At 39.3% G+C, this 123,331-nt stretch overlaps 13 protein-coding genes across 22 annotated transcripts in view; 4 read left to right on the top strand and 9 right to left on the bottom strand.

The window, feature by feature from the left end:
• Positions 1–5,909: 5,909 nt before the first annotated feature.
• Positions 5,910–16,953, top strand: LOC121649094 (transmembrane protein 150A-like). The gene is made up of 8 exons (XM_041999649.1): positions 5,910–5,980; positions 9,568–9,851; positions 10,074–10,121; positions 10,268–10,354; positions 11,006–11,073; positions 13,512–13,639; positions 13,766–13,943; positions 14,099–16,953. Exons 2-8 carry the CDS (start codon positions 9,787–9,789, stop codon positions 14,395–14,397), a joined length of 873 nt encoding a protein of 290 aa, XP_041855583.1. The 5' UTR covers positions 5,910–5,980; positions 9,568–9,786; the 3' UTR covers positions 14,398–16,953.
• Positions 16,954–17,673: 720 nt separating this feature from the next.
• rnf181 (ring finger protein 181) lies at positions 17,674–19,923 on the bottom strand. Its single transcript, XM_041998355.1, has 6 exons — positions 19,722–19,923; positions 19,241–19,368; positions 19,020–19,156; positions 18,771–18,886; positions 18,574–18,648; positions 17,674–18,481 (listed from the first exon to the last, which is right to left on the bottom strand). Exons 2-6 carry the CDS (start codon positions 19,324–19,326, stop codon positions 18,422–18,424), a joined length of 474 nt encoding a protein of 157 aa, XP_041854289.1. The 5' UTR covers positions 19,327–19,368; positions 19,722–19,923; the 3' UTR covers positions 17,674–18,421.
• Positions 19,924–20,362: 439 nt separating this feature from the next.
• On the bottom strand, positions 20,363–40,072 carry LOC121649151 (paxillin-like). Of its 3 annotated transcripts, XM_041999759.1 has the most exons (15): positions 39,939–40,072; positions 29,549–29,754; positions 28,665–28,750; positions 28,428–28,567; positions 27,676–27,859; positions 26,482–26,596; positions 25,863–26,352; positions 25,072–25,715; positions 24,010–24,276; positions 23,487–23,897; positions 23,204–23,365; positions 22,929–23,102; positions 22,769–22,850; positions 22,507–22,655; positions 20,363–22,418 (listed from the first exon to the last, which is right to left on the bottom strand). In XM_041999759.1, the coding sequence occupies exons 1-15, from the start codon at positions 39,949–39,951 to the stop codon at positions 22,152–22,154; spliced, it is 3,390 nt and encodes a 1,129-aa protein (XP_041855693.1). In that variant the 5' UTR covers positions 39,952–40,072; the 3' UTR covers positions 20,363–22,151. The 3 variants fall into 3 exon arrangements, with proteins under 3 accessions (XP_041855693.1, XP_041855692.1, XP_041855694.1); XM_041999758.1 differs by having other exon boundaries at positions 25,072–26,352; XM_041999760.1 differs by lacking the exons at positions 23,487–23,897; positions 24,010–24,276; positions 25,072–25,715; positions 25,863–26,352.
• Positions 40,073–40,213: 141 nt separating this feature from the next.
• Positions 40,214–42,644, bottom strand: ctu1 (cytosolic thiouridylase subunit 1 homolog (S. pombe)). Its single transcript, XM_041998380.1, has 3 exons — positions 42,497–42,644; positions 41,242–41,754; positions 40,214–41,155 (listed from the first exon to the last, which is right to left on the bottom strand). The coding sequence occupies exons 2-3, from the start codon at positions 41,735–41,737 to the stop codon at positions 40,620–40,622; spliced, it is 1,032 nt and encodes a 343-aa protein (XP_041854314.1). The 5' UTR covers positions 41,738–41,754; positions 42,497–42,644; the 3' UTR covers positions 40,214–40,619.
• Positions 42,645–43,036: 392 nt separating this feature from the next.
• crybb2 (crystallin, beta B2) lies at positions 43,037–44,308 on the bottom strand. The gene is made up of 5 exons (XM_041999057.1): positions 44,246–44,308; positions 43,923–44,041; positions 43,568–43,700; positions 43,323–43,465; positions 43,037–43,205 (listed from the first exon to the last, which is right to left on the bottom strand). The coding sequence occupies exons 1-5, from the start codon at positions 44,306–44,308 to the stop codon at positions 43,037–43,039; spliced, it is 627 nt and encodes a 208-aa protein (XP_041854991.1).
• A 3,051-nt stretch (positions 44,309–47,359) lies between these two features.
• On the bottom strand, positions 47,360–50,020 carry LOC121648744 (beta-crystallin B3-like). Of its 2 annotated transcripts, XM_041999056.1 has the most exons (6): positions 49,555–50,020; positions 49,163–49,260; positions 48,767–48,885; positions 48,547–48,679; positions 48,225–48,367; positions 47,360–48,090 (listed from the first exon to the last, which is right to left on the bottom strand). In XM_041999056.1, the coding sequence occupies exons 2-6, from the start codon at positions 49,235–49,237 to the stop codon at positions 47,835–47,837; spliced, it is 726 nt and encodes a 241-aa protein (XP_041854990.1). In that variant the 5' UTR covers positions 49,238–49,260; positions 49,555–50,020; the 3' UTR covers positions 47,360–47,834. The 2 variants fall into 2 exon arrangements, with proteins under 2 accessions (XP_041854990.1, XP_041854989.1); XM_041999055.1 differs by lacking the exon at positions 49,555–50,020 and having other exon boundaries at positions 49,163–49,486.
• Positions 50,021–50,123: 103 nt separating this feature from the next.
• On the bottom strand, positions 50,124–76,377 carry si:ch73-138n13.1 (protein piccolo). Of its 2 annotated transcripts, none has more exons than XM_041999053.1 (13): positions 76,177–76,377; positions 74,395–74,488; positions 71,717–73,020; positions 71,524–71,608; positions 67,965–70,778; positions 67,539–67,664; positions 56,490–56,599; positions 54,325–54,490; positions 54,020–54,173; positions 53,633–53,763; positions 52,128–52,276; positions 51,938–52,022; positions 50,124–51,829 (listed from the first exon to the last, which is right to left on the bottom strand). In XM_041999053.1, exons 3-12 carry the CDS (start codon positions 73,018–73,020, stop codon positions 51,947–51,949), a joined length of 5,115 nt encoding a protein of 1,704 aa, XP_041854987.1. In that variant the 5' UTR covers positions 74,395–74,488; positions 76,177–76,377; the 3' UTR covers positions 50,124–51,829; positions 51,938–51,946. The 2 variants fall into 2 exon arrangements, with proteins under 2 accessions (XP_041854987.1, XP_041854988.1); XM_041999054.1 differs by having other exon boundaries at positions 56,490–56,593.
• A 744-nt stretch (positions 76,378–77,121) lies between these two features.
• Positions 77,122–84,289, bottom strand: rnf10 (ring finger protein 10). 3 transcript variants are annotated; one of them, XM_042000507.1, is made up of 18 exons: positions 84,133–84,289; positions 83,735–84,010; positions 82,751–82,935; positions 82,432–82,637; positions 82,261–82,351; positions 82,001–82,185; positions 81,691–81,827; positions 81,331–81,485; positions 80,959–81,084; positions 80,570–80,810; positions 80,262–80,395; positions 80,017–80,134; positions 79,800–79,901; positions 79,582–79,719; positions 79,358–79,443; positions 79,201–79,258; positions 78,218–78,382; positions 77,122–78,142 (listed from the first exon to the last, which is right to left on the bottom strand). In XM_042000507.1, exons 2-18 carry the CDS (start codon positions 83,895–83,897, stop codon positions 78,069–78,071), a joined length of 2,364 nt encoding a protein of 787 aa, XP_041856441.1. In that variant the 5' UTR covers positions 83,898–84,010; positions 84,133–84,289; the 3' UTR covers positions 77,122–78,068. The 3 variants fall into 3 exon arrangements, with proteins under 3 accessions (XP_041856441.1, XP_041856440.1, XP_041856442.1); XM_042000506.1 differs by having other exon boundaries at positions 83,735–84,289; XM_042000508.1 differs by having other exon boundaries at positions 79,358–79,445; positions 79,587–79,719; positions 83,735–84,289.
• Positions 84,290–84,589: 300 nt separating this feature from the next.
• On the bottom strand, positions 84,590–87,030 carry pop5 (POP5 homolog, ribonuclease P/MRP subunit). Its single transcript, XM_042000513.1, has 5 exons — positions 86,920–87,030; positions 86,708–86,850; positions 85,914–86,063; positions 85,725–85,808; positions 84,590–85,493 (listed from the first exon to the last, which is right to left on the bottom strand). The coding sequence occupies exons 1-5, from the start codon at positions 86,937–86,939 to the stop codon at positions 85,390–85,392; spliced, it is 501 nt and encodes a 166-aa protein (XP_041856447.1). The 5' UTR covers positions 86,940–87,030; the 3' UTR covers positions 84,590–85,389.
• A 240-nt stretch (positions 87,031–87,270) lies between these two features.
• unc119.1 (unc-119 homolog 1) lies at positions 87,271–92,304 on the top strand. Its single transcript, XM_042000512.1, has 6 exons — positions 87,271–87,691; positions 89,391–89,504; positions 89,988–90,096; positions 90,194–90,366; positions 90,460–90,581; positions 90,916–92,304. The coding sequence occupies exons 1-5, from the start codon at positions 87,457–87,459 to the stop codon at positions 90,570–90,572; spliced, it is 744 nt and encodes a 247-aa protein (XP_041856446.1). The 5' UTR covers positions 87,271–87,456; the 3' UTR covers positions 90,573–90,581; positions 90,916–92,304.
• Positions 92,305–93,172: 868 nt separating this feature from the next.
• On the top strand, positions 93,173–95,044 carry c11h12orf43 (chromosome 11 C12orf43 homolog). Its single transcript, XM_042000511.1, has 6 exons — positions 93,173–93,387; positions 93,665–93,695; positions 93,967–94,065; positions 94,167–94,249; positions 94,344–94,431; positions 94,518–95,044. The coding sequence occupies exons 1-6, from the start codon at positions 93,270–93,272 to the stop codon at positions 94,867–94,869; spliced, it is 771 nt and encodes a 256-aa protein (XP_041856445.1). The 5' UTR covers positions 93,173–93,269; the 3' UTR covers positions 94,870–95,044.
• On the bottom strand, positions 94,978–100,405 carry hnf1a (HNF1 homeobox a). The gene is made up of 10 exons (XM_042000510.1): positions 100,107–100,405; positions 98,637–98,836; positions 98,316–98,496; positions 97,869–98,062; positions 97,526–97,668; positions 97,292–97,433; positions 97,011–97,199; positions 96,816–96,931; positions 96,646–96,730; positions 94,978–95,480 (listed from the first exon to the last, which is right to left on the bottom strand). The coding sequence occupies exons 1-10, from the start codon at positions 100,403–100,405 to the stop codon at positions 95,350–95,352; spliced, it is 1,680 nt and encodes a 559-aa protein (XP_041856444.1). The 3' UTR covers positions 94,978–95,349.
• A 5,062-nt stretch (positions 100,406–105,467) lies between these two features.
• Positions 105,468–123,331, top strand: part of msi1b (musashi RNA binding protein 1b) — a 21,307-nt gene continuing 3,443 nt past the window's right edge. The window contains exons 1-13 of one of the 4 annotated variants that reach the window (XM_041999818.1): positions 105,468–105,733; positions 106,041–106,081; positions 106,573–106,654; positions 106,800–106,884; positions 112,711–112,752; positions 114,640–114,732; positions 117,861–117,909; positions 118,382–118,464; positions 118,548–118,665; positions 119,793–119,873; positions 120,894–120,950; positions 121,248–121,310; positions 121,859–122,013. In XM_041999818.1, coding sequence (XP_041855752.1) covers positions 105,675–105,733; positions 106,041–106,081; positions 106,573–106,654; positions 106,800–106,884; positions 112,711–112,752; positions 114,640–114,732; positions 117,861–117,909; positions 118,382–118,464; positions 118,548–118,665; positions 119,793–119,873; positions 120,894–120,950; positions 121,248–121,310; positions 121,859–122,013 — 1,008 coding nt within the window. In that variant the 5' untranslated portion in view covers positions 105,468–105,674. Of the gene's footprint in view, positions 105,734–106,040; positions 106,082–106,572; positions 106,655–106,799; positions 106,885–109,845; positions 110,632–112,710; positions 112,753–114,639; positions 114,733–117,860; positions 117,910–118,381; positions 118,465–118,547; positions 118,666–119,792; positions 119,874–120,893; positions 120,951–121,247; positions 121,311–121,858; positions 122,014–123,331 lie in introns of those variants that run through there. The other 3 variants (XM_041999815.1, XM_041999816.1, XM_041999817.1) reach the window with 3 other exon arrangements.

The raw sequence follows: 123,331 nt of genomic DNA, 5'->3' as shown, positions 1-123,331 counted from the left end.
GCATCTAAATACCATTATCCTCTGCTGAGCTGTCTGGCTGACATGATGTTAACTGTGGAGCATATCCCAACAAAAGGCCTTTAAGAATGCACTTTTCTTCAATGACTTTAAGATCTGAACATTGAGAGTTTACACTAATTTTGGTGATTTTAAAACATTATAAACATTAGTCAGATTTGTTTTTTTTCCCATTATGAATCAATGTACCCTGTGTCAGGCCCTAATCTTTTTGAAATCCCTACGGATTACTTGACAAGTCATATTGGAAGGTTGTGCCTGTGAAACATTATTGCATCTTTTATTATTTTTATCATGTCTAAAGAAAACTACGGCACTGTGTGCTCTTTTGTTTTTTTTAAATGTTACATTAAAATACATTTAAGATGTTTTCCTTTTTTAATCAGTCATATTTTTTTACAGGGTTTGTTTACTTTTTTGTGTTTATTTCTTCTGTAGTGGTTTAAAATGCTGATAGTGAAGGGGAGCAAAGGAGGGCTGATGAATATATAAAAGAGGATAAAGACTTTAAGCATTAGCCTTTTTCCAGACTGGAAGGGGGTGCACAGTTCTTCAGATTTGAGATGAGTCAGAGCCCCACTGTGTAAAAACAGTTTTTTGAGGCACCTCAACTAAGAAATCACAGTGATTTAATCAGGTGGAATTTAATTTAAAAGAAGCCCAGTTTATAACAAAACGTCTTGCCACTCAATCCTATTATTGGCTATCAGATTATTGTCCTGCACACTGATTAACCACCCAGGCTAACCAGGGATGGCATTGTGCAAGGCCACTGGTTGATGCCAAACATAAAGTACTTTTAAACTTACCTTTTATTTACTACTGCCGAGCCGGCCTCCCATTGATAGTTAATATAATTAACTATTTAAGTCACTAAAACTGTTGTGCTGAAGCACAGCTGTCAGACGTAAGATCGTCTTGTTAGTGCAGTGTGACCTGAAAGCATGAATTAAAAGTTGTCATGGAAACCACAGGGCCACAGTGGAGGACAAAAGCCAAAATAAAAAATTTTTCACACACACTATATATATATATATATGATTACCTGACTGGTATGCAGTATTTGAAAGTATTCTTCAACAGTCCAGTGCTCTCAGTCATTTGCTCCTTTAGCTTTTGTTGTTATAGTGTAACTAGTATGTTGTTGTAGCTTGTGCTGGCTAACACTGGCTCTCTTTGCGTTATCATTTTGTTAATGCCACATGTGGCCTGTTCAGCAATCTTCCAATAAGACATATGTTCATATATTTGTTAGATAAGATGTTTCTCAAAATCTGTTCAAAAAGGCATCAAATCAAGTAAAATGTTACAAGATTTAACTTTGAATTTATTCTTTATATCAGTCAAAAACATATACACTCTTGGATCACTGTATTAGGTGCACTTGGCTAGGACCGGGTTGGCCCACCTTTATCTTTTGGACTGCCTTAATTCCTGGTAGCAAGGCATTAGGTGAAATATTTCTTTAAAAAAATTTGGTCCATATTTATAGGATAACATCACACAGTTTCTGCAGATTTGTTGGTCGAACATGAGCTGAATCTTCTGTTCCCATTCTGAAGATGCTCTTTTGGACTGAGATCTGGTGAATGAGTCATGACACTGACTCATTGTCATGCTTAGGAAACCAGTTAGAGATGATTTGAGCTTTGTGACATGGTGCATTATCCTGCTGGAAGTAGCTGTCAGAAGATGCTACACTGGTCATAAACGGATGGAGATTGTCAGCAACATTACCTGGGTAGGCTATGGTGTTTAAACCATGCTCAGCTGGTACTGAGGGACCCAAAGTGTGCCAAGAAAATATCTCCCACACCATTACACCACCTTCACCAGCCTGAACCATTGATACAAGGCAGAATGGAGCAATAGTTTCATGTTATCTATGCCAAATTCTGACCCTACCATTAGAACGTTGCACCTGAAATGGAAACTCATCACACTAAGCTAAACTTTTTCCAATCTTTGGTTGTCCAATTTTAGTGAGCCTGTGTAAACTGTAGCCTTATTATCCTGTTCTTATTTAGCAGCAGTGACAATCAGTGCAGTTTTCTGCTGCTGAAGGAAAGGAAAGAAAAGGAAAGGAAAGGAAAGGAAAGGAAAGGAAAGGAAAGGAAAGGTAAGGAAAGGAAAGGAAAGGAAAGGAAAGGAAAGGAAAGGAAAGGAAAGGAAGCCTCTAGGCACAGGCCATGAACCTGTAGTGTAAAACAAAGCATCAGTCCATATCTTTTGCATTATGCTGAGATTTATATTATCGGGTCTCAAGCTCTGTCTTCCTGTCAGTCAATATGCAAGATTTATGGATCAAATATTGTTAAAGTCGTCTCAAAGCTGCTTGGTAAAACAACAGTGAAGGTTCAAATCCCTACTGTCACTTCATAAAGCCTCCTGTAATATATGTCTGCTGTTATTTGCAGCTGGAAAATCCAAACACAGATGTTTCAACGACAATAAACGCTGGTGTTTGGTCTCTTTGCTGCTTATGTGATTACACACATACAGGGTCACACAATGGGAGCTGTTATGGGTGTGTACGCATCACCATTTCACTACAAATTTGACAGAAATTAAGACTTTTGTGATAAGTTACATACTTAGGTTCAACATTAAAAAGTTCCAATTCTTTCAGCTATTCATAACTGATTATTTATAAGTCATAGGCCATATGTATTATAGTTGCTTTTATTAAACCATAATACTTTAGAATGTGATGTAAGGCTAAAACTGCACTCTCTCACCAGAAGTACTAAGCTAAAAAATATAGTGTACGGTGAGAAGTGATGAAGGATCTTGTGTCTTCACAAAGGTTAAACTCGGATGGACATTTCTAGATTAAAGAAATGTCAGTATATAACCATTATAAAGATAAACATTTGTCCCTGAATGACAAGATTATTTATGACGCACTAAGGTAATTCATTTTCCACACCATCTTCATCCATGTCAAGAGATGCTGGAACCAATCTCAGGTCATCAGTACCCTAACACAGCTGTGTGCAATCATCATGCATCAGTTCAAATCAGATTTATCTTTCATTGTGCTGAAATATGTTTCAATGTGATTCTGAATTCATTATAATTTCCCTTCAGGGATTAATAAACTTTTATTTTTTTCCATTTCATTTCATGCAGAAGACACAGCAATACTGAATATATGTCTGAAACACAGTAATGATGGGGAGAGGTCAGTGTTAGAGGAATGAATGCGAGGGAGGGAGTTAGATCTGATCTCTACAGCAGATTGAGATATCAAAATTATTTCAAGCAAGTCAACTCCCATAAACATGTGTTTGTCTTTAGATGAAGACTTAATAAATGTCCATGATACTGCCCAGGCCTGAAAGAAATCACAAAACATCTTATACATAATGGAAAATTTCCCATAACAATACAAAACAGGTAGGTCTAAATAAATTAATGATGGATGGAATCCTCAGCCACTTTGGTTTCAAGATTATGGTGTTGCTCATGGTGCTGAGTGTAATCCTTTCATGGTGACATTTGAACAGACAAGACCCACAAATCAGTGGGATTTGTGACTGCTAGGGAAATACACTACTATGTGTTTAGAAAATACTTGGGAAAAAAAGACTAATTCTGCCATAATTAAATTAAATTGTTAACATTAAATTAATCTTAAAGCCTTTTTTTTGCCAAACAAAATCTAATCCCCAGCAACAGCTTTGATTGGTCTGCTCTTGTAGTTGTCTATTGGTGGGGGTCCTGTGTGTCAGAGCTAATTAATGTAATTGATCACACCTGTGCTTTTACTGCTATGACATGAAAATATCTGGAAGAAAGGGTATGACTAACAACTTTGACATTTAGAGCTGCATTTGATCCCTGCTCTCATATTTGCAATTTCCAACTAACTGCTTCATGAGCTGTTGGTGTATTTATGGGAACATCTGTAGCATCTAAACTTGAAATGAAACCCACGTAGGGGGGCGATGACGTCTTGCAATAGAAAAACTTACGGGTGTAAATAACCAATGATGTCTAAATTCCATTTGTCCACTTCACTCTCTGCACATTTTACTGAAAGACCTGAATAGAGTCATGATTAATGTAATTAATAACACCTGTGTGAACTCTATTGGAAGTCCAAATATCTAAGAAATTCTATAGTCTTTAAACTGATTGTATTCTAACAAACCAGACAGTTTTACTAAATGTTTTGTGAAAAACTTAAAAGGAATTGATATATACAAACAATTGATATATCTTGATGAATTATTTCTTTGTTGTGACTATGCTTCTTGGCAATAAATCTTGCATTGCTGGAAAGCATGTTTATTGCTATTTAAACTGTGTCACATTTGTAAAGAAAATGCATTTGTGGGATGAGCAGTGGGGTTGAGAATGTGGGTTGTTCCCATGAAAAATGTCCCAAATCTTCTCTGTGATTCCCAGACAGCTTATTCTGCTATAGACTCTTGTTTTGAGGTTCTTGTACCCCAGGTGCTGACTATCTGGTGCCTGATTGGTGCTATGCTGATTGCTGCATCAATAGGGTTTTGGTGAAGGCAGTGTGATGGTGTGGAGCAGCATATCCCCCACTAAAAAACAAAGCATATCATCAATGGAAGCAATAAAGCAGTGGCAATCCTCCAAAGGAAAATATGTGCCCCAACAGAGTGGGGTTTATCAGAGGCTACCTCCAGAATATGGGAGATGAGGATGGAATGGTCTGTCTGCAGTCTTGACCATAACCCCACGGAACACTTGTGGGATCAGCTTGGATGTGTTGTTCGTGCCAACACAGCCACACTAGTTGACCTTCAACAACTCCTGGTTGAGGAATAGGATGCCATCCCACAGCAGTGTGCGACCAAGCTGGTGACCAGCATGAGGAAGCTGGTCACCAGGCTGTTGTAACTCTGTGTAGTTCTTCCACATGCTACTAAGGTCTCTGCAGGATAAATACCTAAATTGTGAAATTTGCCAATATGTCATGTTTCTTCATACTTTAATCATTCAATCTAATAAATGACACCAAACAAGAGTACACTGCAGAATAAGCTGTTTGGCACATGTTTCCTGGGTGCCACCCCCAAACTCAACTCTACTGCTCATCCCACAAATGTATTTTCCTTACAAATGTGGCACCATTTAAAGAGCTGTGTTGCTCATTCCACATAAGCACAATCCTCACAACTTATACCTTGTTGTAAAGGTGACTAGTCAGGCTTTCCAACGATGTATAACACAACACCACTTGGTGTTAATGAAGGGGGGGAAATAATCGACCAAACACAAAGTTCTTTACTTTTTGTGCTAAGTTTACTTCAACAAATATGGATGATATGGTGAATTATTAAAAAAAGAAGAAGAAAAAAAAAAGATCATTTAAATACTTGTCCGCACTGTAATAATGAGACACGGGTTAGATTTTTTTTTTTTATCTTTTATTTTCTCCAAGAATCAAAAGTGTCACACAACAACAGGGCCTACCATCACTGAAAGTTCCTGTCAAGTTAGTTAGAATACAATCATGTGATTGAGGGAAAGTAAGAGTTCAATGTGATCTAATCAAATGAAAAAATGTTGTGTTAGATTACCAACACAGTAAAACTGTTCATAAAATAAAGGCAGATATGTGTGTGTTTTTTATGGGTTTTACCGACACCCCAAACCACAAATAACTCCAGTGAGCAGCATTTTTAATCTCATTCTCGCCCGTGCTGAAGCATTTTGGTACATTGTGTTATCACTGCACAGCATCTTGTATATGTGTATGGTTGTAATAAATCATAACAAAAAAAAAAAAAAAAAACACTACCAAAAGAACTAACATTGGTTAAAAATTTCAATAATTACGGATTTTTTTTCATATTGAAATTTGATTTGGAAAAGCTCTACCGGAAGTCAGTTCTAACGCTAGCCTCATCTGCTAAGAAAACGCTGTTTTTTAAGGGAAACCAAGGTTGTTGAGGTCTGTTGTGGGCATAGCAGGTGGAAGGTAAGTGTCAACTAGTTTTTGTCCTGTAACGGTCTGAGTAGTACTTATGTTGTTATCCCCGGAATGTATATTGTTTAGCACCCTAACGTGTAGTTTAGCGGAAAATTAAGATGCGAGCAAGTGTCAAGTCAAGACAACTGGTAAAGTGCGAGCTAACTAGCTCGCAAGGTTTAAGCTAACAAGCTAACGTTGCCGTTACCGAGTTCACGAGAGGGAGCTGTAAAGATGGTTTTTGTTTGTCAAATCATTTGGCTTAATAAGTAACTCACTAAAATAAGTGTGAAAATGTTATTTAGGGTTTCTTTTAAAATGTATACTGTCATAGTTGAATTGACAGTGGCGTATAATTGCTGAGTATGGAAGTGGGGAATGAGGATGTTATGCCCCCCTTGTACAAACCGGTGTGATATATTTTATTTAATTTATTTTCACTTAATGTCCTACGTTTTCACTGATCTCTAGAGCCTCTAAGGGATTATACACCTTGTTATCATTTACATAATGTACAGTTAAAATCGTATTTTAATTTTATGTGTTTGCTAACCTGCCACCCTGAAGTATAAATTTAGTTCATTTCTATCAGAATAGAAATGCTGAATGACAATAAATAGATAAATAAAATAATGGGAAGTTTAAGCTTTTGATAGATAACTAGAACAAACATAGTGATTACTTTTGAAACCAGCAAGTGGTTTTAATTTATATTTAATAGGAAATTCAGAAAAAATGTAACGTGTAATGGACAGCCAGCTTTGTAAATTATACAACTGTTATTCACGAATGGTGATATTTTTCCTGAAACTGAGGGGAAAAGGTTAGATTGATTTTCACAGCCATAAAATCCATCTGTAGGTCACTGCCCTGTCAGGGTGTTGTTACCATTTGTATGGAAATGCATGCATATGTTTCATCGCCCAAACTCCCTTTCCTGTTTTTGGATAAGTAAGAACATAGTTGGAGTCTTTATATGTTTCTTACAGGCAGCTTGTTTTTATTGTCAACTTAACATTTGATCCCAGCTGCAATTTGCAAGCATCATTATCAGGTGTGATCATTATAAATCATATCCAAATTGCACTTCTGTGTTTTGGCCTTCAAACAGAGCCTTACATTTTAAGCTTTTTTTTTTCTTTAAATAGAATTACACACTCTGCTGCTGCTTGCAAATACTCACATGAATCAACAGCTGCCATTTATATCAAACCACATGAAAATACAGCTGAACTAAAATAGCTACAAGAGCTCATAAAAAATTTTAATCAAAAGAAAATCTACTGGACATAAAAGAAAGGGGTAATACATCTGTCCAGAAATTTTAAGTCATCTTAATGGTTAAGATGGCTAAAATTAGTGAATACTTACTGTCCCTTTTAAGTAAAAATCAATGTATATTTGATATTGTTTAAAAGAAAACCGCAGTTCCAAGAAAAACTAATAGCGCTGTGCCAAATCTTTATTTTAGAGGGGGAAAAATTATTTGAGAAGACCCCCCCCACACACACACACACCCAACAAAAAAAAAATCTGGTGTTAGGCTGGCAACATCCTCCAAACAAAACTAATTAAACATCTGTGTAACATACTACTCAAGGTCTGATTATGTCTTTGCACATAGAAACAGTTATGCGACAGATGGAGGGTGGTTATTGTTGCAAACTGGTCATTGTCTTCCGGTGTAGTGGATATCAATAATGGCTGACCTTAAACCACCCGCTAGCTTAAAAACCCAACGGTACACTGGTGACTTCTGACAGAACGCTTTCAGAACGTATAGTGCAGTTGATGCAGTTAATGGAAACTGATTTAATTGGTTTCCACCGCTTCGTTTGGTTCTAAGAGTACTAAACTGGGATACGGTCAGATGTATGCTACCTGTTCGTGGGAGGTTCTGTCATAAACATCTTTATTCCAGTTTAACACAGATCAGTAAAAGGCATGTACCTTTCACATGTGTTAAGTCTTGTTTAAAAAACCTGTATGAAAGCATTGGTGTCTTTGTCATTCTTTAAGCTTTGATTAAACCCCTTTCAAAATTTCTGTTCATTTTTCGTATTTAAATCTTTTTTTTTTATTTATTTTTTGTTCCCATGAAATTAATTAAATTAATTAATCCCTTTTGGTATTCTGGGATTTGATTTTAAATTCCAAAGTGATATGCTTGCGTTTTTATATTTCTACTACCAACAACTTAATTGCCAACTTTTATTCTGTCTGAAACCAAAATTAACTCCTGTATATGGCTGATATGTCATTCAAGGGAAAAAAAATGAGGAAATTGGTAAAATCTTTTTTTCTTCTTCTTCTTCTTCTTCTTCTTCTTCTTTTTTTCATGTCTGGTTTTTAGCAAAGCTTTCCATGTTGTCATGTTTTATTTTTGTAGCATTTGCACTATTGGGAAATGTGGACATTAAAAAAACAAACAAACAACAAAAAAAACTAATGTTAATGTCATTCAGTGAGGTGGCTGTAACACTGTTAACAAATGACTACTGTTAATTTAAAACAAAAGTTTATGCAAGGACATGCATCTTGCATCACAGTAAGTAATGAAATCATATTAGCATACAACTTTTTTTTTTTTTTTTTTTTTAGCTATAAAATTAATCTAAGAAAGATCATTTAAAAGGTAACTTGTTTTTCCACAATGACTTGTTTTGCTTGTCCTTTTGTGTAGTTTTCTTTAGAACTAGTTCATCTTAATTCACTGTAAATTCCCTCTGAGCCAAGGACAAACGTATAACTGAACACTGTGTAAAATGATACAGCGCTTGTGGTGCCATGCTTCCCTTCACCAACACAACTGACCTTGGCTAAGCCCTCACTCTCCATAGGGCACACTGTAATCTGACAGCCCCTTGTACAGCTCATGTGTTTTTTTTGCCTAGATGTGTTTTCTTTTTTTTTTTTCTTCTTTTTTTTCCCCGTGTGTGATCAGTGTTTGTGTCATTGTGTAGAGTCCACAGTAAAATCCTCTTTTTTGAACTATGAGCCAGGTATGCAGTGAAGATTTTCAGCAAAAAATGCAGAATATGTTTGACTTTACAGTAAATGAGGTCTGCTCTCTGTAAACACACTGATCCACTCAGAGCTTAGACACACCCACCATCACGAGTTTTTGCTTTGTACTTCCCATTGTTGCAGTAAAATATAAGATGTTTAGTAAAAGATTGTAGAGACTGAAGTAGAGTTGTGAAAATGTTTGACTTGCTTTCTTCATATCGTTGTCTTAAGAGTGCACAAACTACTAAATCCTTTTTATCGTGTAGGGAAAGAATAATCTGTGTATGTCTGTTGTCCATCACTCCTCCTTAAAATGCATCTTTTAGCCTAAAACGAGGCTGCTCGGCTTTTTTTATTTGTCAAAGCGACAATTATCCCTGTGTTACAGCTGCAGTACATGCACTTTGAGTGAGATACAGGTGACATTGAAAGAAATGCTCACTGACAAAACAAAGTAAAAGAAAGTAAAAAAAGTTCACAAATATTAATGATTTTATCACAAAGAAACCTGAAGTGCATTCTATTAATAGAGCCATGTTTACTGCAATCTGACATGTAGGTAATCTTATTATTGTCCTAAATTTTAGGTTGCTGTTGGTTGCTGGGTCCTGTGGAGCAGAGGAGTTGTCATTTCCCCCCTTTGTCCTCTCATGTTCTCCCTCCCTTGTGTGTGTTTCCCCTGTGTATTAGTGCCCCCCCCCACCCCTATCCACCCTCTACCTGATCCCTCTTGCTGTGTTGCCACTCAAGCCTGAAGCCCCCCTCTCACTCCATGCTTGGATTAAAGCCAGCTCACTGCCAGCCCAATGACTGCCTGGATCGTCCTGCCTGTCAGCCTGTCTGCCTTCTCCATCACAGGAATATGGATTGTGTGAGTCACGAGTCTCTGGTGTCATAAATGTTGTCACATTTAAAACAGACTGTGTCCAGGTTTACATGATGAAGGGACATTGGCAGATTTGGTAGGTTAAATAAAATTAGAATCCCATATGACAATATTGTAGCTAGTTTGTGATGGGATTAGATCAGTCTGTCCCAGTGGGCTTGACATTTGACATTTCCTACTTTAAATGGCATACTCCTTGTCCTGTAGGTATGCCATGGCTGTGATAAATCACCATGTGTGTCCTGTAGAGAACTGGTAAGTGATTTTGATTTGATTTGTCTGTCTGATTTAAATTTACTTAAATATTTAATAAAGAGATTTTTTTTATATATATTTATACTTGAAAGAATTCCACTGCTCCCAGCAGGGAATGAAATATGCTCATTATGTCACTGTTTTAGGTCTTACAATGTAACATGCACAGAGGAGCTGGCTCGACCAGGCTTTCCCAAGACATGCTGCACCATCCAGGACATCCCCCTTATCAGGTCTCTAATTGTATTTCTTCTCCTAGTTGAATTTTATGCATTTGTCTCTGAATAAGCTATTCCCTTTAGACATGAATTAACTTCTTGTTATGGTGATATAATTATATCAGTCATTAACCAACACCTTATGTAACTTGTATTTTCATAATCTGCAAGTAAGCCTCTAACAACAGGTAAGCACTGAAGCACTAGATTTCTGAAAAAGATCAAACAGATCAGTAAACAATGGTGGTTTCCAGCTGTGTGTGTGTGTGTGTGTGTGTATGTATGTATGTATGTATGTATATATATACACACACATGCATACATACATACAGAGATGCAGCTTATCTGTTTACTTTCTGAACTAAATTTTTTTTTTTTTTTTTTTTTAAATGCGTCCACATTTTTAACCAGTCTGAATTATTCATACATCAGGCCTCATCTTCATTGTACTTCCCAATAAAAAATGTGAAGGTTGTGTCTGCTCAGTAGTCAGCAGATGTAGGTGGTAAAATTATCATTGCCACTATTTAAGATTAATTTTACTGATATTTGATCATTTCCTACCAGCTGAGAGTTGATAAGAGAGGGAAATATAACATTGAGAAATTATTGAAAATATGTGTGTGTATTTAATGTTGACATCTTTATTGTTGTTATGTCCAACAGTAAATGTGGCTCTTACCCTCCTGAAAGCTGCCTGTTTAGCCTGATTGGCAACGTTGGAGCCTTTATGGGTAAGTCCTCATCTAAACTTCACTGTATTGATACTAGTGACTGATTAATATTGTTTTATTTTTAATGATCAAGTTGATGGCATTTATTAGAAAGCTAACAGATTATGCTGGTATCGTGATTTTTTTGTTTGTTTTTGACAAAATGTGGATCTGTCGTGCCCTCTTTGTTGTGCTTTTGTTTTAAAAATGTATAAACTGAAAATGTCAAAAACATGGTTACACTGGCGACGCCACATGCAGTGCACTTTGTCCACATTAATGCAGCCTTGCAAAATAAGTTGCAGCCAGTGCTCAGAAATAATTAATCCATTGTATGTTAATTTAAAGGAAAAACAAACCAAAAGAAAAAGTCCTTTAAAGGAGTGTTTGCTGATTAAGTTGGAAAAATCACCTCCTGTCTCTTAATCAATGTCCTAATCAAATGGACTCAATCTAGTTAATTGATTATAAGAAAGTGAGAGAAGTTGTTTTGGTAGTTTGCCGCTCTGGATCTTGCAGGCATCTATCATTCCATAGTAGAAAGATAAATCACTAGTGGAGAAGTTGCAATGCAACTACCAAAGATACCACCAAGCTGATCTATTGACCCCGAGGTCAGACCCCAAGGTCGGACTCCAATGCTTTGAGAAATTGCAAGTAAAAAAAAAAAAAAAAAAAAATCCTATGGTTTTGCAAGAGTTGTGTGCCTGATCATTTCTTAGCTGAGCTCTGCTGCTTCCCAGAGATTTGTCTTTAATGTTTCCAGGTGAGCAGAGAAGTAGTGATGGTGGGATGAAGCCCTGTGAATGTGTTGAAACTTTCTGGCCAGTTGCTTCACCAAACATTTCATTACTCTAAGCCCTGTTTAACTGCTCATTTGGGAGTACTGATATCTACTTGTTATTTGACTTACAGCAGGTCTCGTTTGTTTTTGGTCACGTAATATTCAGAAAAACAATACGGACCTCAGTCCGGACTTTGTTTTTACACGCCCCCTTGGCTTGAAGCAGGCTTTGGGGCTTCAAACGTAACATCATTACAGAGAAGAATTAAGCAACAAGCGGAAAAACGAAGAAGAGACACCATAGCAACAACCGGGGAAATGAAAAAGAAGGAACCACGGCAACAACTGGAAAACACAACACCCAGCATGGCAGAAGACACGCTTAATGAAGTACCGATGGTGGTCTTGTTAACAGAAAAACCCTGAATTGAAAAAAAATGACTAACTGGAGACAGTGTGAACATGGACTTTCCAGTCATCTCACTCTCTGGCTACATTCCACATCACAATCCACAGAGTCACGAAGAGTCATCGGCTTTCCTCACACACGTAAAGAGTTTTGGTCGCAAATATTGAACATGTTTAATACTTGCGATTGTCAGCCATGACCTGTTTCAGAGTCGATTGTTGGGACATATTCGCTCAGAACACACTTTAGTTTGGAACATAACTGCGCTGAAGTGTTAAATATACAGTATGTCTTGTCTTTCCACTCTGTCTATAATAAAGCTGCATGACGCCCACAGACATCAGCCAATAGCCTCTGGGAGAAACAGACATGGTTGCTGTCTAATCAATAATGAATGCAGCTTTCCTTCCACACACCCTCCTCTGTCCTCTCCCCTGCATGTACGCTCTGTGGCCTTCGTCCATTACTCCACTCTCCCTGTCTTGTTTAATTTGCCATTCACTTCTGCCCTAGTTTCCCCCTCTTGATTGCCTCACCCCTGCTGTATTTATTGCCATTTCATTATTCACAGATGTTTTTTTCCCCCCTCCATCCATCATTATCTTTTGTCTTCAAATCTATAACTCTGTAGATTTCCTGTCTATAATGTGTAGAACCTGTGAATGATTTACTTCAGATCATAAGATCTTTGCCAGTTTTACCTTGAAATGTTTTAATATTTTGGTTGTATGTAGTGCAGGGATCCTCAAGCATCCTTCAGGTTTTTTTAAGTTTCCCTGCTGCAACACACCTGACTCAAATTAATGGTTAATTAGCAGATCTGTGCTTGATTTCAGTCAGGTGTGTTACAGCTGAGAAACGTCTATAGCTTAAAGGACACTGGCCCTAAAGGACCAGGATTGAGGTTCCCTGGTGTACTGTAACAGACAGCAACCCGTAGGATTATAGTTTTCAAACACAGATACTGTCTGCCAAAAAAAAACCTTTATACAGGCAGATATGTCAATAGCACATCCTGTCTGAGACATTGATGAAACAAATCAAATAATCTTACACCAGCACAATGGCTGAAGCCACTGCTGGGCCATCAGTCTTCTTTCTTTTAGTAGAAATAGGACCGTACACAAAAAGAAGCGTCCGTTTTAACTCATTTTACAGAGAATAAGGAAGCAAATGTCTTACTGGTTCTTACTGAAAAGCTTTTGGATTTTTATTTTACAGCTTATGTTTTTAATGTAACTTAAATGCTCACATTTTCTCCTGCAGTGGTGATGGTCTGCTTTCTGCGCTACGCCCAGGTGATTGAACACAGCCACCGATGTTGGGTCAACACCAGCGCCTTGGTGTCGGGCTGCACCAACGCCATCGGTCTGGTTATGGTTGGCAACTTCCAGGTAAACAGCAATAAGAACACCAATTTAATACATTCATTCCAGATATTTTAACTCATTACGTCACTGTACATGGGTGTTGAAGACAGAAGCAAGATGCCGTCCTCACTGTATGTTTCTGCTCAACAGGTGGATCACGCCAAATCTCTTCATTACGTGGGTGCCGGTGTTGCATTTCCAGCAGGGCTGCTGTTTGTGTGCTTGCAGTGTGTGCTCACCTACCGAGTGGCCATGACCACCCTTGACTACTGGATGGCCCATTTCCGAGTGGCTCTGGCACTGGGAGCCATGATCTCCCTCGTCCTCAGTATCCTTTACAGATTAAAGTGGCGTCTGCCATGGTGCCTGTTCAGCTGTTATGTACTATTTTATAAGTCTGCAGTGTTTGATTACGTGAGTTTTAGACTCTAATTTATTATTGTCCAGAAATAGTTTATACTCCTTGACGACTCCTCCTTCCAGGTGGCATCTTTTTTATCCATGAGAGCTTTATCCTTCAGCATGCAGCAGCCATTTGCGAGTGGGTCTTCACTGTGGACATCCTGGTCTTTTACGGCACCTTCACTTACGAATTTGGCACTGTCTCCAGGGAGACCATGATGGCAGGCCTGCAGCAGAGCCACCACGGTTCAGGGGTCATCATCGGCCCCGGGTCTCGAGGCTCAACGTTGGGCAGAGCAACAAAGGGGCTCAAGTCCCCTGGAGGAAGCAGCACTTCCACACATCTCAACTGTACCCCAGAGAGCATAGCTATGTTGTAGCTCTACGTCGCAGCGTAAAGTCCTGAAAATTCGCTGCGGAGGTGCTTCATGGGCTCCCAAAGCAAAGCAAGTTGACAGATTCAGCATATGGAGGGAGAAATCAACTTCCTATGTCTTTAACCTTTAAACCAACAGCAGGCATTTTCTTTGGTAATGTTATATGATCTTTTCCTTTGACCCCTGCTGTCAGTGCAGGCTGCTACAGTCATTTACTTTTTCTTGGAAGGGGGGTTGAATGTATGGAGCCAGCCTGAGAACTGGAACCATGAATGTTTTCTGAGATTGGTGTTTATAAGGGTGTTTCTGCATGAGAATAGGGTGTTGCCTGAAAGGTAATCATTTTTCAAAACTGTGTCACAGGTTCCTTGATAAAAAGAAAAAGTTCCTAAAGCCCACAAAGTTTTGTCCCCCTGCCCAACAACCTGACTCTTCTCTCGAATGCTTTGCGTGGCCCACCTGTTTTAGCTTTTTGCTTACCTCTGCACGGCACACCTCCCAAATGGAGTAACAAAAATTTATGTTGTAATTTTACATAGTAAATAGAAAATATTGAATGTTTGAGAAGTGTATAAGTAAAGTATGTTTGAGCTGTTCAGTAGACAGCCTCCTTTTAAATCAATCAGACACAAATTATCTAAAAGGTATTTAAAACATAAAACTCACCTGACAGTTTTGGTAGGTTGCACTGATAGTTTGAATGCTAACGTCATTTTTAAATGAGTTTACATGTCGGTCTCGATCATTTTTCATGCGACTAAAAGCAAACTATCCAGGTCTTTTCTGTTGTAATGAACCATTTTTGCGAGGATCAGGTAATCTCCTTTATCATTTCAATATCCAACATAATGAAAGATCTGATGGATTATTTACTAACTGACATTTCATGTTACCTTTTTTATGTCATAGATCTCATGTCTGATGCAATAACTGCCATCAATCATTCAATAATTTATGCTCCACTGGAGTGAATAATGCCTTTTTCAGTGTGTTGAGTTGAGCGCAGAGCTCTTGTTCAGTAGATGGAGTGAAGGACGTTTGAAGTAGCCTACAGCACATCTAATAAATGTAACCAGTGGGTGTGTGAAGGTTAAAAGTATAAGCCGTTGAACGTATTTACAAAATAAGTTGTCAACACACTGATGTAGTTCCAGGCTGGACCTTCGGAAGCCTTATTTGAGTTTAAAGTCTTTTCTAGTAAGTATGAAGTTCTCAGAAGTTTTATGGAGAGTGTTTGTTCAGGAGGAATGGTTGATATGTTTGCAAACCTCACAGTAGTGTCAAAAATTACAACACGACACTACCATACAGGATGCAGACATCAAATTGAACTATTTCTTCTTTTCTTTCTAAGATAATTTCTGTTGCCAATTTTTCTGTTTGTTTCTTTTGTGAACTAGCTGAATGCCAGACTGCCACAAACCAACACTGCTCAAACTAAAGCTAACCAATGCCACAAAATGTAGTTTATACCTAAGCTTCTGTTAAAGAAGCTTAGCAGTTTCTTCCTGATATATTTCATCAAACATATATCCAACAGTATTTTTCCTTTTGCATAGTCTTGATATATTTCAAACTGTTTGACACACTGGATGCCAGCAATACATGTCTTTAAAAGGTCACGTCTCCTACCTCTTATCTTTTGCGGGTTTGATGTTTAAAAGTGAAAGCTGCAGATTCAACATGTGCTCTATGTCAGACTGACTTGAAGATGAAAGTGTCTCATATGATGGTGGTTCAGCAATCCAAAGCTCGCTCCACAAGTGTCAGAACATGACAAGAGCTGGATGTGCTGTCACATGTACTGTCACACATGCTGCATAATCACATGGCAGTTTTCTTTCTCTCTGTTTAAATGATCTACTTTCTATTCTTTGTGAGACTGCAGTTGTCCTGTCTTGTTCTGCAGACATTGCCAAAAAAGAATGAGATCTACTGGAGTCTTTTTTTTTCTTCTCCGAGGTGTATGAATTGCTCTAAGTTCACGGTTTCAGCCTTATCCCTTTTACTTGGCCATAACTCTTTTGTGTGTGTTTAACTTATTTTCTGCTGTAGCCTTTTTCACCTGTAACCAAGTCACCATGTGTGACTCCAAATGGCAGCTTGTGTGAGCCCTCACATCAGGGTTGGAACAGCTTCTCACCATCCTCCACATGCCAAATAATACATTGAAAGGTGTTTTTTTTTGTTTTTGTTTTTTGGTTTCTCTCTCTGCTTTTTTGTTTGGGAAAAATATGCACTTAAATAAGGTATAAAATGGTATGGTTTGTGGTAGAACACCGAACTCTGTTTTGAAAAAGCGTCTGACCTACACGTCTTGAACTCTGAACAGCAACACAGATACAAATGTCTACAAAATGTACTGCTCCTGTTTCCTTTAAATTTGAAAACTATGTTACAGAATGATAAAGGAGGTGTCAGAAATCCCTGAAACAAGTAAACACAAAATATTTTGTTTCCTTTTTATAAATTCTGTAAATATGTATGATTTGTCTATCATTTAGGTATTTTCATTTGAAAGAGATTTATATTCAAATATGAAATAAAAATAAATTATTAGCTGGTTGTCATGGAGTCTTCTTGAAAAACTGAATTTCCTTTGTTTCTTTTAACTGTATTGAATTCAGTCACTGAATGAAATGACTTAAGAACAGCTTATACTATTCTGAACTCACTTTTAATCAAAGAGTATTCAGAAGCACAAATGAAGAAAAATCTTCGAAGACACTTAAAAAGCAGCTAATTTGTATACATACGACTTGTTGGTTGAACATTATTTAAATCTTCCAACATCCATATGCATTGGTAAATAAGCAACACCAACTCAGAGGGTTATCCCCAAATCTGGAAACACTAAGTCAATTATGGATAAAAAGAAATGAGTTTCATTTCAGCAGAACTAATGCAAGTTCTAATGGTTGGGTCGCTCATGGCTGGTCTGTGTAGACCAGACAGTTAAAAACACGAGACAAACTAGAGGGGAACTCCACTCACTTCCTCCATAAAGGTCAATTTTCTCTGCATGTGAAGCAACACCCAGGCAGCGAGAACAGAAATGTCTTTGGTTCTTTCTGAGTTTTAAAAAGTCTGAAAAAAAATCATTCCTTATTTGGGTGTACACAGATTGCATTCCACTGGAAGATGTTTGAAAGATCTGGACAGATAAGCTGATCTAAAAATGCAGAAAAGTCTGGATGTCTCAGCCTCTACTTTGACTTTCCTCTTTTTGTGGATATGATGCATATTTTTAAAAGAAAACCAAAATTCTTCATAGTTTAATTCAGCTTTATTTGTATAGCACCAATTCACAACAATGTCACATCAGGGCACTTTACAGACAATTTGAGCCAATTCATTGTCATCCAATCAGTATTCATAAATAATAGCCTAGCTAAGGAAAACTAGCAGATTGCATTGACTCTTTACTTCAATTCAATCCCCCACCCTGAGCATGTACGGGGCGGCGGGCGACGGTGGAAAGAACTCAATTTTATCAGGAAGGAAAAACTTCAGGCCTTTTAATTTGACACACATCACATACTCCGTTTTTGCAATGTTGCCAATGTCATTTACTTTTTTTTGGCTAAACACATCAATACAAATAGGCTGAAAAGAATAATAAAGAATCCAGTGGGACTGCTGCACTCACACATGATTATACAGAGGGTGAAAACAAAGAAGCCCTGTTGATGGGGAAGTCAAATGTCATTCCCAGACTGTCGTTCTATCATACCAAACATTACCAAATTAAACTTAAATGAGATATTATCACTCTGTGATATTTTATAAGTTTACAATTTACCTGAATGGAGCTGCCAGTGGTGCTGGCATCAGTTGGGACTATTTTGCCAAAAAATCCAGACATTTTAGTCAACTAAGAGTATATATAGTCAATGTCAGACATTCTCAAGACTTCTTACATGTTCCCATTCTCAAACTTGAAATAATGATTTGTACAAAATAGTGTGAATGCAGTTTGTTATTTTTAGAAGATTCCAGTGAGCAAAATTACTTGAGTGCTGTTGCATCATGTGTACATGGCTCCATGTAGGTCCTCCAATCTGTGTTCCCTCTGTTTTCTTTTTTCCTATAGGAAAAAAGAAAAACAATACTCAACTCGATCCACACTGAAAGCACAGAAGATAAAAATGAAATGCACCTCCTGATGTACACAGTCACCTTGTCCTTTTTAAACTCTTCATACTCTGGATTATCAGTTGGGAGTTCAAGTCGGCAGAGTGGACAGGAGTTAGTCTAGGAATAGCACAGAAAAAAATTATGTGGATTTAAAAACAGTTATTCAAACTTGAAGAAAAAAAAGGAAGAAGAAAAAAACATCAGATTGAGATAGTGTAATACATTTTTATGAGCTTTACCTTGCCCAACCATGGTAGTATACATCCTGAGTGAAAAAGGTGTTTGCAAGGCATTTCTCGAACCGTCTCTTGTTCCTCGAACTCCAGCAAGCACACGGGACATTTCAGACCCTTGTCTGTGAGAGCAAAGCACCAAATTAAGTCTCTTCTAATGTCACTAATCCAGGAAATATTGGGAGCACAAGCATGGTTCTGGCATGCTATCAGTTACTTCTTCTGCTTTCAACTTTGGTGGAGCAGATGTGTCACCTGCTTGTTCTGGGGAAATGATGACCACAGTGAGGGTCTGAACGGCAGTTTTGGCAGCTGGAGGAGGAAGCCGCTGGTCCCAGTCTGACAAGTCGAAAGCCCCGGAGTCCATCAAATCCAAGCCCTGCATTAAAGACCTATACACAAAAACCAATCACAAAGCTAAAATCTACCAGCCAAAGCCAGGCTTTACACAGTGTTTAAATTGTCTTTGGTCTCACCTTGCCAATTCAAGAAGTGCATTCTGGCGGTACTGTTCCTCAGGATTAGTGGGTTCACAGTCGTGTTCATCGAAGTAGGATGCCATTTGGGTCCAGCCAGTGATTTTGTCCTTTTTGCATCAAGGAACCTGCAGATGATAATGATGACTTCACATTTTTGTAAAAACATACATACACACACACACATTTTATATAAATATATATGTGTGTGTGTGTGTGTGTGTGTGTGTGTGTGTGTGTGTGTGTGTGTGTGTGAGTGTGTGTACATTAAAAACTATATATAAAGCACATTCACTCATTAAAACAGCTATAGTGTTTTTCCTCGAAACTGTAGTGAACAGCAAGCATAACAGACAAATGTAAACACAAGAGTTACTCACATCAATAAATATTTATTAAACACGACCATCAGATTAATAAAATTCTTATATTATAAACTATTTGAAGACAAGGATTAATAAATGTACTATAACAAACTTACTTAGTTTGGTCCTCAACAACAGAAGTTCGCCTATGAACACTTGTTTTTTTTGTTTGTTTGTTTGTTTTGGCGTTGTTAGCTTGTTCAAATACACAAACTACGATTTTAAAAAATAATTGTCATGAATTGTTGACCATATTAAACGAAAATATTTCGACTAACCCACACCGCTAGTAATCAACATTTGTCATTCTTCCGGGTATTGCAGTTTTAATCACGTGGTACTTCGTCCAATCACAGTGAGAAAAGTCTTCTTCGCCTGATTAATACATTATGACGACTGATAAAACTGTAGTGTTGCATTACCGCCACCGAATGCCGAGAGAAATACTATTCTCCAGATTTTATGAACAGTATAAAATGAAGCTTGATTTTTCGTTTTCAGTGTTTAAGGCATTTACTCCCCAGTGTTTTACTGTTACATTAGGTTTGGGGATTCAGTTTCAAACCTATAGGGGAATACAAGCTACAAATCCAATAAAATTGCCTACTATTAAGTCTAAATGTTGGTGTGAAGGAAACTTTTTACAGATTAGTTTTAGAAAACCCTTTAATTCAACTCTGAGAATTCTCTCAAGTTTAGGTGGTGTACAACAGTTGTACCAAGTAAAAACAGAAAAAAAAGCTACTCAGCCCTTGGATAACGTAGATAGCAAAACAGACTTTATTTGCATGGTCAGACTAGAACTGGGAAATCTCATTATTCATATTCATATAGACTGACATTCAAAGTGAAAAGAAAAGTAAAAAGACACAAAAACAATTTAAAGAAGGTATGGCTTTGGTTAAATAACACTCTACTATGCTGATTAGAAGAGAAACCTGTAACGCAATATTTTAGAGTGAGAGCAGAATTAAGGCTCCAGAATTCCCTGAACAAGAAGAAGGGCCAAATAATTATCATGAACATAGAGACCCAACCTGTTGCTCATACAGTAGATGCTACTCAGATGCTGAGGGAAATAGTCATCTTAGTTTTGCCATCAATCTGACAACACTATGATTTTTTTCCCCTCAAACAGCCAACACATTTCAGTGGACTCACAGACCAACAACATGACAACATAACTGTGTACTATTGACCTGCTGGATTTGGTAGTTCTGAGACATGGCACTGATACAATGGCACAGGTAGCCTGTTAATACATGTTGGAATACAAACTTTTTAATCCACAGTTGCATAGATATTTAACATCACAAACAAATGAAGTGTACTGCTCAACATTCATAAGTTTCTCAATACAGTAAAAACAGCAAAAATATCTATTCATCATTATGCCTTCGCTGCAGAAATCTCCCATCATTGGAAAAGTGGTTACTAAACATGTAAATGCTATGCACATTCAACATAATCTAGCTGCTTTGGATATTTACGAAACCCTTCTCAGGTTAGACTCAAAACAGTAATGACGGTGCGTACACCAGAGATGAAAACACCATGTACTCCCAGTATCTTTGTGCGGCTCCACTTCACTCTGTGAAACCATTTTTGCTTTTAACAGAAAAAAAGAGATGAGGAATGATCTGGCAGCCCGGTTTCTGAACAGCAATTTGTAAATGGCTGCAAATTGACTTGTTTGATTGAAAAATCAACTAAACATGTATATTCACTAATCCTTAGCTTAAAAACAGCATTGAGATGATTACAGAAACTAGAACATTGATTCAATGATTGATTAACCTGTAAAAGAAAGGCTGCTTTGTAACATGATATCCACTTGTCTTAATATTCATACACAAATGTGTTTGAGTCACATGACGGTTCACACATTAAAACTGTGATGCTGACTCATCCATTTTTCAGTCAGTTTATTCATCACAGCACCACTGGTGTAACACTGTCCAACTATTTACCACAGAAGTATCTAAAAGCCTTTTTGTCCTCATGATTTAAAAAAAAAAATGCAAAAGCTAAAAACAATAGGTCACCTGTTCCCTGCTTTATGGTTTCTAAAATGACACACTCAGCCAGTGAGCAGCATTGTCAAACACACACACAGTATATCATGGATTTCAGTGTCAGTGTGAATTCATCTTCTAAAAGACACAAACTTCAAAGATTTGAATACACAATGATTTGAGGGTTACAAAAAGAATGACTATGCTGCCCTTGGAAAATGTCCTTTAAATTCTAAATATGTCTGCATCGCGTTTCCTGACCAACTCAAAACAACACAGAAATAAGTTGCTGTCAGCACATAGAAGAAATGTTTTTCCCCAATTTCAAAAGGACACAAGACTCATTTGATCTGGCAAAACGCTGCTTCAACCACATGCACAAACCCAACTCATACAAACTTCCAAAGCCATGGTCACCAGAGGACAGCTTTCTTTGATACAAACAAAATCCATTCTCACACCCAACTGTGCTAAAATGATTTAGACACTTATCTAAAGCCTGACCTAAAGTGAAGTTTACTCCCCAACTCTCTAACTGAACAGTTTGATGAAGCAGCCGTGGCAGTAGGGTTTGTCGTTTTGCTCTTTGAAAGTGCCTTTGTTGAGTTGTTTCAAGCAGAAGGCACAGACAAAATGCTCCGGGTGGAACTTCTTGGACATGGCTGTGATACAGCGTCCTGTGATGGGCTTCTGACAGCCGGAGCAGAGGGAGCCACGCCGCTCGTGGTAGTGCACTTCACAGTAAGGTTGGCCATCGTGCTCGAAGAAACTTCCATTCACAAACGGAGTGAAGCACTCCTGCAGATACACAGGAAGAGGCTGTTTTGTAATTGCACTGTTCCACTGAAACACACAAACTTAAGTGACAGAAATGACTAATACCAACCCTGCAAACGAAACACTCTGGATGCCAAAGGCAGTTGAGGGCTGAGATGTAATTCTCCAGAATGGCTCTGGCACAGCCGCCACATTTCGGTGCAAACATGTCAAAGTAATCCTTCCTGCAATATGCTTTTCCATCCTTTTCATGAAAACCTTCATAAGCAACACAAACACAAAATATTTATCATTTCATTCAGTCGTATTTATAAAAGTAAAAATCAAACTTATTTGGTCTCGGAAACAAAAAAAAGAATAAAAACCAAAACCTTCTGGGCCAAAGAAGGATCCACACTGAGCGCAGAAGAAATGTTCAGGATGCCATGTTCTGTCCAGCGCCGTCACAACTTTCTAAATGGAGAAAACAACACTTGTTACAGGCTGACCATTGCACATTATAGCCTGTAAATGTACAGAGTGATGACTCACATCCAGTATGGGCCCGTTGCAGTAGTAGCATCGTGGAGAGAACAGATTATGGTAATCTTTCTCACAGTAGGGCTGGCCTTCTCGCTCAAAAAAGTTTCTGGAGCCAATCTCCTCTTGACAGTGTGTACACACAAAATGTTCAGGGTGCCATGTGCGGCCCATGGCAGTCACCACCTAAACAAATAGGAGAGTACACTCTGCACTTTAGCATGCAATTTCACAGGGTTGGAAAAATTACATATTTATTTTACAGATACTTAAACTAATCGTCTCACCTGTCCCACAATTGGCTTACAGCAGGCACCGCAAACTCCTTTGGCTACTGTCTGCACCCCAAGTTTGTTGAGGTCAGACTGCAGACTACCAAGCATGTTGTCCAGCTTGTTTACCTGTGTCAGGGGCCCACCAGGAACACCTCCTTTCCCTTGGGCCATAATCTAAAATGGTTTAAAGTAAGAATGTAGTTTTATGTGCCTGATAAACATTCAAATGTAAAAAAAAAAAACTTTGTGTGAAAAGTGTGGAAAAACAGAAGCAAGAAAAGATGGGGAGTCATGCCTGCATTGGAGGGAAGATTGGGTCATATTCTGTTTGACAGCCTACAGACACCAGGACTTTGGGTGCAGCTGGTTGTTCCGGCTCCACTGGTGGTGGCCAAGCTGGGGTGTTGAGGACAGGAGGAGGGGGCTCTGGTTTGGGGGTGGGAGAGTCCCTAATTTGGACAGGTGGAGGGGAAGCTTTTATAATCTGCTGAGGTGCAAGGGGAACTGGTTCCTGAATGTGGGTAGTCTGGGGAGTGGCAGAGGTGGAGGTAGGTGGAGGAGGGGGTGGTGGCATTGGAACAGGGCGCTGCTGTACTGGGAGTGGTCTGTTTGGTTCTTCTACAACAGGAGGGCGATCAGGGGTAGGGGGAGAGAGAGGTGGGAGCACCTTCCTGATAGAGACAGGTGACTCAGGGGGAATTATGATCTAAAGACAGACGGAAGAAGAGACAGAGAGAAAAAAAGTGCAAAAAGCAAGAAAAGGTGAATTAACTGGAAAAAGAAATTGTAGTAAATATGTTAACCACAATGAAGCCAACCTTGTCAACCTCACTGCTGAACCCCTCGGGACGGAAACGCTGAGGTTTAGATGTGATGACGACACAGTCAGTCAGCCAGTCATCAGACTGTTTGCGCCGCCGCTCCGAGCGGGCGATCCCAAGCTTACCCTGAAGCTCCTCTATAAGACGGTCCTGAGAAGAGGTCTTGTTTACAATCATGGGTCCCATCTTCCTGCGCAGGTGACCATCCCGGTACATGGGGTGGATATTGGGAGTCTCCTTAGTGCGCCTAATCACTGATTTTATCTAAGGGGGAATGTTGAGTACCTTATCGTATGTCCACAATAATTAAACTAGCTCAAGCAACATGCCAAGATGCCATGGTGGTCAGTGGGTTTTGAGTCACACTTCAAGTAATTCTTGCATGCTTAGGTGAGATGCAACCATTATCCAGTAAACTTAGACCTAGACTGCAGTCTCTCAATCAGTCACTCCAACATGATCACGCAGGTTCTATTAGGTTCTTTTACCCAAAACTAATACAACGTATAATAAAGTTTATAGTTACTGCCAAGCTTTGCATTAATTATGAGTGCAGTATCAAAGCAAAAAATCTTCATTAGATGGCTTCTATTCGTGTAGCTTCTGCCTGGAAATACAACTGAAATGGTTTTGTTATCTTTATCTTCTTTTAATCTGTAATATATTTTTTCCCAGTTAAACAGGGCAGTAACATTTCAGCACAGCTCCCTAGTGAAGCTCAAAAGTAGAGGACAGCCTTTAATCAATTACTTTTCAACTTTGGTTTGACATATTAACCATATGATATGGTTAACATAAAAAATTTGTGCAGGAAAAGCTGTGTCAGCTCTACTTTTCTGTATTTAGTAAGACTTGAGAGATGATAAATGCTACAAATATGATCATTGCTGCATCTCAAAGGGAGAGCACTTACTAGTAACTAGTTTAAGCCTTTTAAAAAGTTGGCAAAAGACAAAACTGGAGCAGAGGCTAGCATGTATAAAAGCATCAGTGTTGTTAGCCAGGAGCAGGAGCAAAACAAGTCCAACTTGTGTCACATGCAGGAGTGCAGATGCATACATGTCCTGTTGCAGAGACTCTGTCCAAAGTGGGAGTTTGAAGCAGAGGTAGGTCCAGGGCAACATCAGGGGTCCCAGGGCATGAGAAGGGGGTCATGGACTCATCCATCCAGCTGGCTTCTGTCAGCGGGGTCATGCTGCCATCTGTGTACAGCCTCTCTGTGTAAGGTGTCATGGTGCCATCCAGTCCATCGTGTAAGGACATGGACAGTTCCTCATCGGCCCAGTCCAGATCTCCATTCCCATCAGTGCCTCCATCCACTGAGTCATCTGTAATGGTGTTGGTGGCAATGGTGAAAGTGTCAGGCTGCACGCTGCTTCTGTCCATGGGCAGGATAAGCTCCTCATGCACCTCCGGCATTCCATTGCCAAGGGGATGCATCTCAATCTTCAGCTGTGGTTGCTCCTCATGTGTTGTATGATTTTGTGCAAAACTCATTGCCAACAGCTTGTCTAGTGCCTCATCCAGGGAGGGCTCTACTACAGAAGGTTGTGGCAAAACAGGGGGGATGTCACTCTGAGCTGCAGGTGTTACTTCCAACAGTTCTCTTGTGGTGCTGGTGAAGGTCAGCGCAGAGGGAACCTTCAATGGAGAGGCTGGACATGGCGAGGACGTTTTTGATGAGGCAGGCACAGAAGGTGAAGCTATAGAAACAGCAACAAGGAGTGGGGAAGGAGTTGAGAGAGGGGGAGTGAGGCTTTTTGAAGGAGGTGAACTAGAAAAATTTAAATCATGGTCATGGAAACAAGCAGGCCCCTTGCTCATAGACTCAGGAGCATAAGATGCTTTACCAGTAGTAGCTGGAGGGGAGATCCGCTCAAAAGATGGACTAGGAGACTTGGAGGACTTGTGGTCCAGGACAGTGATAACTGAGGTTAGTGAGGGGGAGGTGGTATTGGAAGGACTTGGGCTACTTCTCAATAAACTGGAATTGGACGGAACCAACTGAGAGAGCACTAGCAGCGATTTTGTTTGGGATGCCAGCATGGTAGCAGAGACATCTATAACAGAGTCCAGGTCCATGTCACTGGCGGCAGAAAGTGAGGATGCAGGACTGTGAGGAGGGAGACAGCCTAGATGGGGCATCAGCAGGCCACCATCTCCTCTATCCTCATCTATGTGCAGCTCTAGACCAGAATTTAAAGAGAGGAGAGGAGAGGCAGGCTGGTGGAACAGACTAAGAGAAGAAGAAGCCACTGGAGTAACAGAGGAAGAGACTGAAGGATGGTGACAGTAGGAAGATGTCCCTGTAGGATCTAGTGCAGACCCAGAAGAACTGGGCTAGAGAACAGAGAAGCATAAGCAAGATAAAGAAGAAGGGGACAGGAACAATCACAAACATATCAAGAGAGGCTTGAGTTTTAATAATGAAGTGAAACCTTTCTGGTGTTCACTTTTGCTGCCTTTTACCTTAAAGTCAGACAAAGATGCCATCAGTTCATCTAGCTCTCTTGTGGCACAGGAAGCTGAAATTCTTGCTTGCTGCTGAGATGACGTATCCAAATCACTGTGTCGAGTGGAAGAGCTGGAAAATACAGGTTACCAGTCAAAAAGGGATTTGTTATTACATTCAAGCAATCACACCAACTAAGGCTATGTCCACATGGCTCCGAAGCCGTTTCAGGTGTGAAAATGGAGTGAAAATGGTGGCGAAAACTAGGAGAACGGCTTCAACATCCCCACGAAGCCGCTGTAGTACGTACTACAAGGCTGTGGGGGTGCTACGATGAGTAACACTCCAGAGCTAGAACAAGATGTAGCGCATGCGCAGATAATGACATATCAGCTTACTCCCACATTTGATGGTACAGTAGTGTAATACTGTGTTGTAAAAGCAGTGCATTTTAGTGCTAAAGCTGTACACAAGCCAGGATTGTCTGGAGCAGCACCACAACACAGTTGGCTATTATTGTTGTTGTGTTTGGTGCATTCATCACACTGACGTCATATCCTCTAGTGGTGCGGTTAAGCTGTACTCACAATACCACAGACTGTAGAGGTCTCAAACCTATCCACCTTTATACCTGGTTTCAGACATGATCAGTTTCATGGAGGCTAATCCCTGGTTTCGTGGGGATGAAAAGGTGGATTACTAAAATACTGTTGGCCCCTTAAGATCCACTGGGTGATTTCTCAATAACAAGCAAAGCCTTTCATGGCTTTATAATCACCAACACTCAACGCTGACTGTAGAAAAAAAGTCCCAATAGGGAAGTTTGTCTTATTACCTTATATTCTATTAAAATCTACAAATTTTGCAACTTTTTTGCCTAACATAAACGAGACAGCTACCAGCTCAGCAGCACCACATGGCCCAATGTAACACATGTATTTCAGAGCTAAAAAAAAAAAAAAAAACTGTGGTTTTTCTAATCCTCTTCTGCAGCACCAATTCAGTAACCACAAGCCCAACTGATACAAACCACTTATCCACCACTACTCAGTCTTTTTTTTAAATGAACTCAGACCTGTATACATCCCTGTGAGGAACTTAATGGAGACTTTTCTTAAGAGAAACTGAGTTTGAGGTCAATAATAAGTGTAGCAGAGAGCAGACACTAAACTTTTTACTGATGTAACATTGTTCAAATTGAAATGCCATACCTCGGTGAAGGTACTGAGCCCTCCAGTTCGTCCAGAAGACTTTCCACCGTGGGCCGGGCCTCCTCCAGTCTTGTCCCGTTTCTCTTTGGTTTCTCCTGTTGCGGGGGGCTTACGAGGATGTCAGGAGCACTGCCATTCTCATAGTGAGTGATGCTGCAGGATGGTAAGGGTGGAGCTGCCTCCTCTGTGGGCACGTAACATTATGACACAAACAGAAGACAGTAAGCTGAAGAATTTCCCAATTTCCAATTTAAACATCCTTAATTCCTTATTATGTATCTTCGGTCCTCCCACTAGAAAGGGAGTAGATGGAGGAGGCATGGACAGACATGACGGAAAAAGGACTCTAGATGACAGGCAACAGACCAAATGAAACATCTAAAATGATGAAACTTTTAAACCAATGTTGGTCTCACAGTTGCATCATCCAATAATTATCTTACTGCAGTCTGTCACTGTATTTCATCCTTTCCATCAAATGAGCATTAAAATGTTTGTGACAACATGCATATTTATTGCAAAATCTACTAAATACTCTAGATTCAACTTACATTGTGGAATTAAAATGTCACTCATGTCTAAAGACCTTTGAGAAAGATGCACCAATGCATTCTGGCTGTACCTCTTCCAGTAAGCATCCTCTTAAAAAATGTTTCACTGAGACTGATATTCAGGTTACAAGTAGTAGAATGGAGAAGGGAGTAGCTAAGCAAGCATAAATCAGCCAAATGAACTGATCCTTCTGTCTCTACCTGTAGTGGGGAAGGAAGGGGAGCTCTGCTGCACCGCATTAAGTTCCAACAAAAGCCTGTCGAGCTCGGAGAGGTTACTGCCCAGGGCAGAGCTCATGGCTGCTGATGACGAGTCTGATGTCTTCTGCTTGTTTGGAAAACTGAAAAGAACACAGGAAATTACTAAAAATAACAGAAAATACCAGATGTTGTGGTTATCTTTCTATATACACAATATCTCAAGTGTGCAAAGGGTACCTGTAAACGTGGTCCTCTTCAGTGTGAGACAATGGAGAACTGCTACTGTCCCTGGACCATGAGCTCTTCTGGGCTGAACCCAAAGACTGCAGAGGATTCATTATTTATTAACTTTCTATTTAAAATCAGTCCGGAAGACTTATTTTTCTGACAATTTTGATATCTGGGATTGTGAACAAACAGAAGTACTACATACAGATACACACATTAAGCCAGCTTTTTACCAGTTGTGTTAAGTTGTTGAATTGCTGTACTATGTCTGTGTGTACATATTCTCACAGCCAACCTTTCTTTTGCAGCTCTGCTACTGTCTGTAGTATTTTGCTTTCGTAAAGGCCAAAAAAAAGTGATTTATGATTGATACGAGGCAAAAGTCAAGACCAGAGGGTTGGCCAGTTGTAACCAGATCAAAGTTATACGCCTTTTGAACCGTTTTTAAGAGGGAGACAGAAGCACAAAAAGAAAAAGAAATTTAATTCTGTCACCACACCAACATAACTGTATCACATACTGGGTTTCGAACTACAGAACCCATAAATATTTCCTTTAATAATAAGCTATTCTAAAATTAAATGGAAAATAACCCTGATAAACAAAAGTAAATATAATTCAAATGCCTGTAATGTATTACATATATATAATAACTGTAAAAGTTCCTGACATGAGGCCAATATGATGCCCTAAAAACAGCCCCACCAAGGCTTCTCTCAAGCATGAAAAATAGGCAACACACAGAAAGGCACCATCGGCAAAGTGATTAAAGCTGTACTTGAGTTGTGCATGCCCTAATTTGTCAATGAGAGCCAAAATGAAGATCAGAATTTTCTGCACATGCAACACACACACCATGCAGCTATTTTGAAGCAGGCCTTAGGGAGACCAACCTGCTGAGAAGAGTGATGAGAGTCTGGTTGATCTGTCAGGGACCCATTCAGAGCCTCGGCTGAGGGTGGAGGAGGGACTGGTGGTGGCACTGATACATCTTGGTAAGAGTGTCCTGTAGGGATGGAGTAAGGGGTTTCGTCGGGCAAAAAGACAGGTCGCTTTGAGATGTGGGATGTCGTAGACTCTAGGTCTGCCAGCAATGCATCTGTAACACACACACACACACACACACACATATACTGTTTGAATATATAGTACCTGTAAATCTTGTAGCAACCACAACATGATACTTATTTCCCTTTGTCATTTGAAGAAGCAGCAGTTTTATTTCCCCAGGTTATTTCACATGTCTGAGTTGGACACCAATGAATTCTTTGATGGGATATTTGAGTGCTTGAAAAGTAACAACTGACGATAGGCTGTAAACAGACAATGACACGAAGTTTCCCATTTCAGTCTGTCAACAAAACCAAAAAAAGTTTTTGCCTCATTGCAAATCCAAAAGTAACATTAGGCCAAGTGACAGCCAAAGCATGGTACAATACATTACTCAACCCATCCAAACCCATGAGGCCCTCAGAAAATATCCCTCTGAATACCATTTAGTCCACACCAAATACACATCAGTCAATGGTAGCTATCTGTCAACGTTCTTGATGTCTTCTTTCTGCATCCTTGTCATTCACTTAATGTCTAAGATTTGCTTTACTTTTATGAGACTGGGTATGAACTTAACAAGATAAACTGATAACAAACAAGTAGACAGACAGCATTTTTGAATCCTGTCCAGGGTTGAGGGGGTACAGAGTTCTCCTGTTGAGAGTTTGCTGCAACACAGCAACAAAATAGACTCTTACATCACACAATCCATCCATCGTCAGCCTGTCCAGAATAGACTGCAATCACTAGCTGCATACTGTTACACTACAGAGGCTTGGACCTGTTTCAGTCCTTTTTAAACAATCACTGCACATTTAAGCTCATACTGTCAAAGAAGAGGGGTACAAAATCATCTAAAAAGGTATCCAAGCTGGGCCCTGCAACTTCTAAAATGTGATCTCAATGAAACAGAATGCATCTAGATTTTGTTCATGGAGGACAACTTGAATTTTAAGTGCTTCCTGTGAGATTTTGGGATGATTAGTATAGTTAATATAATACAAGATGGTTTAAAATTGTTCACCATTTTATGTCATCTAAATAATTGCTACTTTCCAAATTCTCCACCAGCAACTCAACCAATCCTGAATGAAGTCTCTGCTAAGTCATCAACAAAGTTAATAACTAGTACAAAACTTTCTTTCCAAACAGAAAAACATATGCAAAAAATATAATAGAAATCAAGTAGAGCCATACATTCTTTTCCATTGCCTGTGTTAAAACCTGTAATAAAGCCTACCATAATCTTAAGCAGGATCATAGGAATCTAGCAACGAGAGCATTAGTTTTTCAATCCATAGAAAGTAAAATATATACTTACATAATATCCGTTTGTTATATCTGTAATATCCTCTGTCAAAGGATTTGAGTGTGTTTGTGTGAAGCAGACAGCAGTACAGAGAAAGATAATGTGAACAACCAGCAGCGATAACATACTGCTAGTACTAAGAAAGAGGGGGGAGTGGTTAAAAAGCCAACACTGGGGACAATGTCCTTTTAGTGCCCCTCTATCTCAAAAATAAACACAAAAAAATTTATTTTATTAATCAATTCTCATCCTCAAACATAATTCATTTGCATAATATGTCCGAGTCAACTGTTTGTTATATCATGTATGATATCTAAAGAAAAAACAAATAAAAAGTTGTTCCGATTACATGCCTAAATAATCTGCAAAGCAAAAACCTCTTATCGATTACTATGCCTTGACCTCCACTACAATCAGTCTTGACTCTTCCTCATCATCTTCAGTCCAAATGGGGATCCTGCCCAGAAGCAAAATGTTGAAGTCCTGAAGTTTGGCATAAACCACATGAGAGCACAAACCTATTTAAAGCAGTAAGCTCAGTGAGTACCCATGTCTGTGCAAATGTGCTGAAATATCACGACCAGCTCAAAATAATCTGCACCTGGTGCTGACATGCTAAACAAGGCCTTACTGAGGTTGACTTTGTCGCTCATAAAACAAAGCATCCAGATAGAAAAATACCAGAACTGGTGTTAGGACAAAGGTGAGCCATAAACTGCAGTGATCTGGATTTAGGCACAAATTCACATTTCTCTGTCAGTAACTTTCATATTACAAAATAATACATGCTTTATTACTCGCTACTTATGGAAAAGTATTCCTAGAAAGTTCTTGGCCCTGACAGAGCACAGCAGCGCTCCTCTAAAATACTTGCAGGCGAAGCCAAAGTTTTGAGAATAATTTGAACCCACTTCCACCCACTGATATGGCACATATGTGACTGTGGCAAAGGAGCAACAGTTTCCAAACAGAAACCTTGCAGATAGATAAATTGTTTAAAAAAAATGTGGTGACTTAAACGTTATGGCTTCATTCATTCCACGATGGGAAATAAAATAATCTAGTGTGGATCTTTGTGTTTGGTTTCATTAAAAGATCAAATTAATTTTCGAGAAAATTAGTCAAACCAATGTGTTGCCATCAGCCATCTATTTATACAGCTCCTAATTTAATCTGAGTTAATCGTTACCCTTCACATAGAAATTTTAAAGTTAAAATAGTGAGACAAATTAGTCAGATAATCAACCTCTATTTTTGATTTGATTTACTTGGTAATGCACGGCAGCAGCATGGAGTCCAATGCAAATTTACTTCTGGGATAATTAAGGCTTTACTGACATATTTTAGTAGTTAATAAACCGCCTTAAGTAATTATCTTTGGCAAAAATAGATATTCTCCAGTTGTCTTCAGATGTGAAGTTTAAAAAGAAAAAAATACTTAAGTCCAGCTCTGTAAAGATAATTAAAGTAGTGCAAGATGCTCCAGCATAAATCCTATACAACAAACAATAAATATGAATACTTTATCCAAACATTTAGCTCCTGTCCTGTGGTAGCTTTAACTGACCAGCTTGCTGCATACACATGTGTAAACACACACATAATCTCCTCTCACCACTGAGTGCGTCTCTTTACTGCAGGTCATAAAAGAATAAAGAATGAAGATGCTACTGAAATGCTCCTGCTTCCATCACTTTACTGGGGAGGGCAGTATTGAGACTGTCATGAGGAGAGACAACAAGTCAGAAAAGTTTGGTTCACAAAGAGTCAGAAGCATTTAGAATGCAAACATGCACTGCACGCCAACTAACAGGCTAAGCTTTTCCATTCCAGACAGGGGGTAGGAGCCACAACGGACAAAGTCCAATTCTGCTCCCACAGCATCCTGACATAATGATCCATTGTACAGGGTCTGGAGGAATAAAGTCGTCATCTAGAATGATATGACTGGATTTAATAATTTCAGATGAATTTATTAGTTCTCAGACGAACAAGTACTGCTTTACACTAGCTCTATCAGGAGATCTAACTAAGGTCACACTGTGATGACTTATCTCCATTACGTTCAACAAACAAGTGTGCGGCCATGCGGATAGTACCGTGCACATTCTTGTGGCAGTGGGTACATGTATAGTCTTGACTCTGTGCACCCTTATCCACCCACCCAAGGCCCTGCCATGGTCCTGCAGTGTTTATCAGATGGGAATGAAGGTACATGGGGAATTCCACACATTCCTCTGTCCGCTTTGCAGAAAGCAAGCAATCAGGTGGGAACATGGGGAAAGTTGCTCAGGAATGGGAGTATGCAGCTCTAATTCAGTGAAAAACCCCTTTACAATCCAACCTGTCTCTGGAATCAAAAAGATTACTCATTATAAAATCTACTCCAGCCAGGCGTTCCTCCAACACCACAGGATTCTAGGTACTGAGTCTGTGAAGAATGTGCTTGAATACAAAACACCATCTGTTAAACCAGAAAATGAAAATATAAAGTGTTGACAATTACAGGACCCATTCTGCTAACTACAGCATGCTCTGAATTCCACAATAAGGGAGATGTCAGTGTTTTCCTTGTCCTTTCCCACATAGTGTGGAGTACGGTGCAGGCATGGATAAAACAGGGACGTCTAATCTTTTCTATTAGCATATGGGCAATGACGATGGGGCATCGGGGTCCACGGTTCACCTGTTAATAGCAAGGCAGCAAAAGAGCAGATCTGGCTGCAGTCCCAAATCGAAACCCTACCCCAGACCAACCCAACATGATATTTATATCAAACAAGGCAGGGGCCAGGGAGAGGAGGTGGAGGGTGAGATGCCAGTGAGACAGAAAGAGATGGCCGTGGCTCTGTAGGAACCAGATAGAGAAACTAAGAAAGGGAGTTAAAAGAAAATTGACTTGACATCAAAACATATTAGAGAATGAATGAAGAAGTAAACAGTTTTTAAGCCACTCAGACTGATGGCCACCTGTTTCTATTGTAGAACACACAATGGCATATAAAGGATGAATGAGTAATGACACACAATCAGAGAGGCAGAAGCATCTTAGGGTGATACCTACCTAAAAATACCCTGCCAAGCAGCCACACATTTGAAAGATGACACTCCCCTTGAGAGAGTGCTGTACCGAAATAAAAGTACTTCCCCACAGACCAGTAAATCAGATGACAAGGGAAAGTCTAAAGACTGATGTAACAGCCAGTCACTGAGGACATATCCAGGCCCAAGCACGAATAAAAACCGTATGACAATGAGGAGCCTTTTGTGCAACAAGAGTGTAGTCCGAAGAAAAGCGTTGTTGGATAAAGGCCTCAGCTTCCTCTTATGTCTTCATATTTATTAAAACACACTAAACCATTATACAGATAGTCATCCTATAGAAATACAAACATTTAACACTCATGAGTAATTACCAATGCTGTTATGATTAAGTTTGGTGAACTTTTCTTCATAAACCAACATGGTTAATTGCCAATAATAGTTCATTATTTATAGTATCATGTTTAGTCTACTTGTGTAGGAGTTTAAAAGGATTTTAAAATTATTTATTTTTAAAATCTTGCCAGTTTTTTTTTTTTCATTTTAAACAGTCAACCTTTTCTTTTATCAAATGTTAAGTGTCAGAAAAAAACAGCTTTATTGAACACTGCATTATCTTAGGCAAAGGCTATGTATGTATGAAGGTTTTAATGCACAATTCCAACTTTTTTGTTGAGATCAGAATTTTTTGCATGGTTGTTCACATCATAACTTAAATGCAACAACCATCAGACTCCAGTGTGAACAATCTAAGGCCCTAAAGTCACCTGCATGTACAGAAGATGTGGCGTCACACACAGTGTGCTGTGTTTACAGAAGCAACATTTGCTCTTGTTGCATCCACCTCCTTTAGCACGTGATGTCTGCCTCACTTCTATGATACAAAAGTCAGATGAAATGCAAACATCAGATATATATCTGATTTATGAAAGTGACCTGAGTCTGATTTGAAGAAAGATAATTACATACGTAGAGAGGGATAAACTCACTTTGCTAATGCTAGGTTTAAAAAAATTATTAATCAATTTGAATTGATTTGAATTTAATGAATCCACAAAACTCAGAGATAGATTTTTTATTATACGTTTCCTTTTCCGGTGACAACAGTAACCCTTTGATCATTTAAATATTGTATTTCAGATTTGCATGGAGACGTGCCATATCACATAATTACAGTAATGTCTTTACTTCCAGATATCTTATTTTGATGGTCATGTAAATGGGCTTAGTATTTGATAAAAACAGCTATCTGAGAAAGTCTTCAATATTCCATATAGTGTGAAACCTAATAGTATCAAATCGGATTTAATCTAAATCTAATCGAATCAGGAAATTAGTGGGGATACCCAGCCCTACACTTAGCCTTACCTGTTGACGACATATTAAACAAAAAAAAATCTTAATAAGATCAATGGGACTTTAAATGGCAAATTACTTCAAGTTACTGATTTTTTTGGGTTTTCTGTTTTTATTGGCCCTCTGAGATAAATGTATTGTTTTTTTTATCCTTACTCTTCTTAAACCTAAGGATAATTTGAAACTAAATAGAAGTTGATAAATTTAACTAACTTACTATTTGAATATAATATTTGAAATTTCACAAAGTTTGCAATATCACTGTTTTACTTTTCTTTTTTGCTCTGTTTTTTATTTCTTTTTTAAATCAAGTTTGATTAGATAAATATAGGTTCCTATATCAATAGGTTTTAGGTTGTGCAAAGTCAGTCATATCTTGTTGAACACAGCTTTTTGTTTAGGGCAGAAAAACAACTTCACTAAAGATTTGAAGTAGATAGAACAGTTGTGTCAATCAATTGCAATTATCATGTCATAAAATCTACAGTTGATTAAAATACAGTTTAAAAATCATCAAATGTTTGACAGCAATATGATCAAGTTGTTGCAGATTTTCTGCATGGGGTTAGGGTGATTTAAAAAAAAAAGTGTGCATTTAAGACAACAGAAGTGGAAAACCTTTCGCTTTCTATTTTTTTTAAGACAGAGTTTCCCTCTGTGAGGAAAACTGAAAACCTGTGCATATGCCTTGAGGCGTCCCTTCCTTCAGTGATGTTAGAAAAATGCTGCAAGGACTCATGCTTCCTGCTCCATTACCCAGACCTGTGTAGAAAATAGCCAGTGCTGTACTCTGAGCCAAATTTCAAGGCTACCAAAATGAACAGGCATGAATACAGCATGATAGAGAGGAACAGGGAGACTGGAAAGAGCTGCAAATTAAACAACAATATGGTAAAACAGCCTTGTACAGAAGAAATGCTGTTATAGCACCAAGTTCACAGACTGAGGGCCCACAGCTGCCCCCTCTTGCAGTGTTTGCTGGCCTCCAGCATTGACTCTGCTCATTGTTTTTCTCCTGTGTTTCCTGAGGATGTGGGGCAGGCTCTGTTGCCTAAGCGATGAGGTCAGTCATGTAGCACTCTCGTCCCCAGACCCAGAACAGGATGGGTGTGGAGCTCAGAAACAAGACTGATTTACAGTCAGGAGCTTCTTTCTCGCCTTGCAGGCGGGTCCACTGGTTAAGGGTGGTATGCACTAACCCCTGCAGCTCTCATAGAGTGATGATAGCTAGTTTGGTAACACTAACTCTGTGCTACTGTCAAGCCGAGCCACAGAAACCACTGAAGACCTTCGAAGATTTATGGTATGCAGTGCAAAAGTTGTAAACATCAAAGACCATGCTGCTTAAACTTAAACTCTCACTACTGTATCAGTAATGAAACCCTACTCTGCAAGGTGATCAGCTGATACTATTACAATAAATGTTACAGGACTGCTGTGTGTTTACAAATGCATGGAGTTGTTGCTATGCGCTCCTGTACACACATCTTTATGTGTCTTCAAACTGAGGCCCAGTGGCACCCACTGTTTTAAACAACCAATAGCACTTGTTCTCTGCTGTGGTTCTTCTCAGATGATTGCAACAATCAGAAATGTTTATAGGTAGGCAACTCCTAACTATTCAGCCTTTAATCTAGTTCCCAAATAGTGTTTTACTTGCTCAACTGAGAGATTAAGAAACAAAAGAAGGAAAACATTCTAGCAAGTTTGTGTAAAGCCGTATACACAACAGTACTTGCGTACAGGTGTGGAGACCTGCTAACATTACGGACTAGTTATGCTCTAGTCTAATGGATAAAAAGATATATGCAATATATGTTGCTGCAGACATGAAAAACATTTTCAGAGATAGGTCGTTTTCCTGAATCTCACACAAGTCTGAAGAATTTACAAAGAGCCGAATGGTGGCTTTATACCACACAAACATGAAACACAAACACAGAGCATTTAAACAGAGCTGTGCCACACGTGGCTTAACCAAATCTGGGTGAGGACTTGTCCCCTTGGTAATGAAATTGAGGTTAGGCCTGGCTACCACCTGGTTATCACTGTTAACGGCTGAATGGAGAAATCCTCTGGAAATATCTGACTCACAGTAAGAGTACTCTGCTTCTGCCAAGGGGATTCCCTTCCCCCCCGAAGGGTAGCTGAAAGTAATTTAACTTATATTTTTGTTGTTGTATTGGTGTAATTTCTTACACTTATGTAGCTTTTAACCATCTCCAACTGTTGTGATTACAAGACGACATATGTCACAACAGGACGGACTAAAACCGACAGTATACACAGAGCTGAGAGAAGTGGCAGGAGTTGAGTCATGACCCAGAGAGTATTTGGCCTTGGACCCTGACACAGAGTGATGTTTGAAATTCCTCAGCAGCCTCGCCCCCTTCCTCAGGCTGCTTTTCACGCGGCTACACAGGGGCTGTAAGCTCCCTCTCCACCAACAATACGTTCTTTCAGCAGCCCACGGCAGCAATAGCGTCTAGTGTGCCCTAGAGGTACTCTAACAGCGGGCCAAATGTGGCCCATCATCTCTCCACTTAAACAATTCACAAATCTATTTAAGTGCAGTTCTACTTAGGGAGATTAGTAAAACCTGGGACAACTCCTACAGATACTTAACAGGCAGAATAAGTTATTTAACCTGAATTAGCACAGCAAAAATAGCAGATTGACCAGCTAATAAAAGCTATAGTAACAGTATTAGATGTTTAGTGTGAAGGCCAATGATTGTGCAAAACATAAAGTAAATCAAAGCTGACAATTAAATGACAGAAATCCTTAACAATATTAATAATAATAATATATATATATATATATATATATATATATATATATATATATATATATATATATATATATATATATATATATATATATCACTTAGGAGTTTGCTTCTTTTCTCTGATAATAATTACTGCAAGCTCAATCAATTATTTAATGAGTGGTCATGCTGCAGATGTCAGATGTTAGCATGGGTCTTGATGGGCATTTTTTCTCATACTATGTAGACTTAATGTTCAATCATATTAATGAATAAAGGCAAAATGTTAGAGCCATAACACAGAAGTTTACAATAATTTTATTTGACAGCTATATGGAGAAATCATCACAAACTACATTAAAGCATCAGTAATAAATTAAAATTAAAACTAACTTAAATAAAACAACCAACCGTTCAAAAACTGGTGGTAAATTTTACATCCCAATTTCACAATTATATGTTTATAAAGGATTTATGATAAATGGCCAGTCACAACTGGAGGTCTCTCTTAAGGCTAAAAATGTGGCAGCTATTTGGTGATAATGAGTCATTCAGTAACATGAGAAATTTGCATCCACACGTTCAAGGTTTGTGATCAAGTGCTAAAATTAACAACTGCACAGTGTGAGCCTCAGGCAGATTTGAGATTGGTGAATAAATAAACTGAGGTCATCAGTCAGGTTGCTGGTAAATAATGTGAAATTATAGCCTGTGTTTTTATATGCACAGAATGAGACCCATTCAACCTTCACAGTCCACCATGCCTCTCAGGTGAATCTAATCAGAGCAGCTTACCACAGTTTGGCACTTTCTATTCTACAATAACTTCCAGTGCTGTAAAGGGCGACAGAAGTTAAAGTGCCACAATATATTACTTTTTTAAAATAGTTTGTAAAATAGTTGTTAATCTGATGATCTTTCTCTGTGTGTGTCATTGATAAATATAAGCCAAAAACTCAGCAGTCTACAAACACAGCTGCCGCCAGTAACAAGTAAAACATGCTGATGAAAGATATGACAGTAAGATGGGGTGCTGAGTTTCTTTAAGTGGTTTTAAATTAACATGTGACTGAGATGCCTAATATTATTGACTTTTTCTTTTTCCCCACACTTTTCGTTTAGTCTCCTACATCAGGGCTTTTCATATGAATGTATATACCCTTCGCATGCTTGGCTCCATCACGATCAAGATTGCATTTTAGTCAACCGAACCGGGGTTGAGCTCGCATCGTGCTGCACTGAGCAATCTAAATACGGAGGCCTGTTGACTCCACTTCAAAGTTGGAATGAGTAGCCTGGGGCAAGAGTTGAGGAGGAGACGTCTAAGCTCGATGACAAAATGTCAGAAAAACTGTTCATCCTTCAGGCACATATATTGATTAAAAGCAGTCCATATACTTGAACAGGACCGTGTGTTATTCGCAGAGACGTTAACGAGAGGGAGAGTTTAAAAGGAGGAGGTGGTGAAGGCTAGCAATATCCAGCGGCTACCTTACTACGATGCTTATTTAAAGAAAAAGTGGGTGATGTGTTTAGTGGCAAACATTTACTTTTATACATCACTCTGCAACATACCCATCTGATAATAGCTTGATTTTTCGGAGCAAGGTGACTAACTTACAATGGACCAGTGACGCTCTTCTTTCTTTTTAACATAAAATCTCGACGTGACGTTAACTATTCCTCCACCCTGTTATCCGTTCCTCACTGGGGGCAAAATAACTTTTAACTTTTCTGAAAAAACTTCAGAACTCACCTAAATCGTCCATAGCGGCTGCCTAGTTGGGGGTGCGTCAGTTTTCAGCTTGGCGAGCTTCTTGACTGTTTACAAAGTCTGAATTTTCTTCTTCAAACTTCACCACCGCTTCCCTGGAAGTTAGTTAGGATTGGTCTCGGGAACGCGCCGCAGTATGTGCATGTGTACTTTACCAGAGCGCGCCGTCTAACTACAGCTTTTGGTCACGAGCGACATCTTGTGGCCAAAAGTTGACACTACATGTTTAAAATATATTTTTTGCTCCACAGCCAAAATATGTAAAATGACTTTTATTTTTGACAACGGACAAAATAAAAACACACATTTGATAAAAAATTGATAGTACCAATGATAATGACGCGCAGTCTTAGTTATGCGATATTCATGATAGATAATCCTTTTCTGATATTTCCAGCAACTTTAACACAATCACATTGAATCTATGAGAACCAATACTCAGAATAGTATATTTATTATATTTAATAAAAACACATTGAAATGTACCTTTTGTCAACATAAAAAGTATTTTAATCCATGCTGACTGTAAAATGTATCTTTTTTTCCTAAAGAAAAGATATACACATGGCAAATAGTAAAAATAAATGTACTCTGATAGAAAACAAATTTAGTTTACACTAAAATTTCATTCTATTTCTTGATTGTTTTGTGTGACAACCATCATCAAAAGTCAGCTGATTTCAGCTTTCTCTCCTCCTTCTCAGTAAGGGGCTGCTGAGAGAGGATTTTATCATGAAGGCGGTGGTGCTTGCCTATACCCAGCTTTGGCAGACCTCGATTCAGTCCCTCCAGCAGCACACACGACTTGCAGAGGGCTTGGCTGGATATGTAGCCACAGCGGTTGCAGGTTCCCTGAACAGGCATCTTCACTCCTTCACGCACAGAGAGGTTCTCACCAGAGTGGATGATATCCATTATGGAGCTAGGCCTTATACTCTCCAGGTCCTTCAGAAAGGTCCTCGCATAGCCACGATAAGCATTGGGAGAGTAAATGCATTCAGTAGAAAAGTAGTCTAACTTCTTAAAATAGGCATACAAGACAATCTCTTTTTCATAAGCATATTTAAGGGGCTTGCAGCGCGGGACAACCCCTTCACCCTCACTGGCTGTAGAGATGGCGGTGCAGCGACGCAGACGAGCTATGTCCCCTCGCAAGACATTCATCAAAACTGTTTCTGCCACATCGTCAGCATTGTGACCTATGGGGGAAAAATGTAAAAATACAAACACATTTAGTTAAACAAAGATAAGGCGTATTCAAAATTTAACAACCATTTAAGATTACCTGTACATATCTTATCCACTTTGAGCATGATGGCTCCTCGGTCCAATGCCTGTCTTCTGAAAACTCCACAGAAGGTACAGTTATTTTTCAGTCCCACCTGCTTCACTATAGCATCCATAGTCCAGCCATACAGCTCCTCATATGACACAATCTTCAACGGCAGCTCATACTGTTCCTGATTCCTCTTCACTGTCTCCAAGGAGTCATCTCTGTAGCCAGTGATGCCCTCGTCCACAGAGATAAGCATGAGTTCAAGGCCATATGTGTAACGCTCATTTAGGAGCTTCATGACATGCGCAAGTACAGTGGAATCTTTTCCTCCTGAGGCAGCGATTCCTACAATCTCTCCAGGTTTGAAGAGCTTTGCTGACAAGATGGTTTGATGTACCTCCTCCTCAAAGGCCCAAAAGAAGCACTCCTTGCATAGTGAATGGCCGGTTTTTGGACGCTTCAGTACAGCACGTTTCTGAGTGCAGTTGCTGCATAGAACAGGCATCTTGACTGTTAAAATATCTGAAAAGGACAATATTTCAATTTTAGATTTTAAAAAAATTCTTCATAAATATTTTCCACAAATCTCTCTTTTCATTATCATTTCTGGTCATGTCACATCCCATCCTTTCCTTTCATTTCTAATCCCTTTAAAAGTTACTTTAAATTATGATTTTGGTGAAAAAAACCCTTAATTTAATTAACTTCCTCTTTCATTTTGAAAAAGAATGATTTGGGGAAAAAAACTCAAGTAGTCTACAAATACATTACGTATCCAAGCAAAACTTAATGGAAAATAATTAAAATAAAGTATACACGATTCCACTAAAATATTGATGACAAATACACAATGTACCATCACCTCAAAAACTAAATTCAACCAAATTCAGTAAAACAAATGTTAATCTGTTAATCAAAATAAATACTAGTTTAACAGAAACTAGCATCCCACAATGCATTGCACCACAAGGACTACAGGTCCTTGTGCTTATATTAGGCATCTAACTGCGTTAAAACTAGCATTAGTTATAGTCTCTCATATGACAGTTTAAGTGGCTTGAACAAACGCAATAATAATAAATGTAGCAATATTAATGAAGTAATATAATTTGAAGGTAAACCAGATACAAAAATACTGATCTATAAAATACGACCAGAAAAACATTCAACGAGATTACACATGTAACGTTAGCTAGCCACGTTATGCTAAGAACTCTTATTTACATTAAGTAACATCCGAATAATGGATGGAACATCCGCATACCGATGTTTCGGACGAACCGAGGTTAGACCTCAAGATGTGGCGATAGACACCGCCTTCGAAAATATGTTATTCTTCGTAGTACAACAACTTTAAGCAGCATGGAGTTACATCATGTTTTGGTAGCTCTTTCTCAGCAAGAAACCGGTAGTCGCGCAGCAGCTGTAAAAATCCGACAGCGCCACACACTGGCTAAATTTGGTCACTGCACACGAACTTCGGTTTCATCATATAAAATATTTCATATAGTTCCTTCGTTTATTAAAATAAATAAATACATACAAATAAAATAAATAAACACACACACATTCTAGTAATGTTGGAATAACCTGTAAAGAGAACCAAACAAAATAAAATAAAGCTAATAACCAAGTGAAATGTTAAGCAATGAGGATTTATTAGTTTGCTTCAAAGAGTGTCACTACTGCAACAGCTGTAATAGATATCAAAATGCAGTATGGTGTAACTGAAGGGTAAGGGGATGCTGCTGGAAAGGATCAAGGTTGCTATGGTCAGGTTTCATGACAGGAAAAAGTCACAAGCTTAGTTGACGGGGTGAAAAGCACCCCTCTGATGCCACTGCAAGTCTCTGATGCGCCGGACTGACTGGATCTGAGGAATCTGGGCTCCAAACTCGGTGCTGTCCTTATACTCCCCCTTTTCAAACAGGTACTGATAGCCTCTGTATCCTGGATACTGATAGCCCACCCAACTGGTGCAAAAGGAGCACAGAGAGGAAAAAGAGATCTTAGAAGAGAAAAGAGGATTACAAAAGACATGTCGGAGCATTTTCCAAATTATACAAATCCTGCTGGGACAAGTGACTCACGTGCCACTTTGGACACGAACAGAGGAGACCTTCTCCTGGTAGCCATGTGCATGAAAGCTGGGGACATCATCATCTATGATTTCTATCTTCTTCCCTGCAAAGCTGGGGTTTTCATAAAGGACAATCTTGTGCTCCTGGCTGTCCTGAGAGAGAACAATAAAGCAACCAAAAAAGTGAGATGTAAACCAAAGGAAGGGATGATCAGTGGTAGTAAGGATGAATTAGTAAAAAGAGGTCTTTCTTACCACTTTAATCGGGCGGAATGCAACAAGGGTGTCACTACGCCTGCTGTTGGTCCAGGAATCCCAGCGAGGATACTCCCCCTTCTCAAACACATACTGCTCCCCCTTGCAGTTTGCCTGCTCGTATCCCACCCATCTGACAAAGCAGAGCAAAAAAGATGGATGATTGTGGTTGGTGCTGGGGCACATCTGGAACAACAACAAGTATAATCTGTTCAGCACATTGATTGATTTTTTTTCTGGCTTTTTTCTCTTGGCCACCTTTGACTCATACACAGAGCCAGTCCCTCTTTGTCTACCTGTTGGGTTATTCATAAATTTTCTAGTTTTTTTCTGTCTGTCTCTGACCCACACTCACGGTCCACACAGCACCAGTATGGAGCCCACTTTCTCCACGCCTGCTTCCTGGAGGTTGTTACAGGGACCAGTCAGCTCATGGCAGCGTCCCTGGAAGTTTTCCTGCTCATAGATAACCAGCTGTGGATCAAGAAAGAGAAAAGAGACTGTGTTTTAATCTCATAGAAAGTGCTCCAAGAGTAATGTTGAACTGCTGATGTTGTTTTATCAAATATAGCGATCTGATATCTGAAAGATAAAACAAGCCAAACAGGTGGTGCACAAGAGCTTTCCCTAAAAGTTTTATATTGTGATTGCTTTGGGTTTGGTTGCATTTGAGCTTACCTTAAACGCACTGGTGCCTGGCTGCTGCTGCTTGGATGCTGGGCTCTGGTGGTCTGTGGCCATAGTGAATGGATTGGCAAGGATAAAACTGAAAATAAGGGCAGACAAAAAGATAGTTTCATATATTGTTGCAAATATTAATGAACTGAAACTTATTTTTAAGTTTTTAAAAGACCATTAATTAGATTTTCATGGTTTTTGGTTTCTGTTATTTTTGCACACAGATGTATTTGTATATCTCCCCTTTCTCCAAAATAATATCAACTTTCAGAACTACAGCAATGCTGCATGAATTTATTAAATCAGTTATACTTAAATCATAGCAACAAAAAAATAAATAAATAAATATAAACTTTATAAAAAATAAAGCATGACGGACATGAACCCCTTACCAGTACCAGTCTGTGCCAGTGTGTTTGTGATGGCACGGTGAGCTCAATATATACGGGACACCCAGGGGTGGAAACTCTGCCAACAGTACCCACACTGTCCAAGCTGGCCAGCAGATCGGCCTGCCATAGGCCCAGCAGACTGAAATGAGGGGTCACCATGCAGCCTCCCCCCACCCCAGGGTGTCACACTCCCACAAAGTTATTTCATTAGTTGTCAGTTTTGTCCAGCCTTTCATTGTTTGATATCCACATGATTCAGCACAAACAGTGCCAAGAGTCCCACACCTACAATGAGAGAGAGTGAGAGAGAAGGATTGCAAAAGATGGGTTTTACTGGGTTGGAGAGGTTGGGACTGGGGCGAATAACACTGGAAATACTGGTGAATATTTCCACAAGCAAAGGTTTGTTTATAATGTTTCTAGAAAATTAGTAAAGAAAAAACAAAAAAAAAGGTTTATTGTTCAATATAACCAATTTAATGAAAAGAAAGAGGCCCTAAAGCCTGGATGCCAGACATAAACCTGTTGACCAAACACGCCTTTTGTTATTATCAGAAGTACTCTGTACTTTAACTTTGGGCTTAAATATAAATTTAAAATTCTCACACCTGAATGTTTTCTTTTAAAGCAACATTGTACTTCTTCCTCTAAACATCCAACTTAAATCTTATTATTTGTATTCTACTACTGCTACTTTATCTAGCAGTAACAGTTACTACAGAGAAAGTTTGCAAAGATTAAGATGCACTTAATATGTTTTTATGTTAGACGCAACAAGAAGTCCCAAAATAAACATTTGCTTGAATTTTTACTTCTTTCATTTAACATCAACCATTTCAGTTTTAATTTGGACTGTTAAGAAGAGGTCAACCTGAAGGTTGGGTATTCCTGGATTAAACTGCCTGCATCAGTGAAATGATGCGAATGCGTGGATGCATCACTATTTAATACAATCTATGTTACCATCAGTTATAGAGACTCTTGATTGCAGTAACTAGCACTTCCACATCTTTGCTTAACTGCAGTTTTACAATGTTTCTTTTGACCTAAATGTAATGTTAATTTTTTATTTATTATAATTTTAATGGTGCTATTATTTCTACTCAAGCAATATAACTGTATGTGTCTTCTAGCATTGCTGCAAGGAGTCACATTTCAGTTTGAGCTTATGCTAATATACACATTTTGTTTGAACATCAATTTATGTATTTTTGAGTGAAATGCAAATGTATGCATTTAAAATATACACATCACTTAAATACAGCGACGTTAATAGTAAGGTCACTACTGAGAACAGATCTACTGTTCCTGTAGCCCTACAGATTAATTATTCTTACTTTTTGGGTTAAAAGTAAAATGAGAGCAAAATTTACCAAAGTCAAATTCTTCGTTTGTGCATACAGACTTGGCAAAATAAATTATTCCAATTACTCCATTATGTTCATATATATATCACATATTGAATAGTATACATATGTGTTCATAAACCTTTTTATTTCCCCTTGACTATGATTGTCATGCTTCACTTTTTAAAATGTCGCTTTACATTTACTAACAGAAGTGTTCACGCAGTAAACAGAATTTTTCTGTATTGATCACCATCATTGGTGACTTGAAGCCATAAGCAGGCAACTTAGAAGCTATTTATAGTGCAGATCTTGTCAGTGATGTTGATGCTAGCTTTACAGAATGAAAAAACAGTCAAAATAAGATGTTCTGGCTATAATGCCTTAGTTTATGGGGTAATCTAGGTCTGATTTGGGTAGAGATGTCTATAAAGATCAGTACATGTAGTAGTTTTGTGCAAAGACAATTTTTGTATTTTTAAGAATCTTTGTTGTGCTTGTGATGTTCAAAACACCAAGATGACACACTGAGTAACCACTGCTGCGGTAAACTGCATTATGAGGTCCGATTTGGGATGTGCTGCTGAGATGTGCAAGAGATCACTAGTTAAGTATTAGTGCTGTTTTTCTCGGAGTATGTTGAAGATTTGTGTGTCATGTGCCACAGGTTAAGAGTAAAAAAGTTGAGAAGAACTGTTTGTGAAAGTGTTACTTCTTAACTTAAAACTAATCTATGCACACATTAACAACTGTTTGTGTATCAAAGTTTCTGTCAAAAAATTTGGGGATTCTGAATTCTCTTTGGCTTCACGTTGCTTTGCAACCTTTTTGTGTATGTCTTACATACACCAAAATTAAGAATGACTTCTGCTGCTGTGAAAACCTCATTTTTATATATGGAGAGGTCACCTACAGCCCAGCTGAAGATTACACTTAAAGAATTCTAACAGAGTATTAGAGATACACAAATCTGTGGACTGTGAACTTCCTATCACTGGAAGTTTGCTATGGATCATAATTTCTTTCTCTCCAATCCTGATGATGATGAAGATCTAAAAAATAAGATTATACACTGTAATAAAAAGTTTGGAGAAAATACTTCTATGAATGATGCTATAAAGGGATTAATTTATGTTCTTAGATCTACAAGCCTGCTTGTGCACTTTGATATGTGCATGTGGAATGACAGATCATAACTGATTAAAAACAGAACTGTTATTCCACTAATGAAAGCTAAAGTTTTGAATGTGCATTACTTGCACAGCATTAACACAACGGATTAGATCAGATTAGCTCAGGTTTTCCTGGTGACAATGCATCATGAGAATCATTAACTATAAAATAATGACTATTGAAGGAGATGCGGTGCACTCTGTTTTAATAGCAAGCATACATACAGCACGACATCATTTCCATTGCTGTTAAGCAGATGCATATCCACATATTTACTGAATCAATCATGGGCTTCCAATTCAGAATGAGGTTTTGAGCTGACTAAAATAAGGAAACAGTCATTGAAAGCAGCACACAACTCAAAAGCCAATTCAGTTCAAAAGACATCTGCAGTTTATGTTGAGGAAAAAATGTCTGCCAAATGTTAGCTACATTGTTTCCACATGGAGGTCAGTTTTACATCTCTGACTGTGGTTTCAAAATCTTAAGTAAGCATTTCCCACCTTGATGTACAAGTATAACATCACCAACAAACTCAAGATCAAACAACCTTTATTCGCCACTGAAATTTACATGGCACTCGTCACTGGGCACAAGCAGCTTTTGCCATGGTTAGGTTAAGGCAGAGGGCAGGCACTGAGGGCAGTGTTGGGTTTGGGAGGCAGGTGAGAATCCTGCTCAGCTGGCCCCAGCAGTAGCAGGAGGGGCAGGAGGTGCTGGGGCAGGATCCGGGTCTGGGACAGGGCCAGGAGCAGGAGCAGGAGCGGGGTCAGGAACAATGAAACAGCCCCTCTTGTGCCACTGCATGTCCCGCACACGTCGGACAGATTGGATCTGGGGCGCGGGGGCCTCCCAGTCGTTCCAGTGCTTGAAATCTCCTCGCTCAAAGATAAACTGCCGACCTCTGTAGCCGGGGTATATGTAGCCAACCCATCTGGAAGAAGAGAAAACAGGCTCCATGAGACAATCCTCACACCATTGCAACAAAATATTTAAAGAAAAAAGTTGAAAGAATTACCAGGAGCAATGTGAGACATGGTTGAAATTAGGATAAAGGAGGAATCTTACGTTCCGTTAAGAGCTTTGACACTTGCTACACGATCCTGAAAACCATGGCCCCACAAACTTGGCACATCATCATCAACAATCTCCATCTTTCTGCCAGTAAACCCAGGGTTCTCATACAGGTGTAGCTTGTGTTCAGCACTGTCCTACAAAAGAGAAACAGACACAGATACTCCCCAGATCTTCAATGTCATCTAGTTGATGTTAACCAAGGAAAACAATGAGTTAGTCGAGTAACTTTCACTCATAAGTACTTTTGCGTCCTGTAATTCATACCATCTGTACAACGGCGAGAGTCAGTTTTGCAATTAGAGAAAACACCCACCACTTTGAGTGGCCTTAGAGACAAAAGGGAGTAGCTGCTCTGACTATTGGTCCAAGTGTCCCAGCGTGGATACTCGCCCTTCTCCAGAATAAACTGCTCCCCTGTGAACCCGTGCCGATCGTACCCCACCCAGCTGAGAGGAAGAAGAGCTTTGCTTTACCAACATGACCAACTTGTACAGCACAATATATTTGAAGAGACTTAAAGTGGCATTACTTACGGTCCGAACTCAACAATCAAAGAGCCGACTTTCTCCAGTCCCTTTTCTGTCACATCTTTACACTCTGCAGAGAACTCTGCCTTGCAGCCCTGAAAGTTTTCAAACTCAAAAAGCACCACCTGGATCACAGACAGAAAGCAGCATTTTACTAAAGTAGTCCCAAGGAAATTAGAAAGAAGGGTCTAGATTCAGCAGTTTAAAACAGATACATACATGCTAATAGAAAAAGCTGTAATCAGTAATAATTTTGTCCAGTTGGTCATAAGATTAATATCAGATTTTGTTTTTACCAACAGAAGTGACTTGTGTATAACTTTGTCTGAAAAGTGTAGAATGTAAGAGCATTTTCTCTCTGAACAAATCAGATTTTCATCTCTGAAAAGTTTGTTAAAGCACCTTATATGTAGCTCCAGCTCCACCCTGGCTCTTCCCAGCAGCAAGCTGCTCCGGGGCACTCTGCTGCTCCGACATCCTCCTGATCCACTGCTCCTCCACTGTTTTGCAGCAGCACACACACAGATGGACCATCAATCATGCATGTACACATGAACAGACAAGAGGAAAGCTCAGTGTCACAGCTGCAAACTCAACGAGGATGAAGAGGATTTTTACATAACAAAGCACAGAATCATTTAACAGCCAGTTGTACATCCATCATAAGATTCCATTATGATCCATGATACCAAAAACATCCAAACATGGTTCTTCACTGTTGCAGAATCATCTAACTCCACTAGATTTAAAACACCACTGTATATATTCCTATATGTGCAGAATGAGGCTTTTACCTGGTTATGCCTGCTAGGAAGTGGTAGCGTCCGTCTTTTTCGGTACCACTTGGTGTTTGGTGGGGTTGAGCCATTAGAGGGCAGGGACAGGGGGGGTATTTATGGTTTATTTCTGGCCACAACAGCAGAAAAGGGGGAGCTGTTGATACAGCAAGTCTGTCGCTCACATTGTGTCCGTAACGCTGCCTCTCAATAGGCAGCTGTGTTGGCACAGGCTGCCCTGCCCGTCCGCCTGGCTGCCAGTGAGCGCTGTGTGCGGGCACAGGGAGAGAGAGCCAAGAGGATTCAGCAAACAGACCTGCTCAGCACAAACACACACACACACACACACACACACACACACAAATATACACAGACTCTCAGACTACACTAAATCTCAAACCATGCAATCATTTCTCTCTTTCCAAAAACACCCAACGTTCTTCACATAACAATCCACTGACATTGATCCTTCAAAACATTCCTCTTAGTCCTTGCTAGGATATCTGAGACTTTCAATTGGTGACTTGATTAATGAAAAAAAAGAGTCCTATAAGGCAAAAAAAAAAAAAAAAGAGTGGAGGCTGTAATTCAAGTCAAATACATTTGTTTATTAAGAATTTTTTACTTTAGGACACTGGCCAATACAACACAGTGCAATATATTTGTTACTTTCAAATAAAAAAAAGGAAAAAAAGATGGACATAAAAAAAACTCAAATTTTTTGACAAAGAAAAAAAAAGTCTACATACAAAGAAACCAGGGACAATAACTGAAGCCTCCATCAACATATTCACTTGCTTTGCATGCACAGGCCAACCACACAGACGCCACGGCCAACAAGAGGTGGCAGAGGTCAGTGGCATCGTGCAGCAACTGACAAAGTGCTTGGAAGAAGCGCAGAGTAAAGTGGGTGGATGGCAAATGTGAAGAAGGAAGTTGAGCTTTCAACAGGTGCAAATATTCACATTTGTTTGGAGTGATAAAGACGGTGGGGTGGACTTATTTTCCTGCCAGCATGGAGTAGTGTGAGCCAATTCCTGTCACTCAGAGCATGTGAATTTGAGCAAAAAGCCTGATGTGACAGGAAAGATTGTGCATGCACATTTAACGGGGAAAACAAAGAAAAATTGCACATTCATTGGAAAGACATTGTCAAAACATGACTGAGGAGCATGTGGGGGTTACAAGGTGACAGTATGGCTTAAAGTATTATTGGATGCTTGCACCTACAATCATTCCGTCTATCAAAAGGAGGGAAGACAGGCTGATTAGTTGCAGTGTGTTTGTGCTGATTTGGAGTGTGTATGATTGATAGATGTAGAGTCACTTGTCCAAAAGCCCCCTGTCCCTCATCCACAAAAACAAGCAGATATTCAGACAAAAAATATATTTATATATATTTACAGTATGCAGCAGCTGTGACACTGTTAGGCTGTAGAGTATCACAGAAAAAGGCTGAGCAGCCTCTACTGTAGTGATGCTTTTTACTGTTTGCTTTCTTCAAAACTAGTTCTCTTTTAAATCATAAATACAAATCTAACACTTCCTGAATACACTTATGAACATGACACACACTTCCACAATCAAGTTAGTAATGATTTGTTCTCTAGATACAAAAATTCATTAGTGTATGAAATGTTATCCAATGGCAATGCTTGTGTGATCTCTTTTTAAACAAACTTCACAGATACAGCACACACACAGCTGTTGGAAACACAGCCAACTTGAGTTATTAGTCGAGCAAGGAAACTACATACAGACATCTTGTAAAGGTCTGGCTGGACTGTCCTCCAGCATGACAAAAAGCAAGTCCAGGATATAGAGGCGTTGTGGTCCCACAAATGAAAACATTTCCAGAAATGTGACCTGACAGGAAATAATAGCCAACAATTGCTTTTTTCCTCTCCATTTTCCTTGTTTTCTCCTGGTCCCTTTTAAAGTGTTCATGTGAAGTTCCTCCAGCTGCAGCAGAGCTTCCTCAAGTTCGAGCATGAAAAGGATGAAGCAGAGCAGCCTGTTGTTTAGCTCCTTTTTCTTTTTCCATTAGGCAGACTCGCCATAAAAAGGCACCATGCACATTTATCGACCCAGAAGGGAAGAAGGGCGAAAAACAAACAAACAAAAAAAACAAACAAACAAAAAAAAAAACATCCCACCCATCACAAAAAAAATAAAAAAAAATAAAAGTATAAAAAAATAAAAATAAAAAAATCAGCAGCTGTAGATCCACCCTCTCCTACTCTGGGTCAAACATTAAGGCTTCAGTTCATACAGATTAATCTATTAAGGCAACCTTTAGGAGAGAATGAGAAAAACAAGTGTCAAAAGATGGAAATAATGATGAGCTCTTGGTTGCTGGAATTTAAAACAGACACAGAAAAAAACTCAAAATTGATCTCACCTTATTTATTTAGTTATCATTTTCATATTGACTCAAACGCTTCTTGGATTTCAGCTCTTTCAACCACTGGGGTGAGCCCTCCTCGCTTTAAAAGATAAAAGATAATAAACAGCATTTTTTTAAGTGACAAGTAGAGCTAAAACAGTACATCCGTTTGTTGTGTGAACAGAAAACAGCTAATTTTGCTCACCTGTTGTCTTTCCCACCAGGTGGGGGCAGCACCCGCGCTGCTCGAGGGAGGAATGGGGACTTAGGTGAGCGAGACAGTTGGGAAGGAGAGGGAATAGGTGCAGTCAGGTCAGTTTGATTGTCAGGGTCACCCCTCTTCTTCAACTGGGCCTGGCAGAAAGAAAAATACATGTACTATTTACTTCAGGTGAGCCGCAGCAGGAAAGCGCTCTAAAACCTGCAGGACACCGGCCTTCGAGGACCAGGATTACGGCTCCCTGCCATATGCAGGGGTAGCTAGAGTAGTCAAAAATTCTGCTCATGTAAAAGTTGTGTTACTTTAAAATAATGTTACTCAAGTAGAAGTAAAAAGTAATAATAATAATTAAAAAATGTATTTGGTGAAAGACTGTTAACATATTTTTCACTTTAACCTGTTTAATTAATATAATAGGGCCCAAAAATACACAGCATTAAAACACAGGTTTACACAGTATTTAATCTGAACTGAAAAAATGTCTATTAAAAACAATAAATACCCACGAACACCACCTTTACCCCAGTTTAGTGACATGAGGAGTACATGGGAAAAAATGAAGCAACTGTCCATCTCAGTTTTACGTTCAAATAAATATTTTTGTATTATGAAATGACAACTATCATGTCTTCAAGTTTACATGGTCTATCAACGTCAAACAAAAACAGTTTCAGATCTGATCTTTCACGTGAAGCCAACCTACTTCTGTATCCCCCGTTTTTTTTAGGATGATATGAAAATTATCTAATCATGTCGATGACAAACCCCTGAGAGATATCGTCTTTGTCCTCTCACACATGAACAGTATGAGTAAGAACCAACTAATTTGAAAAATATCTGGTTACAAAAAAAATCCTGTTAAAGTTTGCCAGCATGCCAGTGCACCTTCATCAACCTCATCCTTGGATCTGTGATCAGCTCAGCATGATTGGATCACGTGACATCTTCACAGCGCTCCAACAACAAAACTAGTTCATGTGGAGCTGCTGTTGCTTAACACGAAAGTTAAACTCTGAGACTCTGAAACATATATGAGGCCAGAAATCTTCATCCTACTTAGTTTTAGCATTACAGATGGCTGCCTCTGATATTTCCCATGTGTCTCATTCCCTGTCCGCTAGGGGGGAACAGTTTGTTTGTCCAGCTATGGTTTGTGTGTGTGTGGTCATGTGACTGCATGGCTATGATTGATTGGTTAAACAGAGTTGTGTGATGATTGTTATGTCTGGTGAAACTGGCAAAAATAAAGATAATTTAATTGAATAAATGAGGAAAAAAAGGAAAAATTATAGAAAGTGCAGCATTACTCTCAGGAGTACTTTTTTTCCAACAAATAAATGTAACCACCCACCTCTGACCATATGTCATAATAACACTTTTATGTTTTAAAGTGACAGATGTAAAGCCTGTCTGGTGCTATGCATGAGTCACTGTTCTATGAGTTGTTAATAAACATACTAAATGAGGCAGATGCAAAGTTACTGGCTCACCTTTAAAGCTGAGGGGTCTACACCTGGGAACAGGGCAACCCTCTGTGACTGTGAGGCAACAGCAGGGCCAGCATCAGCTCCTCGGGCACGCTCCTCAGACTCAGAGTCGTCATCTTTCTCAGGTTTTGCCTCTGTCGGAGGGAGCGCATGAATTAACAGATACTTTCTGACCCAAAAGTTAAGTGTTAAGTCCAGGAACCTTTCCAGGGGTACGGGTTGTTCTTGGGCATTGTAACAAATAACCTCCATTGTTAATCGCTGCCTCAACCCCATAAATTTTATTTTTTAATCCAACCGTTACAGTTTCATAAACATTTTGGTCTGGTTTTGTTGATGAAAGATGAGAATAAACACAAACGCTTATGTAGCTCTTTGACAAGTATTTACCTGTTGAGTCTCGGAAAAGCCAGTCATCTGCGTTTCCTTCTTCCACCTCAGCTTTCTGACGGGCTGCCTTGGAGGGTCGCATCCGTGGAGCACGTTTCTTCAATAGCTGGGCTCTAGAGCGAAGGGCACTGGTGTCTAACAAAGTGGTTGGCGCCTGGATATCAAGGCACAAGGCACATAAGAAGTTAACGGAAAGTATGATTCAAGGCAGTTAAAACACATTTCAGATATTACAGACTGCTAAGACTCATGTAGCGATCCTTGCCGTTAAAAGCACTGATCTGCTTTTTAAGCTTAACACTTACATCTGGGAAATGAAGCGACTGGCTCTCTGAAGATGATGAAGGAAGGAGGCCATCCGGAGAGTCATTTTCTAACTGTGAGGTGTGATCACTCAGAGTGTGTGGTGAAGTGGGCTTCCTTGGTGAGGGGGTGAGATTGCTTTCTGAACTGGGAGTTGCCGGTGTCAGGCTGCCACAGAGTTTAAAAAAGAAAAAAATGGAGTTTTGAGCTTTACAAAGGCTTCTCTGGTTGAAGTGAACACAGAATCACACAGAATCTGAAAACAGTGAGACGCCAAGATTTAAATTACACTGAAACTGAAAACTGACCATGAGCCTCTGAGTTCACCATGAATGGATGGACAATAGTCATTTAGAAAATATACGGTAAATATGCATCTGACTGGGGTTTACTTGATTTTATTTATAAACTAAAATAATGAGCTGACATTTCAATAATGTTGGCTTAAAGTTGTAATATTACATCATGACCAGAGGAGGTCAGTAGTGCACTGCAATGTGAAGCAGCGTAGCTACTGTCACAGAGGAACAATCTGTTTCTGCTATATTGGGGATGTTGCTTTAACAGGACTGTCAGCCTGTTGTGGTATCACCATTATCAAGCTGAGGCTGCACAGACAATATTGGTTTGCCCTGATTCGTGGATATAATTTTCTGTTTCTTGTAATTCTTGGATAATCAAACTGGATGATTCCATCCATCCATTTTCTATGCCCACTTATTCAAACGCAGGGTTGCAGAGGTATCCCAGCTGCTATGAGGTGAGAGGCAGGGTCCACCCTAAATGGGCCACCAGTCCATCATAAAGGCTAACAACCACTCACACTCATAGGGAGAGTTACCACTTTGAGAGAACCCATACATGCACTGGAAGAACATGCAAAGTCCTTACAGAAAGGCCCCAAACAATATTTGAACCAGAATTCATACTGCTTTTAGACTAATACAAGACTAAACTGTAATGAATTGTACAGTGACATTACCTTGTCTTCAGTATCTAAAAGAATTAAAATCAATCAAATCAGACAAAGGAAACTGCTTGCTGCTGCTTCTTGTTATTACTCACTGATTAAAAAAAAAAAAAGAAAGTTTTTTACCCAGTACTAGGGTTACTGACTACAGACACAATAAGTGTGTGATTTTAAATGCAGTAATACCGATCTGGGATCTGGGTGACACTCGCATGTACAGATGAGAATCACTTTCCTTCACCAGTTTGTGACGTTTGTTGTTCTCTGACTAACTGTAGACATTCAGTCACGACATTCTGGACTGTTTACTGGTTTCATACGTTTGAGAGTAAATCTGCCATCAGATCCAGTAAAGTCTTTTTGTATATTTTATTGTATTTGTAATACATAAATATACTTCCTCATACATTTGACTGCTTTCATATTTTTACTGCTCCATTTGCTTAAACAGTATGTACTAAATTTATTGATCCTGTATATTCAGACATATGGCTTTTCCTTTTATAATGCCAGAATATATATTTATTTATAAAAATGAATCCACACAGATAAACAGATATTATATTTGATTTCGCAATCAAAAATCAGAACAATAAATGTTTAATTACAAATAAATTTTCCGACAGTTTGTAGACTCACATGTTTTAATCCACTCATTTGAAAAATGGCTGCATGAACATTTATTGATCGGTAGTTTTTAGATTGATGACAGGTGTAGGAACTTGCACCAAACACAAGGCTAACACCAACGTCTGAGACTGAAACCAGTGGCAGCGCATCTAAACCTGAGCTTCATTCATTCTTCAGCAGCCTGTCACGATCTAAGTTATTAATAATTAGTGTTTAGGCATCATAACAAGTCTTTACATCTCTTGTGAGTTTATAGCAGTAAGGAAATTCCTTTTCAGCATGTTTTAGACATGTTAACAACACAGTTTACTAGAGAGAAACCTTAAAGTGTAGGTGCAAACATTAGCCAGGGCGGGTGTGTGCATTCTCTAATAACATTTCCTCCATCTGTAGCCATGTCTAAAAGACATAATGAACACTGTACACACACCAATGGAGCAGCCTTCCTATGCTGATTCCACCTTAAAATTTCTATCCATATAAGAGGTTGATTACTGTCACTGAACTCATTATAAACTGGTTTAACAGTGTTGTTGTAATAATAGGGACTGTGTAGTTTCTGTTTACCTGTCATCAGTGCGCAGGCCTGTCTCCCAGGTACCATACTGGCTGTCAGTCTCGTGAACTGCTGTTTCTGAATCTTTCTCATCCTCGTCACCACTTTGCTTCTGCTGCACCTGAAGGCAAGATGGAGTAAGAAAAGAAAGATAAATGATTAATGATGAACGCCAAACTGGATGTCAGCCATGTTCAAATTGAACTTAGTAAACAACTTTTTTTTTTTTTTTTTTAATTATATAGTTTTCTTTATATTTGTGGCCTAACAATGCTCTTGGTCACTGCTACTTAAGTGCCACCAGTATTGGTGATAGAGAGGCACTTCAGCGAGTTTGAGCAGCCAGCAGTTGTAAGACTGGTAATGAAAGGTGAAGGGATGAGTGAACTGAGACTGGACCAGAGTAGGGACAAAGACAGAGATGGGAGGCTGAGTGATTGTGTGTTTGCTGCCTACTGAACCATGCCTCTTTTAATGAGGCTGGTACAGAGAACATACTGTCTCAAAACCAAACAGACCTCAAAAAGGCACGCCTACACGTGAACTGATAACCCTGGCCTATATATATAAAAAAAAAAAAAACAAACAATAGAAAACCCTTCTGTCCTCAAATGGTGCCTGAGGGGTGGACAGGGAAATTTGATACACCTGGCTCTGTAACTGCCCAGGTTCCTTAACTATGAGAGTGGTTCACTTGTGATGTTAATATGGGTATTGACTGTGGATCAGAGTGCTCATTCTTAGAGCTTCGTGAATGCATTTCCTATTTTCTTTGTATATGCATGAGCAGAGGTACAACAGCATTGCAAAACACATGCATGAGACAATGAGAACGTGAGCTAGAGTGTAACTGTGAGAAATGTTAATTGAGGAGTGCATAAAACAATTGAAGAGAGCGAGAAAAGATAAAAGCAGTTCAGGATGTCATTCATCAGGGGAGCCTTTCCTGACAGGAAAAGAGAAAACAGAAAACAGTAAGAATGGCTTTCAACAATGCTCCCTAAATCTGTTCATCTCAAGGATGTACAGCTCTCTAACTTTTCAAGTTGACATCACAGGGTCAAGTCCAGAAATACATACATCTCAGACTCAAATACACAGTAAAAATGTTTCATGTCTACTATTTCTTTTATTTTGTTATTATGTTATCTGCCCTTCTTCTGCATGTTGTATGGTGCTATCACTGTTGGCAAAAGCTTTAAACTAGGCCTTGTAAAATCCTGGCGATAAAAATTTCAATCCTGTGTGTTTGTGTGTGTTATTCAACCTAAACACACCCAGAACACACCCTTACACAATCAGCTTAGTGGAGGAACACCGACTTTGCTGGAACATGTTGTGGAGAGGGGCCATTATAATGCTGCTACACATGTTAGACTCATCTAAAAGTTTATACCACTTGTAAGCCAGTAAAATACGGATGTCAGAAATCTTAGTATTGGTCTTTTTTCGCATTGTTTTTGGTGCAGACCCCATTAATCAACAAGCAATACCAGTTTAAACAAGTGTATTTGCCAATCAACAACAAACAAGCTTTAAACAACTGTTCACAATAAACCATAAAACATGATAAATGTGATAAATGAGGGAAGCATAATGAATCAACAGGTTCAGTATTTATGACTTATTGCCATTAGGAGGAAGGCTTTCCCTTAATAACATTAGTAATATTCAACTTCCCCTGAACAGGAAGGGTGTGTCAAGGGAAACAAAATAACAAAGAGCGGATAAATGGAAGGATGAAGGAGAGAAAGAGCTGATCAATCCATACGTCTGACTGACAATCTGCAAAGGAAAGGGCAGGAAAAGGGCCTTGGAAACTTCGTGATAATGTACCGATTGATGGTTGCTGCACACAACCAATAACAGCAGTTAAGTGGAAAGTGAGTAAACACATAGCTATTTCTTGACAAGGGAAAAGCTCTTCTATAAAGCACCTAACAGATGGTGTTACATCAGAGCCTAGAACAGCTACTGTAGATATTATACATGTGTTTACATGAACACAACAGTGCAGGCACAAACTCAACCAGGATTATCATGCTGTTGAGGAATGTGTGTGCATTTCTGGGATACAATCAGCACACCATCAGAATAGATACGAGTGTTGTCTTTAAATTAGAATTTGTAAACCATAAATATCTCTGTTTAGTGTTTATATACCTTTAAAAATATAATATTGAGAAGTGGATTGTTTGACAATCCCATATTCTGTAAGTCAGGTAACGGGTGTAAAAACACATTCAGTCACACATTGTACTTGCAGTCTGTCATCACATATTTTCCACTCATCTGCTTAAATCTGCATTCTGAATCTGGCTAAGGTGGGGTGGGAAAATATGCTCTATGAGTACTGCATTCAATATTTAAAACAACTGCTCCTGCAAGCACAGATCTTATGCCAACAAATGGGCATTCTAGATGCATGACAGAAAGCTTACATTGAGATGAATTCTGTAAGGCAAACCGAACACCATTATATAATTAAAGAATAACACAAGTGGTGCATACAGGCAAGGGCTCAGTGCTGTACAAAGCATTTAATAAGAACAGAGGTCAAGAATGTCAAAACCTGACTTGGCTTAAGATTTTTTTTCCCCAGTGCTTAACTGGACCTAAAGGATTACTTTCAGCCTAGGGCTTGTTTATCAGGTTTTTGTCAATATGAAGGTTGTTTGTGATCAAATGCCAGCAGGTGACCTTACAGATCATTTGAGGATACACAAATAGGAACACAGAAAAGTTCAAATATTGGAACATATATAGCATTTACCTTAAGTAATCATGTATTTAATTTATTTTTAGTGATGCTCACATACTTCAAACTTATGATATCCAAAATTATTTAAATTTATTAGCTTTAAATCCAACATAATAATAAGCTGTAGCTATCTGTATGAGGCTTTGAATATTTTATTTTTTATATCAGGCAGCAAATATGAATCCCCTGGGACAAATTCACCTTTTCCAATACATTTATCATCTTTAGTACCTGTTGCTACAAGACCTAAAGTGATAAACTCTGTGCTTACCACATGTATTAACATGTATAAACAACCTAAAGAGAGACCAGGTGGGTGATTTGATTTCAGAACCGACTGACAAAACTGTAGTTTAAATTTATCATTTATAAAATTTATCTTCATATCCTAGTATAGGTACTCAAACAATGGATGAAATTCAGTGGTTTTATATAAAAAAATGTTTGCAAAAAGAATAGAAACATATAGATAAAGGGTTACCGTGAAAATAAGAGATTCAAAAGGCTCCAAAATATTGAGAATTACTTTAACTGGGTTAGAAGTGTTATCTTTACACCCAAGCTGGTGGAATTTCTGGCATTTGCTTTAATTTGACATTCTTAGGAAAACCAACACATTTAAAGCCAACAAAACATTTACTTTCATTTGTGATATACACTACTTTTACCCATTTACTGGCAGCTCAGATTCAAGCATTACTAAGACCTTACTGTCAATCATCCTCTCATAGTAACAGCTGCTGATGTCTAAAATTGACAAAGACACAGTGGCACAACTGACATCAACACTGAGTCATGGACCCATTTCTTATCTTTAGGAACTGACTCATGAAGTGTTGTGCACCAGTTGAACAAACAGGCGTTAGCTTAAAGACAGCAGTTTCACTACAATGCATACATGCCTCTCGTGGATTTCTAAATCTGTTCAGACCCGGCTAAAGGTCAGGGTGGAGGCAAGCGACAAGAAACCGAGCAAATCAAATATAGGCCTGTCGCGATAAGCAATAAGTCAATTAATTGAACGATAAGAAAATAAGAGCACGATAAGTTTGCCGGCCGCGATAATTTTTTTTCGTCCCCCCTTTACCATAGACTGTGTATGACAATAGGTTTCACTATGGAGTATTTCGACTAAACGCTCTGGTTTCTTGCGGAGTGATCTCTCTAGTGTCACACTTGACTGCAGCATGTTGCAGCACGAGCCGGTAAGCCGCATTTGTTTTGCACGGCTGCCAACACGCAATGGCCGTGAGACTTGCGTATTTAAGTGGCTTCTCACGCTCTCGCGCTAAACCTCCGATTCTCATGCTGAAATATGTAAATAATAGATGCAAGCATCTCCTCTTTTATTGTTTCGCTGCTTCCCACATGTAAGCAGAACACACACATTCTAGCTTACGACGTCAGTACAAAGCCCCCACTTCCTGGTCTACCGTAATAACCCCTGTAATCCGCAGGCACATTACGCAAATAGAATCAGCCTATATACTACCGTATATGACAAAATACACATTAAGAGCAATGCCGGCTAATCGAGAGGTTTGGGAGGATTCCCAGTGGGCCGCATAACTTTTGGGCCGGTGTCCCGGCGTATGTGAATGTGGTATCCCAGCTAACTGCTGGGTTGTAGTTACTTATAAGGCCAACAGAGGGCAGAATGACTTTGTTTCACAAGCAGTAGATTTTGAAGAGCAGAAGAAGAACACGGGTTTTTGTTCGATGTAAAGTGCTTAAGTTTGGTTCGTCATTAAAACCGGCATGCTTGTCTACTTGTCTGGAGTTTATTTGAAGATGCAACAGTGAAAAAGGCGCTTTTATTTATTTAGTTTATTGACCTTTGAAAATGTGTACTTGCATTATTACGGCATATGTCACTATATTAGTTGAGAATGGTCTCAAAATGACACATTAGTGCTCTGCGCAATATTATCGTTTATCGCGATAATTTCTGAGAAAATTTATCGTACAGCTAAATTTGTTATCGTGACAGGCCTAATCAAATATGGCCTTCAAAGGGCTTTTATAGCCATGCTAATGCTACGATATCCATAGCAGTTACATTTTTTTCTAACTTTTCTCACCCATAACTTTAAATCCAATGACTCAAAGAGCCTGGTGAACAATCATTTTGCTAATCAAAGAGAAACAAGATTTAGGTATGAAGTAGAATGAAGCATACAAAAAAGTTTGTTGAAAGGCAGCATGGTTATGGATATTGCAGCAGATGTCCAAGTTTTTGACATGTTTGGCTGGAGACCAAATAGCTGACGAAGGAGCAGCTGTCACCACAGTGACATCGTCAGTGCTGCAAAATGATTAGAATTCCATATGTACTTTATTTAACTCCAGTAGATGTTTAAGTAATACTTCTGAGTGTGCAACAACTGTTTAATAAATCATGCTCAATACTTGCACCCATTTATTGTTTGTAGCTGGAACCAGCATTTACATGCTGTGTATTTGTACCTATAATGTGTGTGTGTCTTACAGCGATGGGGGTGTTGGGCGCCGTGCGTCTGCGTAAGGAAAGACGTTGCTGGCTGCGCAGTGAGAACCTGCGGATGGACTCCCTGCTGCGAGAAGCCAAAGAACGCAGGGAGTTGGTTCGCTTGAAGTTGCCAATCTCATCCTCTCCCCTGGATCCCCTCTCCACCGAGCTGGATAAAAAACTTAGAGCTCCGTGAAGGGAGCGCCGGACATTTCCTACCCACCCTGACACCTGAGAGTGAGCCACTGACAGCTTGTCTCCAAGATACTCCATCACAGTCCACTACTGTCGAGACCCCCTGAATCTGAACAGAGCCTATGAGCTGAGCTGTGACTCCTTTCACAGCAGCAGGGAATCATTAGAGTCTGGATTTGCTGGAGAGATGGCAGTCCAGGGATGGTGTCCTAGGTGTTCAATGACGCATGTTGCAGGGTCAATACTGCAGCAGTGAGGAAGGTGACAGAGAGAACAGAGCTCAGCCAGTTTAAAGGGGTGATGCAGCACAGATAACAGAAGTCAGCTGGGGACCGTTGCAGAACCAAGACACTTTCTAAAAGGCCTTTCTGCAGTGCAGTCCCACGGGAGCCGTCAGGACTCTTGTTTCAACTCATCTCGGTCAAGGCTCCACGCTGTCTGCTTCAAGTGAATTTGTGAAGCTTTCTAATGTCTATTTTGATGCTCCCAAGATATGCTTGCTATGATATGCCTGGCACAACACCCAAATGGGCATGAAAAGGTTATGCAAGGACAGTACTTTGTCTTTCTTATGAAGGACACTACTTTGTGAGAGAGCCTGAAGCACTGCTTCACTGCTCCCCAACAGGTTTCTCAGACTTTTCTCAGATTTTTATCTACCTTAAAGCATCAAAAGTACAACTCAAACTAATACAATATAAAACTCACTATTAATAATCATAGAATCATATCATCAACATATATCTTTAGCAAACTTTTAACTTATTTGTATCTTATATGGTCTTTTTATTTTTAGTAAAGTTCAGACACCTCTGCCAGTCCTCCAGGTGTGAGCTTCCTGTCCTCACTGAAACCTAAATTAAAGAAAAAAACTAAACAGCCCCCTCTGAGTTGATGTTGATCCTTTTTACCACAAAAAAAGGATCTCATTTAAAGTTGAAAGATCCGTCCATCCAACAGGGCTACATCTCCATAATGCCCACGTTAGCTTTGGCAAAAAGCTGCGCAGAGAAATTGTGCAGGACAGCTGGTGGCACAAGGAAAGCTGCAGTAGTCATTCGTATTCCACAAGGAAAACCAGAGGGCAGTGCCAAACGGAGGAAACGAGAGAGAGTGCTGTGGGAGTAAAGTCAGATCCAGAAAGAGGGAAAGGAAATTTTTCTCCCCTCGCCTTTTTTTCTGCAGGTACAGGCAGGTAGGAGAAAATGCGTCAGCAGTGCTGCTCTTTGTACTCAGCATTACAGGACTCCCCGTCAAGGAGAAACTGGGTGGAGAGGGAGTGTGGAATGAAGTGAGAGAGAGAATGGGAGGTCCCTTATTCCGGATGGGAGGGGTGGAGAGGATGGAGAGGGGTGATATATGTTCTGCAGTGCTCTGTCGCGTCAGTGTGATTCAGTAGCAGTCAAAGAAATTGAAGTGACAGCTAGTTTAACAAAGCAGTTGACGCAAATATAGGACAGAAAAGAAAGTAAAAGTGTTATCCATGTGGCCACAGCATCTCCATCAAAATAGAAAAAGAAACCTGGGGACAAAGTGTGGACAACAAAATGTGATGCAATCATATAAGAAAAAGTGCATGATCCTGTTTACAAGAAAACTACAGCTACAAGTCATGCAAGACATAGAAGAGAGAAAAGAAAGGGTGAAAAAGACAATTAACTACATGCTCAACCAGTTTGTCAGCCAAAGGCAAGAATCACCAGGGGCAAGTGAATGTTTGTTTAGCTCTCATTAAAAGGGAAACTTATGCAAACAGAGCAGACCATCAGGTTTCAGTGAACTTGTGCTCTACAAAAGCTGACATCTGACTCAACTCAGCTTCATTTATAAATCACTTTTTAAGCACTTTAAGTGCAACATAAAGTACCTTACAGCAATACTTAATAAATCCAAGCATAGAATTAAACAAAATATTAAAGATTAAAAGATTAACAACACTTCTAAAAGCAACTGGGTGCATCCAGATGCATCATCACATCACATCAGACATAACCTTTGTGCAAATAATGGCAGAGGAGCCCAGTCACTGTCCACATATGCCCCCTACAGGAATCCTGATTTCTCTGAAGTGCAATGCTACAAGAAAATGTGCTGTGAGGCTCTCAGTTTTCAAGAGCTCACAAACTAACCGCTCTCATGTTCGCCTTGCCTGTAAAATGGCTGCCTCCTCCAGGGGAGTTTCACTATTAAAAGGAAAGATGATGGTCCTACAAATCTAAAGTGTTACACCTCTCGATTATGCTAATTAGTTTGTGGTGGTAAATTGTTTGCTTATTACAACTTAATAACATTTATCACTAATTTTATAATTAGTTTATTCCGTTCTGTAACAATTAAATCAATATTCTGCATTTTCTTAATTATCAAGTTGACCAGATGCTAAAAATAAATACTGAAATGATCAGTTAATGAACTAATCAGGGAATGTAATGAAACTGAATGAATAATCAGATCATAATAAATTATTTATGGAAGATATTTCTTCTGGCAGCAAGAAATTATTACAGCATTTAGAATATTATAACCTACAAATATGTATACTCATTTTTCCTCCTCACAATACTCAGCATCATCTACTTGGACGTGACTCATAGCTGCTCATCACTTCTCCTCCTCTGACCTCATCAGTGTCGGCTACAAACTCAACCAACATCGACACTGAGGAGGTGAAATAAGATGAAGGTGATGTACAAGAGGAGCAATCCGCTGTGCCTAATAACTACCTTCTGTGGATTCAGCACTATGAAAGAAGCAGTACAAGTCTTACAGTGAAACAGTGTAATGAGAGAATTTGGCTGCCACTTACCCAGAGGCGGTGTGGACTCAGACAGCATGACCACAAGTACAGCACAACGTTCAGCTTGGTGTCCATCTCTCCTCTGCTGCACTCTGCAGCCTCAACCCTCACAGTGATGTCAGCACATGACCTGTATCTCAGCAGCTCTATAAAGCTCCTGCCAGTTAATAAAAATCAGGAAAACTAATAATTTCTGATATTTACTGACAGATTTAGACTTTAAGGATTATTTAGGATTTCTGAAACCCCCAAACTAAATGCATATATCACACTTTTAGCTGGTTATTTTTTATGCACTTGCAATTTTCTTTGTTCATGATGCACCACATTAGAGATCAAAATAACAAAAGATAATCAGCACCTAATTTGATTGTTTAGACTATTTTATCATGCAGAAATTCTGTAAGGTACCTAAAATCAAGTTTTTAGTCCTGTATCTCAAAATATAGCTTATAACAGTAAATATAATATCTAATTTTAATAATTTTGCAAGAACATTTGAAACTTAAAACTGTAGTTACTTCTTTTGTTTTTTACAATTACTTTAGCTCTAGTAGGTTATATATATATATATATATATATATATATATATATATATATAAGGAAAGCCAGTAGAAAAAAATCGGATGATGCGTTGTAAAGAGCCACAGGTTGGGAATCTGGACCTGCTGCGATCAGGACTTTCAGTATATTCAGCCTCCTTTCAGGACTTTTTCAACCTATTCAACTCAAGGCAATAAAAACCATTAAGCTGTGACTACATGTTGTCCACCAGCAGTCTGGCTTTCCATTTAACTGACATCAGCTACAACAAGGTGTGTTGATGATGAATGTCAATAGTAAAAATGATCACAATAATATTTTCCCTTCAGTTTAAGAACACAGTTATTTTTAGGGACAATGAAAATGATTCAAGAAAGTGTAGTCACACATTTTCCATCACATGCAGTGTAATGTAATTACAATACTGAACTTCCACTCAGACTATTTGCTTTTGCATTTTTTAACTGGCAGCATTAGGGGTAAAGTCTAGTGCATTATCAAACACAATTTTTCTAAGCATGTAAAACACTTTATTCTGTTTCCTTATTTAACTATTGTTATAAGCTCTAATAGCCACATCTTTCAAAGAAGTGCACTCGTCTCAACAGATTTTTACAAACAGAAGTACTGTAAAAGAAACAAAGAACCATAAACAACAGCAAGGTAGACAAAGAAACAACCACTAGGTGGTGGTGATGTCCTTGTACTTCTCTGTATAACAGCACTGTGGTATTATACAAGTCAAACTACAGGCCTTCCAACTGAGAGTACAATTAGTAGAAACAATAAAGAGGTAACTAAACCCAACACTGTATAAACACTGATCAACAGTAAATAAATGAATGGAATAAAAAAAAAAAAGGGTGCAAATAAAATTTGTACAATTACAAATGTGCAGACATAGATTTCAGGGTTTTAGCTACATGTAAATGAGATTGTGCACTGCCACGACAAAATAAAAGCCGCCATGCCTTCAGAATTATGAGGTTTTTTTGCAGACGTTACAAATGTAAATTATACTGTATGAACAGATCAATATGAACATAAAGTCTATATTTGCGTACATTTTATGGACCATAATAACATTGTGAAATTGGACTCAGGAAATGTGACACTGCTTGGCAAATAACATAATTTTGAAAAACGAAGTAATCTCAACTTTCTACTGCAGCTCAAAGAATATGGCGGCAGAGAGGTGATAGAGTGAAGTAATTGTCACATATTCCATGAGAAGTGAGAACCTCTCAAGGCCACAAGACCAAGGAAAAAGTTTGTTTTGGTCTGGTCATTTCATATTCAAGAAGCTTTGCCTGCAACAAGGCAGCGATTACTATGGAGAGGTCTGTGTCTTTATGTGCAATGAACAACTGATCTATTTCATAATTAATGTGAAACTTCTTCCGTGGAAGGGCGAGGTTGTGCAGGCGGCAGCATCTGTGTCTTTAAATGTAAAATGCAATGTACACATCTTCATACTTTCTCAGCACCTCGGTCAGCTGGTCATTAAACAAGTCTCATAAAAAGACTAGTGGGGGAGAGAAAAATGGAGAGGCAGAGGAGGAGAGTGTGGAAGGAGAGAGCAGCAGCAAAGTTGTGGCCTACTGTGTGTGTGTGTGTGTGGGGGGGGGGGGGGGGGGGGGTAATGCAAAGCCCTCCTCAAGTGTTTAAAAAAAATCTTTGAGGAAACCCTGGATTTACTCATTTTAAAACCTAATAAAAATTTTAAGAACAACCGAGTGAGCTTCAGGTTAAATTAAAAGCAGGTGTCTCCAGTAGAGGAACACAGTGACACTAATATTTAGAGCCTGTTTGGCTGTAGGTTACATGACTGCGTTTGACTTCGCAGGTTTCACTACACCATGCTGACAGGTTTCTGATAAATGAGCAGTGATAACATGTACTTAGTAACAATTTGTCTAATCTAGTCCTGAATTACAAGCCTGAGAATGACTTTGACCGCCTTCTGTCTAGAGCATAATGTGTGACGAGTGGAGGCGGTGCCTATAACATTAGTCATCAGCTAATTTTTCACCTAAACTCAGAAGCACCCAACTTCATTCCACTCATGTATGTCTTCAATGCATGGGACACAAGATACAGTAATTAAAACATGCGGATCCTCGTGCTTGTGTGCACGCAGAGGTGAGATGTGTGTGAAACAGTTCCTATAAACCTGCTCTGACAGGCATGTAACTGAGGTAACAACTTGAGCAGCAGTTTTAAAAATTCAGTGGCATGATTTAGCTGGTTCATAGACTAAACTGAGCCTAGCTTACCCAGCTGTGGCGGCCCTGCTCTCTGTGGGCACTGCGACTCCTCATCCTAGAGAGATTTCCCTCCACAGCACTACTTGAAGGGGCCGATCGCCTTGAGACACTTCGAGACCGCATCCTGTTTAACTCCTAACAACATAAGGGAAGAAAATTAAGATCAATTCTGCATCATATAACACACATTTTCCCTGAAAGATGTCCCATGTCCTCCTGGATACTTAAAAGACTGACTTTTTGAAGCTTAAATGCATAAATTTGACTTTTGAAAAATGTTCTATCCAGAACCCTGCAGCCTACTACTGCCCAAAAATTCTGTGATAGGTAACGCTGATTACACCTTTCATTAACATGGATCTCCACCAGACTAGACTGTAACTGTTTACACCAAATCATGTCTCTGATAGTGTTTCATGGATCTGTCTCACTCACCTGGGATCCCTGGGATCTCCTTTGACTCTGGATTTCTATCCTGCTCTCTTTTGGAGGTTGGGGTTCTCTGGGGATCCAGATCTGCTCTCCAGGAGTGCTGCTAGAGAGTCCATGAGGGGAGGTCCCAGTTCTGCCCTCTGCCACAGGAATAGAAGCCAAGAAGGAGGGCTCATCCAGGAAAGCAGGCCAGTGCCTCTGTGGATTTGGGGGCCACTCTTGCTGCTTGACGGACAGCTGGTCTGAGCTGAGTTTGTTGGCAGGTTTTCTGGGTTCAGCCATAGGTTTGTCTACTGACATCTCAACAGGCCGGAGCTCCCATGGATCCTGAGGAGATGTTGTCCAAACTGGGCTTGAGAAACCTCCTGAACTTTGTGGTGGTACCTTCCAGTTAAGTTCTCTTTCAGGTGTAGCTTGTAACCGGATCCCACAGTCAGTATCTAGTCCCGGAAAACTAGATGCAGGAAAGAAATCTATACTAGGGGAGAGTTGAGCTTGAGATGTAAAGGAGTCAATGTCTAGAATGGCAGGTTTGTAAGGCTCCTTCCAGCGAGTTGCAGGGTCACTGCGTTGTGAAATGCTCTTAGGTGACAAGTCATTTCTGAGCACTGAGTCTAAATCCAAAACTTTGGGCTTCAGAGCCAATGACTCCAACCTCAGCCTCTCCTGTTCCTCTTTTCTCTGCTTCTCTTTGAGTCGCTGTCTTTCTGCTTCTTGTTGTTTGGCAACAAGCCTCATTTTCTCTGCTTCTTCCCTTTTCTCCACTTCCTCTCTTTCCATCTTCTCCTTCAGTCTACGTTTCTCAAGCTCTCTCTCTGCCTGTCTTTGCCTCTCAAACTCCAACAGCTGTCTTTTCTCCATCTCTTTCAACCTCTCCAACTCTTCCTTCCTCTGCTTTTCCTTCTCAAGTTCCTGTTGTCTTGCCCTCTGGTTTTCCAGCTCCTGTCTCTGAATGTCTAGTTGCCTCTGTTTCTCCTTTTCTAACTCTCGTTGCCTCTGTTTCTCCAGCTCCATCTGCTTCTCCTTCTCAATCTGACGCTCCAGCTCTCTTTGTTTTGCCCTCTCTTTTTCAAGCTCTTTTATTCTCAACATTTCCTGTTCCAGTGCCATCTGCCTTAATTTCTCTGCCTCTTCTCTCTCTGTCTTCTCTCTAAGTCTTTGCCTCTCCAGCTCAATGAGTTGTTGCTTCTCCCTTTCTTTCTGTTTTTGTTTTTGATATTCTAATAGCCTTTGTCTCTCCAGTTCTTTAATTCTCTCCATCTCCTCCATTTTTTGTTTCTCCTTTTGGATTTCTAGTTGTAGTCTTTCCTTGTCAAGCTGCCTCTGCCTCTCTTCATCCCTTTGTCTTTGCCTCTCCTTTTCTCTCTCCCTTTCTAGTTTTTCTTTTTCTCTCACTCTCTCCAGTTCTTGTTTATCTTTCTCAAATTGCAGCTGTTGCTCTCGTTCAATTTCTCTCCTTTTTTTCTCAATTTCCAATTCTTGAAGTTTCTGTCTTTCCAGCATATACCGCTTTTCTCTTTGTTTCTTTTCAAATTCTTGCAGTTTTTCAAGCTCAATCTGTTTATGGCTTTCGAGCGCACGTTGTTTTTCTTCAAATTCTTGTTTCTCCTTTTCAAATAATTTCTGTCTTTTTCTTTCAGCTTCTCTTTGCATCTCCCTTTCCTTCATTTGTGTAAATTCCAAATGTGCTTGTTTCTCTATCTCCATCAGTGTTTCCCTTTCAAGCTCTTTTATTTTAGTCCTTTGTCTTTCTGTCTCCTTGTTTTGCTCCTTCTTCTTTTCAGTTTCTATCGTTTCCTCTTTGGTCTGTTCAGTCATCTGTGACCTGATCTCCATGGATGACATGTGGCTCTTTATCACAAACTTTTCAAACTGCTCCTGAGATAAAGAGTTTTTTCCAAAAGCTTCATCCAATGATGGATTCCTCTTCACTGTGAGAATTTTCCCTTGTGAGCTACCCAGAGCAGACCTTACAGAAAAATTGTCAGAGGGCACAGTCATGTTCCCAAAATTTGGTGCAACATCTCCAGGAGAAACGGGCTCCTGCAATTGCCCAGTCAAAGCAAAATAAGTGGCTCTTGGTTTCGGCTGCTCTTCTGCCTGCAGCATTTTCAAACGTTTAGGGGATTTGGCCGCTTCATCCTGTTCTGCAATTCTCTGAATGCTTCTATCTTTATCTATAGTCACTTGTACTTCACTTTGTGGTTCCTTGAACATCCCTTTCTCTAAACCTGCATCCTGGTCAAGACCTGTAGTGGCCCATTTTTGTATAGCCCCTATTCTCAAATATCGTAGCTGCGGTTCTGGCGTCAACGTAACTAGTTGTGCTGGCACTTCATCAGTCTTCTCTGCCATGGATCTGGTGCCCTCTGAGCGCCTGGAGCGAAGTGTCATGGCTTTATCCTCCCACTGAGCTAATGGGACACTCTCGCTCACTGTCTTGGTCCCTTCCACTGCATGCACTGTATCGAAGGCGTGTAACACTCGGAGAGGACTTGACGGAGATAGAGTTTCCGTGTAAATTGCAGTGATTGGTGATCCCTCATCTTCTACAGCACCCGTATCAAATAACAGGCTGCTAAGTGGATACTTGGTTGTGTTTGTGGATCTGCCTTCATCCAACATAAACACACTGTGCCTCTCCACAACATTTTCAAACAAAGATGCTCGTACTGTTTGTGCTTCACCACCAGAGCCACTTTCCTTAACAGAGGCCTCAGACGTGTTAGGTGTGGAGGGCTTTTTTAGCAGGTCAAAGGAATCTTTGAAATCCAGAAATATCTTCTGGTCATTGGGACTGACAACTGACTCTTCAACCTGTGAAAAATTAGCACATATACAACTGATTATTTAATAATTCTCACCATTTTAACGTCCTGCATTTATTTTAAATGGAACAATCAGAAATAAATAAGATAATGAAAGAACAGCTTTGACCTTAAAAGAAAATATGACTTTTTAACAAAAGAAAGAGACAACACAGCATATGAGTTCAAGTGAGCAACTGCCAGCACACAACAGGTACCCCCTTGTTCTGTGCTGACCTCATAGCGGGTGTGGTGCTGAAGCGGTAATCAAAGCCTGAAATGACCTACTCCCAGAGATCTCTTCTCTGCTAGTTTCATAACTGCCAGCCACTGGGGATGATTAATACCGGCTGTCTAAGGTTTCTCATCTTTGAATGGTTACAACAGTTTGTTTGATTTCTTTTGCTTCGTTGTCCCACGGAATGCCCCATTTCCTATATGGGAAGTTTCTCCTGGATGCAAAAAACTTTGGTTCATACCAGTTATATACATTCTTTTAAATGTAATACTTATCTCTGTGTACAATTAAATGGTCAGCCTCATTCAGTCAGCTTCCACCCATTTCATAACTGCATAACTAAAATGTATTTCTCACAGCAGGTTGTAAATCTAAACTTGCTCTTTCCTGTCTGTTTTTTCTACTTTACTGCAAGAAACAGACTGAAATGCAACTCTGTTTAAACGATATTCAGTTGAAGCTTGAAAGACTGAATCCAAAAGAAACCTGCTCCTGCAAGGCTTAGTCCCTCTCTTACCCCTGTCTGAGGATCTTTGCTGATGTCATGGCGGTCTGCTGCCTCAGTTAGCGAAACAAGGTCTGGTGACCTCTCAGATGAAAACCTGATAAACATACATCACACGAGACAAAAAGCCATGCATGACAATGGAACTCATGGACAAACACATGGAACAAAAACAAACTAAGGAGGCCTTAAAAGCAGCTCTTACCTTTTGGTTAGGTCAAGAGGCAAGGGGCGGGGCTTTAGTACTGGTTTTATGACTGGACTCTGAGTTGGTGTTACATCCTCAGTGAGCTGCTTGATAAGCTGTTTAACCCCAACTTGTGGTTCTGTCTCAGGGACTGGCTGAACTGGAGAATGAAGATCTAACACTGGGCCAGTGAGACCTGCGCCAGGAGAAGATGAATCGAGAAGAAGACTGATTCGGGACTTGATACTAGTTCCATGCTTCTCCTCCTCAGTTTCTTTTAAAGCTGTTTCTTCTGTCTTTTTGTCGCTTTGGTCAGTGATGGCTAAATCAGCTGCACCTTCAGTTCTTTGTGGTGTGGAACTCGTAGGGGGTTTTTCTTGCTCTTTCCTCTGTGGCAGCACCTTCTCCTCTGGAGTGTTCTCCTTAGTGTTTTCCTTAGGACTTTTATGGTGTAGTGACAAACCAATTGATTCAAACTTGGATGTGAGATCAGCTGAAAGAGGTCGTCTCCCAGCCCAGCGAGGGGCAGGAACTGGCGCTTCTGCCTTAGTTGGACTGATGGGGAAAATGGCTGATACAGGTCTGGGCCTGGAGCTTCTGGGCTGGGGTCGCAGTGGCACGGATACTTCAGGCTGAGTTTTGTCTTTTACTTCTTCTTCCTGCCCTACCTGAACAAGAAAACCCATGGACTTAGCTCTTGTTATGGAGGCTCCACCTTTATTCTGTACCTTCTGGCCCCTCTCGTCATCCTTTGTAGTGGTTCCAGACCACTCTGCTGCTGAAAGTCCTTTAAAGCTTTTGGAATAGGCCAAGCTTGATGCAGCAGGTTTCTGCCTCTCAGCAAACACGGGAAGAGTGGGTTTACTGAGGTCCCCAGGAAGAGGAGGGGCTGGTTTAAATGGCTGGACTATTGGTTTGGCTGTCTGTCCAGTGCTTAGTTTATTAGATGTTTTAAAGGAGGTAGAGGCAGGACGGTTAGGGTTGGTTGAAACAGGCCTTGCAGTTGGTTTTGGAGCGCTTGGAGGATCTGGTTTGTATCCAGCAAGGCGAGTAGACTCTGGTCGGGGTTTGGTTTGGGGCTTAGGGGCAAGTATGGGTTTGATGGTTGGATTTTTCTCAACAGTAAAAGGTTTGGGAGTGAGTCGTGGCTTAGGGCTTGGGGCAGGTTTGTTAGGCTCTGGTGAAATTATATGGGCCTGATTGATAGATGGGATCTCGATGAGGCTCTTATTGCTGGCGTCAGTGAGGGGATTCAGGTGAAGTCGTGCTCCTGCCACCGCCCTCCCTACCTCCCCAGTTTGAACCTCCACCTGAGCAGCCATCTTTTAAAACAACAGACAGAAATACAAAAATAATTTCTCAGAAGAAGAAAACAAATGTTCCTTTTATCACAAACCCATAGCTCATACAAATGCAATCTCACAATCAATTTCAAAGCCTTTACTATATCGGTTGTGGACTTTGTCTTGGGAGTGCCCTATTTTACAGTCCAAATATCTACATTAACAAAAAAAAAATAATAATTATCTGATTTATTTGTCACACATTTCAAATGACAACATGAAAAACACAGGTGTGAATAATATATCTAACAAATTTACTTAACTACATCAGTAGTAAGATCTGATATTTTGCAAGATAAACTTCTGTAAAACAGCTTCCTGAGACTTTAGAATAAAAATTGGGCAATACCAGTGATTTCCAGCCCATTTCAATTATGATAATTTCAAAGATCTTTTGTGGGAAAAAAAAACTAATATAATTCTCTTCTATAGCCTATTATCTTATATAGCTTGTTATCTTATATAGCCTATTATGTGAATCACTTACCAAAAGAGCTCTTGACTGACTACTTTTCTATTGTCTAGAGTAAAGATTTCCTCAGTCTGCCAAATTATAGCTATAAAACCACAGATGGACTTGATGACTTTGGTTCAGGTCCATTAAACATCAAGAACACCAAGAGTTGCTGGGGAAAATACATGGTAGGTATTAATCACTGATATATTCATTAGGCCCATGACCTTTCTAAAATACCATATGAAAATGTCTGATATGAAAAAAGACTACAGTCGAAGCACCAGATGTGTTGGTGGCAAGCTTGGTGAAAAATGTTTTAATGGCTATTTAAAAGTATTTGATTAGTTTTTACACAGATTTGTTCAGCTAAATACTTAAACTGACTGACTATAATCAACTTGAATTACTGGTATAGTAGTGATCACCACAGCATTCCTCTAAGGTGGATCTTGCAATAAGAAAGGGCTGGACAATGCTGCAACGTCATTCATTTTCTTTCTTGTTATAGGACATCATATAAATCTTTACCAGAAGTGAATACAGGATTCCATTGCAAACTCATACCAGACCACCATTAAAGATACAGCTCCACCCATAATGATAGTCGTGTTTACTTTAAACAATCTCTTTAGTCCAAAGGAGATGAAGGGATATATATGAGATAACAGAAATCAGCTTATGACTATAATAATTTCTCTCAGTTGTTTCTACAGCAATCATAAAAAAAACTCTTAAGCACTCCTGCGTCAGCCCTTTAAGAGGTTCTTTCACATCTGATAATGCTTTCCACATGTTGCTGTGCTGAGTTACTTTGTTGCACAGACCAGCAAGTTTTCTTCAAATAATGACATGGATTAAACTGTTGCCAAAATAGAATAAGTCCCAGCATTTCCTACCTGACCAGATGTCAACCGTCAGCTGTGGAGGTTGAGCTTTTGTTGTAACCAAGCCAGGATGTCATATCACACAGGAGGAACGAGTTGAAGAAGCCTAAGAAAAACACACATGTGTCAACAAAGCACACAAGGTTTTCACTTGTCAAGATTGCAATGCTTAAGGCTAGGCAGACAAATCAAAGCAGAGCCACAAAAGGGTTATCCAAAGGCTGCTTCACTGTGACGTTTTCACGTCTTTCTACGGGAGCAAATAGACGATAATGTGAACAGTGACACAGACTTTGGTAAACAGTCACACCCAATGGCATAGTGTGTCCAGATGTATATAACACAAGGCAGAAAACTGATTAACTCTGCTCTGTGTTATCCTTTTCCAATGTGTATATATGCATTATGTCCTGGACCAGTACTCACGCACAATGATTCACTGAATACTTACAATAATGTCTCTTTGATAATTCAATCTGTGAGCATCAAAAGTAGGAATGCTGTAAAAGCTGCAGTTTGCTTTCAAAAGACAGCATGATACTGCTACGAAAACACAGCATGAGGTTTGTTGAAGAAGATTGAAAAACTATAAAAATGAACTTTTTATGTTGACAGGAAACGCCTTTGCCAAGATGGAATGCAAAACATTCACTGTGATGGTGGGTTGAGCAGCACAGCAGGGATTAGGAAAGTGTCTGTCTTACAGACTGACAAACAGGAGTATCTTACACAAACAACAACAAACAAATAAGTAAAGAAGAAGGGTGAGTTTCTTTGTGCCAGCGCTTATGCTTATACTCAATATACCTGGCATGTACTGTACATTTATAAAGAATTCACAGACACATTTCCTGGACTTCTTTAGTTCATACAGGAAAAAAGGACATAGGGTAAAGCAGCACAGAGTTTGTTGTGTTTTGACATCACTAGATATCAAGTCAATAACCTGATCAAGTCAGTTGTACAAAGTAAATGTTCTTAGATAAAGAGCAGACAACTTCATATAAACCGATCTACTAACAGCTGATCTACTGGAGAAGCAGTACATAAAAGTGTAAAACAAAACTACAGATTATATCTCTGAACAATGCACTTTAAAATTTAACATATAAAAGCAACTGGTAGCTACCATCCAACAGCAGATTGAATTAAATCTTCAATCTCGTTTCAGTAAAATCTGATATAGTAGTAAATGTGCCAGTTAACTACAAAGGTAGACTTTGCATGTACATGTACAGATACTGCATAGATGCCTCCACTAACAAACAAAAGAACCTAAATAAAGAGCGTGTAAATGATTATGATATGTGTATATAGATAATCTGTAGCAACCAACTCCAAACAACGCTAAGCAAGTATTTTTTTCCAATCAATTTAGTAAACTACACTGACAACACTGAATACAGCTACACAGTAGATTTTCGAAGAAAGCTGTCTAAATTCTCAACTGGTATCTCTTCTCTTCTGTCTTGTCTGCTCCTCTCAACTACCCCCTATCGTGGACACTATCCGGTCCAGTTCAGCAAAAGACTCAATTAGCCCACTCTGTACAGGAGTGCATATCACCAGCAAAAACTTTAGTGTACTTAACGAGCACGAAGCATGATGGATACAAAGAAAACAACCTGTTTGGGCAATCTAATAACTTTGGAGACTTCAAACAACAGGAAATAAACGCATCAACAGCTTGCTCGTTAGCAACTGTAAGCTAACAACTCAAGAAGCTGAACTCACAAAATGGAAACACTGACTGAACCTGTCTCTCGTTGACTGGCCGAAGTGGCGACAACTTACCAATTGGTAAAGTCGGGGTTTCCTTTCCTTTCGTCAAAACAATTTCAAAGAAGGTATATCCAGCCACCTTAGCACAATAATAACGAGTCGTGACAGTGTGTTAAGACAGAGGCTAGCAGAGTGGCTAACTTAGCTGGTTTAGTTAGCTAGCCAAATGACTGGCTATCCCGTCTCAGGTTGCAGTGTTGACAGGCTAGACTAGTGCAAGCCGTTTGACTGGTTAGGCACTACAGAAAAGTCAAGTGAACATCAACATATTACATTTCCGGTTTTTCTTTCCAAATGAGATATAACATAAATATATTTGAATAATGTTGCATTAAAAAAATACACATATAGCAATGAGACAGTTTTCAATCTGCAACGTTTTATTAATGACATTTCAACTCAAACCTCCAGTTTGATAAAACTATGTAACATAATGTCTATAATTCTTTCACTTCCGGTTTTAGTTGCGCTGAATATAAACAGTTTCACGGATATTGAGTTGGATGCCAACTTGAAAATGAGATTTGATTGTGCAAGCATCATCTCACACAGCTATATGAAATTACGTGGTAGTTTTGTATGTATGAACAATCACTTGTAAAAGGGCTAATTATATATTTTTCCCTGTTACTTCAATGCAAAAAACGAGAATCACCAGTTATGTAGGATACTTTTTGTGGCATAATACATACATAAATTTCCTGCTTGGCATTCACATGACATAATTGCTGGTGTTGGAGCTAAATGTAGGGTATCTTCAATTAACATATCAAAGCAATTATTGCTTTACTAAAGCATTAGAACTACTACAACTATTTCCCATCAAGGCTTAATTCCCATGGCAGGATACTGGGGCTATGACTACCCTCATGTGGTGAGGACAGAATACTGCAATATCAACATGTGATTTGATAATAGTGTTGTAATTTACCAAGCATAATATATTACAGTACACAGTTCTTTGTGCATAAATCTTTATTTGTTATAATAGACTAGTTTTACTTACTAGCCTATAAACCTGCTCAAAATTAAAGGTGTATTAAAGAACCCTCAAAATATGCAATCCACTGTCATTCAGGTTTTGCAAGCATTTCTTAAATCTCAACAGCTCTCCAACTTCACACATTTTCAACACTGAAATAAAACTGGGGGAGTATTGTTAAACGAGTGAACATTGCAAATCAAGAATGAAATGGGAGAAACTCAAAGAAAGTGTGCATTTATGGTTTCACCAAGCAGAATATACAAGTTCAGCAGAACCTACCGAACTAACCTTTATACAATACTGCGTTCATCTGGTGGCATTTTTGTTGGTGTTAGAAAAAACTACAACTGATTTCTTCAGGAGCAAAAAAGTAATTTTTCCCCCCTTCCTTTGAAACACTGAAAATGTACTTTTTGTATTCTGTCAGGTGAAGTTCAAAATTGATAATGCATGGGTGTCGAGTACCCTGGAAAGTTTCAAAGGTGCAACAGACCTGCAGCTGGCTGACTGCTACTCTAATATGAAGCACCCTCAAATGATCTTGTCCATATTACTCATGGTTCCTCAGAATCAATTTGAGAAACTTTGTCAAATAATGTATTTGGAAGTAATGAAAAGCTTAAAAGCATGTTATATTAGAGCCATCAGCTTATTATATTCCCTTAACATCAAAACTACAGGTTACCCATAGGGCTTTCAGTCTGTCAGGATGTGTGAGATATGCATCTTTGACCTATTAACAAAAATTAATGTAAATGAAACTGAAAGGAAAACACCCAGAAAGCCAATAGAACAATGTGTGCCACAGCATGAACCCTATTTGGATAGCTTTTAGTCCAAGAAAGATCCGTATGGAAGAAAGAAACAAGCAGTGGGAAAATTTCAAGAAACAACTAAATTAAATGAACTTCAGTGTTGTCTACTTTGTGTGAACCATGGATGTGCTGAACAGGAGTTTCTGCTTTTTCTTTTTCTTCTTTCCTCCTTTTTCATCTGAAAGACAAGCAATTTAGGATTAGAGTGCAAAACTGTACTCAAGCAAACAGACACGATTTATAAGTCACAGACCTGGTTCAACCACAGCTTGTGGCTGAGAAGCTGGACCATTGTCCAGCTGTAGAAGTGCCTTCTCAAAAGCCTGACTGAAGGAATTCTGAAAGCTGGGCACAGGGATGCGATCAGAGCCATCGCTCTCACCGTCGCTGTCGGCTGCTGGGGGGGCAAGCAGCTTATCTGCATGGGACGACACACAATCCTGAGTCAAGCAAACCTTTGGGGTGTCAACACCTTATCAAAGCAGTAAAACCTAGTTTCACAGGAAATGCACAATGCATGCACGGGGCGGCATGGGTAGAGTGGTCATCCTGTAGCCCAAGGGTTGCTGGTTCGTTCCTGATCCAGAGAACTCATGTCGAGGTGTCCCTGAGCAAGACATCGAACCCCCTAATTGCTCCTGATGGGTCGTGGTTGAGCGCCTTGCATGGCAGCTTCCGCCATCAGTGTGTGATGTAAAGCGCTTTGGATTAAAGCGCTAGATAAGTACAGACCATTCACCAAAAGATCCAGTGATTTAACCAGAACATATATTATAGAAAACATGTATAAACCAATATAACTGGCTTAACACCTGAAGGAAATACTAACTCACAATTAAAAATAGTGTATTCCTTTGTAAAGAATAACATTGAGTTGTTAAAACTTACTGAGGCAAGTTTTAACCAATTTAAAAAAAAATTGTTTGAATACTTTAAATACTTTGGTATTTAAAGTGTAACAATTTGAAGTTAAAAAGTGTTTAAAATTTAAAGAAACAGAAAGCAAAGCATTATTCTCTACATCATAATTCCAGTCAATTCAATTTTATTAGGAAGTAAAGATGCAATTTTAACATGTGGTACACATTCCTGAAATATGTGCATAATTTATTTTCTATAAATGCAATTATATTTAAATTCTGCATCTAATTTACAAACTTTTGTACTAAACTATCAAACTGCGCTCAATCAATCAGCACTTTCCACATCCATCAGACCAACTCCAATCTTGTATACCTTTCTTTGGAGTGATCCTGGGCCCAGCATCAACTCTGGCTTTCCCATCTTTTAGCATCTATAGAAAAAGGACAGTTATGTTCACACAATGTCAAGATATGTGATGCATTTCTCTTATAACACAGGCATTCTCAAAGAACATTTTTACCATACACACCTGTGCAAAGGACATGCAGTGAGAATCCTCCTCCACGCTACCCACAGTGGGAGAGGGCACATTCAGACTTGGGAATCTCATTCCATCTAAAAACAAGAAAAACAAAATAAATACAATAAAAAAAAATTCAGCTGCTTGATCATAAATCATAGAGACACAGGATAAGCATCTTTAAAAAAAAAAAAAAACAAACAATAAAACACAGATGTAAGAGCTGATCTTACCTGAAGAAGGACTGCTGCTCAGAGGTGATGGAGGAGCTAAAGTAAAATCAGGTTGGACTGGTGGACTACTGTTGTGAGGTGGAGAGTTAAATGCTGGGAAATGATGAAGGTTCTCCAGGCCAATATGCACCTCAGGATCTGAAAGGATACAAATAGGTATCCTGGAACCCAAGCAAAATATTTTTTTCAAATGATATCAAGTCACAAATTTTACTTACATTTACCCTGCTTCTTGTTCTCTTCGATTTCAATTCGCTTCTCCCTGCGCTTCTCATCCCTTGCTTTCTTTTGTCTCAGGCGCTTTCTTTTCTCCAAGTCATCTGAAAGTTTGATAAAAAAAAATGTAGCCAAAACAATAGAAAAAAAAAACAAAAAAAAACAAAAACTCAAACTTTATACATCAAATACTGAAAACAGAATTTTAAGTTTTCAAACCTGCAAATGTGTCTAGAGTTTCTTTGGATAGAATAGGTGGTTGCAGGGCTAACTCGCAGATGCTAAACTCGCAAGTAAGCGGAAGATGAGCCAGATAGCGATGCCGACGACGGATCTCCTGCAATGACACCATCATAAAATATCAAAATTATTTCAGAGTGATAGACTGAAGCAAGAAAGCCAAGTACAAGTTTACGCTAATTGAAATTTGCAGGCATAAGCTCTATCTACACTTGTTTGCTGACCTCAGTGACCGTTTGTCCTACTATCTCCACCACTGTGGCAGTGATGGAGTTGGGACAGGCCTCCAAGCTGCCGTATTCACGCAACAGACAGCGCACATTCACAGGATGCAGGAACATCTGCTGGCAGTCATCAGCTGAATGAAGAAACATGGAAAATGGAGGAAAACTTAAACATACAGCTTAGAAGCTAGCAACATTTTTCATGAATCAGACTTTGTGGCACTGCATGGTTTCCGCTTGTTTTGATGTATTCTTTCCAAAAAAAAAATCCATGTTAAAGAACAGGCTGGAAGCAGAGAATTCCCCACCTTGGTAGAAATAGTAGTAAGGTCCATGCACCACGCTGCCTGGGGGGCGGTCTGACTCTGCCTGGTCAGGAGAGTTTTCCTCATCATGCTGCTGCTCCGGGACTGCTTCAGTCAGGGCCTCAGGGGGCTCCTCCAGCACACTCTCCAGAATGTCTTCAGGAAAGCCTGGTAGCTCTGCAGCTGTGTCTTCTGCAGGCTCCACTACCTCATCATCAAAAGCTGAGGAGTACTGCAGCACAGGCTTGGAGGGAAAGAAGACAGAGAATAGGTTAATACAAGTGCAACACAAGATCATGACTATAAAGAATTTACACAAAAAGTTATTTATCACCAGACATACAAAATTATTCCAAACAGCCTGAAATAAATATGTGCCTTTTTAGATTTACCTTGGCACTGCTGATGTTCATCACAACTTCCTCCACAGGAGAAGAGGGTTGTTTCAGAGTCAGAGAGGAAAAGTCAGGGCTGTCTACTTTAACCTTCTGCTTCTTCAGCAGCATTTCCTCACATTCCTTCAAAAGATAGACAGACATACAATTACACATTTGTATGGTTTTATTATACAATAAAAAAAAAATCAGTTTTTTGTAGTATTGTTTTCATGCCTGGCACATTCATAAATTTCAAAAGGTATCATAAAAAGCCTATTTTTCCTTTTTTTTTTTTTTTTATTATTATGTTGTCTGTTTCTTAGTTCATGATTCAAAGTAATATAACTAAATAAATCTCTGGTGCCACATGCAGGTGCATAACTTGACCTGCAAAAGACAAAGGGCGCTCTGGATAAAGCATCCCTGGCCATCCTCTTCGTGGCTCAGTTGAGCCTGCAGGACTGCCTTCTCCTCTGCAATCAGGCCCAGGACCTGCACCGGGGAGGTGAGCAGCAGCTTGGAGTATGGGCTCAAACAGACATCTGCAAAAAACATGTTGACATCAGCCTTTAATACAAATGCAAATAGGATTAGAAACTGTCCTGTCATCTTCTTATCAGCTGCTTATTTAATAAATTTAGCTACTAAGAAACAATATCAAAAGGGTCCTCTGCATTTTTGTTGTAAACAAATCCTTATGTGACTGAGTAATAATTAAAGTAAGCCTTCAGGATGTTTGTCTCTTACCTCCAAAGCGAACAGGCTCTTCCACCTTCACCCACTGAGAACTTGGCATAGCCACCAAAGCCCCCTTTTCTCTTCGCATTAGGCGCATTGTGATTACATCACCAACCACATACTGCTTGGTCTCCATAGCAACCACACTGTAACAACAATGACTGTCAAAAAAGAAACCACCCTAACAAAACAAAAATATACTAAGAAACTTTTGTGTGACTTTCAATGCTGTGTAGTCTTTTATCAAGGAATCAGTTTCCTTGCATTCTGCTGTGTTTCACCTAGGTTAGCCAAATCATTTTGCCTCCTGTTTATTTACCTCTTCAGGTCAGCACTGTGGACAGCCTCATAGCAGATGGGGCACTTGGACCAGCTCTTGTCACTAAGAGACAGGTAGTGCAGCATGCAGGGCCAACAGTAGATGTGTCCACACCGAGTGATGCGTGCTGCCACAGGAGGGTAGAGGCAGATGGGGCAAGATGGCACCTCGTGGCTATAGATGCGCTGTTGACATGCATAAAATGTCATTATGTGTTTTACTTCTTACAACAAAACACTTTGACATTAACAGAAACTCACCACTTGCTGCACACAGTCCCAGCTGACCAGAGTGTCTGGATCAGTAAAGTGAGCCTTGTAGTCCTGATCATCAGTCACCACAAACTGGCAACTGCAACACACAAAAACTAGATTACTTCCACATGTCCAGCAGCTCTAATACATATTAATGACTACCTGATGGCTGCCTACTTGGCCTGCAGAAACAGCTCCTTATTGAAAGGCTTGTTCTTGTGGCCCCATTTGTTTCGGCGGCCCCAACAGGAATGCCCCCCATCTCCGACACCACCATTACCTCCACGGGGTTCAAAGGTGAAGTTTAGCAGGTGGTTCAGACTTATTTTCTTCGGTCCAGCAAACTGAGCCGGGCTAAACTCAGCCCGGCGCGTTTCTGCTACCTGGAGAAGAAGACCTCCATCAATGTTTATACTTTGACAAGAAACTGTAGATGTATCACATTTCCTCCCCAATAAAGAATGTATTTCATCTAAACTAAAGAGTTTTTACCAACCTCCTCACGTCGTCCTCCACCTGCAACTCCATACTGTCGTCCTCCACCTCTCTGGGGGGGTCTCTTGTCAAAATTCTTGCTTTTCTGTGAATTGGTGCGGCGAGGACCAGGAAAACTGTCAGCTTTGGGAAATGAGGGCTCACGCTTCCGGTTGTAGCGTTTAGGACCTCCATTGTTTTTACCTTCTGAAATATTAAAAAAAAAGAAAAATATTAAATAAACAAAAAAAGAATTTGGTGTGCGTAAAGATAAGCGGTCTTTTTCGATAACAAAAAATTTGAACATGCCTCATATATAAGATATAGAAGCATTCCTCTTGTGGTACCTAGTTAATTGTAGGCATGTAAACATCTTAGTGAATGTTATGTCACTTAACCTTCTGAACATTTTCAGACAATCTGATGAAATTAAAATTATTGATACAAAAATTATTTAAAAAAAACAAAAAATATGGGTTAACCTATGTAGACCACGCATTTGTGTATTTTATAGGTTTAGTGTTGGCTGGTGAGGCTTTTATGAAACAATGTCCAATGTACACAAAAGAAAATCTACAAAAGCCAGCTCTATGCTAGAGAGTATTAATCAAATCAACACTTAACTTTTTCCCCACGCTGCCCTTTAACATTTGTTAGCAGATATAGATCGGTTTGTAAATCCAAAGAAGTGTAGTTAAAACACATAAGTTTGGATTAAGTTTGAGACTTTCCGTGGATTGTTAAAATATGTCAGCAGGTCTCACATCCACATATGGCAGATTGCGATGCAAATAGAATCCTGCTCAAATATAATGCATCAGCGTCTGTTCTGACAGTTGGTAGGTCAAATGTTTTGAGAGCAACGTCAATCGTAACCAGATAAACAACCCGTGCAGCACTGCTAGGCCCCAACAGGCCGCAGGGCGATAAGCGGTTAGGTTAAAGTGCACCCACTATGTTTGACAACCTCGAATAAAACAATATTGTTTACGAAGAGATTTTCCACCTGTTTTTGGTTTAGATTCGCCGGGTGTTGGGCCTGTGGAGCTGGAACGGGGAGGAACCTTGGTGTTGGTGTTGCTGTTTGTGTTTTTCTCCATGCTTGTCTCCGTGCAGTGAGCGCTGATGAGGCCGAACTCCGGGCAGAGAGCCGTCGAGCTCTCTAGCATCAAATTGAAAAACAGTGCTGGAAAGTGGGCTGCAGTGAGTGCGGGTCAGGCGACGAAGGCCCTGATTCATTTCTATCAAACGCGGAGACCCCATCACGGCGACATCTTGACAACTAACAAACTTGAGAAAAAATAAGAGACACGGTTATGGCGTCTCAAGTTAAGAAGGCTGTTGGAGTAGAGGACGAAAGCTCGCCGCGCGGGGCCAAGACCCCTGAATTAATGGTTCTTTTACCCGTTAAGGAAAACAATGTGCCCTTAACAAGGCGTTAAATGTTTTCCGAAATGTGGAAAACGTGCCAATTTAATGATTGTAAACGAAAAAAATAGGTTCGAAAAGCCGAGCATGCACTAATGGCGACGGGTCGCCAGACAAGAAGCTGAGAGACCCGGATGTTTCTTGTGCCGCCTGCCGATCTGTATTGTACAGAGGCCCAGCCAGGCATCATGGGAAATGTAGTAATAACACGTCCATCCGACATAATTTCCTGGGAAAACCCACCAAAATCACCTTCTATTCCCCTTGGTTTAAAAGCATGCTATCACATAGTACTTTTCAAAGCAAGTGCAACAAAAGCTTTATGCAATTTCAACTTAAGTCAGATGGATAAACTATTAATTCACATCAACCAAGAAATTAATGAATGGTCTTTGTTGGGGAGAAATTAATTTTCACAACACTGACAAATTCATCATCTGAAAAAGTAATTTACTTTGAAAGTAAAGTAGACAAAATATATAAAGATAAAAGAAGATTATAATCCAATTTGGGCTTCCCACGTGATTTCTGGTGACCAAACAAAATTTAATGACATTTTTAGGATCCAAACACAGGGCTTACATTTTGAAGGATGTTGATAATTACCATTGGCTTTTTTTTTTTTTTTTTTTTTAAGTAGAGATCAATACATAATATTTTAAACAGAGTGAACATCTTAATCAGGATTATTACTTTTGCCATAAGTGACTAACTCTGGTTTGAAAAGTTAGGCCAGTGTAGAATTATCCTGAACCTGCTTTCTCTCTAATTGCCACCCTGGTGTGAATCCTCTAGTTCTGAGAAACGATTAGATTTTTGAATAAAAATGAAAAAAAAACTACCCTTCATTTCACTTGATCTGATCATGTGAGTTTATTTTATAACTTGTGGTCTCAATTAGAGTGACTGAGGGCATATAGGTTTGAAAAAAATATTCAAGATTATGACAGTAATACTGCCAAACTTAGTATTTTCACAATAAACTCCATGAGCCAAGGGGTGACCCCGCTGCAGCCTTGTCCATTTTTAATGTAAATTCTGTGCTTGGTTTAGTCTTTAATAAAAAAAATAAAAAAACTAAAAGTGTAAAAAAAAAAATAATAAAAAAAATCAATACAGGCAGCAGTAAGTCAAAGTTCCAATGCTTCTTAATACTCCATCAGTGCCATTACCAAAATAATATCAGTCAGTCATCCTTGCAGAAATTGAAGATTGTTGCAACATATTGTGAAGTCACTCTTTTTCATCTTCTTCACTTTCTGATTTATCTTCAATCTCTTTCTTGTTTCCAGTTAGAGAGCATTTCAGAATTGCCAGGCGAATTTGCCGTTTTTCTTCTGCAAATGAAAATACAAGAACTGTCAAAACTGAATTTCTCTTGAAAATTCAATGTTGGTGTGACCACTAAAATAAAGATTGCAACAGAAAATTCAAACCGATCAAGAGGTTCAAATCACCATGCAAGTATCAGGTGTAACACTGGTAAACATCCTAACAGATGGATTTTTTTTTCTTTTCATAGTTTTCTGTTTACATAAAATTTCACATAATTTGGTTACACCCCTCACCTTCATTTGTACATTTAGGGAGCATTCGATGGAGCTGCTGAGTGTTGTACCGGATCAAAAACTTCTGACATGTTCTAATTGTTCCTTTGGAAAGCAAATGACACAAGTTAGATTAACATTCAATACATATCAAATCTGTCTAACATATACAGGTAATTTGTAAGAAGCTGTGCAGTTGTGTTTTCTTACCTCCCACATGCAAACAATTCAGAAAACATGAAATTTTTTGTCCACGACATTGAATGCTGGTAATAAAAGGCAAAGCAGACCACAGGAGTTTGTAACACCTTTTGCGGAAACGTAGAAATACTACGCCAGTGTGTGCATTCAGATATTTCACTAAAAAGAAACAAACAGAAACAAAGAGGTCTGTCAACTCTGCAGCATCAGAGAGCACTGGAAACCAGTCAAAAATAGAACATACTGCAAATAGTTGCATGCATAGTCATAATAATCCATTTCATTGTGAAGATTTAATATACATTAAAAAAATTATGTTTTCATTCACGCAAATTCTTTGTCTGTATTGCCACGGCATGCAAACATTTTCACTGTATGGATCCTGATGTAGATGAGTACTGGCTTTGAAGTTGTTTTAACATTTTAATCACATCAACACTCTCAGTTAAAAATTGAGACGAACTGTTAAGGATATCACAACGCTAAAATAAAAACAAGTTATTTTATGTGGAGGAAAACATCTTTACCTCCAAGGCGGATGTCTGTCTGTCTGCGATATAACTCAAAAGGTTATGGACGGATTTTGATAATATTTTCAGGAACTCTCAGAAATGGTATAAGGAACAATTGATTACATTTTGGGGATAATCGGGATCACCGCCTGGAATCTTCTTTTTTTTAAGGATTCATTGCTACGCTGAGATAAGGATAATTTTGCAATTAAAGTTTCGAACTAAAAACAGTGCCCATAATCATTGTCAATAAATAAATAAACAAATGCTTCTAGTTTCGCCATGTCTTACCAGAGAATCCGATGCTGCAAAGAGCAGCCCCGTAGTCCCCATGTGTGCGGGCCACTGCTGCCTTCACTGCTAATGCAATGGCTCGGTCATCCAGCAGCAACAAGTCACTCCTTTCTGATACATTGACCTCGCACAATAAATATCTACCAACAGAAAAGAACACGTTTATTAGACAATGTGAATACGCGATAGGCAAAACTTGAGCATTTTACCTTGACTTCATCCGCACCATGGCTGCTTGCCACTTCACTTCCGAAGGAACTTCCGTCAACAACTAAACTATCACCCAGACGGGCGTGCTAGCGCCCCCCGTTGGACATTAATAGCTCTGCTGGGTGGATGCATTTGGTCCTTTATTCGGGGCAGCACGAATTGGTAGTCCCCTTAACTTCATATCAGAATAACTATCTCACTGGAAGCAAAACCTCTAAAAGTTAAAGACAAATACTCCACAAACGGAACATTTTGTATATGGGAGCGTGTAGACAATTCAAAGTAATCAAATTTAACACAGACCATACCCAAATATACGCAACATACTCTGGTGAAATAAAAACGGGAAAACCTGAGCCTTAAAGTATTCATACCCTTTCGGTAGCTATGACAACCTTCATCTCTCTCAGCCAATCAAAAGCTCAATTTTCCATCCATCAAACACGTTTTACGCCATCTTGAAATTACTCTCGCAGTTTGTCAAGTCTCCTTTAAATAAAGCCAAACTGTGTTTTTATTGCCACAGTTTGTGCGATATGAACGGTTCTCGAAACAAACCGTCACAGTCATTTAGTAAGAAGCAGGCGGACGGAGATAGCAGTTTGGAGAGGAACCACAGGGACAGAAAGTCTGGAGGAGGAATGCTGAAGAAACTGAAGTCGAGGCGCAGCCAAACGGATAAGTGGCCTATTGTAACAGAGAATGAACTCCGGGCTCTTGGCAGAGATATTTCCCCGGACCATGTCTTAGGTCTGCGGGTTGTCACGGAAGGTACCTTATGTGCAAGTTAACCCGATCTTTATAATGGTCGGTAACATCATACCTCTGAATGAGCACCAAGTATCCTGTGCTAATTGTAGCTAGTGTCAGATGAACGATTTTCAATCGACCACTTTGAAGTTGAAATTTATTAAGTTAACTAAATTTATCAAGCGTGCTTTTAGTTACTCTGTTTTCCTCTATTATCCAAGGCGGAAGCAGGAATTAAAGGCAGCCAGAGGGATGTCTGTGTTAAAAGCTGCATTCACGTTTTCTCTTTGCACCTGAAGGAGTAAATACTCATTGTATGGGCTTATTTTAGTGATTTTTACATAGTAAATTTTATTTTAGTGTTGTAGTAATTTTTTCTGCCTTACACAGCTTTTATTTTGTCCTCTCCTGTTTTAGGAAAATGTGTCTTGCTCCCATTTTATTTATTTATGTATGTTAACGGCTACAAGTTTGCTGCTTGTGACTATCAGTCAGGAGATGAATAGTACCCTTTTGTCAATACAGTATGAGCTTTGATTCTGTTTAAAATGTCTTAAGAACTATAGTCTGTAGTAAAAATATATTCACAAAAGTTAAAAAGGTTTTTTTCAGCTATTTCGAAAGAATTGTTGTTTGTGCAGTTATTCACACATGTGCACACTTTGAGCCTATGAGAAAGAGGAAAAAAACCCGATAATGGTCCATAATTGTAATGCCCATGACCCTGCTTTTACCCGTCTTGACCTACCTTACCTGACAAGTCAAGTGACTGGACTTTAAGGAGGCCTACCACAAACTTTCCCTTTCTATATTAAAACAAAACCAGATATTTTTTTTTCTTTCGTCCTTAAAAACGTAACTCCTGAGTACTTTACCATGCACTTTACAGCAGGAGTTCCCATATTCTTCTGGTTATAAATGTATGTAGCTGTCAGTGTATTGCTACTTCTGAAAAGATGGCGAGTTTGCAAAGGTGCAGTTGGTTTCAGACATTATCTGCTGAATTGGTGTTTAGGCTCAAATTCTGTGTGCATTTTTAACCCTTTTAAATCTTATGGTCATCTTTGTTGGTCTGGTGGCCAGTTAAGTCAATAAAGTAGTTTAGTAAACAATGAATATCAAAAGCAGTGAAATGAACTCTTTTGTGTGAGGTCGCATTTTGTTGTCCCTTTTTCATCCAACTGCTGAACGCATTATCAGACTGATTAAACATCTTGATGTTTTGGATGGTTAAAATGTTGAAAAGAGGTCTAAGATCTTCAGACTGAATATCACTTTTTTTATTATTTAAATTTGTAGTTTAATGAATGACTGAAGATTTTGTGAGATTTTTAGTAGATCTTCATTGGTCACAGCAAGTAATGGTAAATCCATCCAGTTTATCACATTTTTAGCTAAACATTATTTTATTTTTTTATTATTTTCCTTCTCTCTAGTAGCACTTCATTGTATTGGTGGAAACCAGTGCTATAAAGCACTACTTACTGGAAGTGCAAGGCTAAGGACAATGAAAACAAATGAAATCCTAGTTACTTGTTGAGTTCTCCCTCATTTTTTAAAATGAAGCTAAGCTTTTTCATTCTGAATTGTCTTATGACTTGTGCCAAAAGCCATAATTATTTGTATATCTAATGAAAAAATAAATCTTGTCTGTTATTAAAAAAAAAAGATGATTCATTAACAGTATGTCTGTAACTCACACTCTTGTTTCATTTTGCAGACTACCTTTGCAGACCTGAAGACAATGTCTACAACATTGACTTTACACGTTTTAAAATCAGAGATCTCGAGACTGGCACAGTCCTGTTTGAGATCGCCAAACCCCCGAACAGCGGTGAGTCACACATCAATGTTTGCCATAATACAAAGCTTAATTATGTTAAAATGTAGGTTTAGTAAAATGTAATGCAAACATTATGAGCTTTTTCTGAGATTCATACAGACACAGTGGTGCTGTTTATTTATAACTTAAGGCTGTTGTACAGTCTGTAAACTGCAGTGTCACCAAACATGAGAACAACAGTGTTCCCCACTGTGGTGCTGTGTATCGCTCTTACACTGTTGTCAGATGCTATGTTGGGCTTATTTTTATCTTTTAAATTCATATTTCTATCAAATAACGTAAAACCCACAAGTGGGGCTGAAGCAGTTTTTTCACTCCTACTCCATTGTTCCATATATTGAGAAGGGAAGAAAATTGGGAAATTGTTTATCAATTCGATCAAGTTGTTGTTTTTTTTAACCTAAGTACATAAAGTATGTACCTTTGTGTTGTTGTGTCTGAACAGTAGTCAGCTGAGTGTATTGTTTGTTTCAGGTCCTGTGGAGACCGAAGATGAGAGTGGAGACGTAGACACCAGCGCAGGACGTTTTGTCAGATACCAGTTCACACCAGCCTTCCTAAAGCTGCGCACTGTCGGTGCAACGTAAGCAAATGCTGGTCTGCCTGCATGACCGTCAGCTCCACTGCTCCTCTGTCAGTTTTAAAATGCCACCTATGTTTTGTCTCTTTCTGAATCGCAGCGTTGAGTTCACAGTCGGTGACCGCCCCATTAACAGCTTTCGTATGATCGAGAGGCATTACTTCCAGGGACGTCTTCTCAAGAATTTTGACTTTGACTTTGGCTTTTGCATACCCAACAGCCGCAACACGTGTGAGCACATTTATGAGTTTCCACAGCTTCCAGAAGACCTCAGTGAGTTCTAGTCAGCTTCATCTGTACTATTCTGAGCCCTTTTTTACACAATGATCCGTACATTCATCTTTGTTTCTCTTTCTGCTCTTCCAGTTCGCCAAATGGTGGAGCATCCTTACGAGACCAAATCAGACAGTTTCTACTTTGTGGACAATAAACTCGTCATGCACAACAAGGCAGACTATGCCTACAACGGTGGGCTGTAATATCTGAAGGTGCATTACCTCACAGTGGATAGATTTCCTGGAATATGCCCCTTCAAAATTTTCCCCTTTTGGGTGGGCAGAAGTATTCTGTCCTTTATAATTATTTTTATAAATGTGGCATCATACTTTAAAAAAAAATAGGAAAAAAAAACCAACAGACCACCTCTGCTTTCATAAGACATCATTGATCAGTTTAACTGTATTTCACAGAGCTCAGTTTTGGGACTCAGAGGAATGTTTTTCAACATTTCTGTTCTATCTGACTAAAACCTTTTTTTATGTATGTGTGTATTTTGGCTTGTTATACATATATGAAGTTCTTGCTTGAACACTTTTGCCTTAGGTTTCTTGGCGTCTCTGCTGGAAGGGGACACGTTGAGCCACAAAGCTCTCTTGACAACACCCAAAGATTAGGTTAGTAAGAATATCATGTACTGAAATACAGAAAATGTTAGTTAATGTTTATTTCATCTAACATTTGCAAGCGAGAGTTGTGTTTCCTTTATAGCAATTAGATATTTCCCAGTGTTAGTTAAAGATGATTATGTAGCATGAGTTGGTTTTGTTTTTTCTTTCCAAGTTTGCTTTTTTTCCTTAGATATAACATGAGACTGTTTGTGTCAGATAAAGCATCCATTTTCATAGCACATTTATATGTTTATCAGGACATCTCTTAATCCAGCACTCTTCCATGGTCTTCATGATTTCAGATGCCATATTCATCTGGCTAAAATATGTTCAACGTGGCTTCATTTGCTTTTACCCCTGTTCATTTTAATATAATGTGGGGTGCAAGAAAAAGACAAGATTGTTATTAAATTTAACTTACAGTTCCCTGTCCTCTGTTTGTTCTGACTTTTTTAACACACTCCAGTGTGGTTACATTGTTATTCAATCCCCTGAAATCTGTCTTCCTGGATTATTTAGCATGGCAACACTGTGAATCTTTTGTTTAAAACCTAAGTTTGACCATAATTGTATTATAGGTTTAACCAATGACTTAGTCAGTATTCTGATGCTTTCTGTTAGGTTCACAGTTTCCTGATAAAATACCAGATTAGCGCACAACTTGCCCATATAGACAGATGTAGCCTGATAGTTTCTCTATTTTTAATGAAGTACTAGGGCACAGGCATAGATGAGGTAGATCTGTATTCACAGAAGCACTGCTCAGTTGAGACTCCTTTTTAGCCTATTTTACACCTTTGCAATGTAATGTGACTTTCTACAACAGTCCTGCAGTAAGTCCTGTTACAATTAAGCTATCCTTTGTAGAAGAGGGGTTGATTTCCTGAGATGACTGTTTACTGTGGTGCTGTTAATTTTGTTTCCACTTCTACTGGAAGGTGCATCTAAAATGCCTATAATTAATTGAAAATGGCACAATTTAATGTAATTTCCACATAAATAAAGCAGGGAGTAATTGTAAAAGCCTGTTAATGGGCAGCGTTGTTGAAAGGTTGTTTGGAAATTTTAATTTAAATCATGTTTATTGCAGTGTGGAAATAATTTTTTCAACACAAATTACCAATGCCAACTCTTGCTGTTCTTTGTAACATTGCTTCCATGTGCCTGAAATCCTGGTGTTGATTTTACTTTTCTTTTTAACGTAAGAAACTCCTGTTTTTCTGTAACCAGTTAAAAAAGCACAGCATCAGGCAGAAGTGAAGTACACCATCTTACAGTACTGTTCTTGAATAAAATGGGTTGTTTTCCAGCCTTGGTTAAGACATTTTGTGTCATTACTATTTTCTTGTAAAAGACTTAATCTTGCTGTTAGGATGGATCAGTAATACCACATTATGTGTTGGACAACAGATGGGATTACCCTATAGCTGTATCTGAAACTGCTGCTTGGATGCACCGGTTTAGTTGGCAAGACAGTTGCTTATTTTGCTAAATAAAATGTCAGTTATAGATTATCAAAATACCTTGAGAAGTAGATTTGCTTGAAGTCTGCACTAAAATAATGTGAATCAAAGTGTTTATTCTGTAACCTACTGCATGTAACCCACTTTTTATATTGGACAATTTTACCAATGACACGTTTATGTGTTATTGGAATTGGTGTAAATAAAAATAACTCACAGCAAAGCATACACAGAAGCATGGTGGTCATAGACAAGTTAGTAAAAATATACTTATACTCCACAGCTGACATCACAAATTGTATATAAATAAAGAAAGCAAGTGTGGGCTTTTCAAGACCATGAAATGTCTCATGAATGCATAGAAATATAATTTTATAATGCTTTAAAACAGCTTTAAAACCTTATATAGCTCATACAAAATCAACAATAAACAAAAATACAAGTTTTGCTTCTGACATTTCAAAAACAAATAATTTTAAATGTTGAAGAGTTTTTTGCATAACCTGAAAAAATAGCAGTTCATATTTATTTTTGGTCTGATACAACTGAGTTAGGTTACTATTGTGACTTATAATGAATGTAAGTTTACAATTAAACTTCTAATTAAATCCACTTTTCGTTGAAAAAATAAAATGAGTTGGCTAAACTGGATGCTTATTCATATTTTTTTTCATTTTTTCCTCAATGTTTTGAAAGAAAAGTCGGGATGAAAGAAAGGGAAAAACTAGCAACTTTAAGAAAAATTCTACCTTCTCACGGAATAAGACTTCATTACCCAGAATCCTCGGCTAAAAACAGCCAAACACGGGTCGCACATGGTTTAAATATGGCGGTCCCCACAAAAGATATAGTTGGTGTGTCGGATGACTCCAGTAGTAGTGACGACGAAGAACTTAAAAGATGTCAGGAGGCAGTTTGGGAAACAAAAACTTCAAAGACCAAAGGTAAGAGTTTGTCACTGATATCTGTATTGTTGGACAAAAGAAATGATATTTGGTAACGCGGTTGTCCTACTAGTAGAATATATATGACAGCACAAGTCTTTATCCATTTGGGCTAATACTTAATTAAATTAAACGAAGTGGTCAAAGAAATAAACTTTCTTACAGTAGGAGATCTGCGTTTACTTCAATGAGCTGCTACTGCTAGCACTCTAGCTAGCGAATTCACTAAACAAGTCTGACTACAATTTAATTCACGATTCTGTTTGGCTGGTTTAAGATGGGGAGAGCAATGCGAAAGAGTCAAAGCGGTAAGTATACATTCATTATGCAGTAATTATGCATGAAAGGATCGTTGACTGAGCACATATATGATAGACCCTCTTTGAAGCTACCAGTAAGTAGCCGGTTTCCATTTGGGAAGAGTTGACTTAAGAAATCATGTGTGGAAAAAAATGTGTATTTACCCTAGAGGCATAAAAAGAAAGAAAGAAAGAAAGAAAAAAAAAAAGGTCGAGTGTGTAAGATTTAATTAACTTGTAAACATGATAAATAAATTAATACTGTTCCCTGATGCAATAGTGTTGTAGTCGCTGACCATGAACATGATGGCAACAATCTCCAGGTCACTCAAGGGTTTCAAACACATGTTGCAAAGAAGTTGGGACATTTACTTGACAGGTAACTTGTTTGACAGTAAAAGAAAGTAAAAGGTTAAAATTTTATAATAAAGAGTGATCTTTTTTGAAGGAAACTAAATTTAATATATACTTTTCGCTCAGTTGCGTTTCAGAGATTCAGTCTGAAACCTCATCACATCTAAAAGCAACAAACTGTGAAGATGATGATGATGATGATGATAAAGGTAAAGTTTCTGTCTGTTTTATTAGATTCTGCTTTTAAGTGAAATTTCCTTTGTCTCTTTAACTTTTCATGTTGTACAACTTTTCTCTTTGTAGGATTTCGTCTGTTTTCTACATCCATCCCAGGGCAAAAAACTGATGAGCCTCCAGCTCCTGTGAGACGGCAACCTATTCCCAGTTCAAGGTTCTTTGTGGTTATTGTTATTATTAATAGTAGTAATAGTAGTAGTAGTATACCCAACCATTTTTACAGTTCTCTGCCTTTCACAGTGACAGCGACAGTGAGATGGAAATGAGGTTGAAGGAGGCAGCGGTGTCTATCAAAGATCTGTTACCCTCATCAACACTTCCCTCTACACTCTCGCCTTCCTCTACAGAGTATACCAGCTTGGAAAAAATAAAGAAAAGGAAGATAAAGTTAGAGGGAGAAGAAGGTCATGTTGTCAAAAAAAAGAAAAAGAGGAAACAGAATAAAGAGGAGAGCAAGCAGGTGGACTCTGCAGGTCCTTCTCCTAATCAAAGCAACGGTGAGAACGGGAACTCAGAGCAGGAACACACAGATGTTAAAGTACAAAGGAAAAAGAAAAAGAAGCGAAAAGGAAATGCTGAGGAGAACGTTTAAACCCAAACTGTCATGTCGGATGTTCCTTTCTGCTACAGTGTCTCAAAATGATTGGATGGTGTGATTATTATCCAGAATGTTTGGAGGTTAAAGAAGAAAATGACGTCACTCATTCAAATGTTTTACTTACATTGTTTGTGTTGAGACTTGAAATAGAGTTGAATTTTTCATGAAAGTGTGGGGAAACAGCATTTCAAAGCAGTGAGTGCACTTAACAAGTTGCAAAGAAACTAAATTTACATTTTTTTTAATATTACAGAATATTAATAAAAAAAAACATTTTTGTGTTGATCTTGAGTTGATTCTCTGATGTTGTTAAGGTTGGATCCTCTAAAGCTAGTCCTTGTTATGAGTTTGAGTCAGACGGTCTCTGAGACGTCATCACTGTTACCGTCTTCCAGGTTTTTCTGAAAATCCCAAAGGCCTTCACATTCCCAAGTCCAGCTGACAGGGAACAGGTGCGACATTGCCAAGGAAAATTTACTGTGCTGTCGACACCATTTGTGCAGGCATGTAGGAGCTGATGTCTGCTGGTGAAGGTGAGAGGAGCTGAGACTGATGACGTTCTGTCGTCTGAGACGAAGTATACAGCTCAAGGCTTTCAGAGGAAACTGTTGGGGAAAAAAACAAGAAAAGCTTTTGACTTTAGTATAATTTCTCATCTGTCAAGCTGCTTTCTGAGCTTTGAATATCTATTACTACAAAACTAGCCAAGAAGTCACTGAAACAGCATTAGTGCAAAATGCTGTTCAAGTTGTAATTGAATAGATGTGTACAAAACTAGAACTCTGACTTTTCTGACGCAAGCAAAAGTAAATATGAGAAAGTACCCAGTCACATCATGCACATTATGATTAAGTTTAATTAACTAACTGAGAATTCATGATTGGATATAAAAACTTTCTCAAACACTGAAGGCAACCAGTGTCACCATTACAATAAATAGTATATATTATAGTAATAATACAGCATTTTAGGAGAAATTAGGATACATACTGTATGGAACACCATTTCCCAAAACATTGGATTAGAATGCAATCAATGAAAAACGGTGCAAACACGACATAGGATGTAAGGAAGATATTTAGTTTCTGCTTTCAGCATTGTTCCTTTTTCATGCAGATCGCTGGACTCTCCCAATGATTTAATGATGTGCCCTATCCTCAGATCTCTACAATATTGTTTGCTCCATTCTCCAGCTGAACAGGGGACTGCTGTAGCAGATTTCAAAGCAGGTTTTCTGGTGAGAAAAATAACCTGAAGTCTGATTTATGGATGCCAGGGTCCACAGTTCTGTTTCTGCAACAATCTCGATGAATGCAGTGAAGTTATTTTAATTATTTAATGATCCACTGTGAGATGAGAGGATGGATCCATTTTTATATTAACTCTCATAAATTTGCTGACAAGCACCTCTGGGTCGCACTTATGAACATTTTGTATCTTGTTTGCCCAGTAAACAGCTGGTGCCTCCATTATTTTGACGAGATGTTCAAGAGGGATAAATCTTCTCATCCAATTCTTGCCAAAAAGCCAAATTAACATATCCCTCAGCTTTTATATAACTGATTTTCAGCTTCTGTAAAACTGCAAATCACAATATATTTGATCAGATTAATCTTGAACAATAACACCAACAATAATGTATTCTAAGTTGAAACTGCGCTAAATTGTAAAATTAGCTTTGAAATGGTCAAAACCATTTTATAAGTGGTGGGTCATTTTGGAATGTGTGTATATTTGCAGTAAGCCTGTGTTTACAGGTGTGTGCTCTACCTGGCACAGGCGTGTGAGGCTGCAGGTGTAAAGAATCTTCCTGTAAAGAAGGCTCTGTCTGTTCCTCAGGATCAGTGGTGAGAATCTACTCCAAAGAAAATCCAAAAGCAGGATTTATAAATAGCATAAGTGAAGCTCCAACAAACCAGCAGATCCATCAGAACCAGTACCTGTCTGACAGCAGCGAGGCTGGTCAGAGTCCCCAGACTGGTGCTGTCTGTGATGACCATGGCCTGGGACAGCAAGCTGGATGAATGGTACTGGGGTGAATCTGATTTGTTGTACACTGTAACAAGGAACAGATAAATAAGGATTTGCTCCATATAAGCTGTTCAGCTGGTTTAATGCTGTTGCTGTGGGCTTACTGTGGCATGGCAGCTGCGCCATCGTTGCCATGAATGGACTGGCAGCCATGTGACTCTGAAGCTGTTGCGTTATTGGTTGCTGGTGAGAGGCATGAAGCTGCTGCTGGAATGAAATTGGCTGGAGAGTTGTGAAACCGCCTCCCATGTTGTTTATGACAGGCAGAGTCTGTGGCTGTGTGGAGGTTAAACCTGTGAAACATCAGGAAAGAGCTTTGCTTTGAGGAATTTTCTCTCTCTTTTTTATGTTCTTAAACGTAAATGAACTGATAGGTCTGTGTTACCAATGAGAAGAGAGGACTCTCCTAGGCTCATGACGCTGGGCACTGAGGCCATTATGAGGCCCTGTGAGGATGCAGGGGAGGCAGATAGATTGTGTAGGGAGGTCAGAGTGCTTACTGGGGGTAGTGGCCCACTGCTGGACACCTGAAACCAGAGGAGAGTGTTATGATGGCAGTAGTGCATGTCAGTAGGCTATATGACATGAAGTAATCAAAGACTGTGACACACACTCTCACCAGCTTGGGGTTATGGGTTTCCAGGAGTGTGTGGCTGGGTTCCAGTTGGACAGGACTGACTACAAGACGTCCCATTCTCTCCCCACTGCTGCCTCTAGCTGAACTCACAGTGTCACAGGATATTTGCTGGCTGTATTTCACACCTTGGAAGTAATACAAGTCAAAGAACAATGAAAATGATATACACACAACAGCACCAAAACCAGTAGCCATGAGCACAAGAGGGTAAAGTCCACAAATGTGGTCTAAGCAGGACTAGCTTTGAGCACGTCCTCTGATCGTCTTTTAGTTTCATTTTTAAAATTCAGTGTATGAGTCCAGGCTTGCTTGAAGGAAATATTACCATGCTCAGGACTTGGTGCAAGGGTGGGATTAGAGGAGGATTGGTTGAAAGGTGTGTCGAGGGCTAGCTTGTGGCGAAAGGCCTCTTCCTTCCGGCGGTTGGCGAACCAGTTGTACACTCGGACTTCAGTAACCAGGTTGGAGCCCAGGCCAGCAAGCTGGGAGGGAGACACCCCCCTCTGGAGACACTCTGCCCTGAAAAACAAAGACCACACTGACACGTGGATTTACAATTCAAAGATATACACCACCACTATGCTATGTGTCTATCACCAAAAATTTAAAAAAGTTTAAATTTTAGTGTCTAACAATAGTTGAGGGGTAATTATAATATAATAAGTAAAAATAATAGTTAAGTATATCTGATATCTGTAATCCAGGTTTCTGACACCTGATTTAGATCTAGTAGCAAACAGAAAAAACAAGGCTAATAAGACTCCTGTCTCACCTGTTGCACTCTTCCACCAGCCCCTCTCTTTCCTCCTTACTTGGATTCTTCTGTCTTTCATAGGCTTGGAAGAGGATTTGAAGGGATGCCGGGCCCCACTTGAACCTGTTCCTCCGTCCTTTCTTGACATCCTCTCCCTGCTCCTCAGCAGGTGTAAGTCCATGTTTGGCATTGGTAAATTCTGAAACAAAAATGCACCAATTTCTCCCTCTCTCTCTTTCTCTTTTTTTTTGACATTTTTTCCTAAGATGCATCTTAGTTTAGTTTAGGGAAGTGGTGTTAGATTAGTGTTTAGCGCTTGATGGTGGCTCAGGTACTCACGCTGGCTGATCTCGCACCGCTTCTTGACATACCAGCTGTACAGAGCAGCTCTCTTTTGGTTCTTCATGGGTGTCCCTTTGTTGAGGTGCTGGGAGAGATGGGACTGGTTGAGTCCTGTGGATTCCACCACCTCTCTCTGAGGTAGGTTGTGCTGCTGCATGTAGCTTTTAACCATTTTTGCAACATGCCAGGGGTCCTCCCTGTTAGACAGAGGTGAAGTAACTTAATACATTTGCCCAAATACTGTACTTTAGTTACCCTGTGAAGCAGCTGGGTTCTTGTGAGATTTGTATTAGGTTTCAAATAGTTTTTTCAGTATTATTAATCCCAATGATGTCATATATAATAAGATATCAGTCACAGGAATAACTCTAGTACTTTTACCATTTTAATCAGTTTATATTTAGCTGCTAAATTCATATTTTTTATGCTGGACTTATTTGTAGTGGAGCATTTCTATTTAATTGAACTGATATTTTTATTCAAGTAAAGGATCTGGAAACATCTTCTACTACACACATCTGCAGGCAAATACATATATTCTTTTCTAATTCTATATCTTTCCTGCAATTTTTTGGGTTAATTTCTAACAATTTACCAATTTCTAGAAATATATTAAACAGGCGCAGGCTGTGATGGCATTACACTTAAAATATGGCCACTCAGAGGGAAGTTACAGAGCGGCTTATTGACAGAAAGATAAGGGAAAGCACACAGGAGCAAAGTCCAGCTCTTTCAGATCACTGGAGGGGAAAAATTGTGAAAGGTTTATGAGGCCTAGTTGAATGCTGTATCTCTCAAGCTTAAAAAGGTGAAAATCCACAAAACTGGAAAAAAGAAAAAAAAAATCCAATAGAAATTTAAGTAACAAGCAGTTAGAAGTGATTTAGTTATATAGGACATTTTCTGGGCAGCTTTTGAATCAGACATTTTTTCATGCAAGAATTTACACGAATTCAATGTAAATGGAATGTATTTTTTCCAAATATTCCAAATCCGGTCTAAATCTGAATTCAGAAATATTGCCTAAGTGTTGTACAAACATAGCCTTTCATGACCAGTCCCACTCCATTAATCTTCACCTACCTGTATGCATGTAGCTTATTTATTAAGAAATGGCAAGGTAGTAATGATGGGGGTGGGTAATTAGTAACTAGCAAAGGAGGAACCCTCTTTAAAATCGCCCCAGAGACCAGACTGCAAAGAGAGAGAGACCGAAGAGCATGTGAAGGAGGGAGGATTTGGTAAAGAAAGGGTAATCAAGCTTAATAGGATACTAGGAATAGTGGTGTAAACTGTTGTTTCAGTTCTTGGAGACTTGGCTTTGTTATACTGGAGACAGAAGAGGAAGGAGAGTCAAATATAGTGTGGAGGATGTGTGTCAGTTTTCAAGTAGATTTTAGTTACTCAGACATTAAGATGAATTTGCTGTTTCCATGGAGCTTCCAGAGAAGTCTGCGATCTACTTACTGCAGTAACTGGTCGACTTCAGCTCTCAGTTTGGATGCTTCATCCTGAGAAAGTTTCTCCAGTTCTCGGAATATAGGTGGTGGGAAATCCATTTCTCCCTCCTCGGAGCTCTCTCCATCTCCTCTGTCTTTTCCCTCAGCACCAGAACCTGCTCTGTTTCGCTCCAGTTCTCCAATGGCTTGGACCAAAACATCCCGGGACAGTCCAGATTCCAAGAGGGCCCAGATAAGCTGCTCCTGAAGGGCCGTCAAACGACTCGGCCTCGCTTTTGCTGGCCCGGCCCTCTCCTCTCCCTCCATTAGTTTTATGCCTTACCTTGCTTCTGCCGCAAACACTGCTTTTATGTACTCTGCCACACTCAAATTGCAGCCACACAGCCACCGTTGGGCCTCATTATTGTATTTCCAGTCCGTCTTTAACTTGAGAAAAATTATACTTTCATTTTCCTCGGTTGAATTTCCTCCCGATGTGTCCTGAGCTGTCTGGTTTTAGCTCTCCACCTGCTGTTTTGCTTTCAAAGGTCAATTTTCTTTTTTTTTTTTTAACCTTCCTCCTCTTCACCCCCTCCTCCTTATAAGCGCCCTGCGAACTTTGTCCCCACTCCCTCAGTCCCCAACAGTGACCAAAGTGCAATTTAAATACAATAAATAAAAGCTGCAACATATTTCTTATAGCAGAAAACACAGCAGACGAGAAAAGAAAGTATACATAAGAAGCTGGGAAGTAATGCTTAAGCAGTATGTGCACTTGTTTCTTATCTATTAATAACAGGACTTTTAGGACACAGAGACGCTTTCAGTCTTTTCTCTTTGCATCATTGATGTTCCAGTTATAATGATATGGTCGGTTAAAAAAGGGGTCATTAAAGCTCAAAGTTTTTTTTTTTTGTCAAAGGTGGAGCATAATGCGCATGGCTTCAGGATCAGGAGGAGATCATACATGGCCTTATCTGTCCTCTGTGCCAGTAGAGGGCGCTGTTGTGTCATTTATACTTCAGACTGCCTCCTTTAATGTCAAAGCCACTTGGTCAAGTTGGCTTCATGCAGTCAGTGTCCGCTTTTAAAACATGGCACTGGCAACATAATTTAACCAAAAGTCTTTTACATCCTCTTTGAATTTGGACAGTTTGAGAGCATGTATGTATATATGTGTGTTTTCATACTTGTATATGTCCCAGACATAATACACACCTGCATTGTACTAGTTAAAGAAGCGCTCCAAATACAAAGCCCATTACCAAAATAATTCAGTTTAATTGTGTATTTAAAGTTCTGCTATTTTATTGAGGAATATATTCAACTTAAAATTCAGCTTGTTGCTGGTTGAAGTAAAACTATATCTAACTGTTTCTTTATGTTTCTAAAGTCTGGGCATATTAAATAAAAATATTTGTGATTTGTGATTTTTTTCTTCTTTAGTCCATCTTTTTGGAAAAAATTCTCTTTTTTATGTTTTTAACTCAAACTTGTGAAATGAAGCATTGTAAGAAAATGTAAAAAGATCGTCTTTACTGGAAACGTTAACTACGTTTTAAGTTTGAAGTAAACTTAGAACAAAAAGTCAGAAAAATTGTCTGTTCAATTATTTCTTTGTTAGAACACTTCATGGCAATGTATTTAATACTGTGGAAAGCCAGTTCATTGCCGTTAAAAGTAGTGTCACATTGTGCAGCAGAATTTAATATGTGTGCCTATGAAAGCTTCCGAGATTGTTTCTATCAATGCTAATCAATAGCCTGAGCAATTCATCGCTACAACAAATAATCACACAAACCCACACATCTCCTTACTTTTTCTGCTAAGTTTTGAAGCTTTGCTTTTATAAGAGTTCATACTTTGTATATAGATACACTGCAAACAAAGGCCAAAACTTTTAATTTTGTTTTTAATTTAATTTCTCCTGGCTTTTGCAGTGAATAAATATAATACGTATGTAGTTATGTGATTCTTTTTTTTACAAGACCTTTTGTCATCAGAGCCTCCCAGAAGGCTAGAAAGCCAACTTACTTTTTACCACTGGTAGAGCTTGTGCTTGAATACACATATACACATATTCGTGTTTTTTAAGACCCACTAACTGTATTATTTTAGTTGCATGCAGCTGTGAGCATGTTTCCACAGCTGCTAGTAAACTTTGGCTTTTCTACTGGAATTCCCTATGCAGATTTGGTTTTTTAATTCAAATGTAGCATTTATTTGTCTTTGATCCACCTCTTGTTTTTTGTCAAAGAAAGTTGGCAGGCATGATTAGTTGGAAGAGAACTGGAAAGGAAAGACGGCAAAACTAAATGGGAGAAAACCTTTGAAAGTTAATGTAGTCTTTTATCTTTTCTCTCTCTTTTCAGTGTAAAATGCTCACTTTCTCTGCATGGATCACCTTATACCATTCTCAAGTTCTGCCTATCAGCACCTTTTTGTGTCGAGCTCTTGTTACCCCACCCCACCCTTGGGAAGATGGCATTATACTGTATTTGGAAGGGTAACAGAGCTCCCTCTATCTCCCTGAGACATGCCACTGACCTGTAATTAAGTCCCATTGTACCATTCAGAGGAAACTCCTCACCCAACCGGACAGAGGGCAGTGTGTGTGGACTTCCAACAGCTCAGATACCGCTGTGACTAATGCTCCACCACACAAGCTGGGTTTATCAAAAAGGAACACATGCAGCACACATTAGAGCTCACATTTTCCCTCTCCAGAGAACTCAAAGCTGTGTTGATTGGTAATGAGACACAATCCACACTGTCCACCTCTCATTAGTGAACCATTGGTCACTGCCTATCTGTGTGCGTTCTCACTGCTTGCTCTCTTACTCTCTGTTCCTGCCTCAGCCTGGTGTGCTGCCCCTCCACCCCCATCCCCAACCCCACCATTCAACCCCATTGATCATGCATGCAGAAATTTAACACACCCCTTAATTCCTGACCAAATAGCCCTTGTCCCACTTCCAGAGCTTCATCTGTTCATCTGTAGAGAGTAGGCCTGCGTGCAGGCAGGACACTGGCTGCAGCACTCAAAAGAGGATGGACTGTGCTGGAGAGGACAATCACACATCCAAATCTCTGTCTGCACACCTTGTGTTGCAGACTCTGAGGTTGTAGTCCCTTTAAAAGCTATGGGTGCATTGTGGGAACACAGTCTGACCTGTATTTTTGCCATTAAAGAATGACATCAAAAGTCCACTCTAAAGAGAAGCAATAATAGTCTCCAAACTTTGCTCATAACTCTGAGTCTTATACAGAACAGAATCCAGTTTATATCCATCGTAAGTCAAAGCTGTCATTGTCTTTGTTTGAATTGCTCAGGCTATTGATCAGCCTTAACATTAGTTACCAGGTCACATGTTGAGTCAGTGTTGAGAAGATTAGCTGGAGCTGGCTTTGGCACTAATTAAATACTTAGCAATGAATGAGCACGCAGTACACAATCCTCCTGCACTGCATAAGCCAGCTTGCAATATGGAAGGCATATTAAGACAGGCACACACTTTTTGCTTGCATTGCAATTAAGGACTCTGAAACATGCCAGCTCCTCTCAACCATTCACTTATAGTAATTGAGCAAAATACACAGTCATGAATTGTGGAGCTTAGGGAAATTCCATTTAGAAGATATAGCAATGTCAAAGATGACATGTTGATAAACATGCTGCATACTTTTTGAGGAAACATTTATGCACCTCATGATACATCATTAAAAATAAAATGTATTTTGCATCAGCATGTAGTAAGAGAAGCCTGTAGTGTGTCTTTTACCTGTCCTATGTGATGCTTAAACTTTTAAACTCTGTTCTGAACACAAGACAAGTTTTTTCTGTAAAGTGTGCCTGATAACTCTTTATCCCAGGGGTGTCCAGATTAATGAGCCATTGTGCAGAAATATATAGGCTGTTGGATCGATTTGAGTCAGGTGAGTTGGATCAGGTGAACACTGAAAAAGACAGCAGCCTTCCAGGACCCTGCTTTATCTGAACCAAAGGTGTAAATTGAATCAGTGCAGTCAACTTTACCTGGACAGTGACAGGAAGTTAGGAGATTTTTCTCTTCAAAATAATAGCTGTAAATTAAAAGCAATAAATAGGCAACATGGATGTAGTTAAAACTTCAAATTTTTATTTTTGATCATTTGATTTAGCTCATTGAATTTATTTTAAAATTGAAGATTATACTTCAGTTTGATTTTGAGTTAGATTTAGTGATGTCTATCTATCTATCTATCTATCTATCTATCTATCTATCTATCTATCTATCTATCTATCTATCTATCTATCTATCTATTTATCTATCTGTCTAGCCATTTTCACTCTGTAAACATCTAAAAATGATTATTTAGGGAGATCACATATCTATCAATCTGTCTATCTGGCTATTTCATAATTGCTCCATAAATCCATTTTTAAATGTTAGATGTTTTCATTTTTAGACTGCAAGTCATTTCAGGAAGGACTTGACTGCTATTAGTCAACAAGTAAATTACTATGGGGCTTTATGTTTAACTTTAGTTACATGACTGAAGAGAGAATACAGTAGTTATAGAACTGTATAATTATGCTCCATATCTTTACACTGGCTTCCTGTCTGTCAAAGAACTGACTTCAAAGTTCTGTTGTAGCTTACGAAGCACTGAATGGTTTAAGACCAAAATACATTTAAGATCTTCTGGTTCGTTATGAACCAACCAGATCCCTCAGGTCATCAGGGTCAAGTGTACTTTTTTTTCCCAAAGTCAGAACTAAATATGAAGAGGCAGTGCTCAGCTTCTATGCTCCTCACATGTGGAACAAACTCCCAGAAAACTGCAGGTCTGCTGAAACTCAGTAGTTAAAATCAGGGTTAAAAACTTTTCTGTTTGCTGTCTATTATCAAAACAACTATTAAATTCCGCAAACTGGAACTTAATTTCTTGCATTTTATCTATTTTATTTTAGCCTTTTTCTTTCTGTTTTTACTAAATTTCTCTTATTTCTTTTAAAGTTTCTTTTTTTAATGCACTTATTATTGCTACCTGCACCACGCTGTAATGTTTTTAATGTTTTCTGTAAAGCACTTTGAACTGTCTTGTACACGTAATGTTCTATACATATAAACTTGCCTTGCAGTATGTTTAGATATGAAAATAAATTGAAAAATAAATTGTTAAAATCAGGGATTTTGAATTGTTTATGGACTACAAACATTCATACACAGTATTTCCTATTAAAGAAGTGACAGGTGTTCTGTTACTTTGTTGTCTCTGAGCGACCCGCCACTAGGCCTTTATTTAGAAAAGCTTTACCGGAAGTAGTGGGGTTGATAGCAATAGCTTGGCAGCCAGAGCCGCGTGCCCCGATGGTGGTAGGATGAGAGAGGAACAGCAACGGGGACTGAGTGGAGGAGGTGGAGTCTGTCCCAGCCTGCATCTGGCCCGCTCCCCTTTCTGTCACCCCGGGCCAAACCCGCCCAGCTCCTCTCACTCACTCTCCGCCTGTTTTCCCGCACGGCTCGGTCCGGACACACACACACATACATACACACACACACATACACAACAGCAGCAGCCGCCGGACTCACACACAACGCGAGGACACGGAATGGAGACGGAAGGGAGCCAGAGCAGCCTGTCCACCACGGACTCCCCTCACGACCCCTGGTAACAGAAAAAAAACAAAAACAAAACTTCGCTGTTTAAACTTTCTGTTGTACCTCTGCTCACACACACCTCACAAACAAACCCGGTATTCTGCGCGAGGACTCTAGTGTGCACACACACACCTCCACACGGAGATCCTTCATGTTTAAACCAGAGATGATACACTGAAGTATTTAGCTCAAGATTCACTCTTTGAAAACCTCAGTAACAACTTTGTCATTACTGTGTGAGCGAGTAAACATGCAACTCACTGAATCCTCCTTTGTTGACTATGTAAATGTAAATATTTTCTCTCCTTTTTCCACAGCAAAATGTTCATAGGTGGACTCAGCTGGCAAACAACGCAAGGTAAATCTTTTTCACCACTAGCCCTACTCAAATATCACTGTCTTTAAAAATCAAAGCAGGGGTTGGAAAGAACCAAATAATATTTTTCTTCTTGCAAAAGCTGTATTCCTTAATATTTCTGTTTGCCTTCATTGAAATTGTTTGCTTTCTCTTTTTTTGAATTTTACTCATGGAACCTGCTCCTGAATGAATGCACCCATTCAGAACTACCACAGGCTAACAGTGATTCATAAAAGCTCTCTCAAAGTAAATAAAATTAGTCAGATTTGAAGAGAATGAGGGATTCTACTTGTAGTTATTATGTAATTAGATTAGTTTTTGTTTAATCTTGGTCACATTCCATGTTTGACATCTTTAATTGAAAAAATGTGTGAACTTTGTTTAGGAAAATCTCAACAGAGCAGCCAAATACTTTTCAAGGTTTTCACTCCAAAAGTGGTTTCATCGACAATATGAATGAGTCTTCTCTATGTCTCGTTTCTCTTTCCCAGAGGGTCTGAAGGAGTACTTCTGCAAGTATGGTGAGGTGAAAGAGTGTATGGTGATGCGAGATCCGGTTACTAAGCGCTCGAGGTGAGGGAGCTGTGTGTGCCCGGCTTCTCTGCCGGTGCTGAAAGTTTATCTGAACTCCATGATTCCTCTCTGCTCATAATGTATCATTACACATCAACATCAGCTCCTGTGTCAGTAATACTTTCTTCCCCCCCGGTGTCTGCAGAGGGTTTGGATTCGTCACCTTTGTTGATCAAGCTGGCGTGGATAAAGTTCTGGCCCAAACCAGACACGAATTGGACTCAAAAACAGTGAGTTCTCTGTGTTTACTTCCCTCCACTGGCTAATCCCATTGCTCAGTGTTTGATTAGTGGATTTTCCAATAATCCGCTAGAGAGGTGTAACATTGCTTCATTTTAGTATATTTGCTAAGGTTTTGCTATGCTGATGTTTTTCTAACTCTGTCATAAATGCACACTGTGTGTGTGAACTCTTGGCTGCATCTGCTGCTCACCTCAGATGTGAGCACTTAACATGATAAAGTCATTAGTCAACACTTGGAGAAAGTGCTCTCTCATCTTTCTTCTGCCAAAGCAAGAAAATGTCACCCAGTGTCAATTTCCATAGAAACAAGGGGAACAGGACAAGCCAATCTTTGATTTTGGCCTTTTGGACAAGTGAGACAAGACTGCTTTTTTTTCTGTCCCTAAGGGGTAGAATTGACCTCAAAGAAAAAAAAGTTTCTCAATGGAACAAGTGAATGCAACCTGAAACCGTCAAGGTGCGAAAGCAACAATCAAACTCCTGTAAGATTCTAGTTCATTTCAGGGGGAAGAAATCTGCAAGTTTAGTGATGATAAATCCTTCCACCTGTGTGAATTATAACTTAAAATGTATTAATGGCCCTTGTTGCAAAGTGTGTGTGATTGTGTGTGCGTGCGTGCGTGTCTTTTTTGTCAGTAATGAATGTGGGCTGGTCTGGGAACAATGTGGCCCGTTGGTCGCCATAGGGACCACTGCCCCCGCCTCTCTCCTCAGTGGGAGTGGTGATGGCTGCGGGTTAGTCACTGTATTGAAATGAGGGGAGGCTATTTCTTCTTCCCCCTTTTGTGCTTTGAGTAAAGCACCTTTTCACCTCTTTGGAAGATAAGTGGAAGCTGCAAAGACGGGAATGGAGAATAAAAAATGTATTGATTTTATAAAGTTAAAAAGAAACATAAGAAATATGTTTACTAACTTATTGAAAATGACCAGAGGTGGAATTTGTATATAGAGATATAAGATTGATTTGAATTTTTTACTTTTTTTTTAATTTATTTTGTATTTTCTGGTTTCCCTACTGCTTTAGTGTCACTTGCAGGCACGACAGCTATGACAAGTAGTGCCATCATGGTTGGACGCCACTAACTCACCATGGGGTTCGTTTCCATAGTGACCCTCCCCTTTTCTTCCACAGTTGAAGAATGGTTCTGTCACAAAAGAAAAAGATAACAATGCACATCACTTACAATAATTTCTTGGATACCAGAATTGAAGACTGTATGTACAGCCACAAACAGAGGAGGCCATTATACTGACACTCGATCCTCTCATCGCCTCTTCAAATGAGCAGCTGATTAAGTTTAATCATGGCAGACTTCATAGACAATGATTCTGTCTTTTTAATTTGAACTTTTCCTCTCAACATGTGCGTGTGCCATCTCTGCGCAAGCTCGCGGACCATGGCAGGGGCCATTGTGGCTGGCACTTGGGTGTGTCGGTTGGATTTGTTGGAGGGGAGGGGGGGGTCCTGTGGCAGCCTCATCGACTGTGCGTTTGCCGTGGAGTGGACTCAGTAATCAGCAACAGGGGTCGGATGGTGAGCAGAGTAGGCCTTTTTAGACTGCTCACCCTGGCCCCCCTCTTCCTCATGCAGGCAGGTTATCCTGTTAGAGAGGCCAGAGAGGAAAGTTCTCCAGTGGCAACAGAAAGAATGTGCCATGCTGTGACCGACTGAACCGTTCTGTCGCTGGAATTAACAGAGCTTTACACCACTCTGAGGCTAAAGACCAAATACAGTGCTGCAGAGGAATTTATTGGTACTTATTGTGTTGAAGGACAGATGCGGTCCAGTTTCCACTGGTATAGTACTTTCTGTGATTTACGAAACTGCTACTGCTCTAGTTTCCCCCTTTGGGTGGCCTTCCAGCTTCCCGCTATTTGCCAAGTGAGGCGACAACCAATGCAAGCTGCACCTTAGTGAGACAAACTTTCACCTCAATAGAGTCTCATAGTAAAGACACACAGCTCTTTAAAGGCATGTGTTGTGACCCCCTCAACTGTTTCAGTACCGAGCTGAGTGGGAAAAAAAAGTGCTGCTTGAAAGGGGGGTGGTGGCGTCGGATAACCCCATCTGTGATTACTATGGCTCTCCTAACTAATAGGATTGGAGTCATCAGGCTTGAGTTGTTCCTCGGAGATGTTGAGTGCTGCCCAATCGGCAGGTTGCTCCGAGTGTGTTCCCAGCTCGGGCTGTGACAGGCAGCACTCTCGGCCAACTGTTGCATAGCTGGGATGTAGCTGGTCAAAGGGGATTGCCCTGATTTCATAAACCTCTCTTAGAATTATGTCCAAGCTCCTTCCCTGTTACCTTGCTCTGAGTGCGGTTCGAGCTCTCTGTAGACAACATCTCTGAGGCCTTTAAATAGTTTCACACATCTTCTTTATATAGGAGAATGTTTATAACATCATGCTTGAAATAATCACTCATGTCTCTTAAGTTTTCTTTTCTCTAAGAAGTTTAATGATCTTAAATTATTTCTTCAATTTGAAATATTTCTGGAGGTTTCAATTCTCCACCACATCTGACTTCCAAACCAGACATGACACCACTATTTATTGTTGTATGTAAACATCTTAATCTCAGACTATTGGTAAGTACAACTGCAGATGAATGTGAAAGCAACCTCTCAGAGTCTCTCAACCATGAAGGTCGAATATCCAGCTGAAGTAACAATAAGCAAAACACCTCCAAGTATAAACCTTTACTCTGATCAACACTGTTTCCCTATGAAATAAACCTCTTTCACTCATGCGGCAAATTTATCTGTTTAATGTCCACAATTTCCTCCCCTTGGATGTGATGTGTGCTGCCATGTGTTTGATTTTGTTTGTTTGTGTGTGTGTGTGTGTGTGTGTGTGTCTGTTTGTTTTTGAATGTGCACAGGAGTGTTGGACATCAGGAGGGTTGGTGACATGAGGTGACTATCAGAGTAGTCTAGCCACCATAGAGACTAAACAGTAGAGTCTGCATCTGATCCTAAAGTCTTAGCCTATAGTTTTCTCACTCTGCTCTCTAGAACAGAAGTAAAACAAATAAATAAAAAAGAGAAAACTTGGGGTGATGTCAACTCTTGTTAGAGACAACACTGTTGCCCTTACATTGGTAAACGCATGAGGTTTACCATAGAGGCTCTAGCTGTCTATTGTAGTTCAACTCTACCCTCTCATGGTTATGGACTAATCATAGCACTGTACTGTATCACCATCTCTTCGTGTAACAGCAGTACAGTGTGGTGTAGTCTAGTTGTTCTCTAGCTCTATTAGACCAGTATAGACTAATATAGAGGTCTCAAATTCCAATTTTACTGCCTGTCTATGATTGCATCCTCATGGCATGATCTGGTTCTCTCTCCAATCTTAACCTTGGTGTCATTCAGTGGGCTTCTCAACATCAAGGACCAGTTTACTGTCTATTCAAGTTGTGTAGTTAAGATTGAAATCTAAAGAATTATCATGTTAAGAAACAGTCAAGCTTGTCCTCTTTTCTGGTCATAAATGCAAAGGGGAGGAACCGCAGGGCAGAGGAAGATCCAGATCACCTGAAAGTGCACAGGATGATGAATAGCCCCTGTTGTTGTCATCACTTCTGTCAAATGGATGATAGAGGCAAAAGCAAACAAACACAAACAAGCAGAGCTGTGTCGTTCTGCCGTCAGCGTGGCGTGATTGACAGCTCCCGTCCCCGTCTCCTCCCTCACTGTCTCTTCGACGCACTCTCGGCCGTCCTCGCTGAGGAGGTGAGGTGCGTTTGTGATTGTGGTGCCCGTGTGAGATTCCAGGAGATCACATGTCACATGCTGGTGACGAGAGAGGCTGGGGTTCACTGGACCTTCCCAGGCATTCCACCTGAGCACTCACATACATGCATATTTACACATTTGACTTGCGTGTGTGCATAAGAATATGTACTATAGGTATAATCAAATGAAATGATAGTGTATGATTCAGAAATTCAGAAATGCCTGTAAACCTGCTGAAATGCTACATGTGTTGGTAGAGAATTTATTTAAATGATAATGACAGATTAGGTATTTAATTAATTAAATGAGCAAAACATTTACTCTTAAAAAATGAAAGTTGGTGCTTTACCCCCCCTCCCCCTCCCTTTTTTTTTAAACATAGTTTTTAAATAAATGCTGCTGACTTTTGAAATTAGATTTTAATAAGAAATACTTTTGAAAGCCTCATTAATTGATAGGTTCATTTAAGTCCAGCTGACAGTGATTAGGGATTGTAGATAAAATAAAATAGATTTTTAATCCAAAGCTATAGTGTAAAGTGTAAAATTGCTTACTCTCCTAAATGTTTTGCTAATGAAAAATTACTAGCCACCATAATTCTGAAAACTTTCCAGCAATGACTTCAAAATACAGTTCCTGTATTTTTGTACTAATATCATTTAAATTCATGACAACAAAGTAAGTTTCGTAAAAACCCTCAGTAATTTGGGAAGTGTTTGGTTCATTTTTTAAATTGGTACGAAAACGGCATAGTTTAACCCATAAGAGCCTAACTTGGCATATTTGTTACATACAGTTTCTGAGACATTTTGCTTCAATTTATGGTACAAACTTTGCTCAAAATCCTGTTGAACACAGTCTGATACTTGTCTTCTCTCCCCTAATAGACACCCAGAAGCAGAAAACTACATTCTAATATTTTTAATATATCACATGGTAATAAATAGTAGATTTCCCTGCCAAAAAATTGTTAATTTTCTTGTTACATTTTGTTAAAGGGCCAAATAAAGACCTCTTATTAAAAAATTGGACTTTTCTTACCATTTTTTCATGGGTTGGGCCTTAATGTGTTAATACCTACCCAGCCACAATGATGACTTGTTTCATAAACTTATATCACTGTAAGACACACATACTGTATACACACGTGTAGATTCAACAGTGTGTTCAGACACTACTGGTCAAAGTTCTTCGTCAGATGTTGGTGCGTTACACAATGAGAATCTGTTACCAGCTAAAAGTAGGCGAGACACTGAAGGCAAAACGTCTGTTTCTTTTATGTTTTTAGGTTTTGAACTATTGTGCTTTTTTGAAAAAACCTCAAACCACATTTTTTGTGTTTATTTCACTGCATTTTGCTAAATGGAGGTTACAAGAATTAGAAAAATGTAAGCATCCATTTTTGTGTCTAAACTTATTTTGGCCCATGTGTGTGGTCTTAAACAGATTTCTGCCACTTATGTAGTCTGACACACACAAAACGTCACAGTTTCCTTTTCTATATTCTTATGTTTTAATTGAAGGACTTACTCAGTTAGTATCCATAGCCTAGTTTATATAATATTTTTATTAAAAGTCTCAGCTTTTTGTTTTCTAATTTTTTTAATGATAAAATCCTTCTTATAAAAACCCTTTGACTTTAATATGTCAACAATATTCATAAGCCAGGCTTAAGATTTCTCTCACTGTAAGTAATCAGCTAGAAAAATTCCTAATATCTGTCAATTAAAGATTTTAGCCTATTCACCTGAAATGTTGTGCCTTAAAGTGGGCTGGTTTTAGATAAACTAGAAAAATGTCTTAAAGGTGCCTTTCTCTCTTTTTTAAGTATTGAGACACGCAAGCTTGATAAGCCTAAAAGATAGATGTTTTTGAACTTAGAGCAGGTGAATAAATATGCCAAACCAATTGATAACGTGGACCCTGGATTTCACCTTTATCGCAGAGCTTCTAAAGGATGACAGACAAGGCTCTGACATCAGAGTACAGCAAGGGAAGGTGACAAGTTTGGCTGGTCCCTCTGGGTTGCAGCACATCACTAACCAGTCCTCTCGCTCTCTGTATTCTCTCTTGTAGATTGATCCAAAGGTTGCTTTTCCTCGGCGAGCTCAACCCAAGGTGAGTCGAATTGTCCCCCATTGTGATGTGTGTTGTTTGCACCAGCTTGGTGTGTGTTGAGTGTTTCAGTCTCGCATCTGAACTAATGCTGCGTAATCTGATAAACATGGCAGCTGCTGAACAGTAATGTGAGCATTTGTCAACAAAAAGCTTCAGAGTTTTTGGTTTTAACCCATTTAACAACCTATTTTGTTTTTCCTGTGTGCTTTGTCCTGGCTAGGGCTTCTTTGTTTTTCTAGACCCAGAATTCAAAGGAATCACATGATGAAATAATACTGCGATAGATAAAAGAAACCAAGTTTATCTTTATATGTTAAATTGAATTTATCATTTTTAGGAGTTTTATTAATAGAAATAATGAAAAGACAAATTAGCACAGAAAAAAGGGACATTTGTTTCGTAAGGACTCCGTTTTTCTCATTTTTCCTGTAGTGTTTAAAAGTTTGAATGAAGTTGGTGCTCAGTACTTTTTTGACAATCAGTTATAATTTTAGTTGAATGAGACATTTTTAAATATAAATTAGATTAAGCAAAAGTACTAAGTGTGTGAAAAGCAGTTGTTACGAATCAGATTTTACCATCAAAGATGTCATCACAGAGCACTGGGTCAAATACATTAAACCATTAACTGGTCAATGGCACGAATCTGCATTAAAAATCTGCTTCACTAAGTTTAGCTTAAATCTTACAGTTGATTCGTGATTTCTGCATCATCGTCAGAGTAAAATGTCAGAGTGGGTCAGCACCATTTCTACTCCGATGCACACAGGCGGTTCCCTGAGTGAGTGGAGTCTGCACACCACTGGCAGGATTTGAAACACACCAGATTTAACATCTAGAAACATTAGACAAAAGCCTGTAACTGTCTGCACTACTTAGCTGGTGAATCGTCATGATGAATCCCAGAAAGCTAATACAGCTAGTAAGCAGCAACAATGAGCAAGATAAAAATCACAGATATTAAACTTTCCCAATCACAAATTATACACAATACACAACAAAAAATGTAAATAATTATAGCATTTGTTATTTATTGGATGAGAAATAATGACCCTTTTATGAAAAAAAAAGGAGTTTTTGGTGACATTACACCATCAACAAGAACATATCTCACCAGTAAGTATTCAAGTCTGTATTATTGTATTTTTCCAGTGTAATAAAAAGACAATTAAACTGGAGATTTTCTGTATTTTATCTATTTGAAGTTAGAAAACCAACATGACATTTCTAGAAATGTATTTATAAAAATCTACGTTGAAATGTAGAAATGTACAGTATCACACTGCATTAAATCAACCCAAGTGATTTAGTGTAAAACTATTTTGTCCTTGAAATGTAGATCCCTCAGATTGAATCGTCTTATGAAGGATACTCACTCCTAGAAATTACCCACAAAACTGAGCAGCTTTGATTATCTGCTGGGTTTTTTTTTTTGTTTTTTTGCAACTGCAAACAAAGTATCTCTAAGTTTAGCTGTTGAAGATGACTCTTAACTAATGGTGACACTTTTCGGTTAATAGTTTGTATTAATGTATCTTTATATGTTTTTTTCTCCCATTAAGAAAAAAATGTTATAGCCCAAAATACCCTTTTTTTTTATTATTATTACATGTACTGTAATGATGATTTTATTATTAGTGACTTGTTAGTCTCATGATGCAAAATACAATGAAGCTTCTTGTGAACTCCAAATGTGATGCAAGGAGCTGTTTAGAAGCACTGTTGGAAAAAATAACACCATGTTCTACACTGGAAGCTGTAATTTAATTTACCATAAACTTGGTGTGGTCCATCAGAGTATATTTAAAAAATAATAGAAATAATAGATTTAGCTGAAAATGCATGTATTGCTAGTGAACTTAGTTAATGAGTACCCTCTGCCTTCAGCTGGTGACTCGAACCAAAAAGATCTTTGTGGGCGGCCTGTCAGTGAACACAACTATTGAAGACGTCAAGCAATACTTTGACCAGTTTGGGAAGGTGAGTGTTGTTTAAAAGAGCTTTTATGGTGTCTGATTAACATTAGAATAAAAATAAATAAATCAATAAAAATGTGCGTTGAAACTGAAGTAAGATAACTTTGGCAGTTCTAATGGACATGTAAGTTTTTCTTGGTGCAGAAGCAGATCCACAGCTTAGAAACACATAGTACCACATCCCACCAGCTCTGCTGATTCTGATTCACCACAAATTCTCAGAGAAAAACTTCACTTTGAGTCAGGCGGCTGCCTGGAGATGAAGGAGTTACTGCGATGAAGAGGAGGAGGGCGAGAAAGGGCTGGAGGAGAGTAAGAGGAGGAAAAATAACGAAGCTGTGAGGCTCTGGTAGCAGCAGGCGAACTTTGAGTTGGGGGGACTGGAAGAGGGAGTGGAGGGAGAGTGGATGGTGGGAGGTGATGGGGGGGGGGGTATAAAAGTTTTGTGCCGAGTGTGTGGTGATGGTGAGGAAGGAGGAGGGATTATCAGAATCTGAATTAATCTGATGTAACAGCTGCTACTACCCACAACCCCCTCCTGGCCTGTTACCGTGGTGACCTGGCTTGCCCATTGTCCCCATATAATTCTGTGGGTAAGGGGGTTTTTGTTCTGAAGGAGGAGGGATGAGATGGTGTTTGGGGGTGTTAGTATGAGTGTGTTGGTGGGGGTGAAATTAGTAGTTTAGTAACAATAAATACAACTTGAATGATTCTTAAAACCCAAAAAACTTATTATTGAAGTCCCATCTGTGTTTTTATTTCTTAAATCATTTAATTCTTAAACTTTTGACAAGTTTCTCATATATAATTTATAAAACTCTTAAAGGCTTGAGGCAGAGAATAGACGATGGGCTGACAAAGGCACTGGCTGGGGAGGGAGGGCCTTACTTGTGGAAGCGTAGGAGAGGGAACTGGGGCAAAGATGGGGTGTGTGTGTTTGGGGGGGGTGGTAGTGAGGGCTTTATGCCTCTGTACAAAGCAAGGCAAATATTTTGTTAGTTTGTGCAGAAGTTATCTGCATACTAGATGTTCTTAGATGTTTCTGGCTAAATAACGTGAAAATGACTGTGTAGTCTGGTGCTATTTGGTGGATACTTATTTCATTTTTTTAGTGGTTTGTTGCAAGTAAATAAAACCCAACCTTAAAAAAAAAAAGAATAAATAAATCATTTCAAGTTTTCAGCAGTCTGCAGCTTAGGCTCCTTGAAACTTTCTTTTAAGTAAAAGGTGCAAAAACTGCTTTTCAGTGGCCACGTTTCCGAGTGCGCGGCACTTTATTTTCAGTGCCAAAGCTTTGGCCTCGAGTTTCTCTCTGCTCCCTCTTCAATCATAACGTCTAGATGAATTTTTGCCGAGAGAGATATCGAGGGATGGATGGTGAAATGTAGGCTGCAGCCATCCATGGAAGTTCCTGATTAGACTGCCTCACTGGACCTTTTGTGTCCCGTCCTGGTGAGGACAAAGGAGTGTGGAGAGGGATGGGCAGTGGATAACAGGGAAGATGAGAGTTGGAGAGAAAAAAAAAAAGGATGAGAGGGAATATTGTTTGGCCGGACGCCATTCAAAAAATGTTTGAAATATTGACCAGTGATGTGCAATTTATTCTATTTGTGGTGTTTAACAAAGTTGTGATGATTTACTTACATCCTCCAGGGTGATTTGTGAGGTTTTAGCTCATGATGGGATTGTACGGGACTCTGTGAGTTAGCCTGTTACATCATGTCTCTCATGAATCCCAGTGTGTTCAGATTGCTCTTCTTGCTCTCTGGGAGTATTATTATTATGTTGTTGTAAACTTTGATAATCTGAGAGGTTTCTTCTAATTATGTCAAAAATAAAAAAAAAAGTTTTGTTTTTGCAGACATATAAAGTTGTTTGCAGAGAGCAACTGTTAGGCTGGAAGCAAACAGTGACTTGAGAGGCAAACTAAAGGTCCCCTTTCACACTGACACTCTTCATTCACCTTTGACCTTTCTGTGGGCAAAATGCCCTCTAGGGTTTACACACTCACACACACACACACACACACACACACACACACACACACACACACACACACACACACACACACACACACTGCCCTATCACTGACACTCCTATTAGACTGTGACAGATTATTCTGTGGAGCACATCCAGTAAACTTATTATAGACCAAGAGCACAGATGAATTTACCAAATGTTTATGAGGACCTTCGTGTTCAGACTGGAATATAAACATGTCAGCTTGTGACAAGAGGAAGAAGGAGAGAAAAAAAGTCAGAGAAAGAGTGGGTCAACTTTGACATAACAAACTGTGTGTGTGTGTGTGTGTGTGTGTGTGTGTTCGTATTGAATAGACACCTGTGTCTTTGCTCCATAAAGGGAGGCTGGGCCGGAGGGAGAGGTCAAAGGGAGAGGAGGAGGAGGAATTATGGCTGACTGTGCCAACAAAGAAAGCCTCCAGGCTCTTTGTTCTTCCTCTCCCTTTGTCTCTTTTTTTCTTTCCATTCCACTTTGACACAATCTTTCTCTCCCTACAGGACTCTCTGTACTCTCTTTCAGCGAATCTCCACCTGTTTCTATTCCTCTCGCTATCAGCTCTCTCCTCTCATCATGTCTCCACCTGCCCACAGGATTCACCTTTCTGCTTGTGACTTGTTGCTCGTTTGTGTCAGTGTTTCTCTCTTTGTGGCCCATTTTGTCTCATTGGCGCTCTCCCACCATTCATAAAAGCATATTTGATGTTGGCTGGAGTTCTTTTTTTTAATTTTTTAGAGGACTTTTTGTACAGTTGCCATGGTAATGTCAAACTTTGGAGGAGCAGAGAGGGGGGTTTCTGTGAGGACTGTGACTTGGAAAGTTTTGCAGCAAACACAACCTCCAGCTTTTTCTGCTTCCGGTTATGTATGTTAACTTTATACAGCTCTGGGGCTTGTTTTACAGTTTTCAGCTTATTTTCTTGTCTTTACCCCCTGGGCCTCCTCTTTGTAACCTGTCGCTCGTCTCCAGTCCCCTCCTTCCCCCTCCTCCCGCCTCTCTGTCCATCTGTTGCTGAGCCTCCCTGCAGAACTTGAGAAGGGCTGAGGTCAGGCAATATGCCGCGTGGCAAGACGGAGCACTGCGTAAAAGCCTGTGTTGTTTGTCTCCCTTCAGGTCGACGATGCCATGCTCATGTTTGACAAGACCACAAACAGACACAGAGGTGAGACGGACTAACCCTTCTCTCTGCCCGCTCATTCCTTGTGTCCCTTCTTGTTCTGGATTTACTAGTCTTCCTCCAGACCTTCCTGGCTGTCTATTGATCCCCTTCAACCCCCCACGAGTCTCCTTCCTGTAGGCTGATCTGGAGGAGGCGAACGGGGCTAGTCTAATTAGCCAGTCCGTTAATCGGGATCAGGATAAAGCCTCCTTAAGCACCTCCTCCCCACCCTGGGATTGATCGATTATGACAGCCTACCAGCTTTGCCCGGTCCTTCTGGCCGGGAAGGGAGGGAAAAAAAGGATGAGTGCAGAATAGCAACATTGAAAGGGGGGAAGGGGGGCAAATGTGTTAAGCAGCTATTACAGCACTAATTACCGCGGGCTCTTAGTTCTACCACTGTACAGAAAGGCCTACTATCTATTTCCACCAAACTGCAGAGATTTTTTTTAACCATAAACCTTCTGCTCATTAGGGTTTGGCTTTGTGACGTTTGAGAATGAGGACGTGGTGGAGAAAGTCTGTGAGATCCACTTCCATGAAATCAACAACAAAATGGTTAGCACCTTGATTTGCACTTTGATGTCACAGTGTTATGTAGAAAACTAAGCAGGACTTATTTTTCTCTTGTCCGGAAACAGGTGGAGTGTAAGAAAGCTCAGCCCAAGGAGGTGATGTCCCCCACTGGCTCGGCCAGGGGGCGCTCTCGTGTGATGCCCTATGGCATGGACGCCTTCATGCTGGGCATTGGTATGCTGGGTAAGTTAGTATTGATCAAGACAGGAAGGATGTGGCCGCACACCTGAATCTGACAGTTTCTACTACTGGATTAAAGGCCTTGCTGCCTTAAAGGTCATATGGCACCTCATGGGGAGAGTGCTGACCACTGACGTGGGCTGCTACACCTAAGAGACTAAAAGTGTCCAGAAATGAAAATGGATAACATGCGATATCTTCAAACCACCTGATACACCACAGTTATGTTTTATAGTATCTTTACATGTTAAGAACAGCCGTTTATTGTTTCATCTCAAATAGTTGAAGTTCACACAAGAAGCAAATCTAAAAATTTCTAACTGATATTACAGTTTCAACCAAATTAAAAGGCACCTCTTTTATCAACACCCCCTTTCAGACATTTTTCTTAAAATTTTCTTTTTATCAAGCTCAAGCTGTGATAACTAATGAAGAGGTCTCCATAGCATCATTAGAGAAACTTTCCAATAATTTAGATGATCCCTGCAGAGGCAAAGCAATGGTTTAAAGATAGTGAAATGGCCTTTTAGTTCTAAAGTTTCCACTGAAATAACCATAACTTTACAACTACAATCATTCAAACTTCTTTTCTTATAGCTGAAGCTAAGCTTGCCACACCAATGCTACCACCTACTGTCCAGTCTGAGAACTACTTTTTAAAGTATGTCAGTTTTTTAATTAGCCAATACAGATCAGGAGATATTATGCCACACTGAGGAGAAATAAAATAAATGAATACTCAAGACTAAGTTGTGATTCTCATAATAGATAACATCATTGTTAATACTTTTAGTGTTGTCCTGAGGTCAATTCTCCTAGTATCTAGTTGCATGCAGAGAAAATCTGTGTTACATGGACTGCTGGGAATGAAACTGAAGACAAAACCTGTAAGCTGCTCAGTCCTGTCTTTGTGAGGAAAACCAGACCATGAGTGTAGAATATCATCAACCTGCATGTCACAGATTGTAGAATAGTTCAGCAACACCCACACACAAACACACACCTATTTCTCCATTCTGTTATGCAGTTTATACATTTCTTTGTAGCACTGTTGTTTTATGCTTAACTGTGCATGTGCCATCATTGGCTCTTGAAATGACTCATAGTTATATACTTATTTTTCTGTACAGGTTATCCAGGCTTCCAGACTGCCACTTACACCAGTCGGAGCTATGCAGGCATCACTCCTGGATACACCTATCAGTTCCCTGGTAATCAAAACCAACTCACACAGTTTCTGTCAAACTAACCGAGAAATGAATGTAATTATATTTCATTGGGAGAGTGAATGCCATGGGAAATGCCTTGTACGAGGACATTTTTAAGAGTTTTGTGGGATTTTTGTAAATCAGTGGAAAAACTGACACTATAATCATTCTTGCATGATTTGTTAATGATGAAATCACAAGAAAATGATCTGCTTGTTCTTGAGTTTAATAGTCTGAAATGACTTGCAGCAACTTGCACCTCCAGCTTTGTGTGGGTGAAGAAGTGACACAAGAAATGTGTAAATTTTTGTAAAATGATTCACTATGTTGGAAGAATTGCCATTTGGTTTTCAACATATATCTAAAAATGTGTTAATCCACTGAGCAGCAAATTGAAGTGTGTTTGAATGGAAAGGTGTTCTGTACCAATAGATTACTCAGTAACAAAAGACTGTTTAACCATATCTGCAAATATACAGTCAATAGCACAGTCAATGTTGAATTGACAGTAGACACAGTGTCACAAATACAAACATGTCTCCATAGATGCACATGACACACTCTGAGTGGAAATGGCTGCTTGTAAATATCAGGGAGTGGAAATGCTTTGCTTGTGTGAGTGTTTGTGTGCATGCTAGCATGGCTGTGTATTCCAGTGGAGTGTGTGATGCTGAGCTGGGAAATAATCCCAAATTTAGATTTTTCACTAATTAAAAACGTAGATCATGTTTTTAAAATGTGAAAATCATTCCTTGAATTTGAAGTTATCAGTTTATATGACAAATTTGTTACACTTGCTTCATTTCTTGCTATTTCAGAGTGATTACTGGGGGCATTTTTTACTCCACTTTTTGGACTATAAAGCATCTTTCCATCCTTTAATTCCTGTTTGCATTCCTCGAGCCCTGTGTGTTCACCTCCTCACCTCTGAGGTGTTTCCCTTGCCTTAATGTGTGTGTGTGTGTTGTCCTTGTTGGTGGCGGCGGTGTGTGTCTCAACAGCACTCTGATGTTTCTGTTTTAGAGTTCCACTTAGAGAGGACTCCCCTTCTGACTTCACCCCACCCCCCTGAGCTCACAGGTCAGTCAGTCCCTCCTCTGGACTTTACAAGCAGCATGTTGTCAGTCTGCTTCACAACACATCAGCATCATCACCTGATCAACCTGGTTTGCATGTTTGTGTTTGTCGATCCTCCTCGGTTTCTATCTGAAGGCAGGATTGCTGACAGTAATGGGAAAGGTTGTAATTGTTTAAAAGGCTTCCTCAACTTCATCAGAAGCCCTCTGTGCTTTTATGATATATGACTTCTAGCATGAATTGTGTTGCTTGTTGCATGCTTCCAAACCAAGATGCTTAACCTGGATTTTTTCTTGTCAGCCATTCCTCTCACAGCATACGGACCAATGGCTGCAGCAGCGGCGGCGGCGGCAGTAGTCCGAGGTATAAACATGTCAAGTAAAGGTCAAAACCAAAATCAAATTTAGCTTGGTTGTTAACATTTTCTTATTAGCAATAAGCACAGCAAAGCTGGTCAGAAAGTTTTTTTGTTTGTTTGTTTCATTCCAGATTTAATTAGAAATGGAAATCGGTTCAATATTTTAAAAAGTGTAAAAATAATTTTCAGCTAAATGTGGTGGATTATTTAATTTTCATCCCCTGAACATGCTGCTAGTCCAACTAAACGAGATACACATGAGATACGCATGAAAATCATATTGGTGAAATTACTTTAAATCCTTAAAGATTTAAAAATTTACATTTTAATATCTGTATCCTACTTTATTAATCTAGTCGGTGCTCGCTTAATGGTTACACTAAATTGGTAATAGTTTAGACTGCGTGACCTAATCCTTCATTCTTCTCTCTTTGTTCACTCCACAATATTAAAGATCTATATCCTCATATAAGGATTTAATTCATTCATGGCACAAGACTTGATTGGTGGATTTTCCAGGATTAAACTTCAAACATTTTTATTTTGCTTTTAGGCTCCACCCCTTCCCGCTCTGCTGGATTTTTAGGTACAAGCAGCCCAGGTCCAATGGCAGACCTTTATGGAACAGCCAGCCAGGAGTCGGCGGTCAGCAGTTACCTCAGTGCTGCGAGCCCTGCCCCAAGCACTGGATTCAGCCATAGTTTGGGGGTGAGTTTACGTCACTGTTGATTACATATTTGAGCTTTAAAGCTGCAGGTTGTGTGTTTGGAACATTGCTGCATGGTAAAATAAGTGAGTAGATGGCACCACACTCCTACCTGTCCATTAAATTATGAAACCACACTTGTTAGACAGTCAGCTGAACTTAGAGTTTAAATGTTTACTAAGAGTTTAAAGAAGTGGCTGCCGGCTCACAAAGACTACATTGTTACATATTTTAATCATCATTAATGTTCAAAACAGCCATTTTTCCAGTCACAGAGACAATATACATGTTACTAAACTAGTTTTAGGGACATCTGTAGGTGTTATATGTAACATGACTGCAGCTAAGGGTCGTAAAATAGCTAAACCAGTATTGTATACAGACAGTGTGTCAAAGATAAACTTAGCCTCCAGGTCTAAAAACATGAAGCCTATTTGTCTTAAACCTGAATTCTTTCTAATGTCTACAATGGTCTACTCCTGTGGTTTTAAAAAAAAGAAGTCCAATAGATCAGAGCTCTTTGAAAAATTGACCCTACTTGATTTAATATTATAGTAAAATTTTCCCTTATAAATTAATGACCTCAATCATTAGTTTATTTGATTTGAGTTTATCTGAACATAAAGGTAAAATACAAGGAAATGAAACCAAAGAAAAGCACCATGTTGTCTCATACAGACAATCTCAATCACTAGTTTGAAATTATTGTCAGTGCAGCATGATGTTAATTTTGTAAATCAGGTTCCCATTTAGTTTAGTTTAGTTTAATAACACACACACACATAAAGAAATACAACATATAAGAGGGGGCTAGTTTTCTACAAAAAAATGATGATGGGAGTGTTTACCAGTTATTCTGTGGTCATACCAACTAATCAAGTAGGCATGCAACAGGAACACAAAGAGATAATCCCAGTATTATAGTACAATAAAGTAGTGTTGCTGGTGGAGACATAATAGAACAATGCAGGATAAAGAGAAATCACAACAACAAAGTAACCTTGAGGTGGAAATCAATAAATCAATAGACACGTTCTGAAAAAAATTAAGAATTTGCTTAAGATTTAAGGAAGTAAACGATAAAATACACAAGCTTTCAGCTTGACCAGTCAAAACCATCCAGGTATATGTAGGATATAAGAGAGGATCCACTCATTGATTGTAATGTCCAGTTTTAAAATATGAATATGGTTCAAGTACTGAACTTCAGTCTTCAAAACAGTAGTCTACAACATTTCTCTTAACACAGGTCTATGTTTCAATCCCTCAGTGTAAGGTCTGTTTCACTCAGTGGCATCCTTTCCACTTCTTCTGTGTATG

The sequence above is a fragment of the Melanotaenia boesemani genome, chromosome 11 (assembly GCF_017639745.1).
Source record: "Melanotaenia boesemani isolate fMelBoe1 chromosome 11, fMelBoe1.pri, whole genome shotgun sequence".
In the NCBI taxonomy this organism is placed as follows: domain Eukaryota; kingdom Metazoa; phylum Chordata; class Actinopteri; order Atheriniformes; family Melanotaeniidae; genus Melanotaenia; species Melanotaenia boesemani.
The sequence above is the reverse complement of the archived record's forward strand: the minus strand, read 5'-3'. Positions and strand labels throughout refer to the sequence as shown.

Bases quoted from the DNA above. Each gene is read 5' to 3' on its own strand.
- rnf10 (XM_042000506.1), bottom strand. From the start codon at position 83,897: ATGCTAGAGAGCTCGACGGCTCTCTGCCCGGAGTTCGGCCTCATCAGC. The intron at 80,811-80,958 runs GTAAATCTAAAA...TTTCCCTCCAAG, and splicing joins TGAACATCAGCAGTGCCAAG to CCTGTGCTGCAGTACTCCTC. The intron at 80,396-80,569 runs GTGGGGAATTCT...TTCTTCATTCAG, and splicing joins TTACTACTATTTCTACCAAG to CTGATGACTGCCAGCAGATG.
- ctu1 (XM_041998380.1), bottom strand. From the start codon at position 41,737: ATGCCTGTTCTATGCAGCAACTGCACTCAGAAACGTGCTGTACTGAAG. The intron at 41,156-41,241 runs GTAATCTTAAAT...TTTCCCCCATAG, and splicing joins AGTGGATAAGATATGTACAG to GTCACAATGCTGACGATGTG.
- hnf1a (XM_042000510.1), bottom strand. From the start codon at position 100,405: ATGGAGGGAGAGGAGAGGGCCGGGCCAGCAAAAGCGAGGCCGAGTCGT. The intron at 97,200-97,291 runs GTAACACAGACC...GATGTTTCACAG, and splicing joins AGAGTCCTCTCTTCTCATTG to GTTTAACCTCCACACAGCCA. The intron at 96,932-97,010 runs GTAAGCCCACAG...TCCTTGTTACAG, and splicing joins GGCGCAGCTGCCATGCCACA to TGTACAACAAATCAGATTCA.
- LOC121649094 (XM_041999649.1), top strand. From the start codon at position 9,787: ATGACTGCCTGGATCGTCCTGCCTGTCAGCCTGTCTGCCTTCTCCATC. The intron at 9,852-10,073 runs GTGAGTCACGAG...CTTGTCCTGTAG, and splicing joins ATCACAGGAATATGGATTGT to GTATGCCATGGCTGTGATAA. The intron at 13,944-14,098 runs GTATCCTTTACA...TCCTCCTTCCAG, and splicing joins CATGATCTCCCTCGTCCTCA to GTGGCATCTTTTTTATCCAT.
- unc119.1 (XM_042000512.1), top strand. From the start codon at position 87,457: ATGAACGGTTCTCGAAACAAACCGTCACAGTCATTTAGTAAGAAGCAG. The intron at 87,692-89,390 runs GTACCTTATGTG...TTCATTTTGCAG, and splicing joins TCTGCGGGTTGTCACGGAAG to ACTACCTTTGCAGACCTGAA. The intron at 90,367-90,459 runs GTGAGTTCTAGT...CTGCTCTTCCAG, and splicing joins ACAGCTTCCAGAAGACCTCA to TTCGCCAAATGGTGGAGCAT.
- LOC121648744 (XM_041999055.1), bottom strand. From the start codon at position 49,294: ATGGTCCATCTGTGTGTGTGCTGCTGCAAAACAGTGGAGGAGCAGTGG. The intron at 48,886-49,162 runs GTGCTTTAACAA...TCTGTGATCCAG, and splicing joins GAGCTGGAGCTACATATAAG to GTGGTGCTTTTTGAGTTTGA. The intron at 48,680-48,766 runs GTAAGTAATGCC...TCTTCCTCTCAG, and splicing joins TTGATTGTTGAGTTCGGACC to CTGGGTGGGGTACGATCGGC.
- LOC121649151 (XM_041999758.1), bottom strand. The intron at 23,366-23,486 runs GCATGACTCCCC...AAACCATTTTAG, and splicing joins CAATCTTCCCTCCAATGCAG to ATTATGGCCCAAGGGAAAGG. The intron at 22,851-22,928 runs GTGAGTCATCAC...TTCTCCATTTAG, and splicing joins GCAACGGGCCCATACTGGAT to AAAGTTGTGACGGCGCTGGA.
- rnf181 (XM_041998355.1), bottom strand. From the start codon at position 19,326: ATGGCATCCTACTTCGATGAACACGACTGTGAACCCACTAATCCTGAG. The intron at 19,157-19,240 runs GTGAGACCAAAG...TTTTGTGTATAG, and splicing joins GCACTTCTTGAATTGGCAAG to GTCTTTAATGCAGGGCTTGG. The intron at 18,649-18,770 runs GTAAAGCTCATA...TGCTATTCCTAG, and splicing joins TACTACCATGGTTGGGCAAG to ACTAACTCCTGTCCACTCTG.
- si:ch73-138n13.1 (XM_041999053.1), bottom strand. From the start codon at position 73,020: ATGGCTGCTCAGGTGGAGGTTCAAACTGGGGAGGTAGGGAGGGCGGTG. The intron at 71,609-71,716 runs GTAAGAGCTGCT...TATGTTTATCAG, and splicing joins CCTCTTGACCTAACCAAAAG to GTTTTCATCTGAGAGGTCAC. The intron at 54,174-54,324 runs GTAAGTGTTAAG...CTTGATATCCAG, and splicing joins AGTCGCTTCATTTCCCAGAT to GCGCCAACCACTTTGTTAGA.
- crybb2 (XM_041999057.1), bottom strand. From the start codon at position 44,308: ATGGCCACAGACCACCAGAGCCCAGCATCCAAGCAGCAGCAGCCAGGC. The intron at 43,701-43,922 runs GTGAGTGTGGGT...CTGCTTTGTCAG, and splicing joins ATACTGGTGCTGTGTGGACC to ATGGGTGGGATACGAGCAGG. The intron at 43,206-43,322 runs GTGAGTCACTTG...CTTTTGCACCAG, and splicing joins GTTCGTGTCCAAAGTGGCAC to TTGGGTGGGCTATCAGTATC.
- pop5 (XM_042000513.1), bottom strand. From the start codon at position 86,939: ATGGTGCGGATGAAGTCAAG. The intron at 86,851-86,919 runs GTAAAATGCTCA...TTCTGTTGGTAG, and splicing joins ATGGTGCGGATGAAGTCAAG to ATATTTATTGTGCGAGGTCA. The intron at 85,494-85,724 runs GTGAGGGGTGTA...TTTCATTTGCAG, and splicing joins CCCTAAATGTACAAATGAAG to AAGAAAAACGGCAAATTCGC.
- c11h12orf43 (XM_042000511.1), top strand. From the start codon at position 93,270: ATGGCGGTCCCCACAAAAGATATAGTTGGTGTGTCGGATGACTCCAGT. The intron at 93,696-93,966 runs GTAAGTATACAT...CTGATGCAATAG, and splicing joins AATGCGAAAGAGTCAAAGCG to TGTTGTAGTCGCTGACCATG. The intron at 94,250-94,343 runs GTAAAGTTTCTG...TTCTCTTTGTAG, and splicing joins TGATGATGATGATGATAAAG to GATTTCGTCTGTTTTCTACA.